Source organism: Thamnophis sirtalis, unplaced genomic scaffold (assembly GCF_051295495.1).
Source record: "Thamnophis sirtalis isolate CommonGarterSnake01/CBP01778 unplaced genomic scaffold, rThaSir2_p1.2 scaffold_15, whole genome shotgun sequence".
Taxonomy (NCBI): Eukaryota; Metazoa; Chordata; class Lepidosauria; order Squamata; family Natricidae; genus Thamnophis; species Thamnophis sirtalis.
In genome coordinates, this window is record NW_028261395.1 from 23,547,630 (window position 1) to 23,674,465 (window position 126,836).

The 126,836-nt window shown below is 43.1% G+C and overlaps 2 protein-coding genes across 11 annotated transcripts; one reads left to right on the forward strand and one right to left on the reverse strand.

Moving 5' to 3' along the window:
- Window positions 1–6,827: 6,827 nt before the first annotated feature.
- KAT6B (lysine acetyltransferase 6B) lies at window positions 6,828–97,907 on the forward strand. Of its 9 annotated transcripts, none has more exons than XM_087702172.1 (19): window positions 8,332–8,532; window positions 10,052–10,126; window positions 10,508–10,660; window positions 14,486–15,396; window positions 38,176–38,284; window positions 39,872–39,987; window positions 41,179–41,260; window positions 45,874–46,006; window positions 54,279–55,207; window positions 56,044–56,165; window positions 58,641–58,756; window positions 59,926–60,067; window positions 62,370–62,531; window positions 72,376–72,469; window positions 80,790–81,021; window positions 82,506–82,665; window positions 85,167–85,496; window positions 89,126–89,414; window positions 93,800–97,907. In XM_087702172.1, the coding sequence occupies exons 4-19, from the start codon at window positions 14,779–14,781 to the stop codon at window positions 96,226–96,228; spliced, it is 6,063 nt and encodes a 2,020-aa protein (XP_087558298.1). In that variant the 5' UTR covers window positions 8,332–8,532; window positions 10,052–10,126; window positions 10,508–10,660; window positions 14,486–14,778; the 3' UTR covers window positions 96,229–97,907. The 9 variants fall into 9 exon arrangements, with proteins under 9 accessions (XP_087558301.1, XP_087558298.1, XP_087558303.1 ...); XM_087702177.1 differs by having other exon boundaries at window positions 10,508–10,554; XM_087702179.1 differs by having other exon boundaries at window positions 8,335–8,532; window positions 54,279–54,667.
- Window positions 97,908–100,392: 2,485 nt separating this feature from the next.
- On the reverse strand, window positions 100,393–119,661 carry DUSP29 (dual specificity phosphatase 29). Of its 2 annotated transcripts, none has more exons than XM_087702184.1 (4): window positions 119,621–119,661; window positions 105,349–105,567; window positions 103,245–103,465; window positions 100,393–101,356 (listed from the first exon to the last, which is right to left on the reverse strand). In XM_087702184.1, exons 2-4 carry the CDS (start codon window positions 105,522–105,524, stop codon window positions 101,106–101,108), a joined length of 648 nt encoding a protein of 215 aa, XP_087558310.1. In that variant the 5' UTR covers window positions 105,525–105,567; window positions 119,621–119,661; the 3' UTR covers window positions 100,393–101,105. The 2 variants fall into 2 exon arrangements, with proteins under 2 accessions (XP_087558310.1, XP_087558309.1); XM_087702183.1 differs by lacking the exon at window positions 119,621–119,661 and adding an exon at window positions 108,050–108,167.
- Window positions 119,662–126,836: the final 7,175 nt, after the last annotated feature.

The window sequence follows — 126,836 nt, forward strand, 5'->3', positions numbered from 1 at the left end:
TACTTGGAATCCTGAAAGTTTCACAATGAGTCCTTTACTTGAAGAGAACTTTCCTGAGAAGGAGCTTTTCAGGGTGACAGGACGCCCATCGGCTGGACTGTTCTTCTGGATTGCTTGTAGCAGTGGGTGGTTGAATTAGATAGTCATTAAGGGCCAATGGACAACAACATCATCATCATGAAGAGCTTTTCTGGTAGGGAAGGAGAAGGTGCATTAGAGCAGGGATCCCCAACCTTTTGGACTTCAGGGACCACTAAATTCATAATTTTAAATCCCGTGGACCACTAATATGATCTGCCTAATGACTGGGTGGGTGGGCGTGGCTAGTTGGTCATGTGACTGGGTGGGCATGGCCAATTTGATGTTACTCACGTCGAGGGGTGCCTCGTCAACCTCTACTCCCCACCTATCCTCCCAGCCTCTCCTTGCCTCCCTGCCTGGGCTCCTTAGGACTCCAACAGGAAGCAGTTTCTGGAGCTAAGCAGCCACCATGAGAAAGAGTTGGCAAAACAGCCGACTCAGTTCAAACTGGATCTGACCGAGAAGGAGGCTAAGCAGAAGCACCTCACTGAGGACTACGAGCATGGGCTTTCCAAGCAGAGGGAAGACCTGTGGGAGTGCAAGGCTAGGTACCGGCGCCTGGAGGCTCAGCGGGCTGAGATGAACAGCCACTTCCAGATCATGATGCAGACCCACTGGAACAAGGCCCTCCGACTCTTCGCCACCAGTGGCACTTTCCTTCAGCCTTCGCCCAAAGCCCCATACTCCTGAAGCAAACCCCAAGTCGGAATTTCTTCCCCCCTCCAACCTGAACAAAAAGACCTTGAAGGGGGAGACTCTCTGCAGCAACACAAGCGTTCATTACATGTATTCAGTCGAGGGGCTGCAGTTTAAAGACCCCTGATTTAGTGCAATATAAAAAATGCCAATAATTTTTCTGCGGACCATCAACATTTTCTCATGGACCACCAGTTGGATCGCTGCACTAGAGCAGCTGATATTCCTTGATCAACAGACTTGATCAGACTCTGATGCTTTCTATGACATTCTTCCCGAGAGTCAATGGTCTCTCATGTGCCCCTTTGTCTTGTAGCAAAGGCCAGACTGTGTTCTCCTTCATCCTGGAGGCTCAGGGTCTCCCTCAGTGACATTTAGGTATTATTATTATTATTATTGTTGTTGTTGTTGTACAATTGTATCACAGCGGCCAGTTGTTTCGCCGGATTTGGCATTGGTTACTAGTCGGGCCCCACCCAGGGGCCTAGGACGTCGTAACGTATTTTCGTAATATGTGTGCAGATCCAAGCAGTGCGGCTTTTTGCATTTTACTGATGGTGATTTTGTCAATTTTTAACTGTTTTAAATGTAATTCCAGTGCTTTTGGAATAGCACCCAGTGTGCCGATTACCACTGGAATTACCACTGCTGGTTTGTGCCATAGTCGTTGAATTTCAATTTTTAAGTCCTGGTACCTTGCGATTTTTTCATGTTCCTTCTCGGCGACCCTGCTATCACCTGGTATTGCGATGTCTATGATTGTGACCTTATTTTTCTCAACCAGTGTGATGTCTGGTGTATTATGCACCAGTATTTTGTCGGTTTGTATACGGAAATCCCACAAGATCTTGACCATCTGATTTTCGGTGACTTTTTCAGGCTGATGTTCCCACCAGTTTGTTGCTGTTTTAATATTATAATTTTTGCACAAATTCCAATGGATCATTTGTGCTACTAAATTGTGCCGCAATTTATAATCAGTCTGCGTGATTTTTTTACAGCAGCTGAGTATGTGATCAACAGTTTCATCAGCTTCTTTGCAAAGTCTGCATTTGGCATCATCAGAGGATTTTTCGATTTTGGCCTTAATGGCATTTGTGCGGATAGCTTGTTCTTGCGCAGCCAGGATTAGTGACTCTGTTTCTTTCTTTAATGTACCTGTTGTTAACCATAACCAAGTTTGTTCACTGTCCACTTTATCTTTTATTTTTTTCCAGAAATTGACCATGCAGTGCTTTGTTCTGCCAACTCTCCATTCTTGATTTTATCACATCTTTTCTGTATTCTTGTTTCGTCTGTTGGGCCTTCAGTAGATTTTTGTTCTTTACTTCGATTAATAGATGTTCTTGACTTTCTTTTAAATAATCAGCCAGTGCATGTTTTTCTTCTTCAACTGTTTGCTATTAACTGTTTATTATTATTATTATTATTATTGTACAATTGTATCACAGCGGCCAGTTGTTTCGCCGGATTTGGCATTGGTTACTAGTCGGGCCCCACCCAGGGGCCTAGGACGTCGTAACGTATTTTCGTAATATGTGTGCAGATCCAAGCAGTGCGGCTTTTTGCATTTGACTGATGGTGATTTTGTCAATTTTTAACTGTTTTAAATGTAATTCCAGTGCTTTTGGAATAGCACCCAGTGTGCCGATTACCACTGGAATTACCACTGCTGGTTTGTGCCATAGTCGTTGAATTTCAATTTTTAAGTCCTGGTATCTTGCGATTTTTTCATGTTCCTTCTCGGCGACCCTGCTATCACCTGGTATTGCGATGTCTATGATTGTGACCTTATTTTTCTCAACCAGTGTGATGTCTGGTGTATTATGCGCCAGTATTTTGTCGGTTTGTATACGGAAATCCCACAAGATCTTGACCATCTGATTTTCGGTGACTTTTTCAGGCTGATGTTCCCACCAGTTTGTTGCTGTTTTAATATTATAATTTTTGCACAAATTCCAATGGATCATTTGTGCTACTAAATTGTGCCGCAATTTATAATCAGTCTGCGTGATTTTTTTACAGCAGCTGAGTATGTGATCAACAGTTTCATCAGCTTCTTTGCAAAGTCTGCATTTGGCATCATCAGAGGATTTTTCGATTTTGGCCTTAATGGCATTTGTGCGGATAGCTTGTTCTTGCGCAGCCAGGATTAGTGACTCTGTTTCTTTCTTTAATGTACCTGTTGTTAACCATAACCAAGTTTGTTCACTGTCCACTTTATCTTTTATTTTTTTCCAGAAATTGACCATGCAGTGCTTTGTTCTGCCAACTCTCCATTCTTGATTTTATCACATCTTTTCTGTATTCTTGTTTCGTCTGTTGGGCCTTCAGTAGATTTTTGTTCTTTACTTCGATTAATAGATGTTCTTGACTTTCTTTTAAATAATCAGCCAGTGCATGTTTTTCTTCTTCAACTGTTTGCTATTAACTGTTTATTATTATTATTATTATTATTGTACAATTGTATCACAGCGGCCAGTTGTTTCGCCGGATTTGGCATTGGTTACTAGTCGGGCCCCACCCAGGGGCCTAGGACGTCGTAACGTATTTTCGTAATATGTGTGCAGATCCAAGCAGTGCGGCTTTTTGCATTTGACTGATGGTGATTTTGTCAATTTTTAACTGTTTTAAATGTAATTCCAGTGCTTTTGGAATAGCACCCAGTGTGCCGATTACCACTGGAATTACCACTGCTGGTTTGTGCCATAGTCGTTGAATTTCAATTTTTAAGTCCTGGTATCTTGCGATTTTTTCATGTTCCTTCTCGGCGACCCTGCTATCACCTGGTATTGCGATGTCTATGATTGTGACCTTATTTTTCTCAACCAGTGTGATGTCTGGTGTATTATGCGCCAGTATTTTGTCGGTTTGTATACGGAAATCCCACAAGATCTTGACCATCTGATTTTCGGTGACTTTTTCAGGCTGATGTTCCCACCAGTTTGTTGCTGTTTTAATATTATAATTTTTGCACAAATTCCAATGGATCATTTGTGCTACTAAATTGTGCCGCAATTTATAATCAGTCTGCGTGATTTTTTTACAGCAGCTGAGTATGTGATCAACAGTTTCATCAGCTTCTTTGCAAAGTCTGCATTTGGCATCATCAGAGGATTTTTCGATTTTGGCCTTAATGGCATTTGTGCGGATAGCTTGTTCTTGCGCAGCCAGGATTAGTGACTCTGTTTCTTTCTTTAATGTACCTGTTGTTAACCATAACCAAGTTTGTTCACTGTCCACTTTATCTTTTATTTTTTCCAGAAATTGACCATGCAGTGCTTTGTTCTGCCAACTCTCCATTCTTGATTTTATCACATCTTTTCTGTATTCTTGTTTCGTCTGTTGGGCCTTCAGTAGATTTTTGTTCTTTACTTCGATTAATAGATGTTCTTGACTTTCTTTTAAATAATCAGCCAGTGCATGTTTTTCTTCTTCAACTGTTTGCTATTAACTGTTTATTATTATTATTATTATTATTATTGTACAATTGTATCACAGCGGCCAGTTGTTTCGCCGGATTTGGCATTGGTTACTAGTCGGGCCCCACCCAGGGGCCTAGGACGTCATAACGTATTTTCGTAATATGTGTGCAGATCCAAGCAGTGCGGCTTTTTGCATTTGACTGATGGTGATTTTGTCAATTTTTAACTGTTTTAAATGTAATTCCAGTGCTTTTGGAATAGCACCCAGTGTGCCAATTACCACTGGAATTACCACTGCTGGTTTGTGCCATAGTCGTTGAATTTCGATTTTTAAGTCCTGGTATCTTGCGATTTTTTCATGTTCCTTCTCGGCGACCCTGCTATCACCTGGTATTGCGATGTCTATGATTGTGACCTTATTTTTCTCAACCAGTGTGATGTCTGGTGTATTATGCGCCAGTATTTTGTCGGTTTGTATACGGAAATCCCACAAGATCTTGACCATCTGATTTTCGGTGACTTTTTCAGGCTGATGTTCCCACCAGTTTGTTGCTGTTTTAATATTATAATTTTTGCACAGATTCCAGTGGATCATTTGTGCTACTGAATTGTGCCGCAATTTATAATCAGTCTGGGCGATTTTTTTTACAGCAGCTGAGTATGTGATCAACAGTTTCGTCAGCTTCTTTGCAAAGTCTGCATTTGGCATCATCAGAGGATTTTTCGATTTTGGCCTTAATGGCATTTGTGCGGCCAAAATCGAAAAATCCTCTGATTTTTATTATTATTATTATTTTTATTTTATTATTTTTATTATTTTATTTTATTTTATTATATTTTATTTTATTATTTTATTATTTTATTATTTTATTATTTTATTATTATTATTATTATTATTATTATTATTTTATTTATTATAGCCAAGGTGGCGCAGTGGTTAAATGCAGCACTGCAGGCTACTGCTAGATCAGCAGGTCAGCGGTTCAAATCTCACCGGCTCAGGGTTGACTCAGCCTTCCATCCTTCCAAGGTGGGTAAAATGAGGACCCAGATTGTTGGGGGCAATATGCTGACTCTCTGTAAACCGCTTAGAGAGGCCTGAAAGGCCTATGAAGCGGTATATAAGTCTACTGCTATTGCTATTGCTATTATTATTATATTATTATTATTATTATTATTATTATTATTATTATTATTATTATTATTTTGTTAGTTATAGAAGAAGGTCTCTCCTATTGCTTTTTCACAGACCAGTGGAAGTGGGTGGTTTGGTTTTCCTGGGAATTAAGAAAGCAAATCAGGTGGCACACAGAGCCCTCTCTACAGGCACGCCAGCCGTTGCCCCAGCCCAGCTCCACCACGCATCCCAGTGACCAGCTGGTCTTTGGGTCTCTGGCGCGCATGCACGGGAGGAGGGGCGCATGCGTGGGGTGGTGGTGCTGGCATTGCATTTTGGGGGCCCGTGCAGCCTGTGCCCCATTTTGGGCCTGGAATGCCTCCTGCACCAACCTAGAAGCAAAAAATGGGCAAAGGGGGGGGGGGCAGGGCAAATGTAGCAGGTGGCGCACATAGGGGTGGTGGGTATGGGCACTTGGGTGCGCTGTCTTGCGCACGCTTCCTGCATGACAAAAAGGTGAGCCATCCCTGTTCTAGGAATTGAAGTTCACACATGGTCAGGTAGCCAAGGCTGAGAAACACTGGCCAAGAGAAGGTCAGGAAGGACCAGGAAGAAGAACCTTGAGATGCCACCAAGGGGGAAGCCCAAGACCCAGGGCTGCTTCTCTGCTGAACTCGCGATACGAATTCAGCTGATCGCGCTGGCGGGAGCGGAGAAAAAAAAAACCAACGAAAAGGGTTTTCCTTGCGTGGAAAGTCTTGCGCCAAAACTGCGCCCCGAAAAGTTGGGAAGACCCCCTCCCCACCCCCTAAAGCCAAGCGGTCCCTGCGGGTTGGATGCCCGAAAAGACATCCACCCACCCCCGCCCAGTGGCTTCCAGGTTGCCCCGCCAGAAAGGACTCGGGTTCCACGCGGGATAGATCCACGGGGCGCTTTTATTTTTCCTTTGGGGAGGGCAGAGAAGGCAAGAAAGTGGCCGTGGCTCGCCACAAGCGAGTTTTCTGGTCTTGGGAACGCCGGGACGAAGCAAGGCATACTCGGGAGTTAAGGGGAGGGGTGGATGGGGAAGAGGACGGAGGTTGGATTTCCCCCTCGGGCATCCTCGCAGGCGCCGAATCGAGGCCGCCCTTCACCCAGGCTGCAGGGGCGCCTATTGCAAACCCCTTCCTCCTCTTCCTCTGGCTTCTGATCCTCGGGGATCGCCCGGCCAGTCCGACGCCCGGGGGAACTCTCGGGCATCCCGGCACCGTCGTGGCTGCCTTTCCCTTCTTTCTCCCCCCTTTCCCCCAAAGCCCCTACGCCGCCCGAGCGTTTAACCCGGCTGGTGGGCTCTTCGTCGGAGCAGCATCGCCCCCCCCTCGCCGCCCCCCTCTCCCCCCTTAAGCCGCTCCGTTTCCCGCTTGCCAATAGCAGATTATGAAAAAAGAGAGCGAGGGAGAGCGAGAGAAGGAGAGAGAGAAAGCCGGAACGGGGAGGGACCTCGGCTGTCAGCGCCCATGCAGATTAACCTTTCAATTAGCTCCTCTTATCAAGTCCCGTCTCGGAGCGCCGGTCCTGGCGGGTTGAGGCCGTTTTTAGCATCCGACAAACACACACACAATACGAAAAGGTTTGCCGGGGGGCGAGGTGGGGTTTTTTGGGGGGGACGCGGGCAGCGGGCAGGAGGGGAAGGCGAGACCCCCGTCCGTCCGTCCATCCATCCCTCCGTCCCTCCTTTCCCCTGGCAGCCCCAGAGATGAGCGAAAGGGAGAACCCCCCCCCCCCCGTCTTCCTCTTCTTCTTCCTCCGGAGGGCTACGGGGGGCTCCTCGCCACCCACGGGGGGCTCCTTCCCGCGCGGGGAAGCAGCGGGACGGCTTTGTGTGGAGCCGGGCGGGCGGGGAAACAAGGCATGCTGCCTTCCAGTCCTGGGAGGGAGAGAAGGCTTGCCAAATCCGTTCTTCGGGGCTCCGGGGCTCCCCTTTTGCTTCCCTCCCCGCTTGCTTGCCAGGGTCCCCCCCACCCGGTTGCAGATCGCCTGTTCTGCGGCCCGGAGGAGACCCGTGTTTTTTTCCCCCTCCCCAGTGGGCTCCCCTCAGCGGGGGCGGGTGGGAGGAGAAGCCGCAGCAGAGGTCAGGGTGGCCGGAGCCGCTTCCACGCGTGGAAGGTGGGCGCGTGTGGACGGAGTGGAGGGCGTCGCTGGGTCGGGAGCTGCCTTGCAAAAGCCCCCCCCCGCGTGCGTGGGGTGGAAAGGTTGGAGTTGAGGCTCCACGCGTGGAGTGGGTGGGTGGGGACGCGGGTGGTCTGATTCTGCAACCTGAGGCCCCTTTGCACGTGTGTCTCCCCCCCCAGCCCGGCGGGGCTTTTGCATGGCGGGGACTGGGGGGGGGGCTTCTCTTTGCATGCACTTTGCATGCACCCTGCTGCACGCGCGCTCACGCATACACACACACACACACACACACACACGTGCAGCGGGCACGCCCGGGAGAGCGCCCCCCCCTCCGCCTTTCCGCTTGCAAAGCGGGCAGAGGGAGACGCTTTCTCGTCAATCTCGCCCGACCGGACGGGGTTAGGAAGAGCGCCCCGGCACGTGGCGTGTAAAACTCAACGACTTATGAGTATGTGTCGCGCGCCCGCCCGCCCGCGGAAACAAACTTCCTCGGCGGGAGGGCGAGGAAAGGGGAACGAAAAGAAAAGGGTGGTGGTGGTGGTGATGAATAATGTTCGATTGACGCTTCGGGAGCCTATCCGGAGGCTCGGCTCGTCCCTTTACCCCCTTCTATTGTTTACCAGATGTAATCGCCCGCCAATGAAGGGTCGAGGGCGGTGACGCTGGGCTGTCACAGCTTTGCCAGGAGAGGGTGAGGAAGAGGAGAGTAATTGACGTCTCTCGGCCTCCAATAGGCGGGTCGTGGTGTGCGTGTGGCAGAACGGAATGGCTGGTGGCGAGGGGACGGACAGGTCGTTGGGCCTATCGCTGTAGCTTGCCTAATCGGGAGGCGGGATGAAAGCGCCCGGATTGGGCTTTCGTCCAATGTCGCGTCTAGAGAGGAAGAAAGAAAATGGCGGCGTGGGTTGCCGAGGTGGGCTGGGTCGCGCAGTACCTGGCGCCGCTGCTGCTGCCGGAGAGGAATGGGCCGTGAGCGCCCCCCGCCGTTGAAGCCATGGTGCGGGAGCTCGCCATCAGCGCTTGCTCCGGGGAGCGTGGCTCTTCTGTCACCTGCGGTGCCAGGTGTGGCGCTGCCGTGATTTGCAGCAACCTTTCTCCACCTTGGCACTTTAAAATGGGCGGACTTCAACTCCCAGAATTCCCCAGGCAGCTTGGCTAGCTGGGGGAATTCTGGGAGTTAAAGTTCACCCATCTTATAGCTGTCAAAGATGCTTTAGAGATCTCGGAGGGCAGCCTGGGTTTAATGTAATTTTAAAAGCCAAAAATTGCAAGAGCTTTCTGTGTTTCTCAGTAGGTCCTCCCCTTGGTCATTAACCGCTTCCAGAATTTTCTTTTCTTTTTCTTTTTCTTTTTGCAACCTCTTGGGCTACACTATGTGAATGGGTATTTCCTGGTGAACTCCCAGCTGAAGGCTTGCCTGGTCTATGGCCGCCTTAGCTTTTTGAGGTGGGCAAAATGCTGAGTTCCTCTTCCTCAAATGAAGCTGACTCCTGTCTTGGCCACAATATGGAAGAACTTACTTTCTGTGATCTCCTGGTGGTCTCTTGCCCAAAGTCTAAATCTTCCCGCTGAGACTTTCTAGAGCAAACAAATTTTGACTTGGTGCAACCGCTGGGCCTGGATTAATAAAATCCAAAATGCGAGGTTTGAGCTTCATGTCTTGTGGGTCCAAGGAGGTGTCTTCTCCCAGCTAGGAGTGCTTGAACCATCTGTAAAATAAACGCAAAGAGGGAGGGAAAAAAGTCACAAATGAAAAGCAAGCTAGTTTTTAAGTTGAAGCCCACTCCTGAGCTCATGAATAGGTCCCCTAGTTTCTAACTTACTTTCTGATCCATGAAAGTCTACAAATGCGAACAGAAAAAAAAATGGGAGCCTTCCACTGACATCTCTGCCTCTCTTCCATAACTGAACTGTGACTTAGGATCAGGGAGCACTTACAGTGCTTGTTTAGTGACTGCTTTGTATAGTGACCATTCACAGTTGTAACTGTGATGAAAAAGTGATTTTGTGACCACTCCTTGCCTTTGTGACCTTCACAGGTCTGTAAAGCGAAGGGAAGCTGCAGTAAATGTAAGCACAGTTGACTTAGCGATTGCTTTGCTTAATGACTAAGATGCTGGTCCCAGTTTTGTTCGCTAAACGAGGACTTATCTGTATTTTGTTTGAGCTGAAACTTCCCTCGGTCTTTCAATGCATTGGTATGGACTGTCATAACTTTGGGATGAGCTTTTTGTGGTCTTCAGACTTTTGAGTTCTCCTTAGTATTGTTTTCAATCCTATCAGTTGTGATTTAGTCGTAGACCATGCTTAAGCCAACTCTGGTTTATTCATCATCAGAATAATAATAGAATGGCAGAAGAAGCTAAGCCCATCGCATATTTATTAATTATCAAATTTATATAGCTGATCATCTCATGAGAATTGACTCTGCTCAGTGTATATGAATACAACAATAATGTGAAAGCCACAGTTTGTGGCTTGTGTTTTAGCATGATCTGTAATATAATGCATCCGTTCTGCTAATGTAGTTTAGGCGACAACTTGAGATTAAGCAAACAGTGTTTTTTATATGTGAATCTAGCTCATTGAAATAGAAGAGTCCATGATCAGATGCTGGAAGTGAGAATGTTGTAGTTGCTTGGAGGTGAGATGGGAGGTAAATAAATTTAATTATTACTAAAATAATAATTAATTGGGAAACTTTTCACTGGAAATGCTATAGAAGTTTTACCATAGTGTCAAAATACTTGCAATTTATTTCTTGATGCTATTGCTATGTGCAGCAAGTCACTAGCAAATGTTTTTCATCTTCTTTTCTTTTGAAGTAATTTGAAATGTAAAGAGATATTTTGGGATTGTTTGGAAGCAAGGTTAAAACAACACACAAGAATCTGTTGTATGTGTCTTTTTTATAAAGTTCATAAAGAAGTGGAATGCAAAGTTTAAAAAAATGTTTTAAAATTGGAGTGTTATTATTTTAAACAAAAACTATTAATCAATTAGGTAGTGCAAATAATGGTTATGATTTTCCCTACAGTTAATGTGAAACAATCGATGCCAGTGAAAGAAGAGTGGGAACGGATGGTGCGTATCTAATGCTGTCCTTATTCTTGGTTTTTCTCTCACGATGAAGTCATGCACAGAAGAGAGAAAGTGGCTAGGAAGAACTTCTTGCTGCGCCCTCGGAAAAGTAATTATTTCTTTTCACAGCACGTATTAAATTACAGAATGTTCTACTATAAGTTGCATGATTTATAGAGCATTAAAAGGTGATTTAATAAATTAATGGAGGACATAACCGTATTATCCATATTATCTCCAGAAGAGAAATGCAACACCCCTTGATTTCTCTTGCTGGAGGATCCTGATGGGAGCATGTAATTGTTCCTACGTCCTCTGAAAAGACATAGGCCCCGGGGAACAAAGTGCCCGATTTTAGAAGCCTTTTACCTAGTGGAGCTGGGATTTTCCTTTCTTACTGCTCCAATTTTTCACAAACTGTCTCAGAAGATTTCTTCCTTAAAGATTTCTTCATTAAAGAGAGATAGAATCATGATCATGTGAAGTGTTAATACCAATTTATAATGCCTTGGTAAGGCCACCCTTGGAATATCGCATCCAGTTTTGGTCGCCACGATGTAAAAATGATGATGAAACTCTAGAAAGAGTGCAGAGAAGAGCAGCAAAGGGGATTAGGGGACTGGAGGCTAAAACATATGAAGAACGGTTGCAGGAACTGGGTATCTCTAGTTTAATGAAAAGAAGAACTAAGGGTGACATGATAGCAGTGTTCCGATATCTCAGGGGTTGCCATAAAGAAGAGGCAGTCAAGCAATTCTCCAAAGAATGGAAACTAATCAAGGAGAGAAGCAACTTAGAAGTAAGGAGAAATTTCCTGACAGTGAGAACAATTAATCAGTGGAACAAGTTTCCTCCAGAAGTTGTGAATGCTCCAACACTGGAAGTTTTAAAGAAAATGTTGGATATCTATTTGTCTGAAGTGGTGTAGGATTTCTTGCATAAGCAGGGGTTGGACTAGAAGACCTCCAAGGTCCCTTCCAACTCTGTTATTCTATTCTATTGTATTCTATTCTATTTGAGTCACATCTTGCAGCTGAAGGAAACTTACATCAGAAGGATTCAATCAGGTGCCAACAGAAGTATTCCTCTGTACATTGTGGTACAGGCCACAATGGAGTCCCAAATTTCTCTTGTTAAATGAGACATTTGTTAAGTGAGTTTTGCCACATTTAATGATATTTCTTGCCACGGTTATTAAGTGGATCACTTGATAAGTGAAGAACCCAGTGGTTAAGTGAAATCTGGGTTTCCTCCATTGACTGCTTGTTGGAAGGTTGCAAAAGGGGATCACATGAACTTGTGACGCTGCAACGGTCATAAGTATGAACCCGTTGTCAAGCACCTGAATTTTGATCACATGATCATGAGGACGCCACAAAGGTGGTAGCTGTGAAAAAACGATCATAAGTCACTTTTTTCAGTGCTGTCATAACTTTGAACAGTCCCTAAATGAACTGTTATAAGTTGAGGACTACCTGTATTGCAATGCATCTTATCTTTTGTGATATAGATAGTCCTTGATTTACAGCCATTTGTTTAACGACTGTTCGAAGTTTCAAGAGCACCGAAAAAAGTGATGGCCACTTTTCATACTTAAACTTTGTTGCAGCGTCTCCATGGTCAAAATGTTTGTTTGTTTGTTTGTTTATTAATATTTATAGGCCGCCCTTTTCCCTAAGGGGACTCAGGGCGGCTTACATAAAATAAGGAAGGGAGGGTACAGACAATAGACACAAACAATACATAGAAGTAAAATAGTAAGCAACATTCATTCATCATTCGGGTGGGGACAAATTATCTTTATCCCCAGGCCTGACGGGCTAGCCAGGTCTTAAGGGCTGTGCGGAAGGTCTGGATGGTGGTGAGGGTACGAATCTCCACGGGGAGATCGTTCCAAAGGGTCGGAGCTACTACTGAAAAGGCTCTCCTCCGTGTAGTTGCCAGTCGGCACTGACTGGCAGATGGAACTCGGAGGAGGCCTAATCTATGCGATCTAATTGGTCGCAGGGAGGTAATTGGCAGATGCTTGACATCTGGTTCATATTTAAGGATGATTGCAACCTTTTGCAACCTTCGGACAAGCAAATTTCATTTAACACCCAGGTTGCTAACTTAACAATTGGGAGTGATTCATTTAACAACTGGGGCAAAACCGTCTTGCTTAGCAAACATAATTTTAGGGCTCGCTCAGTTGCGGTGGTAAGTCAAGGGCTACCTGTACAGTTTGATGTGAAGAGAAAATGAATGCTTGTGGACTGTAGATGTGGTTCTGGGTGTCCCTTTCAAGGTTTAAGGTTTAAGGTTTATTAACAATTTATAGGCCGCCCTTTTCCCTGAGGGGACTCTGGGCGGCTTACATAGGATCAGGGGAGGGAAATACAAACAATGACATAGACAAACATAGAGTAAAATAATGAGCAACATTCATTCATCATTCGGGAGGGGCGATTATCTTTGTCCCCAGGCCTGACGGGCTAGCCAGGTCTTAAGGGCTATGCGGAAGGCCTGGACGGTGGTGAGGGTACGAATCTCCACGGGGAGCTCGTTCCAAAGGGTCGGAGCTACTACAGAAAAGGCTCTCCTCCTTGTAGTTGCCAGCCAGCACTGGCTGGCAGATGGAATTCGGAGGAGGCCCAATCTATGAGATCTAATTGGTCGCAGGGAGGTAATTGGCAGAAGGCGGTCTCTCAAGTATGGAGTTATGGAGTTTTTGAGAAGAAGAAAAATAGTAGTCAAAGTTGCTTAAAAGTTGCCATGAGTAACAACCTTTCCTGCTTGGTAGTCCAACATAGGGATTATTGACAAGGGATGCCACTTCTTTTAAATCTCTTGTCTTTTCCATCTGAATTTTATCAGAGGGCTCTCTGGATCCCTTTGCAAAATTCAAAGTGTTTCCAATCAAATAGCAAATTGCTCTCCTAGACTGAGATGATGAACACATTTTGGCATTAATCTCCCTCCCTCCCTTGATGCATTTGAAGCATACTATGACATACGTGATGATGAGTTTAGTAATTATTGTGTTTATCATCGATAACCTTTAGACAAGGAGATTTTGCTTTTATGGCTGGTTATGTGGTCTAGCATCTTCCAGCTTCATGACATCTCCATGTCCAATAAGACTGCAGAGGCAGAGTGTTTAGAACATGGCGGGATTTAAAAATTACTACATTTAGATTACTAGTAATCTAGTAATTCTAATTACTAGAATTACTAGATTTGGGGATGTTGAGAAACCGATAGCTTTCTTCTTCTTCTTGTGCCATATCCGTCATTGGCGATCATGTTGGCGATCCTATTTTTATCAACAGCCACATGAAAAAGTGCTGTTGAGTTTTATTCAAACCAATCCCTTAGGTTTTGAAGCCACGTTCTACTTTTGCCTAGATCTCTTTGCCTTCAATCTTTCCCTGGTGGATTGTGAAGTGTGCTTTATTTTTCCAGGTGTCGCCTCACATATCCAAAATATTCTAACTTTTGTTTTTTAATGGTTTTGATGATTTCCCTTGGTTTTCCTAGGTGGTTTATCATCTCCTCATTTCTGATTTTGTCAACCCATCTTATAAGTAACAGCTGTCTGTAAATCCACATTTCAAATGCTTTTACTGGTAGTTTTGTGTATCCAATTACTGTATGCTTTATTTCAGTTTGGGGTTTGAAAGGTGGCAGATATATTGTAATATTGGCTGGTAGTCTATCTTCTGAAAGACTGAACTATCATCCAATATGAATTTTGGAGTTTAATCCTATGAAGCCAGTAGGGTAACCTTTCCCCCCAATCCAACTGGTGCTTCTAAATATTAGTTAATAATGAATGCATTGGCCAATAGAGGTGTAGCTTTTTAAATAAAACACTATATATTTACATTCTTAAATGATGAACTGAGTTTTGCTGCGAATGAAACTTAACCTGATTTGTATAAATATTCTTTAGAATTGATGAAGATCTGGAAAGATTTGTGCCGGTCAGAGAGAAAAGCCATCAAGTTGTAGAGATGTATGTTCCATCTGGTGTAAGAAGATGACTCCACTTTCCTATGTTGGTTGATGAAGGCATCTCCTTTAGAAGACCATGCCTGAGATCCCTCACCATCTTTGAACCTAAGGGATGCCTTCTTCAGATGGTGGTACCAGAAGGTAAAATGTGAAAGCGTAGGAGAAAGTCATTGTTGGAAGAGAAAGGAACTCTATGGGTAACTCTTGTGGGTGGAAGATTATTGGTCAACCATGGTAAAGCTCGCCAATCCACTTTACACAGAGTGGATTCTTGAAGCCATCCACAAAGTGAAAAGGCAGAAGCAGAGGCCCTCAGAAGAGAGGATTTGCCATGCCGTTTGCGCATCCCACGGCTTAGATAAGAAGACCGTTTCCGAACAGTTGGAGCTAAGTGTCCAAGATGGCTCCGTTCTCAAAGTTACCAACAAAGGCCTTGCATCCTACAAGGACCCAGATAACCCTGGGCGTTTTTCCTCCCTTAAAATGGACGACGTTCCTAAACCCTCGAAAGGATCTAAGGGAACCTGTCACGAGCTTCGAAATGTGGATTGGAATAAGCTCCTGCGCAGAGCCATTGAAGGGCTCCAAGAACCAAACGGATCTTCCCTCAGAAACATTGAGAAATACCTGAGGAGCCAACATGACCTGGCAGGCGTCTTCAACAACCCCATCTTTCAGCGGAGATTGCGCCTGGGGGCCAAACGGGCCGTCAATAATGGGAGGCTGTTGAAAGAAGGACCCCAGTACAGGGTGAACCAAGTTAGCTTGGAAAGCCGAGGGACATATAAATACAGTTCATTTCCAGCCTCCCTCCCACCCGTCAGCCTTTTGCCTCACGAAAAGGACCAGGTGAGTGTGTCCGGTTGTTTCCAAACAGTCGTTAGGATGCCTGTTCTGTTGGGATATTTGTTTTTGTTCTCTTTTTCAATACATAGCCGCACTGAGAGGAATTTTTACGTACAACGGTTAAGGAGTTTCTCCAAGCGTTTAGTGCCATGATGGCAAACCTATGGCACACCTGCCAGGTGGCATGCAGAGCCCTCTCTGTGGGCACGTGTGCCATCGCCAGCTGCTCTTCTGGTTTCCGGTGTGCAAATGCGTGCCAGGCAGCTGGTCTTCACAGCCGCCAGAAGGCGAGAAAATGGCCTGAAAAATGCCCCCCAAACAGGTCATTTTTCGGGTTGTTTTTAGACCGTTTTTGGGGCCATTTTGGGGACTTTGGGGGGCTGGGTTTTGGGCCATTTTCCGGCTGTTTTCAGCCTGAAAAACAGCCCAAAAAAACCAGTCCTGAAAAATGTCCTGTGTGTCGGCCGGGTAGCCTTCGGGTTTTCAGTGCTCCCGTGTGCACGAAGACCAGCTGGCTGGCATTCACATGTGCGTGTACACATGTTCCAGTTTGGGCACTCAGTGCCGAAAAAGTTTGCCATCACTGGCCTAGTGGTTTCAAGATATATTAAAAACTCATGTCCTTGGGGAGCTTAAAATATTTTAATATTTATTCTCCTTTTCCGAAATAAAATGTGGATTTGAGGACTATGCATCCAAACTAATGCAACCGAAAGAGAGAAGAAGCCTATAAATGTAAAAAGTATTGATGATTATGTGGTGTCATTTCTGCTTGCAGAGTCAGATATGGTGGACTGAGATATTTGGAGCTCAGATTCAGTCTGGGAAGATTTGATTATTATTATTTTTTTTTAAAGGATAATGCATTTTAACTTCGGATTACTAGTATTAAGAAATCTAAGAATAAATAATACAATTTTTATCTTTTGAAATGTTGAGGAATATACGATCAATCGGTCTAGAACACCTCTTTCTGTTTTCTCCACTATGAAACATGTTTCCCGCTGTGAAATTTAATGGGATTCTGAATCTCTTTATTATCAGTCAAATTTGCTATTTTGGTTGCTGTGGATAAGTATGCACTTGGGTAAAGCTGCAGTGCATGAAGAGACGCTTAATGGAAATTATTATTGGACCTCTTCCATGGTCTTTTGTGTTGCTTGCCAGTTGTTACCATCAACGGAATCATGGTTTTTTTATTCCATTTCTTCGCAGGGTAGATGGCTTTTCTCCATTCGCCTCAAATTGACTACTCAAGTCTGACTCATTAATTGAAATCTGCACTTGCGTCCCTATTGCCGGGTATTATCCCCCCATCCAATCCTTCAGCATCCTTAACGACATTGTATACTTTCACGACTAACACCCCCCCCCCAAAAAAAATACATGTTATCTCCAAATTTGGGGAGGGGTGGGTTCCACCACAAATGTAGACTCTGAGCCCCACATGTACCATATATTTTTCAATTATAAGAGGCACCTAAATTTAGAAGAGGGAAAGAATTTTAAAAAAGATTTTTGACCTCCGCGCTCTGCCCTTTTGGGAGGCCTTTTTTCTACCCTTTTCCAGCCTTTTTTCTACCCTTTTTTGATGATTTTTTTGGCCCATTTGGGGGGTGTTTTGGGGCCATTTTTTAGGCTTTTCTTAGCCCCTTTTCAAGGCTTTTTTGCCCCCCCCCCAAAAGGCCTCCCAAAGCCTCAAAAAAGCCAAAAATAGGCCTGAAAACGGGGCATGCAGAGGCCAAAAAATGACTGGTGGGTGGGCAGGACTTTGGCAATATTTGCTCTATAAGACACACTGACATTTTCACCCCCTTTTGGGAGACAAAAAAGTGCATCTTATAGTCCGAAAAATGTGGTAGTTGTTCGTGCCAGTTGTTCAATCACAAGGTTTTTAAAAAATTGTTCATCAAGCGTGATTTTACCTAGTTTTGATTATTTTTTTAATACGTTCCCCAAATGCAGATAAGGATGAAAAATGAATGGTTTTCATCCTGCGCCAGCAGGCTTCTGAAAACAGAACGGGGAATGTTAGGGATATAAGAATATTTATTCCCTTATTGAAGTAGAAATGCTTTAAATTAATAAAAAGGGAGAGGGAGGAGGTCAGTGCAGCACTCACACTTTTGACGCTGACTGCTTGGGAACTTTATTTGAGAGTGAAATTTCATGGCTCAAAATCCTCTTGGCTTCTCTTCCCCAAGATCAAACAATTGTAGCGCCGCCTTTGATCTTCAGAACGTCGGCAAAATTCTTGGGCCAATTCAACATTTGGATTTATTGGTTTGTCGTGAGAGCCTGTGTGCGTTTACTGGCGATGCCTGCAAATTCTAAATGAGAACGGGGATCGCTTTGCCTTCTGAAGGGCTCCTTATAAGGCCCTGACCATACTTCACTAGATTCCTTAATATCACACCTTACATTTAAACGATGATCTAAAAACAAGAGCCATCTCAGCTTCTTCAAATGATTTTACTGCACATATATTTACAGAAAAGGAAGGATTTAGGATTCTCACTCACTTGTGTGATTACAATAGAGATGCTAGTATTATTTGTTGTAGAAATAGAAGTTAATTATCATATAAGAAATGTTGCAGTAGTACAGGTAGTCCTCAACTTAGATAAAGGTAACGGTTCCGCTCGCACATATCTGCTAGTCGTTCCCAACTCTAGGGGGCGGTGCTCATTTCCGTTTCAAAGCCAAACAGCCAGCGCTATCCGAAGATGTCTCCATGGTCATGTGGCTGGCATCACTAAATGCTGAAGGTGCATGGAGCGTTGTTACCTTCGCACCAGAGGTGGTCTCTATTTTTCTACTTGCATTTTTACATTATTTTGAACTGCTAGGTTGGGAGAAGCTGGGACAAGTAACGGGAACTCACTCTGTTATGTGGCGCTAGGGATTCGAACCGCCGAACTGCTGACCTTTCTGATCCCCAAGCTCAGCATCTTAGCTACTGAGCCACTGCATTCCTTACAGTCCTCGACTGATGAACACATGTTGCTAAGTGAGAAATTCTTTAAATGGATTTTGCCCCATTTTACAATTTTTCTTGCCACCTTTGTGAAGCGAATCGCTGCCGCTGTTGAATTGGTAACATGGTCGTGAAGGTTTCCCCCACTGACTTTGCTTGTCAGAAGGTCGCAAAAGGGGAATCACATGGCTCCCGGGAACGCTGCGACCATCATAAATGTGAGACGGTTGTCAAGCATCCAAATGCAAATCCCACGACCCTGGGGAGGCTGCCATGGTTGTAAGTGTGAAAAACGATCATAAGTCACTTTTTCCAGTGTCGTTGTAACTTCCAACGGTCATTAGGCGGACTGTTGTAAGTCGAGGACTACCTGTAATGTATTAAAACTTAGATTGCATTGTTTATACTGGAGTATCAGACAGCTTGGTTCCACCACAAATGCGTGAACGACAAAAGCACGCCTCACTAAACCGCGGTGACAAAACGGCACCGACAAAACGGCGTGACGAAGGAGCAACGGATGAGCCCTGAAGCGCGCCGACAACAGCGCGCCGACAGAAGTGCGCTGTAACCTAACCCTAAACCTAACCCTAAACCTAACCCTAAACCTTACCTTAACTTAAATCGCGCTTCTGTCGGCGCGCTGTTGTCGGCGCGCTGTTGTTGACACGTTTTTGACATCGCGGTTTTACTGCCGCGGTTTTGTCGGCGCGCTTATGACGTTCGCGCTTTTGTCGGGTCACGGACAGCCTACGTAGTTCTTACCTCTTCATATTTTTTCATGACAACAAAAGGGAGGATCTGATCCAAAATTGCCAACTGGGTTTCTGGGACTGAGGATATCTCCAGGGTTAGTCTAGCACAGGGGTCTCCAACCTTAGCAACTTTAGCTGGCTGAGGAATTCTGGGAGTTGAAGTCCACAGGTGTTAAAGTTGCTAAGGTTGGAGACCTCTGGTCTAGCATCTTCTAAATCACACTGGCTTTGTGACATACAAACCATTGTGACTTTGGCTGAAGCGCTGGTGATTCTAACGTCCAGTGTCTGTGTAGCACACAAACACAGCCCTGGGTATGTTTTGAGTAATGACTTACCGTATTTTTCGGAGTATAAGACGCAACTTTTTTCCTCAAAAAAGAGGCTGAAAATCTGTGTGCGTCTTATACATTGAATACAGCATTTTTTGCCTCCCAAAACTCCGTCCCCTTCACCAAAATGGCCGTCCATAGCCTTTTGGAGGCTTCCAGAGTGCTCCTGAGGGCCGGGGAGGGCAGAAATGAGCAAAAAACAGCCTGTTTTTTTGCCCTCCAGTCCCCAGCAGCACTCTATAAGCTTCATAAAGGCTATCCATGCCCCTTTTTTTGGACAAAAAACGGGCTTGTTTTCGTGAAAAATGGGCCGTTTTTTGTTCGTTTTTGTGCCTCCCCAGGAGCATTCTACAAGCCTTCTAAGGGCTATTCATGCCCTTTTTTTGAAGAAAAAAAAAGACGGGCCCATTTTCACGAAAAATAGGCTGTTTTGGGGAGGTTTGCAAAGTGTGAAAACTTTTTAAAAATATTTTCTCTTCAAACCTTGCTGCGTCTTATACTCCAGTGTGTCTTTTACTCCAAAAATTACGGTATTCATTTTTTCAAGGACTTTTCTGTGTTTTAGGTTGTGGGTTTGAGCACCGAGCTTGGCAATTTTGGTCGCAAACGTTTCGTCCTCATTCGAGGAGGCATCATCAGTGCGCTTTGGATTGTGCTTGCCTGGGGGAGCCCCGGCCTTTAAATCCCTCGTTGAGTCCGGGTTTGATTTCGGGTTGTGTGATTGGCTGGCTGTCATTGCCGAGTTAAAGTCCTTGATTTTAAGTACTGTTTAAGTACCATTTTAAGTTAACAGAATGTTATATTACTGTCACAGACCAGAGACCAGAACAAATAAAAACACTCAATAAATATGCAGTTAAAAATTCTAGAATGACATAATTAATAACATAAAATCTATGAATAAAACCCAGTCTGTTTTTATCACACATGGCCTAACTATACTAAAATCATAATCCATAAACTGTGGGGCCAGTAGTCAGTTTAATACTAAAAGGGAAAGGAATAAGCAGTGCAAAGGGTTAGTCACATTTGTTGTTTAAAATAGCTATGGTGTGTTGGAAGAAATGTCCTTCTGGGTGCAGCTCCAAATGGGGAAAAAGACACTGGAAACATGGAGTCTGCTTGGAAAGATGGCTTAATGGTGGTCAGGACCACATAGTTTGAGGTCCTGAACACAAAAGGGGGATCACATGCTTCAAGATGTTGGGTGAAGAAAAAAAAAGAGAGAAGGAGGGGCTTGCTGCATTTTTTTTATATTCTCTGTTCAACCCCACCTCTCTGTTTCCTGCTCCTGTGTAAGAAATGTATTCTGATTGGTTGTCAGACTCCCATGGGGCCATGCAGGGGCAACTCTCTAGGCTGTGTTTTGAGTCCAAGTTTAGTTGAGTTCTCAGATGCCATGTGGTGAGTTTCTGTAGGTTAATCCTATCTTTGTTATGTAGAGTAGACTAGCTCAGGGCCCTTAATGGCCCATTGAGAAAAGTGGGGACTATTAAGAGTGGGTCTGTTTCCTGCCTAAAAACATGTTTTCTCCATTTCTGATCCAGGGAAATATAATATTCTGCCTTTTCAATATTTCCCAGGATATTTCATTTTTCTAGGAGAGGGGTGGGTGCTAACTTGCTACAGGTGGATTACACACGTGTGTAGAAAGCTAGCACCCACCCCTCTTCTGGAAGAATGAAATATTTTGGGAAACATTATAAAAAGCAGAATATTACATTTCCCTAAAGGAGCAACGTGCTCTTGGAAAGCAGCCCCCACCTTTCTTAATAGCTCCAGCAGGACTGGGCCAGCCTATCTACAAGACAAAAGGACTTCAGCTCCAGGATGATGGGATTATCCTTCAGGGCAAAGCCATTCAGCCACAATAGGGACTGCATTGCATCAGCCCAAATTTCAACCAAGCTTGACTCAGAAAACCTACAAAGTTAGCTATGACCCTGCATAACCCCATGGGAGTCTGACAGCAATGAATAGAATTGCCATAGGAACAGGAAGCTCAAGGACAAGGACCAAGAGAGGGTATAAATAACACTCTTCTCTCCATGTGGTCAGCTGCCCAGGACTTCAAACCCATGTAATCCTGTTCGCCAACAAACCATATTTCCAATCAGCCTCCATGCATAAGGTGACCAGACGTCCCGATTTTGGCGGGACCGTCACGATTTATAACAATTTGTCCCATGTCCCGGGGCGTTTTAAAAAAGTCCCGATTTTCTGGCTTCATGTTGAAAGCCCAGTGGATTTGCTTAAGAAATCCTAACCGGGGCAAGACAAAAGACACACTGTCTAATCCCTCTTTATGTCTCAGTACCTTCATTGAAGATAAAACGTTAAAGCAAGAAAACGCCCCCCCCCCCCCATTTTACTTACTTTTATAAGAAAAGATGACCCAGTACCATAGAGCTTCAGGAAATAGTTTGGCTAGAGAAGTAGCGAGTGTTCCTTCCTGGATTTCCTGGAGGGGAGCGGCACAGAGGTTGGAGGTCGGCTCGTGTGGGGAAAATGGTGAAATATTTTTCTTTGAAAAATATTTCCCTGGGACTATTTCACCATTTTAATTTGCTCAGTTCTTTGTATTAACATCTACATCATTCTGGATTGACTTGGAGTGTCTGCCCATTGGTAAGTGAGCTGGGTTTTTTTCTTTTATTTTTTTAATGTATTTTAAAATAATATTTTATTTATTGTGCATAGGCTTTTTTAAAATAGTTTTATTCTGTGTGGATTCTTTTTTTAAATTGTCTTAGACTATTTAAAAAAAGATCTATCCAAAATAAATTGAAGTGAAACCATTTTTAAAAATTCTATGTACAATACTTTGAAATATATTGTGCATAGAATTTTTAAAAATAGTTTTACTTCAATTTATTCTGTGTGGAATAGTTTGAAATGTTTTACTTCAATTTATTCTGTGTGGATTCTTTTTTAAATTGTCTTAGACTATTTAAAAAAAGATTCTATCCAAAATACAAAATACCAGCTGCAGTTATTCACTTAAGAATTGTGGCAAGAAAGGTGGTATAGTGACCAAAGTTACAATGGCATTGAAAAAAGTGACTGATGATCATTTTTCACACTTAGCGACCATTTTCGCACTTAGCGACCGTTGCAGCGTCCTCATGGTCACGAGATCAAAATTTTGATGTTTGGCAACAGAGTCGTATTTATGATGGTTTCAGTGTCCTGGGGTCATGTAATTGCCTTTTGTGACCTTTTGACAAAGTCAAATGGAGAAACCAGATTCACTTATGTTACTAACTTATCAGCTGCAGTTATTCACTTAAGAACTGTGGCAAGAAAGGTGGTATAGTGACCAAAGTAACAATGGCATTGAAAAAAGTGATTGATGAACATTTTTCACACTTAGCGACCATTTTCACACTTAGCGACTGTTGCAGCATCCTCATGGTCACGTGATCAAAATTTTGATGTTTGGCAACAGTTACAATTTATGTTTGTAAATTGTAGTTATGTTGAAATAAAAAAATATTACAATACTATTTTTGCGTTGTATGAAAATTTTTGTTGTTCCGTATAAAATTTTTAATCAAGGCCCTCCACCCCCAACCCCGGTCAAAGGTGTCCCTCTTTACCAATCTGAAAATCTGGTCACCTTATCCATGCAGTGTCTTTCTCCCCACTTGGAACTGAACGAGATGGACATTTTTCCAATGTGTGTTTCAGTGGTGGGATTCAAATAATTTAACAACCGGTCCTCTGCCCTAATGACCAGCTGGGTAGGCATGGCTTGGTGGTCTTGTGACTGGGTGGGTGCAGCCAACTCAATGTCACTCAGGTCAATGGGCGCTTTGCCTTAGCTGTTACAATGTAATAAGGGTTAACCGAAGAAGCAGTTTCTGTAAGCAGGGCGATAAAGATTAGGCTAGAAACAACATCAGAATGTTTCCTTCCTGCCTTCCTTACTGTAAGTGGGAAAAAAACAAAATGAGATTTCTTCCAACAACCGGTTCTCCGAACTGCTTAGAAAGTTAACAACTGGTTCTTCCGAATAGGTGCGAACTGGCTGAATCCCACCACTGGTGTGTTTCCAACGAATCAATGTTGCCGTGCAGAATCTACCCACCAATTTTGATGCTTTATCAGAATCACAATTGTCTCCAGGCATGGAAAACCAAGGGTGCTTTTGAAGCCTTTAAAAAACTTCATGTTGAATTTTTAAGGATTTTTAAAAAGTTGAAGGATTTTTAAGAAGCTAACAGGTGGGGAAAAATTACATGCCCAGCCAGTGGGGAAAAATTGTATGAACACTGTGCCTGTTTTAATCCACTCTTTGAGCAGATAAAATAATTGAGGGGAATTAAAGTTTAAAATAGCATTCCGGAGTTAGGCTCTTCTAATAAAAAATAATCACAAATTAAAAATGTAAAACCAATTAAACACAACCTGCAAATAATTAATTCTAATAACTGCTGAAGTTTACACATTGATTTCCATACATTTCCTAATGCAGTGGTGGAAAAATATCTTTAAAGGTAAAGGTTCCCGTCTCACACATGTGCTAGTTGTTCCCGACTCTAGGGGTTGGTGCTCATCTCTGTTTCAAAGCCAAAGAGTCAGCACTGTCCGAAGATGTCTCTGTGGTCATGTGTCTGGTATGACTAAATGCCAAAGGCGCATGTAACATTGTTACCTTCTCAACAAAGGTGGTTCCTATTTTTCTACTTGCACTTTTTACATGCTTTCGAAATGCTAGGTTGGCAGAAGCTGGGACAAGTAATGGGAGCTCACTCCGTTATGTGGCGCTAGGGATTCGAACCGCCGAACTGCCAACCTTTCTGATCGACAAGCTCAGCGTCTTAGCCACTGAGCCCCCGCGTCCCATAAAATATCTTTAGCTGTTGATAAAAGGGAAACGCTTCCTCTGAGCCAGGTATAACTTTTACCCAGTGGAGCAGGCCAAGTGTGAGTTGATCATGTGCGCTTACAATTCACTCTTACTCCATCCAAGGCATGCCCTGCTTTTGAATGTTTGGATGCCATAATAAATAGCCTGGATTGCATATCTGTATGTTTTGTTTTTTTCCAAGGATTTAAGTCTTTTCTTCAGTTGTCCCTCCCAAAGCCCATTCCAACTGTGTTTAGGTCAGAGATATGATTCAATTTCCACTTAACACTTTTCCTTTTCCTCTTTCACTGTATTCATTTTTTTTGGGGGGTCTTTCCTACATTTGGAACCAAGGTGACCTTTTTTACACCAGTCCTCCAAACCCTCTACCTCCTCCCTGTAAGCACCCTGGTTGTCATCCTGAATAAGGCCCACAGTTGTTGTATCATCTGCATACTTCAGGGTAGAAAACCATGCACAACAGTCATGGATCAACAGGGACCCATGTAGACTTGGGACACAGCCCTGAGGAGAACCTGTGCTCATGAAAATGGTATTGAAATATTAGTCCCACCTCATACATATTGGAACCCCCCCCTCCTCCTCCTCCTCCTCCTTCTCCTCCTTCTTTTTCTTCTTCCCCCTCCTCCTCCTCCTCCTCTTCCTCCACCTTCTTCTCTTCCCCCACTACCCCCTTCCCAGTTGGGGTGGGGAAAAACAAACCACCTTTGAGATGCTGTCCTTCTTTGAGTTAAGCTTGATTCTCGGTGACTTCACACCATGAAGTCTGATTGGCCACAATATCGGAATGTCTTCCCCTCTTCCAGAGGATGTTTACATTTCCTAGCCTAGTATACAACCATTGATGGAGATCTCCCTTCCATGTACTAAGAGGGGTGGGACCATCTTCTGTGTCCCTTCTTCATTAGTTGTTTTCTCCTTTTTTTCTTCTTAATTTGCCCTCTCTCTTCGTACCAGTATTGGGTTTTTTTCTTGCCTGTTTTTTTAGCAATTATTTATTTGGACTTAAAATCTTTAAAATGTACCTTTCCCCCCCTTCTAGCATCCAATTTTTTGCCCCTTTTCCTTCCTACATGACAGATTTGTGGCCAGACATGATCTATTTCTTCTGAACATAATTTTACAACACTCTGGTTTTTTAAAATTTATTTTAAAAAGATGGCTGCAGTGGTGGGATTCAGCCACCTCGCACCTATTTGGGAGAACCGGTTGTTAACTTTCTAAGCAGTTCGGAGAACTGGTTGTTGGAAGAAATCTCCTTTTGTTTTTACCCCACTTTACAGGGCTAATCCTGTAAGGAAGGCAGGAAGGAGACATTCTGGTGTTATTTCTAGCCCAATCTTTATTGCCCTGCTTACAGAAACTGCCTCTCCCGTTAACCCTTATTATATTGTAACAGCTAAGGCGAAGCACCCATCGACCTGAGTGATGTTGAGTTGGCCATGCCCACCCAGTTCCATGACCACTGAGCCCCGCCTACCCAGCTGGTCATTACGGCAGAGAACTAGTAGTTATATTATTTGAATCCCACCACTGGATGGATGCATTGTAAAACATTCATTGTTCTATGCTATGAAGGCTTCATAATTTTGATTCATGCTTTTAGAACATAAAGTATCTCTCTGTGTGTATTAAATTAGGATAATTTAATTCTTGCAAGATTGTATTGAGAAAATCTCTTGTATCAGTTAGTGATGGCAATTAGTTGTCATTGGCAGAAAAGCCGAATTGATGCATCTGTTCATATAGATTGTTATCACAAGGGCTAAGTGTATTAATTTCTGATCCTGGAAGGTAAATAGTGCTTTTCCTCCAAAGCTATTGCTGGAAGATCTCTTTACCACTCAGTGTGTTGCTTTCAGTAATTTTGCCACTCAAATCCAATTACTGTGCAGTGTTTTTGAAATCCAGCTTGTCTTGGCTGCGGGGCGAAACATTTTAAGGTTTATCAAGCCTCACTTATACTCAATGATGTAGATTATGTAGATCGTTTTAAAACCGATTACTGTGATTCTAGGATTCTTGGTGTATTATTTATTTTAAAGAACAACGGAATGGAGTGGTTTGCTTTGAGAGCAGTGGTGGGATATGACCAATACACTCCGGTGCCTGCTGGGAGCACCAGGTACCGTTCTGGTACAGTGCTCCGGAGGCCCCACCCGCCCACCCGCTCTCCTTATCGCTATTTGAGCCGATTGGGGCATTTGCGCACGCACATGGGGCATATGGCGCCTGCACAATACTCCGCTGAGCAGCTGGAGTGTCATAAGCGGTGGGTATGCATGCACGCTCTGTGCATGTAGTGGACGCCCAGCCCTGTTGCAGCGTACCGGTTGCAACGGGAGCCGGACCCATCACTGTTTGAGCGGCAAGAATATTCTCTCATTAGCTGAATAGAAGAACAACATTTCATTATTCTGTGATATCACTAAAGATATCTGCAGAGCCATCTGCATAATATAGAAAGATAAATGCCTAAAAAACGATCAGAAGAAAGTGAAGGTGTGACATTCTCCCATTTATTATAAAATCTTCTCACCTCTTTCTCTTGGGGGGGGGGATCCCTAATATTTTTAAAAGACATGCACCAAGTAAAACAAATAAGCATGCAGGTGAATGAATACAGAGAACGAGGACCTCATTTTAAATCTGTGAAAAGAAAATATCTAGGTTCAGAATTGGGAATGTCTTCCAGAAATCGATTCTGATCAGAGTAAGAACTACATTCTAAGTTCAAAAGCAGATAGCATTGTCCAGAATAAACTTTGGCTAATGGTTTCATGTGTCTAATTTTACTTAGCATTACTTAGATTTGTGGTAATATTCCATTTAAAAAAATCTGGTGCTATAATTAAGCACATATTTTAGGTTTCTGGGTGTTATCATAAAAGATTACCTGACCTGGGGCAACTCACATTGTAGCCCTGGTCAAAAGGGCCCAGCAGAGATTATACTACCCGAGACTTCTCAGGAAACAACTGAATGAAAAACTCCTGGTGACCTTCTACCGCTGCACCATAGAGAGTATTTTAACTTATTGCATCTGTGTATGGTTTGCCAATTGCACAGTGGCAGATAGGAGAGCACTCCAGAGGGTCAACGTCATTGCCCAGAGGATCATGGGTTGCCCTCTCCCCTCTTTGGAAGAGATTTATAGCTCCCGCTGCCTTAAGAATGTTCAAAATGTTCTTAAAGATCCATCTCATCCTAGGCAGCTTTTTTTTGAACTATTGCCATCTGGCAGACAGTACAGGGCAATAAAAATAAGAATAAATAGGTTGAAAAACAGCTTCTATCCCTGGGCAGTAACTATATTGAATTCTAATGTATGGTGCAATATTAATGCAATATCGGGTTTTCAATTCAATTGTATAGAATGTGAAGGATGTGCATTTGTGTTTTATTTATTTTTTATAGTTTTCTTATACATGATGTACATTGAAGAGGGCATTTAATTTCATTATACGAGGTGCAATGACAGTAAAGTAAACATACACTTAAAAACTTAAATATTGGCACCAGTTCTTCTGATGTTCTTTTTGCATCAAAAGAAGCACACCTGCCTTTCTGGGCAGGTGGCTCTTCAGCTTGGAAAGACAACGTTCATTCCTCTGCATTAACCTTACAAAGTCCAGTAAGCTTGACAGAATTGTTAGAGAAAGGAAAGCAAGGAATGTAATGGTGTTTGTGGTTTCTTGGCTATTATCCATGAAACATGGACTGATGTTCCCGTGGAGGAAGCGACACCAACTGCCTTCTTTCTGGCAGGCCAGTCCCTTGGTCCACCTGACAGAGGTAGGGTCAGCTCAGAAATCAGTTGCTTGGACTTCTTGGTACAGAGAACTATTAGGAGAACGTGGAGAAATCAGATCAGGACTTTGCTTGAGTTGTTGTAGATTCATCTGTTCCTATCTTCGATAGGCCTTTGGGTATTACAGTATTAATCAATCAATCAACAGAATAGAGCTGGAAGGATCCTTAGAAGCCTTCTGCTCAAGCAGGAGATCCTATACCAGGGTTCGGCAAACTTAAACACTCAAAGAACCACAAAGATCCTCCAATTCTGGAGATGTCTTTCCCTCACCATAGAGGCAGCGTCCTTTTTCCTCTACCCGTCCTAACTGAAAGCCCTATCAATTGTGGAGCCAAACGGCGAAAAGGAGCCACAGCAGAGGGATGAAAAGAGCCATATGCGGCTCCAGATCCGCAGGTTGCCAACCCTTGTCCTATACCATTTGAGACAAGTGGCTGTCCAGTCTCTTCTTAAAAACCTCCAGTGATGGAGCACCGACAAGTTCTGAAAGCAAACCCTTCCACTGGTTAATTGTCCTCACTGTTAGGAAGTTTCTCCTTAATTCCAGGTTGCTGTCAGGTTTCCTAAAAATGCCCTAGTTGATTCATGAGTCTCGAGCCAAGTTTCAAAACAAAACTAGCCATTTATTAGGAGCACCCTTAGGCAGGACTTTTTTGCAGTCAGGTCTGAGCTTCGTTTGAATTATAGCTGAACTTTAGTCCTGTTCCTTCCCTCCCCTCAGTCTGGGTCATAAATCACATTCCCCAGTGAGGTGCACCCCTCCCAAGCTTGTTACAATAATCTGAGATCCGACTCTAGCCAAAAGTATGCGTGGAATGCTCCCCCTCCTTTCCGCACCATGGCAACTTTAGGAGTTGACAGTTGCTTCTCTCCTTCGGTTAGTTTCCTTCAATTATTTCTTGTTCTGCCTTCTGGTGCTTTGGAAAATAAGCCCCCCCCTCTTCTTGAAGCAACCCCTCAAATACTGGAAGACTGCTATCATGTCCTGCCCAGTCCTTCTTTTTTCTAGACTAGACATACCTAATTCCTGCAACCATTCTTCATATGTTTTAGTCTCCAGGCTTTTAATCATCCTAGTTGCTCTTCTTCGCACCTTTTCCAAACTTTCAACACCTTTTTTGTAAAGTGGTGACAAAACTATTTGGAGAGGAATATTTACATAACTACACATAATTACGTGGAGAGGAATTTATGTCCAGATTGTATTGCTTGATGGATAGATGGATTGATTTAAATGTAGTATTGTGGGTTCCACTTTTCTCACCTGCTAACGCTTGTGCCCTTTGCAGATAAAAAGAACAGACATTTCTGACAGTGATTGAATTAATCATTGGAAGATGCATAAAAACCTAACAGCTAAATAGGCAGTAGTTTGGGGAATATAATTCAGGGAAGAAGACAGGTAGATGTAAATGTGATTTGATGAGCACAACGATCAGCGGATCTCTGAACGGGTTTAGGAAAAATGGTATAGAAATGAATTACTACTATATAAATATTTATGTTGTTCCAATTTGAATGGAGAATGGTGCAGGAGTTATGTTGCTCCTAGTATGCAACAACAATACCAAACATGCATTGGACAATTGTGTAGATAATATTTCTAATGTCAGAGAGGGTAGTAAAATCATTACATAAAGGATTTTATTTAGGATACTTGTTTGTTTTGGAATAAACTTTGAGATGTGCTTAAACAGGAAAGGTAGTGATAACATCTACATTCTACTTTCTTGCAATGTCCAAGCCAGTGATATAACACATACTTAAACTCATTGTCTTGATGCTATTTTTTAAAAGTATATTATTTGTTAGAACTCTTTTATGATGACTTTTGGGTTGATGAGTTCAATAAATAGTTGGATTGTGTATATTCTAATTTAACGCTCCTAACGTACTTTCAAAGCTGTAAAGCAGGGGTCCTCAAACTGCGGCCCACGGGCCAGATATGACCCACCGAAGCAATTAATCCTGCCCAGGTGGGACCACAAGGCTGCCCTGCTCACATTGCCCCTCCCATCCACCGCCCCCCACCCTTTGGCCGAACACAAGACTGATCTTTGCGAGCCCCGAGGGCTGAAACTGGAAGGTAAAGGTGCTAGTCGTTACTTATAAAGCCCTGCATGGCATCGGACCTGGGTACCTGAGAGACCGCCTCCTGCCAATTACCTCCCAAAGACCGATTTGATCGCACAGCCTTGGCCTTCTCCGGATTCCATCTGCCAGCCAATGTCGGCTGGCGACCCCCCGGGGGAGGGCCTTCTCTGTTGCTGCTCCGGCCCTCTGGAATGAGCTCCCCGTGGAGATCCGGACCCTTACTACCCTCCCGGCCTTCCGTAAAGCTACTAAGTCCTGGCTGTTCCGGCAGGCTGGGGGCTGTTGAAGTATCTGGCCCCACTTCAATTGTGAATGTTGCTGCATTTTTAAATTGTTGTATTGTCTTGTATTGTCTTATTTATCCCCTCTCCCTGTTTTATTGTAAGCCGCCTGGAGTCCTTCGGGAGTGGGCAGCATACAAAACCAATAAAACTCTAAACTCTAAAGGCCAATGTTTTGGCTGGCAGTGTGCTTCTGGAGGCAGGGGAGGCCTCCCGGGGCATCTACATGGCCAGCAAAGTGTTGCAGGAGGATTGGATTGGAGGAGGAGGGCCACCCACCATCCAGACTAGTCTTCAAGTTTCAAGCGACAAGAGATGCGTTACTTTCGGAGAGACCGCGGGATTGCCCTGCCTCCCCGCCAGTCATCTGGTCTTCGGCGCACCACTTGTCAACCTCCAGACGTCAGATTCCCCCCACCCAGCACCAGTTCATGTGTTTCTCCCCCACCAGGGGACAGAGAAAGACACACACAGACAGACAGACAGACAGACAGACAGAGAGAGAAGAAGATAAGAGACACACACAGAGAAAGACAGATAGACAGAGAGAGAAAGAGAGAGAGGGAAAGAGAAAGAAAGACAGAGAGAGAACGAGAGGCAGGGAGGGAGGGTGAGAGAGAGAGAGACAGACAGACAGACAGAGAGAAAAAAAGGACATAAGAGACACATAGAGAGAAAGAAATACAGAGAGAGAAAGAGAGGGAGGCAGGGAGAAGGAGAGGGAGAGAGAGAGAGAGAGAGAGACTTGTTTATTGTAAGCTCCTCGGGGCTGAGAAGGATTACTACAAAACTGAGTTTCCTGAAGTGGACCACTAGACTCCTAAAGAACTTAAAAAACGATCTAGTAAAAAGAAAAGTCAAAAGAGCAACATGCAAAGAAAAGCAAATAAAACACCCCCAGGAGCAAAACAAATGAAAGTTTAATTTGTGTGTATTATTTAATGGACTGCTAAATTGGCCACACCCACTCAGACACATGAGCACCCAGCCACGCCTACCCAGCCAATCTGCCCCCACAACAGTCTGAGGGACCGTGAATTGGTCCCCTGTTTAAAAGGTTTGAGGGCCCCTGCTGTAAAGCAACATTTTCTCTCCCTGTTGACCCGACTGGTAAAAAAGAAATTGTACTTGGGAATTCTGTGATTTATCCTCCAGGGATGAGGATGATTGATAACCAACCTATTCTTATTAAATTTTCAAGGAACTTCTGTGCAGCTGCGTAACGCAAATTATAATGCACCTACAATGTTTGAAGGGCTTCTTCTGGTTTTCTCGCAATTATATACTATGCTGTCAAGGCATTGTCAGGGTTCCAAGTAACACCCCCAAAGCTTGAGTTTCCTCAAAGTTCCATTTTATTAGAGATGTCATATTGGTACATCTGGGAAAACCCGAATCTGAAAGTTTCCAGGCTTTCCCCACCCAAGTGAAAGTCCAAGTCCCTGCCCAACACCCACAGATCCATCACATGGCCCAATCAGGCACCATCCAAAACTGGAGATGCCTCCCAGTCATGTCACTCCAGGTGTAGGGCAAGATGTCCTTGACTCTCTCGAGAAAGGAATGCTTTTTAGACTATATATCTCCCAAACCAGTGGTAAAATTCTATTTTTTTTAACTACTGGTTCTGTGGGCATGGCTTGTTGGGCGTGGTGTGGCTTGGTGGGCATAGCTTGGTGGACGTAGCAGGGGAAATACTGCAAAATCTCCATTCCCTGGAGCCAGCCAGAGGTGGCATTTGCCGGGTCTCTGAACTAAATTTCCGCTACCAGTTCTCCAAAACATGTCAAAACCTGCTGTATTTCACCCTTCTCCCATTTTCCCACAGCAGAAAATGTGGCAGGCTTGAAGGCCCAATGTAAAAGATGGCTTCCAGGCCTGACAGGCTGCCCCCCCTTTCAGCAGAAGATCGTGTCCTGTAACCAGAGTAACACAGGGGGTTAAAATCATACACCTAACCACCAGGTGTGGGATTGTTTGTATCATTGGGCATTCTGACATGAATTCAGCTTCATACTATGCATTTGTGTATAACATTTCATAATGTCATAAACACACAGTGGATATTCAATGCTTTAATTAACAAACAAATAGCAAGCAAGAAGTCTCTGCGAATGTATGGGGACATTGCAGTTCCTAATAGTCTCCCATTGAGGTCTTAATGAGGTTTGATCCCGCTTAGTTTATTATTTAACAATAAACTGATTGCCTGCTGACGTATACAGTACTTGGACCGTATACTCCCAAATTGGTTTATTATTTTTCTTATTTTTATTTTATTATATCTCCGATGCTTTGATTGTGAGTGGTAATACCGTATTAAGAATAAAAACTAAAGTAGCTTTATGCAAATGTTATCATTATTATTTATACTATGTTTCCTTTCCAGTTGTATAGTTTGCCTTCTTCATTAATGCGATGAGAGAATCATTAAAATGCCTGGTGTTCAAATATTTGATCAAACTTCAATTAAAAACCATGTATTTCAAGTTAAAGGAGAAAAACTCTACAGATTTGTAATTGAACATGACAGCTGTTCAGTTTAATTAAGAGCGGATAACATTTTTTTTGGGGGGGAGGACACTTGTTATCAAGTGAGCCACCTAAAGAGATGAGATGAATGCTGCATATAGGCTGATATCAAAAATAATTGGTTATTTTCATTTAAAGTTCCATTCTTTCAGCTCAGATTAAATAAGGTTGATTATTTCATGAGTCGATAAAGGAAAGAAGTATGCATGTCTAGCTGTGCTGTTTAGATCTTATGACGGATGCTTCTGAAATTATTGGCATTCCTATAACCTCTGAAAGATGTGGAGGGGATATTAATGAGCTGCTTCAAATGATGTACAATAACTTGGATGAAAACAGATGTGAGTGACTCTGTTTAAATATTAAACAGATTCCAGGCCTCTCTGCTGGCTTGTTTTAAGGTGACCTAACAGTATTATATTAAAAAAAAAAACTTAACAGATTAAATGCTGAGTGCTAGACCTTGTTTAAATAGTTGTAATTGATTACGGTTAAAGTGTTGGTGAAAGTACTACTGGTAGCAACTGTCTTCCCGAGGCATGTTCATTGACCTGGACAAGGAATTTACACACCTTTTTATAAATGCATAAACCAAGTGATAGTGTAAAATAAAAATGGTTTAAGAGTTGGATAAGCATGATAAAAATGGCAAGGCAGCTAAATGCTATATTAAGAATATTCCAGAGGTGGTATTCAGCAGGTTAGCGGAAAGATCATAGAATGTAAGAGACATTAGAGATCAACTAGACAACCCCCACCCTTCCCCTGTGTTGGAATCTGCAATACTGCTGCATCCCCGCCTAAATACTTTTCAGCAGACTTTCCGAAGGTGTCTGTTCCATTTTGTAGAGCTCTTACCATTAGGAAATTCCTCCTGATATCAATAATTTGATTCCTAATAAAAACTGTTGTTTTATTTTCTTTTGTCTTTCCTTTCGCCTTAGCACTGCAAATCAGTGACCAAATCCAGCCCATCACCTGTATTATAACTCTTTAGATAGGAAACACTCTATTGTGTTCCTCCCCATCTTTGTCATCTGCAAATTTGATAATTATATTTTCAAATCCCCATTCAAGTCAAGCTACACTCAGACTTGTGAGGGAGCTTAGAGATCTTCTAGTCCAACCCTCTGCTATACCATTCCAGACAAGTGGCTGTCCAGTCTCTTCTTAAAAGCCTCCAGTGATGAATCACTCACAACCTCTGAAGGCATGCCATAGCAAGGATGAATTGTTTTCATTGTCAGAAAATTGTTCCTTGGTTCCAGGTTGCTTCTTTCCTTGTTTAGTCTCCATCCATTGCTTCTTGACCTGCCTTCAGGTGCTTTGGGGAATAGGTTGCTCCCCTCTTCTTTGCGGCAACCCTTCAAATATTGGAAGACTGATATCTTGTCTCCCTTATTCCTTCGTTTCACTAGACTAGACAAATCCAATTCCTGCAACTGTTCTTCATATGTTTTGGTCTCCTTTCCCTTAATTATCTTTGTCGGTCTTCTCTGCACTCTTGATAGCCTCCTCAGAATCTCTGAACAGGTCGACATAACAGAACAGAATAACAGAGTTGGAAGGGACCTTGGAGGTCTTCTAGTCCAGCCCTCTGCTCAAGCAGGAGACCCTCTATCATTCCAGACAATGGTTTACAGTCTCTCTCTCTCTCTTTCTCTCTCGGAACAGCCACAACTGTCGCACAACATGAAATTGTGCAAAGGCCGTCCTACCCAGGGCTGCTGTATTGATTTTTTTGCTTCTCTTAGTTCTAACCTAGGTTTTCTCAGCAGCACGAAGCCTCGTCCTTGTCCCGATAAACCCCTTTTATTTAATTTACAGTGAATTCCTCCCCAGCAAAGTCTTGCCCACAGTCTTTCAAGATAGTTCACAATTACTAACCTTTATCAGGCTTGGAGAGTGGCCAGGCCGATATCTTTCAGATGCCGCAATAATTGGCAAGAATGCAGGAACGAACTAATTGTCTCCTGAAAACACCCCTCTCCTTTCACTCCTCTTTTATTCCCTGTGGGAGGACCAAGAAAGTCTTTCGAGGGAGGATTTACAGTCACAGACCTTATCTGGCTTGGAGAGCTGACAGGCCGATATCTGCAAAACTTGGCAAAGAGTCTCGGAAACATCGAACCAATGAAATGAATTAATTGTCTCCTTCAAACTCCACTCCCCTTTCACTCCTCTTTTATTTCCTCTGGGAGGGGCCATTCATCGTCTACCCGTGGCTTTACTCCCAAGTCGACCCCTGTTTTTTAGCTGTTCCTTTCGTCTGGCAACTCTGTGCATGCGCACACTGAGAACAGGCTCCAGCTGTTCATCTGCCTCACTGATGTCTGATTCCAAAGGCAGCTGATAACTGTTAGACAGCCCTGGCCCCAACTCTGCCTCCAACACAGAGCCCTCATCCGAGCCTTCTCTATACTCCAAGAGTGGCGCATGTTGCTCCCCAACCTCCTCACTATCCGAATCTGCTATCATCTGTGCTGGCTGCTGTCGGACCACAACACTCTTCTTTTTAGTACTTAACCTGTCAGGGAAGGAAAATGATGCAAATTATATAATATAATGTCAAGATGTAGATGACATCCTCATGGCTTGTACCAGATGCCTCTATTCCCTATTTTTGATAGTATCTTTTGGTGAAGATTTATACCTGGAATAAATTGCTATCCGTGGCAGAGGCTTGAAATAAATCTGTAAAATTAGGTAGTAATAGTTAATACCTAATGTTCATGAATAATTATCGTAAGCTATCAAAGCATTTTCTTTGTGTCATCTGTTTAATATATGTGGCTGCATATTAAAGTTTTTAATCCAATCTAGTTATTCTAGAGAATTTTCCAACTGTAACTGTGAGTCTTCTTGAAATCTTCTTTAGAACGTAGTGTTCCATAAATTACTTTTAATAGTTTCAAATGGATTCAATTGAAATAATACATTAATAAATGGTGAATAAGGGACTTTTAAGAAGTTCTTTGAGATATACAGTAATTTTCTGATTGCTGTGTTTTAAGGTAGCACTGCAATTGCAGTATTATTTGAACTGTATGGTTTTGTGAAATACTGTGAACTTAATAATGTTGTCTGTATTTTCAATTTCTTATTAATTAATGATCCAAAATAAGATGATTGCCTGTATCATAGTACTGGTATTTTTTTTAACTCTAACTTTTACGGATTTTTTGGAACAGCCTATTAAAATTTAGTAAGAGGTCCTACTAAAATATTAGGATAATAACATATCTTGAAAACAGGAAAATTCAGAACTTCTTAGAACATGTGTAAAAAAGAGCAACTTTTAACTCACATGATCCAAAGTTTAAAAATCCAGTTTGGCTTTGGCAGCCCATAATGATTATATTTTATTACTGAATTGTGACATTTTAATTCCACTATAAATTAGACTTCCTAGTGGACTAATAGCGTACTGTCTAATATAGACATACTGCAGCTAGTTATGAAACTATGCAAAAGTTATTTTCAAAACTGTCAGCCCTTTGAGGTAGGCTTGGAACAAGAAACAGGACCAAAGCCTATCAGAATTTATTTAGTGCAATTTATATCAAACAAGATAAAGGCAGGATTATTTTGAGGCTCTCTCTCTCCCTTCCCCTTCCCTCCCTCCCCCCTTCGCTCCCTCTCTCCCCCTCCCCCTCTCATTCTTTCTCCATCCCTCTCTCTTCCCCACACTCTCTCTCCCTCCCTTCCCTCCCTCTCTCTCCCCCCTTCACTCCCTCTCTCCCCCTCCCCCTCTCATTCTTTCTTCCTCCCTCTCTCTTCCCCACACTCTCTCTCTCCCTCCCTTCCCTCCCTCTCCATCTCCTCTTCGCTCCCTCCCTCCCCCTCCCTCCCCCTCTCATTCTCTCCCTCCCGTTCCCTCCCCCTCTCATTCTCCCTCCCTCTCCCTCTCTCCCCCCTCTCTCCCCCTTTCATTCTCTCTCTTCTTCTCTTTCTCCTCTCTCTCTCTCTTGCTCCCCACTCTGCCTCTACTTCCCTGTCCCCTTCCCCCTCCCTCTCCCTCTCTCACTTTCTCATTCTCTTATTCTTTCCTTGTTCTCGGGACTGAGTAATCTATTCTCTCTTAACAGTTCCTTGTCTCTTTTCTCTTCCCAGAGCCAGGTCTACATTTGTTCCACGGATAACGTTCTTTATTTATGACTCAGAGTTTACATCAGGGGTGTCCAACCTTGGCATCTTTTAAGACTTGTGGACTTCCTTTAGAGGCGAGGAGTTCTGTATAGGAAAAATTGAACTGAAAAATTAAATGTATCTGCACAATTTGAATGTAGATTATTTCATACAATTCAGGCTTTGGCAAAGTTCAAATGTTTCAAATTCTTCTTGTTCCCAAATTCAACTTTGAACAAATTTCAAGAGTGTCAACTCCAATGATTCAAATAAGATTCACTCCCAGGTAAATGTATGTTGAATTGTGACCTATGCACACTCCAGCATTAATACATGTACCTGTTCTAGTGAGTCTGGATATGATAGAAATTGAGCGTTTCATCCGTAGCTCTTGATAACCATGAAGTTTTCTTATTCATTGATTTTCTGTTTTAGTTGCGGAAGAGTGGAGTTGGTTTTTCATGCATCTAAGATACTCCCTTTCATAAGCTGGAAATACCTAATCCTGTTTCCTAAGACCCATGAGGTCTAGATCATACAAAAGATAATTCTAAATTTTGGCAAATTTATTTCTAGTTGTTAGGAATGAATAATGTCCTGGAAACAAGAATTAAAGTATTTAAACTTGCAAAATTATCGTGTTTCTTTTAACCCCCGAAATAAGCACTTGGCCTTATTTTCGGGGAGGTCTTATTATTTTTGAGGTGCAGGAGGCAGCAATCGTGATCACCTCATGGCTGCTGCTGCATTGGAATATTTTCGGGGAGAGCTTATTTTGGGGGGAGGGCTTATTTTAGCGCATGCGCTCAAAAGCCCGATTGGGCTTATTATCCGGGGAGGTCTTATTTTCAGGGAAACAAGGTATAAAAGGGAAAATGTTTGTTTCTGCTAATAAAAACGGCATCCAGACCAACATCTTAATACACTGAGGCCAAGAAAAAAAGAAAAAATTCTTTGAAAGAGAACTAACTATTAATTTGACCATTCTTTCCATAGCCCCGGGCTGATCCCATTCCCATATGTAGCTTCTGTTTGGGGACAAAAGAATCAAACCGTGAGAAAAAGCCAGAAGAACTTCTCTCCTGCGCAGACTGCGGTAGCAGCGGTAAGTCATTCAGTCTGGTCAAATGAGAATCGTCAAGGTATGTTTTTATATTTGCAAACGGAGGTGCTCCGTCAATGGATGAAGAACTCCATTCCCAGGAGGGTGTAGGTTAGAAAGCTTTCTTCCAGGAGTGTAATTCTCTCTGAAGTTCTTTTCATCCACAGAACAAAAAAGGTAGCATTTTGGAATGTCTGCTTTTCATTTCAATCTTTTAAAAATAAAGAGTTGACTGTGGCAGCTACCCACTGTTCTGATCAAGGCTTCCCAAGATCATAATGCAAAATCCTTGTCCCAACAAAACCCCTTTTATTAATTTACTGTGAATTCTTCTCATTCACATCCAGCAAAGTCTTTCAAGGGGGATTTATAGTCCCAGACCTTATCTGGCTTGGAGAGCTGACAGCCAATTCCTGCAAAACTTGGCAAGGAATCTCAGAGAATCACAAACCAATTAAGCGAATTAATTGTCTCCTGCAAACTCCACTTCCCTTTCCCTCTTTTATTTTCTCTGGGAGGGGCCATTCAACATCCACCTGTGGCCTCACTCCCAAATCAACCCCTGTTCTTTAGCTGTTCCCTTCATCTGGGAACTCTGTGCATGCGCACACTGGGAGCAGGCTCCAGCTGTTTGTCTGCCTCATTGATGTCTGACTTCGAAGGCAGCTGATAACTGTCAGATGGCCCTGGCCTCCTCTCCGCCTCCAACACAGAGCCCTCATCAGAGCCTTCCCCAGACTCCAAGAGTGGCCCATGTTCCTCCCCAACCTCCTCACTGTCCGAATCTGCTGCTAGCTCCGTTGGCCGCTAGCAGGCCACAACACCCATCTAAACTGATACAAGTAGTGGAGTAGCCGTGTGAGTTGAATGTGATGAAAAGTTTGTGGCGCATTCAAGGCTAAGAAATGGGTTATTGTAGTGTTGGTGAACCTTTTTGTCATCGAGTGCCAAAATGGGAGCGCGCACAAACATTTTTGGCCCCACGCACCAATATGGGTGCACGCATGCGTACACACTGAAAACTAGGTGATCATCTGGTTTTTAGTGTGTGCATGCGCACCAGCCATGTAGTCTGCTGGTTTCTGGCCCATATGCGCACACAAAGACTAACTGCCTGGTGCGCATGCAGCAGTTCCAGATTTTGGGGGTCCTTGCGCTTCCCTGCCCACCCACTTGATCCCCGTCAGGGTGGCAGGACATCCCCACTGATGATCCGGTTCTGCAGCCCTAGACAGGGAGAGAAAGTTGGGTGGGAAATGCCACCTCCCTCCACTGGAAAGCCGGAATCCCTTCCTGGCCTTGGAACAAGCCAGCACAGCTCCCCTTCTTCTGCCACTTCATCCAACGGAGTGCGACCGCTTCCCAGACGGCACATCTCCATGTGTGAGGAGCTGTGGAGATGGGGGCTGGTGGATTGGGTTTGATGGTCCCAATGGACTAAGGACCCAGCAGGACCAGCCTATGGGGGAATTTGCAGGGGAACTGCCCTGCTGTATAAGGAAAGGGTTATAAGTTGAGGACTTCTTGTCCTAGAGTTTCTGTCGTAACAGAATGCTAAAATAAATGTTTTAATTCTTGGTTATTTCATAGGGCATCCATCCTGTCTTAAATTTTGTTTGGAGTTAACAACAAACGTAAAGGCCTTAAGATGGCAGTGTATCGAGTGCAAGACATGCAGTGCCTGCAGAATCCAAGGCAAAAATGCAGTAAGTAATACGGTGGCGCAGTGGTTAGAATGCAGTACTGCAGGCTACTTCTGCTGACTGCCGGCTGCCAGCAGTTCAGCCGGCAGTCTCACTTCTCAAGGTTGACTCAGCCTTCCATCCTTTTGAGGTCGATAAAATGAGGACCCAGATTGTTGGGGACAATAGGCTGACTCTATAAACTGCTTAGAGAGAGCTGTAAAGCATTGTGAAGTGGTATATCAGTCTAAGCGCTATTGCTGTTGCTGTTTTATAGCACACAACCAGAAGTGGGTTTTACATAATTTTACCACCAGTTCGCCGCACACCGAAACTGTGAGAACATGCAGGCTCACTTTGTGAGTGTGCGCGCATGTGCTTTGCTCGCGTGCATGGCAGAGGTGCTATTCAGCAGGTTCTGACCAGTTCTAGAGAACTGGTAGCGAACATTTTGAGTGGTTCGGAGAACCAGCAAATACCACCTCTGACTGGCCCCGTCCCCATCTAGTCTCTCCCTCCAGAGTCCCAGCTGATCGGGAGGAAATAGGGATTTTGCGGTAACCTTTCCCTGGAGTAGGGAGGGAATGGAGATTTTACAGTATCCTTCCCCTGCCATGCCCACTAAACCATACCCATTAAGCCACTCCCACAGAACCAGTAGTAAAAAAATTTGAATCCCACCACTGGCACGCGGCTTGCATGCATGCGCCCGGTTTAGAAAATGTGGCTAAATAGGACGGCATAGCGCCTGGGTCGACACTAGCAGAACTGGTCCGAAACGGCTGAATACCACCACTGCCCACAACACACATTTGGTGTGTATAGGATTAATTAAAATACTAATTATTAGTATTTTCTACTAATATTAGAATATATACTAATTGTATTTCAGATATTTATCTATCACCCTTCCTATAACTATTATCAGGATTTCCCCCTGTATTAATTTATCATAAAACTGTGACATCATTAAATCTTTATCTAAATATTCTGTGCATCGGAGACAAGTTTCTTGCATGTCCCATCATGCTTGGCCAATGAAGAATACCCTATAGTCTATTCTAAAATATTTACATGAAGAGAATGATAGGAATGAGCGCTAGCCAGGTAGCCCAACTGATAATTTAATAAGAGCCTTTCGTCATGAAAATACCAACTTTTTTTTTTTAGATTCCTTTATTATTTTTTCTCCCCTCCCCCCTTTCTCTCTTTCAGGATAATATGCTTTTCTGTGACTCTTGTGACAGAGGTTTCCACATGGAGTGCTGTGACCCTCCACTTTCTCGAATGCCAAAAGGTGAGCTTTGCCCCTGTACACTGCATAGTTTACTTCACTTATGCCAGTGGTTCCCAAACTTGGCAACTTTCAGTCTTGTGGACTTCAACTCCCAGAATTCTTCAGCGAGCAGAGCTGGCTGGAGAATTCTGGGAGTTGAAGTCCACAAGTCTTAAAGTTGCCAAGTTTGGGAACCACTGACTTATGCCATCACTAAGTGATTCTGTGAGCTCTTCATGGGAAACCCAATAGGGTAGAATCCAATGCCTGCTTATGATTGAGCATTCTGGACATATGAAGTAGCTTATTTTACTAATTGCATTCATAACACTTTTAACATTTAAGTGTCCCAAGAAAACTTCCTTTTTAAGGGTCTTGTTAATGTTTTGATGATATGCTAAATAATGCTCAATGAGACATGAATGAGGCTAACCCTCCTCAGCTTTGCTGCACAATTCTTTCTTCCTTATTCTGCCTGGAATCAAAAATTGGGCTTCAAAAATTGCAGCTACAGGCTTCGCTGCACCATTGCTGGGTGGGCGTGGCCATGGTAGGCGTAGTTTAGTCAGCCTCCTGCACCACAGCCGGGGGGGGGCGTTTTTTGCCCTCTCCAGGCTCCGTAGGCTTTTTTTGAGCCTCCGGGAGGGTGCAAACTGCTTCCCGAGGGCTCCAGAGGTCAGAAACAGATCCATTTCCAGTACTTCCGGTAAGCCTGTTTTTCACCCTCCCCGGGCTCTGGAGGATTTCTTCGATCTTCCGGGAGGGTGAAAACTGCTTCTCCTGGACTCTGGAGGCCTTCTGGAGGCCAGAAACAGGCCCATTTCTGGACTTCCGGAATATCTGGTAGGCCTGTTTTCCCTCCTCCCCAAGCCTCCGTGTGGGCTCTGCATTTACCTACTGAACGGGCCACGTGGAGACACCTGGGAGGGGTGGGCGGTAGGGGCGTGGCCAGCCAGGGGTGGTATTTGGGGTTTCATCGAACTGGGCAGAATCCTAGCTAGAGGCTCACTCAAATCTGTGCGAACCCCCACCAGCCCACCCCTGCCTGGAATACAATCTGGAAACTTTTGCTTCCTGTCTGTTTCTAGAATTATGATGAATCTTCAGTATGGTTAATTAAGGAAATATCCATTGCACCACCCAGAACTGACCTGCTAAAGATAAGCTTGATTAATTATAGTTGAAGAATTGGTTGCCTGATGAAGGAGGGAGGCTCTTTGCCACAGTTTCTATTCTCTACTTGTTTTATAAAATAAACGGTACTCGGAATTTAAGTTTGCAAAGGAATACTTTCCATTTCACAAAAGAAGAAAAATGTGTTATAATTTGCTCATTCTAAACTTAACATGATAATCAATAATCTACTCAGCCTTTTACTGCTGACAGAGTGGGTTATATTTTGATTTCATGCTGTTTATTTCTGCACTGGGAATGACTTTCTTTAATGCCAAAGTCTCCTTTGCTGCTCCTTTTATAATACTTCCAGCTGAATAATTAATCAAAAGCTTAGAATAAAAGTAGCTTTTAAAAATGAACCGCTATTCCTGCCCAGGAGGATTTATTGCACATATAAACATCTGATTAAAGATTTCTCTATCACACAGACCATGAGTGGTATGTATCATCTTTATATGAGCTCTCCAACTAGGGCTGTTATGCCATGTTTTCAAACTATACTGTACATTAAATAAATATATTTAGCTTTTTTCTCATTCACAAGAGCTAACCTTATTTGTTATGCTGTTTTATTCTGCTTTCTATCCAGTTCTTGACATGTTGATTGAGTTGGGTAGCTATAAAAATACAACAAATAAATAAAAGCTATTAGTTTATTTTTCTATAGTCTACACTCGTGATGGCGAACCTATGGCACGCGTGCCCAAAGTGGCATGCGGAGCCATGTCGCCTGGCACACATGGCGTCGCCCGTTCCTCTTCCGGGTTTCTGGCACACACAGGCATGCAATGATCAGCTGGCCTTTGTGGGTGTGGTGGTGGCAGAAACCGGAAGAGCCGGTCTATTTTCTGGCGGGAGCACACACGCCGGCAGCTGATCGGCGCATGTGAATGCACAGCAGTAACCAGAAGACTTGCTGGCCAGTGTTCATGTGCACACTGGAAACCAGGAGTTCATTTTCCAGTGCATGCATGCCTCCTGGGCAGCTCCTCTTCCTGGGTGTTGCCCAGACAAGCGCATGCACGCAAAGCGCTCCCTTTTTGGCACTTGGTGTTGAAAAGTTTCTCCGTCACTGGTCTACACTCTGGGTCTATATTCAACTACAGTGTACTCTCATCTTATCACTTATGTCACTATAGGTAGTTCTGAACCTACGACTGCAACTGAATCCAAAATTTACGTTGCTAAGCAAGACAATTGTTAAGTGAGCTGTGTCCCATTTGTGACCTTTTCCCCCCACAATTGTTAGACAAGTCACTGCCGTTGTGTGCAGTGAATCATGAGTGTTAGGTTTCGCTCCCGAGTGAGTACGTTCAGCGAAGCGTTGTGAGAGTTGTGTTGGAGAACACACAAACCAGCATACAGAGACACTGCAGTTTAAATAGGCTTTTACTTTCATGGAAATAGAGGTATCAGAGTCCATCAAACAGTCCAAGTCATACACGGATAAGACAGTCAGTCATCAATGTCTTTCAGTTAAGGGATAATCCAAATAACATAGTCCAGTATCATATAATCAGTTCAGTACTCAAAGTTTGCTAGCAGTTCAAAACTTACAATAGCTCACGGCACTTTCTAACAGCCAGCTTCCAAAACACTCAGATCAGATCAGCCCAGCATCTAATGAAACAGAGAGCTAACAGTTATTCTGGCTCCCTCTTCTGGCTGATTGAGGAAAACAGCAACCAATCACATTTTACAGTATGATTTAAAGAAACAGGTATAGCATTGCTATATGATTTATATATTGCCAACCCAACTGTTAGATTATATTCCTAACAATGAGGGTGTTAAGCGAATTTGGCTTTCCCTGTTGAAGCCAGCTGGGAAGATTATAAAGGGCGATGATATGACTTTGGGGCAGTCATGAGTTAGGGCACTTGTCATAAATACGAACCAGTTGCCCAGCGCCTGAATTTTGATCATGTCACCATGGGGAAGCTGCAACGGTCATAAGTGTGAGAAACAGTCATAAGTCACTTTTTTCAGAGCCATTGTAACTTTGAATGGTCACTAAATGAGTGGTTGTAAGTTGAGCACTACCTGCAAATAACTTTTTCTCTTTTAAAAGTATCTAAGCTTGTTCTAATTTTCTTACTGAAGCTCGAGATTTGGAAAAGGAAAACTGAAATGAAAATAAGAAAATGCGTAGAATGGGAGAGCTTGATTAGAAGCAATCAGGCTAAGCTTTAAGATGAGAGAACAAAAGTTCTTCTAGACAAAACAACTACTCGAAAAGAAGGATAAAAGACACTTTAAAATTGGGCATCAAGCATATCAGCCCAAAGAGTAACAGCTGGTATTTAAAGAATATTTCTTAACTGAGGGACAAACTTATCGTCAACAAAATTCCCATCAATGTTACCAGTATATTACATAATTATATCCTAAACATCCTAAGTAAACTGAAAAAACCAGCAGCCCCAGAAGGAAAATAACAAACAGGAGTCTTCTACAGAATACCATGCATGGATTGTACCAGCCACCCTGTAGGACAAAACAGGCAGAAGACATGATGAAGACATCTTTATTCTCCATAGTTGGTGGAGATAGCATCCAGGAATGGGTTAACTCTGTCCAGCATCCAATCAGACTGAGTCTACAATCTGTGATGTCATGCCTCCTTTGGTAGCTCTTCCCAGCTTTTAGACCCTGTCTTTCCTAGGACTGGAATCCAAATTCTTGGAAGTTGGGCACTCCATACAAATCAGACATTCCCCTTCCCCTTTTTAGCGCTGTGATGTTATCTAATTTGGGTAATGAAACATCTCTTAAGAAAACAGCCAATTTCAGAGAGCACCAAGGACCCCACAGTTCAGCCCCAAGCTACAAATATTGAAATCTGTAAACAGAACTTTTAAAAAGTGTTTCTTTTGAGAAAAAAGTCATCTCTGCTGTCTTTTTTCATTTCTGAAAAGAAATCTAGATACTCTTGGACATTGATACCTGCCCCCATATCTTTGTATACGGAGATTGAAACACACAGATAACCCATTGACTTGCATGGTATGAATAGGCGCACTAGTACATTGCTGTCCAATGTTCATCTTTATGTCAAGACAATGGCATGACATTTGGGACATATTTCCCTGAAAATAAGACATCCCTGGATAATAAGCCTAATAGGGCTTTTGAGCGCATGCGCTAAAATAAGTCCTCCCCCCAAAAAATAAGCCCTCCCCAAAAATATTGTAACACAGCAGTAGCCATGGGGTGACCATACTCACTGCCTCCTGCACCTCAAAAATAATAAGACCTCCCCAAAAATAAGGCCAAGCACTTATTTCGTGGGGATCAAAAGAAAACAAGACCCTGTCTTATTTTCGTGGAAGCACGGTACTTGATACAAGAGGCTCATGGAACTGTCTATTATCTCTCAACAATCAGTGGACTTGGAAGCTTGTGATGTAGGCAAAGGGGTAGCAAAATTAATCAGCTCTGTTTCATATTGAATACAGGTATGTGGGTTTGTCAAGTCTGCACACCAAAGAAAAAGGGAGGGAAGTTGCTTCAGGAGCGAGCTTCCCAGATAAGGCGACGCTACACAAAACCTATTGGACGGCCAAAAAACAAACTAAAGCAACAAATGTTGTAAGTATTCTGCCTCATTCTTCTCTCCATTAAGGAAATCCCTTCCTTATGATCCTTTTAAAATGAGATTAATAATAATTTTACCCGTTCTGCTATAAGCTGCTTGATGGATGACATTCCTCCCATTAAACCTCATGGTATTTGTTTATTTATTGTTTGCTTTTTATGGATAGCGATGTACAGACCTATGAGTTGATTAAAACCAAGTTAAGAAGTGCACTGGAATAGTATTTGTTTTATTTGGGTGTTTTTCCCCCCTTTGCTTTTTATGTACAGAACTAGAGATTAAAATCCATGTATTTTAAGATGTGCATTGGAATGTCTTGATGCATGTCTTGTTTGGCAGAACAGTTTGCATAGTTACTCAAGCAGCTTACCTGGTCTCCACTCCGACCTCTAGAGCAAGAGCAAATGAGTACAGTATGCCCCAATGCAACGGGCATCATAGTTTCTTACCTGTGAGGCAGAGGTGAGTTCTTATCAGTTTGGACAGGTTTGGCTGAATAGGTAGTAACTTGGCCTGCCACGCCCCCAAACCAGTTCTCTCGATGGCGCCTATCTTGTTTTTGGCTTCTGCACATGCGCAAAAGCATTTTTGTAACTACTGCGCATGAGCACATAATGCGTATTGAGTGTGTGTGTGCACAGAGCATCTCTGAACAAACTGGCAGTAGCAGCAGTCGGAACCCACCCCTGCTGTGGGGGGAGAGCGTATTTTTCAGAGTATAAGACGTACCTTTTTCCCTCAAAAAAGAGGCTGAAAATCTGGGTGCGTCTTATACACTTAATACAGCATTTTTCTGGCCCCTGGAAACCCGCCCCTTCACCAAAATGGCCATGCATAGAGCTTGTAGGAGGCTTTCAGAGAGCTCTTTGGGGCTGGGGAGGGCAGAAATGCGCAAAAAAATGGACCGTTCTTTGCTCAATTTTGCCCCCCCCCCAGGCCTCAGGAGCACTCTATAAGCTTCCTAATGCCGATTTTTGACAAAAATATGCCTGTTTTGGCAAAAAACTGGCCTTTTTTAAACTCATTTTTGCCCCACCCCCATCCCCCGGAACACTCTACAAGCCTCCTAAGGGTTATTCATGCCCCCCTTTTTTGGGGGGGGGAACAGGTCCGTTTTTGCGAAAAACTTTGGGGATTTTTGCAGAGTGCAAAAACTTTTTTTTATTAATTTGCCTCTTCAAAACCTTGGTGCGTCTTATACTCTGAAAAATACGGTAATTGCTTTTCATCCTAAAGAAGTCGGTGTTCTGTATGAAAATTCTCAGTCATCCAGGTTATAGTTGTCCCAAAGGTGCTTTTTCAAGAGGTAGCAGGACTTTCTGGTGTGTTGTTGTTTTAAAAGTTGCTTCACTTCTCATCTAGGAAACTTCTTCAGCTCTGGCTGGATGGTGGGGAATGGAAAGATTTATACCCAGATTTATGGTCTGTATGCTTGTGCTTTGAATGCCCAGATTCCAAGAATTAACTAGCAATTCTATGAGTTTGGTTGTTTTCTTACAGATGTTTCATTACCCAAATTAGGTAACATCACAGTGCTAAAAAGGAGAAGCGCTCTCTGCTCTCCACTCACCTGGGTGTTGCTTGTGAGGAAGCCTTTTGGTTTTCTTTTTGACTCTTTGGAATGATATGTAGATGTTGTTTATCTTATGTTCTCGCTGATGTCTGATTTGTATTGAGTGCCCAACTTCCAAGAATTCCCTAGCAATTTTGGACTTGGTTTGGTCTAGGATGCTCACAATTTCCCAGTTGAAATTATGGGTAAACTATGGTCTGTTCATGGGTTGTGCGCCGTGTAACGGAGTGAGCTACCATTACTTGTGCCAGCTTCTGCCAGTCTAGCAGTTCGAAAGCATGTAAAACCCTGTTAGACGGAAAGATACTGGCAAGTCAACCAGACATTGTGGTAATAGATAAGGGCCAGAAGTCAGTGGTGGTGATGGACAGCACTGCCAAGTGACAACATCAAGAAATAAGGGGGAAAGAAATGAGAAAAGTATCAGGGTCTGAAGGAAGTGGATAGGATGAGGAAGGCCAAAGTGGTCCCAGTGCAGTAGTATTCTGCAGGTTCTGACCAGTTCTGGAGAACGGGTAGTGGAAATTTTAAATAGTTTGGAGAATCGTTAAATACCACCTCTGACTGGCCTTGTCCCCATCTATTTTCTGCCTCCTGTGTCCCAGCTGATTGGGAAGGAACGGGGATTTTGCAGTATCCTTCCTCTGACACGCCCACCAAGCCAGCCACGGCCTACAGAACTGGTAGTATAAGCTAGTGCTGCGTAATAGAGTGAACTCCCATTACTTGTCCCAGCTTCTGCCAATCTAGCAGTTTGAAAGCATGTAAAAATGCAAGTAGAAAAATAGGAACCACCTTTGGTGGGAAGGTAACAGTGTTCCATACACCTTTGGCATTTAGTCATGCCAGCCACATGATCATGGAGATGTCTTCGGACAGCGCTGGCTCTTCGGCTTTGAAACGGAGATGAGCACCACCCCCTAGAGCCGGGAACAACTAGCACATATGTCTATATGTCCTTTATCTGTGGTGTTAAAAGAGACAAGATTTAGCAGATGAGGCAAAAATAGCTTGCGAGCTTTAGCCTTCGCTATTTTTTTTTAAAGCGATATCTAATGCAAATTGTATTCAAGTACTGTATGTACGGTATATTTTTCTCATACATTAATACCACTATCATATTTAAAAACCTACTCTATTCTATTCCTGTTTAAATGAGTTCCAGATTTCAATACACTTGCTGATGCAAAGTTTATATCTGTAGGCAGTTTGCTTGTAAATGACCAGCACAGTCTGATTTTTGATCTATTTAAGTTTCCTCTGCTTCAACCTCCTTCTTTCAGCCATAGGAAGGGCATGGAGTATCCATTCACATTGTCCAGTTGTCAAACTCCATGAACTACTTTCTCCTAACACTTAGTAGGCATAGGACATTGTAGAAACATTTGTTTTATAAAAGCACAATCCTTATTACCGTGGCACGACAAAACCGCGAAGCCCTTATCCGCGGAGACATAAGCGCGTCGCTAAAGCCACAACGTCATCATCGCGTGTCATCACTGCCGCGACAACAGCGCGGCAACAGAAGGGCGCTTTAAAACAGCGCCGTGGCAGAAAGCCGATTTCAATTAAGGTAAGGGTTAGGATTAGGTTTAGGGGTTTGTTTTAGGGTTAGGTTTAGGGTTTAGGTTTAGGTTTAGGGTTAGAGTTAGGGTTAGGTTTAGGGTTAGGGTTAGGTTTAGGGTTCGGTTTAGGGTTAGGTTTAGGGTTAGGTTTAGGGTACTGAGTGCTTGGGAATGGGTGGATTTGCCCTCCGCAATTATGTCATCGCGGTAGGGTCGTGTTTTTCCTTAGCGCTTCGAACGGCGCGAATTAGTCTTCGCGCTTATGTCTCCGCAGATAAGGGCTTCACGGATTTGTGGTGGAACCCCTTATTACATCTCCCATAAAATGCTGTTTTTGAATTGTAGCTTTTTATTGTGACAATGACATGTCATACTATGGTTTTATCTTTGTCGTATTTTTTGTACTTTTCTTAAAACACTATTTTATACGGGGGGTGGGTTTCTTTTCTTTTTGACAACATATCTATCTCCATCATTATTTTTGTGATTTGCTTTTCTTTCTCCTTTTTATTATTAATAGGGAAACATCATAAAAACTATATATAGATAAATTAAATTGACCCACATCATTGAGGGAATAATACAGAAATGATACTGCTTAATTTACCTTTATGGCTTGAACAATAATATGAAAACATGTGGCTTCTGGTGTCTGTTAGCATCTACTACTTATACTTATTAGCTAGTTTTGTGTAGCGGTGAAACCACCAGACTAGAAACCAGGAGATGGTGTTCTGCCTATGGATAAAAACCAGCTGAGTAACTTTGGACCTTCTTCTCTCAACCCAACCCAATCTAACCCAACCCAACAGAGTTGATATTATTGTTGGGAAAAGAGGAGTAAGCGATATTAGTTATGTTCTCTACCTTGAGTTATTTATAAAAATAATAAAGACAGAGTTTTAAAAAAAATCTAAAGGAGAGAGAAATCAATCACAACTGTAGCTTCATAGCTAATGCCAGGGTTTGAAATATTCAAATGGCTACGTGGAAAGATTAGAGGAGTAATCACATTGCCAACGGCCAGTAGCTAATAAACTTAGCAGTACATGAGAATGAACACTCAATGATGGACCGAATGGAATGATGTCACTTTCTTTAAACGAAATGGCTACCTTAGGTTGACCTTTCTTTTCATGTTAATGTTACTTATAGTTCTTCCATTAAGTGTCTGTGTGCAGTGGGGGAGATGCCTTCTATAGAGTATTTAATATTCAGTGAGTTGTAGGAAGGGATTAAATTGATTTGAAGTCACTACACTATTTTCTGTTGACTTTCACTTGGATAACTCTTCCTGTCTGTGGATAGTCACTTTCTCGTTCATTCTCGTAAAATGAACGAGAAAGTGAAATATCCTCATTTTAATCTCTAATACCATTGAGATGGGCCTGACATTTACTGTTTTAAAAAGTGCTTTCTTCAATCTTTCAGTGCTTCCTTAAGCGAACTGTATGTTCTTTCTCACTAAATTTCAGTACTACTCACTCATTCCTTCCCCAGTGTGTTTTCCTTTTAATTTTATTTACGCCTCTGTAACTTTTTGCTAGGCTTGCACACTTTTTTTTTTGCAGTTAAAGAAAAATAAATTACTGTGTTTGCATTTTGTTTCTTAATGGTATGCAGAACCACATTCTTCTTTAGAAACTAATTTACTTTAAGTGGCATTTTATGGCCGATATAAAAGTGGTGTTTTTATAAGTAATCATCTATGTATGTGTTATATGAGCGCATGCCACATTTGGGGGATCGCCTTCCTCTATATTGTCTGAATTTTGTTTTTATTGTTGTTGCCTTAATAGAATAAATTGCCTTGAAGCTTATCTGTGGTGACCCACTGGATGTGTATTGTAGTTGTATCTATGCTCCTGAGGCAAGCATTTCATTTGCCAGATGCCACCTCACATACAATCAATGAAACAAACCATTCTTATAAGTAGGGTTAAACTATCCTAATTGTATATTATGCTGGGTGAAGTGTATTAACTTTATATTGCATTAGGTCTTTAAATTGCTACCATGGTTATCAGATCAGCCTGTAGCCTCAGGGTTCCATTCCCGCAAGGTTCTTTAATTCAGAATTTGGCAATATACGCTGTGACCTTCTTCAAGGAAGAACATGTTTTACTGGAAGCGATTGACTTCTTGTCACATAGGTTTGACATCTGTGCAGAATTTATTAGAGAACATACCATCACTCTGTTAAGAAGAACTGACTTCTGGCTATCTAAGCTTTCACAGGACTGGCTGAAAATCAATGGGCTCAGCTTTTTACATAAATGGCTATGGCAGACAAGGCAGTTTTTTTTCTTTCTTATTTTCAAGGAAGTTTCTCTTTACAAAACATTAGGTGTTGGACCTATTGATCACTTTTAAAATTGTTTCTTATTAGTTTTCTTGCTATGAAATGGCTCGGGTGCAGAGGTGGGACACTGCCGGTTCAGACAGGTTTGGGCGTACCAGTTGTTACAGTAGGTGACGCCCACCTCTACTCGGGTGCAATTCTAGGACTGTTTCAGAAACCTCCATTGGAGGGGTATGGTTAATGTTAAAGTGTAGTCTGAATTTAATGTAATTAACTATGATTAATGCCTATTCCTAAGGGGACATGGTGGCTCAGTGGCTAAGATGCTGAGCTTGTCGATCAGAAAGGTCAGCTGTTCGAATCCCTAGTGCCGCGTAATGGAGTGAGCTTCCGTTACTTGTCCCAGCTTCTGCCAAACTAGCAGTTCGAAAGCACGTAACAGTGCAAATAGAAAAATAGGGACCACTTTGGTAGGAAGGTAACAACGTTCTGTGTGCCAGCCACATGACCACGGAGGCAGCTTTGGATACCGCTGGCTCTTCGGCTTTGAAACAGAGATGAGTGCCGCCTCCTAGAGTTGGGAATGACTAGCACATATGTGAGATGGGAATCTTTACCTTTAATGTCTATTCTGGGAAAGTGCTTAACCGTTTTTAAGAAGCGTGGAAAATATGGGAATGGAAGGGATCTTGTGTTTGTGTGAGTGACTCTCAATTTATGCTTAGTAAAAGTGCATTATGCTTCTTTGCAGATTTACAACACCCTTAATGCACAGAATGCTTCACAATCATTGCATTTTCTATTTCAGGTGGCTAACAATATTTCCTTCCAAGATTGAAAATTATTACATATTATCATCATCAGAATAAATAAAAATCAAGCAGCTTTAAAAATAAAGTTAGAGCTATGAAGGTTCCTATTCTGAAATAGAATGGGAACTATCTTAATAAGGTTTTACCAGGACATTTATTGAAACAGAGTATGTAAATGAAGTACCTCAGTTTTTTCTCAAGCATGGCAACTTTAAGATGGATGGACTTCACCTTCCAGAATTCCTCAACCAACAAAGCAAAGCTGACTGGGGAATTCTGGGAGTTGAAGTCCACCCATCGAAAAGTTGCCAAGGTTGAAAAACACGGAAGTGCATGAAAAACACGGAAGTGCCACATGCAGGTGGCACCTGTAAAACGATGAAAACTATATTATACAAGTAGTCCTCACCTTAAGATCACAATTGAGCCCAACTTTCTGTTGGTAAGCAAGGCAGTTGTTAAGTCAGTTTTGCCCCATTTTATCATCTTTCTTCTACAGTTTGTAAGCGAATTGCTTCAGTTGTTAAGCTAGTAACACGATCTTAAGAGTATCTGACTTTCCTCATTGACTTTGCTTGTCAGAAGGTCGCAAAAGGGGATTGCATGACCCCGGGACACAGCGACCGTCATACATACACGCCAACTGACAAGCATCCAAATTGTGATCATGTGCCTGTGAAGAGGCTGCAACAGTCATTAAGTGTGAGAAACTGTCTCCAGTCACTTTTTACAGTGCTGTTTTAACTTTGAACGGTCACTAAATGAATGGTTATTAAGTCGAGGACTACCTGTGCTTGGCAGTACAAGCTGTTCCCCTTAAATAGGTCTGCTGTGAACACCCAAAAGGAGTGAGCTCATACCCTAGGCCTGTTTTCTTGTTGTGAGGAAAGCAGGTTGAGATTGTGGCCCATCGGTTTCCAGCAGCAGAGGAGGAGGAGGAGGAGGAGGAGGAGGAGGAGGAGGAGGAGGAGGAGGAGTGGTAGTAGTAGTAGTAGTAGTCTGGGCTGGCTTCTGAGCCTTTGGAAGGCTCTGAGTGAGGAAGCAGAATCAAAGGCAGATGCAGAGCCAGGGCCTTCTGTTCGCCCCCCAGGTGGAAACGCAGCTGTCTTTGGGACCTGAGCTGAGTGTGGGAGAGGAACAGATGGGGCCCATCCCAGATGCACGTATGGGTAGAGAGGAGAGGAGAGCAACAGAAAGCAATAAGCCAGCTCTCAGGGAAAATAACTCATAGATGCTAGCCAGCCTCACCCTGGCTGGGAAATAAATAGTAGTGGTTTGGGAGTGGCCTGTTGTCGCAGACAACCATTTATTTTCTAGTGTACATCAATCAACTTGAATAACCAGGTTTGTTGGGACTAATTGCTCTATATTTGAGGTGCCATCTGAGTCTCTTGCTAGGAAATACCCTGTTTCCCTGAAAATAAGACCTCCTTGGATAATAAGCCCAATTGGGCTTTTGAGTCCGGACACTAAAATAAGCCATCCCCGAAAATAAGCCCTCCCAGAAAATATTGCAACACAGCGGAGGCCATGAGGTGACCACGCTGGCCGCCTCCTGCACCTCAAAAATAATAAGACCTCCCCAAAAATAAGGCCTCACACTTATTTTCAGGGTCAAAAGAAATAAGACCCTGTCTTATTTTCAGGGAAACACGGTAATAGGTAGTGAATTTGCCCCAGCCAATGTAAACAGGGGCTGTTTCTACTTGGCTCAATCATTGAAGGACATTTTTAATCTGGAGTATTCATGTGAACAGAGACTGTCCGTGCCCTGTTTCCCAAGGGGAAAAGACGCTCCTTTGTGACTAATTCTTTTTGGTTCTGTCTATCCAACGTGCATAATAAAGTCTGTTTCTGCCCTGTTTTAAAATGGGGGTTGTTTTAGTTGTGAGTAAGCGGTTTCTCATTGCTTGCAAAGGCTGGGTCAGAACAGTTGATTCTCTGGGCACCCAGATACGGCATGTTGTTTCTCTGCTCTGACCGTTCTCCTCTTCCTTCACTTTTCTCTGCTAGGTCTGTTCCCAGTGCGGAAGGATCCAAGAATGCATTCCCAGGAAGGGGGTCACCTGGTAGGGGTCAAAAGACTAAAGTCTGTACCACACCTTCATCTGGTCATGCTGCATCTGTGAAGGATTCAAGCAGCAGATTGGCTGTTACAGACCTCACCTGGCCTGGTGCCACCGCCACCAAAATCACCACCATCACCTCCACCTACATACCTGCCGCTACACTTAACGTTAACAAGAAAACCCAGGGGCTCATTGATGGCCTCACTAAGTTTTTCACACCATCACCCGATGGTCGCAGATCACGAGGTGAAATAATTGACTTTTCAAAGCATTATCGTCCAAGGAAAATGGCCTCCCAGAAACCCTCCTGTACTTCTCATGTGTTGGCTACAGGTACCACACAAAAGCTAAAACCTTCTTCACTTCCGCCCCCGGCCCCCACCTCTGTTCACAGCCCCGGTTCACAAAAATCCAGCACTTCCATCTCTTCTGGTTCTCCCCAGAGTTCCTCCGGTCAGCCGTTCGCGCTCTCCTTTAGCGGCCTTCCTAATCACAGCCAGCTTTTTGATGGACTTTCTCATATTTACGCTGCTCAGGGACAGTCGCGCCCAAAGGGGCAGCCATGTTATGCCCCTCCCAAGCGTTGGCATCGTAAAGCAGCATTCTCTCCCGCGCCCGCGCCCAATCCTGCTTTCTGTGAAAAGGAAGAGATTAGCGATAGGTTGGTTTCTCCTCCCACCACCACCACTGGGTGGGCTGTGTCTAGAGGACATGCTTTCAAAGCAATTGCTGGCTTCGAGCAGACAACCTTCCTTAAAAAGCACGTGGTTCTAGGCAGATTAAAGTATAAAGTGACCCCTCAGGTGGGGACCCCCTCGCCACCAGGGAAGGGGAGCTTGGCAGCCGGAAGAATTAAGCCTGATCAGGATGATGGTAAGCAACAGGTCCAAGCGCCCAATTAAACCTGCATCCCTCCCAGACCCAAATTCTTATTTTGTCACCCAGGTTGTTCTTACTTCACTCTTATATCGGAAGCAGTGAGCATATTGACCTTGTAACTAATGCTGACTAACCCTGCCAAAGCGCTTTCCCAACTAATGCTGCCTCATCTCATTTGTCGTCATGTGCCTGCTGTGGCTTTCACATTCTCATCTCTCCATGGTTTTGCTGGCGCTTTTTCTGGTTGCATATCGGTAGCCACTTCATCACCTTCGACGCCCTTTCTGTGCTTATGGTCCTATTTTGGCATATGGTTAGGATCCCCCATTTCGGCATTTCATCTTCCTTCTCCTCCATTTGCTTTTCTTCCATGAAAAACGGCATCCTGCTACACAACGCTGAATCTGTACGATTGTGAAATTTATTTCTTCTGGTTTTTTTTTTGTTTTCTTAAAACATATCTTTATGAAGTAAAAATACCCATATATTCCTCTATTTCTAATCTGCTTTTGATATTCTTTTTAAGATTAGGTTAATGCAACTGTATGATACATTTTTATATGTAGGATTTCACAGCAGTAGAAGCATGAAAAGTGTAATAAGCATTTTAACAGATGTAAAATATTTAAACATCTTTTAAATATTTGCCCAGAGTTTTTTTAATGGTCAAGGTACTTAAAATTGATAGATGTATTATCTCAATGGAAAATTCAAGGGTTTGAAAGCAGGAAAACTGTCCAGAAAGAGAAACAGAAGTTCCATTTTGTTAGTTTAAGGCACTTTTTGCCCTCATGTTGGTGAAGAAATTCTCTGCTGATTTTAAACAACAGGTACAGAAATCAAAATAAGCATCAAACAAGAAAATTCAGATCTGTTTGTGGTGGGAAGCAAGAACTTTGTTACAGAAGAAGATTTGAACATGTTTAAACAGGCCCAGGAACTGGCAATGGAGGTAAGCAGGAGGGCAGGTGTCAGACATAATCTTCTACTCAACAGTGGTAGTAATTTTAATTGTATTTAATTTAATTTAATTGTTTGATTCTCCTTGAAATTTAACATTGGGTGTGTATTTTTTCTATTCAAAACAAACATAATTTTAAAAACGTCTTAGAAGTGGTTATGTTTATTCTTTAAATGTTGGCCTTCTGCATTCTGATTTTAGAAATGTAAACTTGAAACATATAATTATGTAATATAACATTGACAGGAATTTTGTTGATGATGAGTTTGTCTCCCAGCTAAGAAATATTCTCTTCTTTGGGCTGATATGCTCTATGCCCAATTTTTAAGTGTTTTCTTTTTTTTTTCTTCGTTTCTAGTAGTTGCTTTGTCTAGAACAACTTTTTATGTATATAAAGTTTTTTATGTTTTCATTTTCATAACATATAATCACATGTATACTATTACATAGCCAACATTGTATTGTATTATTAAATGTTTACATCAATTCATTTTACCATCAACTCCCAAATACGATTATTGGCTCTTCTGCTCTCCATACACCATATTTGTACCTTATCCATCACTTTCTTCTCCCTCTCTCCTCCCCCTCCCTACCTTTCTTCCCTCTGTCATCCTTCTCTTCACTACTTCCCCTTCCTCTCTCCTTCTCCTCTCTCCCCTTTCCACTCCTTCTTTCTCTCCTCCTCTTTCCCCCCTCTCTCCTATCCCTCTCTTCTTCCCTTACCTCTCTCCTCTACTTCCCACTCTTCATCTCATTTACTTGGTGTATTTCAGTTTCTGAGTGAGCTCCATTTTATGTTGATGGTATTTATAATTCCTTTTCAGTATACATATTTAATTTTAACATATATCTTTCTTTTTTTAAAAAGAGAGAATAAAAAAGTATACATATATAGTCATTATACTTTTAAACCCAACGACCCCTGCCTAATTTTGGCTGAAATGTAGACCTGGTTACATTTCCCAGCTATTCTCAGCATTATATACATCCTTACATGCCCCCAATTTGTGATTCTGTCTTTAAATCTCAATAGTTTCCCCATATTTCATGTTCCCTCTCCATTTTTCCATATCTTGGTTTAGGTTACCCTTAATTGTCTATAAATGGCAATCCTTACTCTTCAATGTTCATTACAATTCCCTTAATCTACTATATAGAATAACAAGCAGTACACATCTCACTTTGTTCATCATCTTAAAAGTTCGATATATGTCCATGTTTCATATATTTTAACCCATGCTTAATTGTCCTTCTATTTTAAGTTCAGTTCAGTTTTCTTTTTCCAAATCTGAGTTTGAGTACGAAAATTAGAACAAAACTTAGATGCTTTTAAAAGAGAAAAAAATATTTGCAGGTAGTCCTTGACTTACAACTATTCATTTAGTGACCGTTCAAAGTTACAGCGGCTCTGAAAAAAGTGACTTATGACTGTTTCTCGCACTTACGGCTGCTGCAGCTTCCCCATGGTGGTCCCATGATCAAAATTCAGGGGCTTGGCAGCTGGCTCGTATTTATGACAAGTGTCATATCACTTTGACACATAGAAAAGATACCTTTTTATGCTTTTAGAGGGAAACCACTTATTGTATTAAAGATTAAGAAAGTCCAGTGTTTTAAATAAAAATAAAATGTTTAAAAATAAAGGAACTGAGCTTTCTTCAACTTCAAAGCAAAATTTAGTTCTGGTTTCAGCTGAGGATTTACTTAATAGTTTATCCAAAGCCGATGTTCGTTCCAAGGTCACGTGATCTCCAACTTTATGGGTCACATGACCTCCATCTTTATGGGTCACGTGATGTCTATCTTTATGGGTCATTGATCTCCATCTTTATGGGTCATATGATCTCCATCTTTATAATCTTCCCAATTGGCTTCCAACAGGGAAAGTCAACGAGGAAAGCCCAATTCGCTTAACATCCTCCAGTGACCTGTTTAACAATTGTGGAGAATAAAGGTCATAAATGGGACACAGCAGTGGTGGGATTCAAATAATTTAACAACTGGTTCTCTGCTCTAATGAATTCTTCCAACAACCAGTTCACCAAATTGCTCAGAAAGCTAACAATCGGTTCTCCCGAATTGGTGCAAACTGGCTGAATCCTACCACTGGAACACAGCTCTCTTAACTTAGCAATGTAAATTTTGGATTCAGTTGTGGTTGTAGGTCGAGGACTATTTGTAGTAGGGCTAAGTAGCCTTCCTACATAGCTGTCCTTAAGCTATTTGGCTGGACTACACATTTGCTCTCAATGCTTAAATACCAAGGAGACTTCATGTTTCTGTTGGAGTGACCACTGCCATTTTTAAGTTGCTACCTGTAGCCAGGTATCTCCTAACCTCTAGAAGCAAATAATCATCGGGGAGGGAGGGAGGGTGGGGAAAGTGTTTGAAATTGAAATATAGTGGGAGAAAAGGAATAGCCATTCTACACTGATACATTTTCTTAAAAACTGTCATTAATAGAAGATAGGTTGTAAAAACGGTGGAGAAGTAAATGGACGTTACCCTTCGGTGATAGAATTTGGAAAATATGAGATCCAGACCTGGTACTCCTCACCTTATCCACATGAATATGCAAGGTAAGAGAACTGTCCCTTTACATACTGTAGGTATGCCATGTATACATTTGCAGAGAATGGGAAGAAAATGTGATCCATATTATGATGCATTCAATCCAGAGCTGGGTTCCTACTGGTTTGCACTGGTTCAGTGGAACCGGTAGTGGAAATGGTGACTGGGTCGCCGAACCGGTAGGGACGGCATGCTCGCCACGTCCTTGAACCGGCAGTAATGCCGGCAGAAACCCACCCCTGGTTCAATCCCAGCCCATTGCGTCAATTATAGCTGCTACCATTTACAAGACGCCTCAGATTCAAAGGCTAGGTGAAAGTTGAATTCTATAGTATAGAACTCTGTTCCTGAAACCATATATAGAAATGTTAGTTTTTAACCCCAAATGAAGATGAAATAATAAGAAAGATTATGGACTGTGCCGAAATGGATAAACTAACAAAAGAAATACAGGGAAAGGAAGAATCAGAATTCTACCAGATATGGGATAAATGGTATAGGTGGATGGAAGAAAGAAAGAAAAATCAATGAAAGAATATAACAACACTCAAAAATAATAGTTATGAGTAAAATAAGAGGGTTAAGAATGGTGAAATCTAAATGAAATACGATAGAAGGGGAAATAATATAATGTGAGCGATATCAGTTGATGATTGCTAAGATAAAAAACAGGAAATTCCTGTTCGCACTGTATTGTATAAATGTGGTATACGTCTAATTTTTGTGTGTTTGTATTTTACATGTTTGTTAATAAAAATCTTTTTAAAAAAAAGAAATGTTAGTTTTTAGCTTATTTATTATCATTGAAATAATTTTTAAAATGAGCTCGATTCTCCCCCCCCTCCCAAAAAAATACTGTAGGTATCAAATTATGGTTCTGCTTCTTTTAGTTTACAAAATATTCACCGATAGTTATTCAGCAGGGACGATGGGCTCCAACTGAACTAATGCAATATTTACAGGGAGTTGTGCAGTTGTTGCATTCCTTTGGGATCTATATTATTAAACAGGTATTTGATTATTATCAATGTAAGCAGCTCGTTTAATTCCAGGCATGGCAGAATATCTGTTTTGACCAATTCTTCCTGTCTCTTTAATTCATCTGGAAGAAATAAAGGATAACTGTAATTGGTTCAAAAGCATTTCATACTGATACTCTGATTTTAAACTTCAACAGACTATCAAAGCTTTTCTTGTGTGAATTCTGTCTTAAATACATGAAAAGTAAAAATATCTTGCTAAGGCATGGGAAGAAGTGTGGCTGGTTTCATCCTCCAGCCAATGAGATCTACAGGAGGAAGGACCTTTCCGTGTTTGAGGTAGGTGATACTCCATTGCCCTCAGTAAGTACTGTGTGTGGTTGAAGATTATAGATACCTAGGCAATATTTTTGAGCTGTGTTTTCCTTGGTTTATTAGAGTCCATGCTATTAGGTCAGTGATGGCTAACTTTTTTGTTATCGCGTGCCAAAAGAATGCACCATTGCATTTATAATGCAATGTGTGTGCAACATCCCCCTGCTCCCCCATCCCCTGCGCATGCACGTGTGACTCCCCACCCCCCGTTTTGGACCTAGTAGGCCTTCCTGCAGCATCCCGGGCCAAAAACAGGCTGTGGAGCACGTCCCTGCACTCCCCCACACCTGCACGTGCAACACCCCCTCCCCCACACATGCACACATGTCCCCCGCATGTGCCCTGCACATGCGCAGCAGAGACTTAAAAACCAGCTGGCCGGCGGGAGGCGTGGGTGCATGCAGAGTGGACCTGAGCTTGGGCAACGGCTCACATGCCCACAGAGAGAACTCTGTATGCCACCTGTGGCACGTATGCCATAGGTTCGCCATCTCGGTAATAGGTTTATTGTACAGCGAAATATAATTCTTAATCTTACCAAATGTCCTGATACTTCACATTGACTGTTTCCAGCAGAAAGTCTTTTTGCTGCTGTTACTGTTTCCTAGTTCCTTCCTTGGCTTCCAGGTTGGTTCATTAATATGAGTGGTGAAGAGTTCATTGTTTATTTATAAATAACTTATCCCCTGTTGAGGAATGGATTGATAATGAATGTAAAGGTCATTGTTTAGACTGGCATCAGCCTACACATATCATTGGCATTCTTTGTACAATTGATGGGGTAATTTTTCAATTAAATAAAACAATGATTTAAAAAAATTGAAAAAAATAGTTGAAAAAAAATAAAACAATGAAAAATGAGCTCCAGGTGGAATGGGCAACCTTAATTTATTTCAAGTAATTTATTTAAAGTCCTTATGCAATCAATCTATAATCCTTATTTATTCAGTGACCAGTAAAAATTGAAAAGAACAAAAAGTGAAGCAAATAAATATAATAGTATATTAACAATATACTATTATATTTTATTAAATCACAAAATATAACATTAACTGTGACTGTGTTATTTACTTGGGTGGAAAATCTGAAACAGTAGGTATAAAATAAAAATAAAAACTATATGCCCCTACAATTTATTAGTTAAGATGTATCAGACCAAAATAATATTTAAAACAAAGATAGATATGTCAATTATATCTTGATTTCATCGCAACAAGACAAAATGGATCTGTTGCACATATAATGAATAATTTTAAATCCTGAAAGAGAAGGTTCATATAAAATTTATCTCAATAAATTTAAATTTAAATACAAGTTCATCTTGTTTACATCCTGATGAACAGTATTCAAAGCGTAAGTATTTTTCAGAATTTCTTAGACAATTACTCAGATCTGAAAGTCATGTATGTTGCTTTGACAGTTTAACGAACGGAAATGGAAAATTAAATCTCAAAAAAGTGGAGATAAAGCTTTATCTCATCTTCTTCTTTCCTGAGGTAATTAAGCTAGAAACATGGCATTTGAAGTGTATAATTAAGATGCATTTAGACCTCTGAAAAAGCTCTGTGTTTTATAATAAGAAGTTTACCCCATGTCTGCATTAGAAAGATTGCTGTTCTGTGAATGATTATAACTTAATTTACATTACACAGTGAGAAATACAGTGATATAGTCTTACATATCCTGGATCCCCATTGGCCTTACAATATTTTTGGGGTGAAATTTTAGGAAGTGGGAAAAAAGAATAGGCACTTGTTATTCAATCCCATGTTATTCAATCCCCTTGTCCCAATAAAACCCCTTTTATTTAGGTTAAAGGGAATTCCTCCAGCAAAATCCCGGTGAACAGTCTTTCATGAGATTTCACAACTACACACCTTTATTAGGCTTGGAGAGCTGCCAGGCCGGTATCTTCCAAACGCCACTCTGTAGCAGACATACTTGGCAAGAAGTCAGGAACAGATCTATTCTATCTGAAAGCTACTCCAAAACATGACAAATTAGATTCTTATTTGCAGATGTGATAGTACAGACAGTGAGAGCAATGTTACTCTCTACTTTTTTGCATCACCCCTCATGGCTGTTAAGCTTATTAAAGCTTAACATAGTTGATGTCTAATTAGAGAAAATGAACCAAAAATAGAAAAAATTGGATTACCTTGTGTACATTTCACTGGAAGAATAAATGGCACAGACAGATCCTTGTAGAGTTGCGTTGAGCTGCTGCTATGCTAAGATACTGATGTGAAAATTCTCTTCTCTCTAGGTTGATGGGAATATCAGCAAGATTTATTGCCAAAACCTTTGCTTGTTAGCAAAGCTCTTTCTTGACCATAAAACCTTATACTATGACGTTGAGCCATTCCTTTTCTATGTTCTCACCAAGAATGATGAGAAAGGGTGCCACTTAGTTGGATACTTCTCCAAGGTAAAAGTTTGATCTTACCATTACCAGAGTGTCTTGCTTTTATGCAGAATGTTTGTTGGGAAACGGCATTTCAAATGGGAAAGAACACATTTTTTTTACTGTTTGAAAATGCCATTATCTTTTTAAAAAGTGTTCTGAGGACATTGGATTTAGGTAACAAATACAGTGCACAGATCAGTGGTGGAATTCACTTAGGTTTACCACTGGTTCACAACTGTGAGCGAGCGGATGTGTGCTTTCCGTACATGCATGCAACTTTCCACGCATGTGCTTTGCTCGTACGCAGTAGTGGTTTGGTGGTCTTGGTCGCTGGAACTGGCAGCGACCCAGGCCTGCCACTCCCCTGAACCAGTTCTTCGGGCGGGGCCATAGGCTCCGCCATCTTCTTTTTTTGCTTCTGTGCATGCTCAGAATAATTTTTATTGCACTGTGCATGCGCCCGCAACGCCCACGAGCAAACCAGCAGTAGTGCCTGCCAGAACCGACCCCTGGTGTACACATATGTACGAACTGGTCCAAATTGGCTGAGTACTACTTCTGGCACAGATCCTTTAAATCACCCATGTTTGAAGCAAAACCTAACAGTATAATAATGGCTGTTCAGAGGAGGTGCTGCCTTTGGCCATTTAATTCTCCCTCACTTTATTGAGTTGCATATTTCATATAATTTGTCACCTGCATATAGTATGTTCAATCTGTACTTCCCTCATTAGTACCTGGAAGAAATGGCATAATATTATTTAAAAAAATAAAATAACTGGGCTTTGCAACCCTAGAATCTCAGACCAGATTAAAGGCTACGTTTTGTGGAAATCTAACTCTTCAAAACCCAAGAACCAGGACTGAAATCCAGCAGGTTCTGGAGAACCAGCTGGGCCGAGAGTGGTGTGGGAATGGAGATTTTGCAGTATCCTTCCCCTGCCATGGACACCAAGCCACACCATTCCCATCAAGCCATGCCCACAGAACTGGTAGTAAAAAAAATTCATCACTGCCAAGAACTGCTATGGATCCATGATCAGAAATGATAATTTTGCCACCGTCTGCCTATTTACGCCTCCCTTTCCAGCCTCCCACCCTTGTTTTTCTTTCTTTCAGGCTCAGATGAAGAGGATGCAGTGTGTGGGACCAGCAAAGTTGCCTCAGATTATCCCTGGTCTGGCATTGCCTTACGAAGTGTCTGAGCCTTACTCTATTGCTAAAGGAGTCCTGCTGTGAGTTGACCCATAGCTGTTTGTTGCTTAGATTTGTAGTTAGCAGGATGGGTTAAACAGAGGGAGGGAGTTCTCTTCTAGCACTCTTCTTCATCTGTTTGCTGTTTGGCCAGGAGTGACCATAGGGGGAGGGCCCAAAAAGTCAAGATGTCAGCCATAACGATGTGGTTGAAGTACGTAGAAAAGGTGGGACTTCGATCGCACGCCATCACGCTTCTTGACTTCCTTGGTCTCTTCCCATATGGACGCCCCTGTCAAAGATTATTTCTTTTTCCTTTTTTAATTTCCTAAAGTGTTTGCGCTCCCTTGATCTACCTGAAAGCATTCCAAGGTGTTTTATAGAATAGTACAAAGAGATACATGTTTACGTGGCAGAATAGCAATACTGAATTATGTGAGTTTCAAGGATTTCTGAATCGAGAAGTGCAAAAATAAAGAATAAGTCACCACAATATTAGATTCCTGCCAGCAGTCAGGTTGAAAGATATCAGCAGTTGCTTAGCAGGACATGCTCGGTGAGAATAAATCAGACCAAATCTTACAAAAATGATGAGGGCATAATACTTGGCCCAAAATTGTGTCCTCTCCATAGCAGAAAGGGCACGTGGACCAAGGTGGTTAAACATAAACATTTTATGTGATATTTTCTATCAAGTCCCTGATATAAAGAGAGGACTTCAAGAGAGGACCAGCTGTTGGTGTATGAAGGTACAGAAACATGAATACAGGTAGTCCTTCACTTACGACCATTCATTTAGTGACCTCTCAAAGTTACAGCAGCACTGAAAAAAGTGACTGGTCCTCGCACTTTGCAACTGTTGCACCATCCGCATGGTCACGCAATCAAAAATTGGGCACCTGGTAGATGGCATGTAAAGGTCGCAGTGTCCCAGGTCATGTGACTGCCATTTGAGACCACCTTAATTGTCTTCTGGCCAGCAAACTCAATGCGGGAAGCAGGATTTACCTAACCGCCACTCCCGTTCATTTAACAATTGCTATGATTCACTTACAAGGACTGTGGTGGCTCAGTGACTAAGACGCTGAGCTTGTCAATCAGAAAGGTTGGCAGTTCGGTGGTTCGAATCCCTAGCGCCGCGTAACGGAGTGAGCTCCTGTTACTCGTCCCAGCTTCTGCCAACCTAGCAGTTCCAAAGCATGTAAAAACTGCAAGTAGAAAAATAGGAACCACCTTTGGTGGGAAGGTAACAGCGTTCCGTGCACCTTCGGCGTTTAGTCATTCTGGCCACATGACCACGGAGACGTCTTCAGACAGCGTTGGCTCTTCGGCTTTGGAACAGAAATGAGCACCGCCCCCTAGAGTTGGGAACGACTAGCACACATGTGCAAAGGGAACCTTTACCTTTATGATTCACTTAACAGCCATGGCAAAACAGATCATAACATGGGGTGCAACTCGCTTAACCAACTGTCTTGCTCAAGTCTCAGTTTTGGTCCTAGGTCCAGGACTACCTGTAATAAAACCAACCATTCTTGCTGAAAATCAGTGGTGATCCCCACAGCCTAGAATGCACTGCAGCTAGGTGCCTCTTAATGCTTTCCAAAGAAAATATTAGATAAGAAAATATTCCAAATAAATGAATGATTTCAAACCTTGCTTTTTTCATATATATATATTTTTGAAGACTGGACAGTTACCTGTCTGAAATGATATAGGATCTCCTGCTTGAGCAGGATGCTGGACTTGAAGACCTCCAAGGTCCCTTCCAGCTCTATTCAGAGTCATTGTGGACACCTTCACGTGGTGCTAAGAGATCGGGCTACGTATTGTAGCCCTGTGAAAAGCTGCAGTACGAGTCTCAACTCTGCTGCACTGGACGAGTCTCTGCAGGTTTAACCCATCTTGCTGGCTACTGATTTAAGCAACAGCTCTATAGGATTCAGGGCATCGTAGGCTTCTCTGCTTGTCCCAGGCACTCCAACCTTCCATCTGGATTTGCCCCTAAAAGGAGAGGGAAAAATGTGGCTTATATGAAGGGTAAGTTGTAAGTAAGCACAGATGATGACATTGTACATAAAATTGTTCCTCATTGTAGGATGTACCTATTAAGACCCTGGCCGCAGATGACATTTTTCTGCCTTTGTGGAACTTGGCTCAATTTAGCTTTGTATCTGGTCTAAACTTGGTCCGTTTCTTAAAACTTTTCATTTTGGAATGGAAATGTAACCTGGCCATGATGGCATTCTCCCATCATGTTTTTTATATTTGCTTTCCACATGAAGCATGGGATAGCTGATTCACCATCACTTTGATTGCCTTTCAATATGTGCACGTCACTTTTTCCTCTTTCAGTGAAAATACTTGAGTACTGTTGTACTGTATTTGCTAATAAACACAAATGGAAATATTACTACTAATAATAATGGTGCAAATCAATAATTTTTTCTTCTTATAAATTGTATATAATATAATGTATGTATAATTTTTTTCCCCTATTTTTTATTTATTTATAAAAAAAGGATGTATGTATGTATGTTCCAGCATAACTCTGGAGCACCTCGAGCAATTTTAACCAAACTTGATACACAGATGACTTACCCTCTGGAAATAAATACTGGGTGGGTAAGACACCCCTGGTGGGTATGTGTGTGTGTGTGTTCCAGCATAACTCTGGAATGCCTGGGCCATTAAGGAGAGTTAAGTATGGCGTTTGTGATGTTAGTCCTTCTCAGCTTCCTCTGGAAAGCCAGCCGTGACATTCACCCTCCAGTGGGCCAATGGGGAAGCGTCTTATGATTTGGGGCAAAGTACCAGGATCGTAGACAGGGTGGGAAAGAGGAGTGCATGGGAGAGAGAAGGGAGAGGGCAGCCCCTTTCAATGGCTCTCTCTCAGACAAACAGTTCAACGTCTATAAATACCTGGGCAACGCCGGTTTATCAGCTAGTTGATAATAAATGATAAGGATGCAAATTAAAGATTGGGTTTTTAAATTATGCAGAAGGTTCCTTTTTCCTATGTGTGAAACCCCCCTGCCACAATTTCTCATGAAAGATGTCAATCACAGGAGGAAACTGTGATAGTGTTCCAATATGCACTAAAAAAAATTTGCACTGGTATGAAAAAAAATAGCACTATGGGTAGGTAAAAGTACTCATGGTGCCAGTGTGCCTTCAGATGTTCTTGGTATGCAAAGCATCGCCTGGCATTCCTCTTTTCTTTCTTTTTAAATAATATTTCAATTGAAAAATCGAAGCTGGCATACCTCTCTAACTATTTTTATTTACATAAATGCCTCTGGGCCTCCAAGATAGACTCTCAAGATTTCCTTGAAAAAGAAGTATTAGAAAACTGCAGCTCATTGGTTTAGGAGTTTATCCATTTGATCCACTGAGATTAAGAGCCGCGGTGGCGCAGTGGTTAGAGTGCAGTACTGCAAGTTACTTCTGCTGATTTCCGGCTGCCTGCAATTTGGCAGTTGGAATCTCACCAGGCTCAAGGTTGACTCAGCCTTCCATCCTTCTGAGGTGGGTAAAATGAGAACCCAGACTATTGTGGGCAATATGCTGACTCTGTAAACTGCTTAGAGAAGGCTGTAAAGCACTGCAAAGCGGTATATAAGTCTAAGAGCTATTGCTATTGCTATCCAGGATTGGGGGGAAGACACTGATAAGCAAGATAGCAGAAGAGCTGGGGCCAAGAGGCTCCAACCTTGGCAACTTCACAACTTGTGGATTTCAACTCCCAGAATTGCTCAGCCAGAAATGCTGGGAGTTGAAGTCTTGAAGTTGCCATTTTGGAAGCCCCCTTCGTTAGCCAAAAATGTCCTTTTGCCTCAAAATATGGGAGGGATTGGGAATTTAGTCTACCCATAGCTATAATGTCCTCCTGGCTGACCTACATGAGATGACGAGCAGCTGCAATTCCAAAACATGCATTTGTTTCAACATAAGGAGGTTTTAGTTAGGAGTAAGGTGTTCTTTTCCTGTCTTCCAATGAGTGGTTCATCTCTGAGATGATGCCCCATCCAGCTCTGAAAGCCCAACACCAAGGGCCCATCATCACAGTGAGGGGGCAAAAGCTGCAAGCAGTGGACCAATTTACATACCTTGGCAGCACCCTCTCCCGCACGGTGACAATTGACATTGAGGTCAACTGCAGAATCACCAAGGCAAGCTCTGCATTTGGCGGACTACTGACCGCTGTGGAATAAGCTTTGCTACAAAGCTCAAAGTCTACCGAGCAGTAGTGCTAACTCCCCTGATGTATGGCAGTGAGATTTGGACTGTATACAGGAGGCACGCTAGGCAATTGAACCACTTCCCTGCTACCTATCTCCCCAGACGTCTGAAGATCCAGTGGCAGGACAAGGTGCCAGACATGGAAGTCCTTCCAGAGCAGGCCTGCCATCCATTCACACCCTGCTGATGAAAGCCCAGACACGCTGGGCAGGCCATGTTGCAAGGATGCCAGACCACCGTGTCCCTAAACAGTTCCTCTATGGTGAGCTGTCTCAAGGAAAGCGATCGCACGGGGGACAGGAAGGAAGTGATACAAAGACACGTTGAAAGCCTCCTTCAAGTCCCTGGATATCGACACCACCTCCTGGGAAACCCTGGCACAAGATCGATCCACATGACGCATGCTGATCCACCAAGGCTGCCAGACATCTGAGGACAGAAGGACAACCACAGCACAAGAGGCGCGAACACTCTGCAAAGCCAGAGCTGCAAATGCTGCAACAATGGTGCCCACACATGTCTGCCCGACACGTGGCAGAACATTCTGTGCCCATATAGGCCTTACCAGCCACCTGCGGACACACCATGGACAGTCCACAATCCGCTAGATGTCAAAGTCCTCTTCGAACACGAACATCATCATTATCTCTTGGAAACAAAAATGGTGTTTGGGCCATTTCTCTTTCTTGCAAAACCCATGACCCGCCCAATTTTGCACAACTTCCTGAGTCCTGAGTAGGATCACCCAAACACATTAGAATCTCTTTGAGGTTACCTAGTGTCCCCCCACCCCCCATTGCTTTTGGAACCAAGATCTGCAGCCTTGCATTAGAATTAGAATTAGAATTAAAATTATTTATAAGCCAAGGGACGCTGTAGCTCAGTGGCTAAAATGCTGAGCTTGTCGATCAGAAAGGTCGGCGGTTCGAATCCCTAGCGCCGCGTAACAGAGTGAGCCGTTACTTGTCCCAGCTCCTGCCAACCTAACAGTTCGAAAGCATGTAAAAATGCAAGTAGAAAAAATAGGAACCATCTTTGGTGGGAAGGTAACAGGGTTCCGTGCACCTTCGGTGTTCAGTCATGCCAGCCACATAACCACGGAGACATCTTTGGACAGCGCTGGCTCTTTGGTTTTGAAATGGAGATGAGCACCGCCCCCTAGAGTCGGGAATGACTAGCATATATGTGCGTGGGGAACATTTACTTTTACTTTATTGACCAAGTGTCAAAGGAATTTGTCTCGTGTGCATAAGCTCCCAGTGTACATACAGTAACAATGATGGATCATTATCATAGTCATTTTAAAAATACATTCATACATCATCCCTCACACATGAATGAAATGACATAAAGTAAAAGAAGGCACAGACCAGAAGGTACTGAATGTCTTCTTTGCTTTTTCTCCATTTCTCAACCTCAACCACTGGGGAGTTCTGGGAATTGAAGTCCACCTACTGAGAGATTCTGGATTTGATCACTGTTCTGCTTTCCAAATTCCTCCCCTCTTCTTTTGCTTGGCTGCTTCCAGCTTCTTCTCCCAATCGTTAGAGGTCTGACAGAAGGACCATCTGTTCACTAGAATAAATAGATTCTTAACATCTGATTAAAAAAAACAATCCTGAGCAAATCTTAATGAAATACAGTTTGGTTGTTATCTATTCACAACCACCAGTTTATTCAACGGATTTCTAATTTGCATTTTGTCTTCTTCTGAGTACACCAAATAGATCCTCTGGGCACCTTTGTTCCCTCATTTACATTAATCAATTTCTTTCTTTACTATTTTCATTCCTTTTAAAATCTGAGACTCTAATGGCCAGTTTGTTTTACTGATTTTGAATATTTTAGTTGCATTATATATAGATCTACATATACAAGGAAGCCTCGACTTACAACAGTTCATTTAGTGACTGTTCACAATTACAAAGGCACCAAAAATGTGGCTTATGACCATTTTTCACACTTATGACCATTGCAACATTCCCATGGTCACATGATCAAAATTCGGACCCTTTGGAAATGATTCATATTTATGACGGTTGCAGATTCCTGGGAGTCATGTGATCAACTTTTGTACCTTCTTACAAGCAAAATCAATAGGGAAGCCAGATTCATTTAATAACTATTACCAACTTAATAATTCACTTAAGAACTGGCTTGAAAGGTCGTAAAATGGGGCAAAATTCACTTAACAAATGTTTCATTTAGCAACAGAAATATTGGGCTCAATCGTAAATCAACGACTGACTATCTATCTATCTATCTATCTATCTCTATCTATCTATCTCTATCTATCTATCTATCTATCTATCTATCTATCTATCTATCTATCTATCTATCTATCTATCTATCTATCTATCTATCTATCTATCTATACCTACCTACCTACCTACCTACCTACCTACCTACCTACCTACCTACCTATACCTATACCTATACCTATACCTACTTACCTACCTACCTCTGTCTATCTACCTGTATATTTTGGAGTATAAGACGCACATCTTTCCCTCAAAAAAGAGGCTGAAAATCTGGGTGCATCATATACATTGAATACAGCATTTTTTGCCTCCCGAAGCCCTGCCCTCTCCACCAAAATGTATAGCTTTTAGGAGGCTTTCAGAGTGCTCCTGGGGGTTGGGAAGGGCAAAAATGAGCAAAAAATGGGCCCTTTTTTGCTCAATTTGCCCCCCCCCGGAGCACTTTACAAGCCTCCTAAAGACTATTCATGCCCTTTTTTAAAAAAAACAATGGGCCCGTTTTTGCGAAAAAACGGGCCGTTTTTGGGAGGTTTGCAGAGTGCAAAAACTTTTTTTAAATTTATTTCTTCAAAACCTTGGTGTATCTTATACTCCAAAAAATACGGTAGGTATCTCTCTCTGTGTGTGTCTCTCTCTCCCTCTCTCTCTCCCTCCCTCCCTCCCTCTCTTCTCTTTCTCTTTCTCTTTCTCTCTCTAATTAAATGGATAATGAACAATAAAGAAGCGAATGTCCATTTATGGATAAGATATTGGGTGGGTGTGTGAGAATAAAATATTATCTCAAGTGTAATATAAAGTGTAATTCCCTCTGAATTGAACTCAGCTATACTCCAAGTGACCCTGACCTCTTCGTGTAGCTTTTCTTGGTGACAGTGCAGAAGGACTCCACTGGTCTTCATGGGTAGTTTTACGATTTCCTATTCTTACTCTGCAGCCCTGGGATTTCTTTCATTCAACTATTCACCAAAATTGTTTGTTTGTAAGTAGGAGCCCATAGCCTTTGTGCTTTCCTTTCAAGAAATTTTGGTCTATTTCCCCAAGAGCCAATTTTTGCCTTACTGCTCTCATTGTTCAATTAAAACAACACCATGTCCTATAATGAGCACCAACCAACCATTTACCTCAAGTTAACTCACTCAAAATCCCCCACTTTGTAGAAATAATGGGCTATTTCCCATTGATGGGGAAGAACAGACATATGAGGTATCAGTTATGCACACTGGGCAAATACTGGTGTGTGTGGGTGTGTGTGTGTAAAATCAAGATGACTGTTCTGCCTGCCATCTTGGTTGTTTTGATTACACTGTAGATGCCTTTATGAGAGCAAGTCTCATGGATAGTGTCATTCTCTTAATTCCCCCATTCACTGTTTGATCTCTCTTGCTGTATTTCAGCTGCTGCATGGTATGACTGACACAGCAGGATTGATTGATAGATTTATTTAATTTATATGCCGCCCTTTTCCCCGAAGGGGACTCAGGGCGGGTCACAGTTCAATCGGGAAGGGGTACAGACAGGGGGTAAAAGAAAAAAACAAACATAACAGTACACAATTTAAAAACACACAACAACCATACCATTCAAGAAGGGGGGCAGAAGCTTTTTTAGCCCCAGGCCTGTCGGAATAGCCAGGTTTTAAGGGCTTTGCGGAAGGCCTGGAGGGTGGTGAGGGTTCTAATCTCCACAGGGAGTTCGTTCCAGAGGGTCAGAGCAGCCACAGAGAAGGCTTTCCTCTGGGTAGTCGCCAGTCGACATTGGCCGGCGGATGGAATTCGGAGGAGGCCTAGCCTGTGGGATCTGATCGGTCTATTGGAGGTAATTGATGAAAAATAGGTTAGAAGGCCTCCCTACTTGGTTGGCATGGTTGACTCTTGGGTCTATTTATTTTATTAGGTGGGCCAGTTAGAAAACCTTGTTGACACTGTTTAGATTTTCTCATTATCTTTCACCAGTGGTGGGCTGCTGCCAGTTCGGACCGGTTCAAGTGAACCGGTAGTTCCTATTTTGTCCTATATCGCCATGGTTTTGGAGCTGTGCACATGGATGGCGTGTGCGTGAGCAAAGCACACATTTTCCAGTGCTGGGCGAACTGGTTGTTACATTATGTGATGCCCACCTCTGCCCTTCACAATATTTTCAGCCATCTCCCTTGCTTTCCTCTTTTCCAGGAAAAGCTGTGCCAGCAGAAGTATAACGTCTCCTGCATCATGATCATGCCCCAGTACCAAAGGCAAGGATTTGGGAGGTTCCTGATCGATTTCAGTAAGTGAAGGGCTGCCTTTGCCTTCGTGAATTTGGGAAGTGGATATTGCAGTGAAAAACCAGCAAGAGCAACGGTGCTTTTCTGCACCTAGACAATGGGCTTTCTGTGTCTAATTGCACCCGGGCAGAATAAGTCCATTAAAAGAAACATTTAATCTTGTGATATACCTGAAGAAGCAGCCTCTCTCTCTCTCTCTCTCTCTCTCTCTCTCTCTCTCTCTCTCTCCTTCCCTCCCTTCCTCCCCCCCACCCGCTTTCTCTTCGCAGGGATATTAGCTCTTGATGCTGTTAGGTTGAATGAATTGTTTAAATTGCATTCCTTTCATGTTATTGTTCATTAATACAGAGAGAAGCCGTGATTTGTCATTAAAGTAAGAAGGTAATTTAAGGCCTTCTCCAGTTCCTAGATTTCTTTTTAGCGCAAAGTGTATTTTAGATGAGCAGTACCTAAAATGGAGCATAACGTTTTAGACTTTTGTTCCTTTCAAAAACGTAATTGCCTCAAGTCTGAAAGAGACAATACTTCTTGGAGCACGCTGTGAAAAACGGTATATCCTGATTTTATTTTATTTTTAAATAAATCATGCACTTAGGCAGACGGCGTATTTTGAACAGCTCAAAATATTACCTCCACTGCTTCTGTATAGTTTTTATTAAAAGGCAAGAGAACAAAACGTAACCTCTAAACCCTGGGTGGGTTGCTGCCGGCGTTACTGCCAGTTCGCAACCTGCGCGCAAGACGTGTGCTGCACGCACATGCGCTATTCAATGTAAATTGTTCTTCGGGCATGCGCAGAACAATTTACAGTGAACTGCACATGTGCAGTCACTAAAATCCAAACTGGCAGCAGCCAAGCAGCAGCGAGGGAACTGGTTTGGGAGCGTGGCAGGCCTGGATCACCTCCGGTTCTGCGACCCAGGCCTGTATTCCACTACTGGTTCAGCCGAACCAAGCCGAACTGGCAGCAACCCACCTCTGCAATAAACGGACTAAATGTTTAACCAGGGTGTCAAACTTGATTTCATTGAGGGCCACATCAGGGTTGTGTTTGACCTCAGGGGGACAGGGTGGGCGTGGCAAGCTCAATGTCACTCATTTTGGGGGTGCCTATGATGGCCCAAGTGCTCTGCCAGTGAAAACGGGCTCCCAAGCTCTGTTTGTGGCTGCTACGGCTTCCTGCAACCCTCTGCCAGTGAATGTGTCTCACTTAACGCCCATGTTGGTGAGCAACAGATTGGCTGGCCTCTATTGCGGTCATTAAACAACGATTACCTGTTGCAGTTGATATTAACTTATTACTTGGATTTTGACAATGATTTGTAGACTTTAACATTGTGTTTAATTGTTTTAAACCCAGTAATAAATATTGAAAACTCTAGCCCGCTCTGCTGCTTGGAAATTCCCTGTTCACTTCATGTTTTATCTTTCTGAATTTTTTTTCTCCTTTTTTCTTTCATCTATCTTGTTTTCACCCCCATCCCCCACTCCCAAAATGCTTAATTCAAGTCACATTTAATCACATTTTTTTTAAAAAAAAAAACCTTGACATTTCTGGCACTTTAGAGTTTCTTCTCCATGATCGGTGTTGTCAAAATTGAAATTGAGAAGAAGATGGATATAAGTAGGAAGATTTTGTTTTGCATTAGCAGTGGTCATGAAAAAGAGATACTGCTAATCATTTTCTTTCAGAATATTCATGTTTGACATTTTAGAAATTACAGAAGGGACTTGAGTGCTGCTAGAAAACTTAAAAAAAATATTTTTCAAAAGCCTGCCTCCTCCTTCTAAATTGGATCCCAGCAGGGAGCATCATCAGAGAGTATTCAGGAACTGAATCAAAACGACGGCTGACATTTCTCTTCTGATGAAAAAGGTGATGTTTGAAATGCAAAATATAAATTGGGAGAATGCTTAATACGGCGTTTAATTCTGATGAACCGGCTTACCTGTTGCTTCATCAAACTCAAGGTGAAGCAACAGCTGCTGCCAGATCTCAGGAATGTTTTTATGAAGAGAAACATATTTTTCTTGATTTCTTAACATGAAGGATGGGCTTTCAGATGTAGGAGGTGAGCAGGTGGTGTCAAACACATCATCAGTTTGGAGTCTCTGCGCCCCCTTAAGAGACCTAAGTCCAGTTCTCCTCAAAGTCCGTTGATAATTCAAAAGTACTACAAGTTTATTTCATGCTACCTATTCAAAAGAATTTGAAATAGTAACATTTGAGGCAAATTGCTGACAGTTGTTTTCACTGGCAGAGCAAGAGGCTGTCGCAGCCAAAAACGGAGCTCGGGAGTCTTGTTTTCGCTGGCACTCCTGATACGAATGTCATCGAGCTGGCCATGCCCATTCGGGCCACGCCCCCCCCCCAAGGTCAAACACAACCCCCCCCCCACACACACATATATATATATATATATATATATATATATATATATATATATATATATATATATATATATATATATATATATATATATATATATATATATATATATATATATATATATATATATATATATATATATATATATATATATATATATATATAAAGTCACAACCCCTTGTATGCCCCAATTTTGGGAGGAAGCTAATTTATTTAGCTTATTTATCAGCACAAATACTACACACACACACACACACACACACATATATATACACACACACACACATATATACACACACACACAAACAGATATATATATATATAATTATATATATATATATATACACACACACACACACACACACACACAAGTTGCATTTAGCTAAACATGTGTTTTGTGAGAAAATGGGTTTCAAAAAAGACATTTGATTTTACACATGCACAGGAAACCTATGAGATTTATTTTAAAATGTCACACTTTATTCAGAGGTTAAACAGAACACAGGAATGAATTGTAATATGTGTTGTGGCCAGACTCTGACAGTGGGCTCTGCATTGGAGGCAGAGATGGGGCCAGGGCTGTCTGACAGTTATCAGTTGCCTTCGGAGTCGGACATCAGTGGGGCAGAAGAACAGTTGGAACCCATTCCCAGTGTGCATGCATGCACAGAGCTGCCAGGAGAAGGGAACAGCTAAGGAACAAGGGTCAACTCAGGAGTAAAGCCACAGGAGGACAGTGAATGGCCCCTCCCATAGGGAATCAAGAAGAGCGAAAGGGGAGGGGAGTTTGCAGGAGACAATGAGTTTGATTAATTAGGGTGAAGATCTGTTCCTGACTTCTTGCCAAGTAATTGCTGCTACAGCTTGGCGTTTGGAAGATATCACCCGGGCAACTCTCCAAGCCTGCTAAAGGTCTGTAGTTGTGAAATCTCATGAAAGATTGTTGACCGGGACTTTGCTGGAGAAGCATTCCCTTTAACTTAAATGAAAGAGGTTTTATCGAGTCGGCTTCATGATCTTGGGAAGCTTAGGTCAGAACAATATGCACAATTGTTGTGCTCTGGAGACAGCTGTTTTGTTTTTCTCTGTTGCTTGTTTCTGCATTTCTTTCCCATTCTTTTTGAATACAGTGATCAGAACTGTACACAGAAAACCAACTGCAATTGCACATCATTGATTTAAGCACGTTGTTTTACTGTCTATCCTCTTCCTAACGATACCTTGGATAGAAATTGCCTTTTCCTTTTTTCAACACCCACACAATGGATTGTCACTTTCATTCAGCTGTAATTCCCTCTGAGAGCTTTGGCAGAAGGACAAAGCAAAGCTGCGTGCTGCACTATATTCCCCTGGCACAGGAAATGGGGTGACCATGTGAGTCTGGAGTTTTGAGGCTGCTGGAGCTGATTAATGTTTCTTCGTGGGAGGATGTAGCTCCCCTCTTTCTTAAAGGACATAACAGTATGGTCCCTTGTGGTGACATCTTCTCGTGAACCAGAATATTTCAAAAATTATGGTTCATTCTTGAATACAATCTTCTTGGCAAAGATGGTTGCAAAATTAGAATCGTTGCAATTCCAAATGCAGACCAATGGCATTGAACATTTGGAGAGTTGAACATTTGGTTGGGATTGGTTGCTGCTTTGATCATTCCAAAATATGACCTGTCAAAAAAAGGCTTGACCTTCTTGGTCATATATGCAATAAATCATAGACAGAGGTGGGTTACTGCTAGTTCAGCGTACAAGTTTTTTTGCGCATGCTCACTTTGCTCACACACATGCCAAACGTGTGCTCTGTGCGCGTGCACATTTGCAACTAAAAAGGTCTGCGCATGCGCAAAATGTTAGAAAAGGGGGGGAAAGTACATTTCTGCAGTGAAAATTGTTCTGTGCATGCGCAGAACTAAAAACAAGATGGTGGGGCTGTAGGAGAACCCGTTCAGGAGCTGGGCAGGTCTGGGTCACTGCAAGTTCCAGTGACCCAGGCCACCAAGTTACTACTGGTTCAGCCGAACCAGTCCGAACTGGTAGAAACACACCTCTGATCATATAGCATATGATTATTACCTCATGCTAGTATAATTTTATGATATATCAGCTATAGGAGAAGAGCAGGCTGAGCTGGAAGGTGGAGTTAAATGTGTCATCAGTTTAGAGTCATTGTCTCGCCACAAGAGGCCTAGGCCCGGCTCCCTGTGAATTCCATTGACCCCATCTAGCGCTAATTTAGCTGTGACTAGTTGACTAGATTTTAGTTTATAAGTACCAATAATAAACTCTTCTGTGCTTTGGACTCAATGAATACTCCTGGCTATTTGTACTTGACATCAGCTGCCGCAATAGTTTCATCCCTGATGCTGTGTTCTTGCAAATATTTCCTTAAATTCTTGTATTATATGTTGTGTTTGTAAATTGTCTATAGAAGACAATAGGTAAATAATAGTTATGGCCAAGTTTTGGAATTTAAGCAATTAATATAACTGATCATACTACCAAATAAAGGACAGGTAAGTAATTGAATACTTTAAATTTATTTAAATCATCAGTGTTTACTGGAAATATTGAATAACTTGCTTGCTAAAATATTTTTAACCACTTCAGCATTTCCAATTGTGAAAAAGCCACTATACATACATACATACATACATACATACATACATACATACATACATACATACATTCATTCATTCATTCATTCATTCATTCATTCATTCATTCATTCATTCTAGGCTTTCATTGCTGTGCAACCAACTAACATGGTCATTTAATATCTAGGATGGCGTTTCTTAACCTTGGCAGCTTTATGATTCATGGACTTCAACTCCCAGAATTCCCCAGAGCAGAGTGGCTGGGGAATTCTGGGAGTTGAAATCCACACATCTTAAAGCTTTCAAGGTTGAGAAACACTGATCTAGGAGATCCTGCAAGATCACGTCGTTTTGTGATTTCTTTCTACCAGGGGTCAAGGATGGAAGAAGACATGGATGGCTAATCTTTTTGTCGTGTGCCGAAAGCTCGTGCCATTGCACCCATATTGCCATGTGCTCATGACACACACACACCCGTGTGCCCCTCTCCCTGCAGATGCACGCCACCCCCCACTCCCTCTGTCCCCCATGCATGCATGCATGATCCCCCACACTCTGTTTTGGGCTTAGTAGGTTTCCCTGCAGCCTCCTGGCACTAAAAATGGACCATGGGGGGGCACCCCCTGCGCTCCCCCCACCCTCACATGCCCAGCAGACACCCAAAAATCAGCTGGCCAGTGGGTGGAGCTGAGCTGGGGCGACGGCTAGCATGCCCACAGAGAGGGCTCTGTGTGCCACAGGTTCACCATCACAGGAATAAGAGAACTCCCGAAGCTCATATTCTTTGCTGCCTAGATAGAATTTAGGAGAAAAGAAGTTGGAATTAATAGCCAGCTTTTTAACGTTTTCATTTTTACTATATTTTTTCCAATGAAAATATTTATATTTCCAAGACTATTGCCACAGAAAACATTGGATTTTGGCTTCTGCTTTTCATTTTGGGAACTTCCAACTTCACCGAGAGAGAAACCAACCCCTGTAGGGCATCATTGCAAATCATTAGGCTGCATAATGAGGCAAAGCAAAGCAGCCTGGCCAGCTTAACAGTGGTCTGTGCACGTTGCCTAGTAACTCAGTTTCCAGCTCCACATGGTCCCCTTTGCCATCCTGCAAGCCTGATTCTGTTTAAGATATGCGAACTGCTTTCATTACGATATGAACAACATTGGCATTCTCAGGATGCGTAGGGAACATGTGGGGACATGGGAAGAAGTCAGAAGGAAAAAGACAAAAAAATCACTTGACTGACATTTTCAAAACTTACATAGAATTTACACCACCAAGTACCAAGTCATATTTCCTCCTGGCTGACTGGGACTTGAAATTCACATGTCCTATTGCTAAAGTGCAGAAACTCGGTCTTAGGGACATGGTGTCTAGGAGCATTCACAAATCATGTGTAATTTTGTCTTGAACATTTTACTTTTTCTGAGAAGTAGTGCTGGTTTATTGGAAAATTAAGAAAATAAGCTCTTGAGAGACCCTTGAACTGAAGGGAATAATAGGGCTATTCAATTAAGTTCTCCATAATTGCTGTTTTGAAGATATTTAGGGGAGACAAAAGTATGAAATGTGTATTTCTCTATATTAGTTTTGAAATTGTAAGGATGCATATGGAATTATTCTTGGGTAATTTGAATTTTTTTTTAAAAATGGAAAATTTAAAAAAATGGAAAATGGAATTTTTCTTATGCCACAAACTCCTTAGTATGTTCATTATACATTTATATTTCTGTGGTGAATATGACCTTTAAAAACAAAACATAAGTCATCTTCTGAACTGAAATGGATGAAATCTTGATAATCTGTTGTTTGTTGTGTTGCGTAAAATGGGTTTGCCGTACAGAGGGATCAGAAGAACCATCCCAAAACTGCTTTTGAATGTTGCATGTAAACGTCAAGATCAAGATCCATAGGGTTTCCTAATCAAAATGATTCAGGGCACAATACAATGAGTTAAAAAACATCATTAAACACCATAAAATTAAAACAAAAAAGGACCAAATATAAATTAAAACAACAAAGGACCAAATATAAAAAAAACCCAGTGCAACTGGGCAGAATAGACCAAAATTCAAATAACCACTATTCAAACAGTTCACAGATTTTCTAATGGGAAAAATTAAGATGTTAATGCAGAGATGTCAAACCCAAGCCCCAGGAGCCAGATGTGGCCCATGGGGTGCTTACATCTGTCCAGTGCCCCCCCCCGGGGAAACAACCAAGGATTGGCCTGTGATGCGTCTGCCAGCAAAAATGGAGCTCGGAAGGGCTGCATGCGGCCCTCATGAGCTCCATTTTCACTGGCAGAGGGTTGCAGGAGGCCGTTGCAGCCGAAAATGGAGCTCAGGAGCCTGTTTTCATTGGCAGAGTGCTTGGGGCACCACAGGCATCCCCGACACAAGGGATGTCAAGCTGGCAACAACTCCTGGCCATGCCCCCTCAGGAAGTCAAATACAACCTTGATTCAGCCCTCAATGAAATTGAGTTTAACACCCCTAGGTTAATGTTTTCCTGAATGACAGAAAGTTTGAATAAAAAAACCCCACTAATATTCAGTAAGATAGGAGTTTAAAGTAGCATATCTTCTAACTCAAATGTGATTTCATTGTCTGCCCTGAATTTGGTTTGAAATCTGCCCCTATTTAATTTGCTTTCCCCATCAATTTATCATCAGAGCAAGAGATACTGAAATGAGAGAGTAATATGCTTGGTGTTGAAGGTCTTCATCTCCTAAACTGCCTTAGTTTTCTGCGAGTGGCAAAATGTGGTACTAATACTACTCTGTAAAGCCCTAGTAAGACTACATCTAGAATATTGCATTCAGTTTCGGTCACCACACTATAAAAAAGATGTGGAGACTCTAGAAACAGTGCAGAGAAGAGCAACCAGGATGATGAGGGGACTGGAGACTAAAACATATGATGAAGGGTTGCAGGAACTGGGCATGGCTAGTCTAGTGAAGAGAAGGTCCGGGGAGACGTGATAGCAGTCTTCCAATATTTGAGGGGCTGCCACAGAGAGGAGGGGGTCAAGCTATTTCCCAAGGCACTGGAAGGCCAGATAGGAAATAATGGATGGAAACTGAACAAGGAGAGATTCAACGTAGAAATAAAAAGAAATTTTCTGACAGTGAGAGCAATCAACCAATGGAAGAGAAGTTGCCTTTGGAGGGTGTGGGAGCTTCATCACTGGAGGCTTTCAAGAAGAGATTGGACTGCCATTTGTCAGAAATGGTGTAGGGTCTCCTGCTTGAGCGGGGGGTTGGACTAGATGACCTATAAAGTCCCTTCCAACTCTGTTAATCTGTATTGTGATTCTTCCCCTTGTTCTTTTCTCTTAGGTTACCTACTTTCTCGAAAAGAGGGACAGGCCGGATCGCCTGAAAAGCCACTGTCTGATCTCGGCCGTGTCTCGTACTTGGCTTATTGGAAAAGCGTCATCTGGGAATATCTTCACTGCCATCCTGAGAAAAAGATCAGCATCAAGGCGATGAGCCGAGCCACCGGGATGTGTCCCCATGATATCGCTACCATTCTCCAGCATCACAGCATGATTGACAGGCGAGAGGAAAAGTCAGTAACAGCTCCTGAGTTGCACTTGCTTTCTCTCTTGTTTGCTTTCATTAAGCGCAGATGCCTAGTGTTTAAGGTCATCCACATGTGGTTCTTGCTTAACAACCACTTGTTCAGCAACCATTCAAACTTGCAACAGTGCAAAATAGTAAAGCAGAGTAGAATGGAATGGAATAGAATAAAGAATGGAGTGGAGTAGAGTAGAATAGAATAGAATAAAAGATGGAATGGAATAAAGAATGGAATGAGATAGAATAAAGAATGGAATGGGGTAGAATAAAGAATGGAATGGGATAGAATAAAGAATGGGATAGAATAGAATAAAGAATGGAATGGAATAGAATAAAGAATGAAATGGAATGGAATGGAATAGAATATGGAATGGAATGGAATAGAATATGGAATGGAATAGAATAAAGGATGGAATAGAATAAAGAATGGAATGGGATAAAGAATGGAATGGAATAGAATAAAGAATGGAATAGAATAAAGAATGGAATTGAATAGAATAAAGAATGGAATCAAATTGAATCGAATTAAATTCTTTATTGGCAAAGTGTGATTGGCACACAAGGAATTTGTCTTCAGTGCATAAACTCCTAGGGAACTTGCAAAGAGTTTTTGGAGTTCCAGCTATTGCAGCAACCCATTGTCACATGATTGCAATCTGGGCAGTTGATGCCCCACTTGTGATTATGTTACAGGGTTACATGCTCACCACTGTAACCTTCTAGCAATCCACTTGAGGGCAAATCTCTTTTCTTCAACTAATGATTATTTGCTTCCCTCTGTGGCAGTAGCTGCATGCACCAGAATGCAGCTCTCACAAGTTCTAACAGCTTCCCCATCCATCACTGTTAGCTAATCTCCTAATCCCCCGGCCCTTCTTTGCTCACGAGTTTGAGAATAATGAACTAGCTTTGGTCTAGATTGCAAACATGTGTGGGCTACCACTTGATAAGAACAAAAAGATAAAACTCTTAATTCTTTGCCCCAGGAGCTGGACTTATAGCAATAGCACTATAGATATATAAGTCTATCGCTTCATAGTGCTTTTACAGCCCCTCTATAAGTGGTGTGCAGAGTCAGCCTATTGCCCTCAACAATCTGGGTCTTCATTTGACCCACCTCGGAAGGTTGGAAGGTGAGTCAACCTTGAGCCTGGTGAGATTTGTACTGCCAAATTGTAGGCAGCTGGCAGTCAGCAGAAGTAGCCTGCAGCACTGCACTCTAACCACTGCACCACCTTGGCTCTAAGAATTTATGCCTTGTGTGTGGCAGCTTTTTACCTCTGGATAGTGGTCCGATTACAAGAATAGGGGAAATGCTCTGGCAGGAGTGGTCTCTCCATAAAGGAGGGCTGTAAATGTATTAAAGAAAAAATAACTGCAATTCCAGACCCACTATCCCTACAGCAAATAGATACATTCCCATCTGCTTATTTGTATTGCTCTCTTCTAACTTCAGGTTTATTTCCATTATAGATTTACGGTAATTAGAAGAGAGAAATTGATCTCCCGTTATATGGAGAAACTGAAAATCCATCCACGCGTCAATGAAGTGGACCCAGAAAGTTTGAGGTGGAGTCCTCTCCTGGTTCCGAATGCAGCGGTTTCTGAAGAAGAGAGGGAAGCTGAAAAAGAGGTAAGGGCAAACCAGGGGTGGGATTGAAAAAATTTAGCAACTGGTTCTCTGACCGATTGCTGGGTGGGTGTGGCCATGGAGGGGCATGGCCTACTCGGCCTCCTGCACCACAGTTTTCGCCCTCCCCAGGCTCTGGAGGCTTCCCTCGAGCTTCTAGGAAGGCAAAAACGGCCTCCCCCAAATTTGGAGGCCCTGCTGGGGCCCGACTTCCAGACTTCCAAAAGGCCCGTTTTTCGCCCTCCCAGAGCATCCACACGGGCTCTGCACTTACCTGGCATAATTAATGTCCGCGTGGAGACTCCTGAGAGGGGAGGGGCAGGGTGGGCGGGGCCAGCCAGTCCTTCTAACTACCAGCTTGGCAAACCGGATGTAAAATTATCATCTGGTTCACCCAACTGGTCCGAACCGGTTGAATCTCATCCCTGGGGCAAACACATCACTTGATAACCATCTCCTGAACATAAGTAAAAATAAATAAGTGAAGATGATGGCCAGAACAAAAAAAAAAGCTATGTTATGCTGCCCTGACTGTTCTCCCAGCGGAATGGGACAATTCACGGCAGCCAATTCGCCACGGCCAGTCTGCATATGGCCAACTTGTCGTGGCAAACTCTCTGCAGAAAACGGGACAAATCATCACGTCACCATGGGACAACTCACTGCTGGACAATTCAACTTAATTTAATTATTTAAAATAATTTTTAAAATTTTCTGTTTTTGTCATTCTTATTTCATTTTCTCTCTCCTCTGGCATCCTTTCCTTTCATGATTCTATTCCACTATTTCTTTGATCTTAGTGCCAAATGGTCCCCTGGCGAGTTGGCCATGGCAAGTTGGCCGCGGCGAGTTGTCATAAACCAGGGGTGTCAAACTCAATTTCATTGAGGGATGCATCAAAGTTGTGTTTGACCTGAGGGGTTGGGGGCGTGGCCAGGGGCAAGGCCAGCTCAACGTCGCTCCTGCGCGTGTTCATGTGGTGGCCTGAGCTTTCTACCAGCAAAAACAGGCTTCCGAGGACTGCGTGCGGCCCTCCCGAGCTCTGTTTTTGCTGGCAGAGGCACCGCAGGCGAGTCATTCGCTGTTTTCAGGGTGGCCCCGCAGGCCACATCTAAGCACCCCGTGGGCCAAATCAGGCCCCTGGGCCTTGAGTTTGACACCCCTGACATAAACCCTCTCCCAACAGGTTCCATGTGGTTGATTTGTTTCTATAGTTCTGTACATATAGCACAGCTGCAATTGTAACATAAAAGCAGTGCGCTTTTAATCTTGGTGCGGTGAGAAGAGAAGCAGTGAAAACACATGGGTGGAGAAGATCTTTTATGTCCTAAAATCATAGAATTATATGGCTGGAAAGGAGCTCGGAGGTCTTCTAGTCTAGCTCCCCTGCCCAAGGCAGGTTTCTCCAAACTTTTCTTGAAAATATCCAGTGATGCACTACCCACTACTTTGGGAGGCAACTTGTCCCCCGATTAATCATTCTATTGTAAGAGAATTTCTTCTTATTTCAAGATTGGATCTCCCTCTCCGATGCTTCTAGCCAATTCTTCTTGTCCTGCCTTCTGGTGTTTTGGAGCAATACCCTTTTCTCTTGACGGCCCTTAAAGTATGGGAAGACTGCTATCAGGCCTCCCCTAAGCCTTCTCTTTGCTAGGGCTCAACATATCTAGTTTCCTGTTCATCTCACGGTTTAGCCACCAGAATCCTTAATAACGGCATCAATTCATTTAACAAATTTTATAGCTGCTCTCCTTGTGGATCATGAGGCAACATTCTTGCTCCTAAAGGCTAATTTCAAATAGGGGTGAAGATTTAAGAGCGTTTTTACACCGGAGTTTGTCGGGAAACAGGCAAGCATCATATCATTTAAGAAGGACTTCTGAGCAGAAGTTAGCTCCAAGAAATATGGGTCAGTTTAAGTGAGCAGAGTGTTGAGAAACAAAGAACAATATGCTGTCTCTCAGCTTTGACAAGTTTAAGATATGTGCGGGCGTGGGATTCAACCGGTTCTCTGCCCTAATGATTGACTGGGTGGGTGTGTCCATAGTGGGCATGTCCGTAGTGTGTGACAGGCAGCAGGACAAACAGGAACAATTTGTTTGCTTTGTGTTTTCACTGCTTCTTCCCAAATGCTATGAAACGCACAGGCTTCAGCACAACTGGACGCAGAGTTCAAAAAACAATTATCTGTTTCTGTGCCTTTTCTGAGATGCTTGAAATCGCATATCCAAGAGCATAATGCTGACAAAAGAACTACAATTACTGTTGCTTTATTAAGGAGGCAGTAGTTTCATAAAATGCAAATTCAATTTGTTTCCTTATTTTGGGGCGGGGTGGGGGAGGAACCTACTTAGAGGAACCTTTTCCGAGAATGCAGCTTTGACAACATTTGGTGCTGATCAGAGCTAGCCTATAGCTTATTTCTAAGGCGGAGCAATGCATGAATGAATGACAGCTCAGTGTTGTTTCTGTGCCCTGTTATTTTAACCCTTTTTGTTGCTCAGGCTGAGTGGTTGATGGAGCAAGCAAGTTGTTGGGAGAAAGAAGAGCAGGAGCTGTTCTCCACGAGAGGTAGTAGACAATTGCCTGAAAAAGCCCAGTCTAAAAGCAAGTATTTGCGACTTCAAGAAAATGCAACCATAGTAATGGAAAAAGAGAAGTCTGCAGACCTGCCAAAAGAAAGCAGTGGAGAAGAGGAGGAGGTGGAGGAGGAAGAGGAAGAGGAGGAAGAGGAGGAAAAGGAAGAAGGGGAGGAGGAGGAGGAGATGGATGGACATCATCAGAATTCTCCTCCGAGGCTGGCAAAACCCCAATGGCTTGCGATGAAGAGAAAGGTCAGTTCCAAACACTGATTCAGAATCTCTTGATTTTTAATGCTACGCTAACTGCATTTAGGAGCTAAAGCACTTAGATGTCCACCTTTATCTTACAAACAGGTGGATTTTGAAATACCACTAACTTCTTACAGACTTTGGCAATTTAAATATTATTTTCGTGTCAGTGTAAAGTTGAGTCGCCTTACGCATTGTACAGTCTCTTTCCTTTGCAAAAAAAAAAAAAAGTAATTGTGCAGCTTTTTACTGCGCAAGGACCTGTTTTGACCTAGGCTTCCCAAGAGCATGAAGCAAACAAAACCCAACATTAATAAAAGTGATTTTTGTACCGACCAAAAACTCCTTTTATTAATTTACTGTGAATTCTTCTCATTCACATCCAACAAAGTCTTTCGAGGGAGGATTTACAGTTACAGACCTTATCTGGCTTGGAGAGCTGACAGGCCGATATCTGCAAAACCTGGCAAGGAGTCTCGGAAACATCAAACTAATGAAGTGAACTAATTGTCTCCTTCAAACTCCACTCCCCTTTCACTCCTCTTTTATTTCCTCTGGGAGGAGCCATTCATGGTCTACCAAGTCGTCCCCTGTTCTTTACCTTTTCCCTTTGTCTGGCAACTCTGCGCATGCATACACTGGGAAGAGGCTCCTGCTGTTCGTCTGCCTCACTGATGTCTGACTTTGAAGGCAGCTGGTAACTGGCATACGGTTCTGGTCCCCTCTCTGCCTCCAACACAGAGCCCTTATCAGACTTCAGGACTGGCCCATGTTCCTCCTCATCCTCCTCAATGTCCGAATTTTCTGCCAGCTCTGCTGGCCGCTGGCGGGCTACACCAGGACCCAAAAAAGAATTTAAAAACTAGTGGTGACACTTCCCCCACTCCAGTGCTAAGTTAGATCTGTTCAGGTATCATCTCCTCACTTCATTTCCAGATTGTTGCCTCTTGTGCTTGCTAGATAAAACATCAGATTGTATATCTGTCACAGGTTTAGACCTGATATTAACACAGTGGTACATAATTCTCTAGTTCCTTGTTCACAGTTTACCATGGGATCTCTGCTTCTCTCATTCATGTGTATCCAACAACCCACCATATCCTGTGCAGTGGTGGGTTGTTCTTACTGTCGTTACCGGTACGCTAATCGCAGTCTGTCTGTGCACGAGCCTGACGTGCCTTGTACCCACGCCTGACATGCACTGCGCATGCATGCACAATCCACTGCCTCTCTGACACCCAGTTGCTTGTCGGGGCGCGTGCAGGCTCCACATGTGGTGTGCATGTGCACAGTGTGCCTTTTGGCATAAATACAGCTATAGAGCACGTGCATGCGGGCGGGTGGGCCAAATGAGTCTCCGTACCGGTACGCTCTCAGCTGCTCCAGGCCACTACCGATACAGTTGTACCGGTCAGGACTGGCAGCAACCCACCACTGATCTTGTGGAATAATTGGGACATCGTCACCGTCCTGTCTCCAGTTTGTTATTTTATTGGATTGCATTTTAATAGCCAGAAGATCTCCTGTGTTGCAGGATTATTCTTGTTACAAAGACATGATTTCCCTTTTTTCCCCCTTCCTCTTTGAATACTTTCTTGATGTGATAAGAAAAATATAAATGTATTCAATATTTTTAAATTCTTTGTTATTGCCAAACATGATGATTACTTTTTAATTTTTAGTTGTGCTTTGATTGCTAATAACACTTTTGAAATCTTTGTCTGAGGCCATGTGAAAATTGTTTGGAAGTAATCCTTTTTCCTCCCTCCTATATTTTTAAAAGAAAAATTACCATATTTTTTGGAGTATAAGGTGCACCTTTTCCCTTCAAAAAAGAGGGTGAAAATCTGGGTTCATCTTATACACTGAATACAGCATTTTTGGCCTACTGAAACCCCGTTCCTTATGTAAAAATGGATGTGCAGAGGGTTTGGGAGGCTTGCAAAGTGCTCCTGAAGGCTGGGGAGGGCCATTTTAGCTTGTTTTTGGCCCCCAAGCCCCCAGGAGCACTCTACAAGCCTCACGAAGCTCTGCATGCCCCTCCTTTTTTTTTTTTCAAAAAACAAGGCACACAGAGGGTTTGGGAGACCTGCAGAGTGCAAAAACTTTTTTTAAAAAAATGTACCTCTTCAAAATCATGGTGCGTCTTATATATACTCCAGCGCGTCTTATAGTCTGAAAAATACGGTAATAGCTTTAATGTTATCCTCAAAACCAATGTGATAATTTGTAATGTTGGATTTTGCCCCTTACCAGAGGGAGCCCCCTTGTGGAGTACTATGAAGCAGTTACTGTGGCAACTCTATAGCGCTGTACAGTAGAATCCATTTTAAGGCACAACAGGCTGTATCTTAACAGAACACACCCCCCGAAGGGTGTTGGGGTTGTCTTATCCCCACAGTATTTGTTTCCAGAGAATAAGTAATCTGTACCAAGTTTAGTTGAAGTTGCTCGAGGTGTTGCAGGGTTTTGCTGGAACATACACAAACACAGTAATTAATACACAACAAATAATTTAATGTATATTTTTATACACCATTGCACGCCACCCAGAGTCAGTGATGGGCAGCTACATATATTAGTTAAATAGATAATGGATATTAATTGTATGTTAATATAATGATGATGATGATGATGATGATGATGATGATGATGATGATGATTGTATGTTAATATAATGATGATGATGATGATAATAATAATAATAATGGGAATTTGAACAAACATTCCACTACTGGTCTCTTGAAAAGCTCTTGTAATCCAGTGGTCATTAAAGTTTCAGTAGATGTTGCATATTTTTAAATTATATTATTGGAAAGGTTATATAAAGCACTTTGAATTCCAATGGTCTCAAATTTGGAATGTCTCAATCTCGGTTGAAAACATTTGTTTGACTTAATAGTAGTTGTAAGTTGTTATGAGTTGGAAATGTTTCCAATATGATTGAGATGACCCATTTCAGATGCAAAACAATTCTCTCTAGTTTGAAACAATTATTTCAAACTCAAAAGGAGTGTGAATTGTTAACAGTTTAAATTTGAAACATTTTTTTAATGCTATTACCCTGTTTTCCCCAAAATAAGACCCAACTGGAAAATAAGTCCTAGCATGATTTTTCAGGATGCTCGTAATATAAGCCCTACCCCCAAAATAAGCTCCAGTTAAGATCGTCAACCAGATGGATGCATTCAGTACCATATTTCCCCCAAAACAAGATTTAAACAGAAAATAAACCCTAATGCATCTTTTGAAGCAAAAATTAATATAAGACCCAGTCTTATTTTCAGGGAAAACATGGTACTTCCCAGACTTTTTCAGGATGCTGTATAGCTTTAGCTTGAAAATTCTGATCAAAACTCCAAATCTGAGCCTTTGTTGTAAGATTTTTTTAGAAGTATCTTTACAGATTTAGCCAATTTTATTTATACGATATAGACGTATTTCATTCTTCATTAAATTAAATAAGTCAGAAAGAAAAATGCAGCCTAGCAGTAGTCACTTATTTTGCTTTTTAAAGTCTAGTTGAAGCCTTGATGATGTTCTGTTGACTTAAGGTTTCCTTAGTTTGGATTTTGCCAAAGAGGGATGTTAATTCTTCCACCCAACTTTAACATATTTCACATTATTTTTAGAGGCCTTTCATATTGAAAAAGAAAAGGGGTCGTAAACGCCGAAAGATTAATAGCAGTGTTACAACGGAGACCATTTCTGAAACCACTGAAGTTTTAAATGAGCCTTTCAACAACTCCGAAGAAGAGCAGCCCGTGGCACAACTGGAGCCGAATTGTGAGACGGATGGAGAACATGACCAAGTGAAGACTGGGGGGCCAACCATGTTGCAACACGGGGAAGAGGAAGAACAAGAGGAAGAGGAGCAGAAGAAAGACAATCAATGTAACCCGAAAGAGAGTCCATGCAGAGGTGAGTCTCAAAGGTTTGAGAATAGCAGGGGTGGGCTGCTGGGAGTTCGCATGGATTCGGGCGATCCTCTAGCTAGGGTTCTTCCCGCTTCGGCGAACCCCCAAATGCCACCCTGGGCTGGCTTTGCCCACCCTGCCCCTCCCACCCTGCCCCTCCCAGGAGTCTCCACGCGGCCTGTTCATCATGCAAGATAAACTCAGGGAGGCTCAGGGAGGGCAAAAAACGGGCCTCCTGGAGGTTCCGGAAGTCCAGAAACGGGCCTGTTTCTGGCCTTCAGAGGGCCTCCAGAGTCCTGGGGAATCAGTTTTCACCCTCCTGGAGGCTCAAAAAAACCCTCCGGAGCCTGGGGAGGGCAAAGAACGCCCGCCCCTACTGTGGTGCTGGAGGCTGACTAGGCCACACCCACTATGGTCACGCCCACCCAGCAACAGGGCAGCGAACCCGTTACTGGAATTTTTGAAGCCCACCCCTGTTTGAGATAGATGGAAAGCAGTTTTCAACATGTGGAACTGAGTATAAATTGCATTAAACTTAGCTGGACACTTTGCAGAGGCTTCTTGGATGGAAGTGAGTGCCTTAAGTTATCGTTCGTGAGTTGCTGATACCTTGATATGAAAGGTCAGGGCTTGCGGTAAAAATAGCTATGTTTCTAACATCATCATATAAATGAAATGCAAATTTTGAATAATTTTTGCTGCTGCTTTTTGTCTTTGGGTAAAGTTGGAGAGGGTATCCCCTCCCCCGTTTCTTTCTTTCTTTCTCTTTGTTAAAGTTTAATTTAATCAGATCACTCCACTTTTTGTTGTCCCTTTGCAGAGTTTTAATACTTTTATTTCTTTTACTGACAATTTTCAATAATGCAGTTCGAAACACTTAATCCCAGAACAATATTCTGGAATGCATAATTTATTCCTCTGTTCATTGTCAGTAGTATTGATCCAGGGAAAATCAGGAAGGCATGTTTTATGTTCCTGTTGTTTCTTTCTTTCTTTTTAATGCTGTGCTTCTGATTGGATGAATAAGCTCCTCTCTATCTTTTCCTTCCTTCCTTCCTTCCTTCCTTCCTTCCTTCCTTCCTTCCTTCCTTCCTTCCTTCCTTCCTTCCTTCCTTCCTTCCTTCCTTCCCTCCCTCCCTCCCTCCCTCCCTCCTTCCTTCCCCTTGCTTACTCTTCTACATCTTTCTTAGATTAATTATTTGGCAGAAAGGGATTTGGGCAACTGCGTAGAAGCTCTCTAGCAAAGCCAAAAGCAAGTTGTGTGTATGATTGTTGCAAGACAGGTCATGTTTGTTTGTAGCAGTTGGCCAGAAAGAGGATGAGGGAATTGTTTCCAATTTAGAAGAGCATGACCCAGCCATTCTGAAATGCTCCCTCAGAAGACCCAATGAATCCAAAAATAGTGACTGAAAACTTCATCAGCCAGACTAGATTTAACCATAAAATCCAGCAGCTCCACCTCTTCGTATATATTCTTCCACCTGTGTTAAAAAGAATTTCATCCACTCAGGCAGAGAGTGGATGTTCTCGCCAGAGCAGGGGTGTCAAACTGGATTTCTTCGATGCAGGATCCGCATTGTAGTTCTCCTTTGCCCCATTGTCGGCCTGAACGGCCTCCTGCAGCATTTTACAGCCAAAGCGGGGGGGGGGGAGGTGCAGGCATTCTGCCGGCCGAAAACTGGCACAAAACGGATGGGGCCTAAGGAGGAATCCCACATGACCCATTTTCAGCATCCCTGGCCCCCAGCAAATGGGCCATGCGGAGGGCTCCCGAGCAGTGGTGAGATCCAATTTTTTTACTACCAGTTCTGTGGGCGTGGCTTGGTCGGCATGTCTTGGTGGGGTCATGTGACTATGTAGTCATGTAACTGGGGGATCAAAAGACAGAAACTCATTTTAACAATGTCCTGCCGGAGCAGGGTTGGACTAGGTGACCTCCAGGTCCCTTCCAGCCCTGGATTATCCTCTGAAGCTGCATCTAATGCCAGGTTTGTAGATCTTCCTTCCTCTTCTTTTTCCATCCCTCCCTTTCTTTCTTTCTCTTTTTCTCTCCCTTCTCTGTCTCTGTCTCTGTCTCTGTCTCTGTCTCTCTCTCTCTCTCTCTCTCTCTCTTTCTCAGCACCCCCACCCTGGTAGCATTTCGCCCCTGCTCCCAAGGCCTCAGAAAAGTGCTGTTGGAGGCTGGGTAGGCTAAAAACAGGCTGCTGAGGGGGAGGGGCTGTACGTGGCCCATTTTAGCTGGCAGAGGCACCACGGGACGGTCCTTTGATAATTCCAGGTGAGCCCCATGGGCTAGATTCAGGCTGCAGGCCTTGAGTTTGCTACCCCTACTCTAGAGGTAACTGAGGCAAGTTCTTTGCACTTGTTTCTTTGCATGTGAACTCGGAACAAGCCTAGAGAAATAATCACTCACCCTTTGAGTTTCTTCTCCTTATAGGAATTGTCAGAAGACAGTTTTCTGCTCAGCTCTCTTCAACATGAATTTTGGGAAGCAAATTTTGGGGGGCGACAGGTTGTTTCTCCAAATATGTTCCCCTGTCTCTCTGGAAATTAGGTTTCTATTTGAAAAATGTCACTCCTTCAATAGTTAGATCTAATAAGACAGTATTTAATTCTACTGCCTTTGGTATTAGTAAAAGTCATGTTCAAACAGAAGGAGGTGATTTACTTACTTAATTAGGTTTTATAGTATCCTCAAATTGTATTTGGTTACTTAACTTTTAAGACCTGGTCTCAGACTGCCATAAAACATTAGTTTCATATGTTTGCTTGAGGCTTATTCTTTAGCACTCACAGTTCCTTTTCAACTAGTCCAATCAAGCCTGTTATGGTTTGCCAATTGCATAGGGACAGATAAGACAGCACTCCAGAGCGTTAATATCATTTCCCAGAGGATCATTGGTTGCCCTCTTTCCTCTTTGGAAGAGCTTTGTAGCTCCTGCTGCCTTAAGAAAGTTCAAAGCATTATTTAAGATCCATCTCATTCTGGGCACACTTTTTTTTTTTGAACTATTACCATCTGGCAGACGGTACAGGTTAATAAAACCAAGGAAAAATAGGATGAAAAACAGCTTCTATCCCAGGGCAGTAACTATATTGAATTCTACGGTATAGTGCAATATTAATGCAATATCAGGGATTTTCAGTTCAATTGTATAGAATGCGAAGAATGTGTGTTTGTGTTTTATTTTTATAGTTATAATGTACAGTGAAGATGGCTTTTCATTTCGTTTTATGATGTGTAATTACAATAAAGTAAACTGTTAGCTTATTATTTTGATGCATGATTTAGGTGCAACATATACTTTTTAAAAAGAAAGGCAGGTAAATTGGGCACTAATAATGGTTACTTTCCTATAGCTTTTTAACCTATAAAAATAATCCTCATTCTGCAATGTTTGGATGTCACATGAAGGTAAATGTTTATCTGAAAAGTTTTATGTAGTAATATTCTTCTCCTCCCCCCCCCCCCCCGAACAATATATTTAGTAAATAAGGCAGAATTCTATAGAGCCTTAGTTTAGGATAGTTTGCTTCCTTTGGTCATTGATCAACAGAATGGAAATCTGGAATGCTTTTGGTATTCAGGAGTTTGGATCAAACAAAATCTAGACACACACAGAGGGAGAGAGAATGGCAGTAATAAATGTAGATTGTCCCTTCTACTTCTCAGCAGAGATTCCCAAACTTTCCAGCATTATTCCACCTTGTCCCTCAGCCTTTTCCTCCTCCTCTCCCTGCGTGCAGTATGAAAAGGATCCAGTTTCATTCTGCGCACAGATAAGAATACCTGAAATGTACACCTCACAGCAGGGACCTCCCCAAACCAGCCGTTCTGATGCACGTCCCTACAACTTACTAATATGCAAGAAAATTGCAGTGATGTTATATTTCTCTGCCCGAAAAATTGAAATCAACATTCTTTTGCCTCAGGAGTCTATGGGTCACAAAAAGGTCAAGGTGTGGTTATGGTATGGTCAAAAGTTCACATATGTCGTAATGACCTCCACCCTTGATTTGCTTTACCAAACTTTCTTGGCATTTGTGCTTCGGCTGTTTGGTGTCAGGTTTCCGAAAGATGCCCTAATTAATTCATGAGCCTCGAGCCAAGTTTCAAAAGAAATCCAGTCACTTCTTAGGATAGGCAATAATCCATCGCAGTCAGATCTGACCTCATTTTAATTTTGACTGAACTTTGCCCCTGTTTCTTTCCTCCCCTCAGTCTGTGTCATACGAGTTGACATTTGGTTTAATTGATTATTTAACTAAACCCTTGGTGTGAGAATATATCAGAACAAGAATATACCGATATACATAATCTAGTTATAATCATTTTGAATTTGACTAACTTGGCTTCCCCCCACCCCCTTTCTTCCCCATTCCTCACAGTTATGGCCGAAGAGGATGTGGATGTCCTCAAAGAAAGCACTAGAGACAATCTCGAACCTGTAATGCACAAGCAGGGATGGCCTAAAAGCATGAAGCAGTCTTCATCCAGGCGGAGGCAAAATAAAGAGAGAAAACCAGGGTTTAAGCTTAATTTGTACACACCACCTGAGACCCCTATGGAGCCCGACTGTCAGGGGAAAGGAGAGGAGGCAGAGGAGGTGGCTGAAAAAGATCCATCATCGGCTTCTTCTCTGCCAGAAAAAGGGGAAAACTCTGAAGCCGTTTTCTCAAACGAGGACGAAGGGAGAGATCTGGTGTCTGAGTATCTAGAACTTCCCCGGATGGAAAAGGCAGATGTCGTGGATGAAAGCAACATCGAAACGGAAGGTATGAGTAGTCAAGAGAAGGACCGGCAAGAGGAGAAGATCCTGGAGAAAGATGAGGCTGAGCCTAGAGAAGAACACGAGGGAAAGAAGCAGCCTTGTAATGAGGAGGGACATGAGGACGAAGACGAGGCTGGAAGCCACCCGGGTTCAAAGGAAACAGAGGAGGTCGTATCAGGCGAAGCTTTCAAAGAAGCGCCTGAGAATCAAGAAGCTTTTGTAGAAGCCGAAGAACTGAGTGGCAGGCCAAATGAAATGGATTTGATGGACCGTAAAGTTGACTTTTCGCCCAAGTGTAACAGTGATCTTAAAGAGCTTCCTGCTCTTCTGGAACCTGAGCCTGACCCAAGAGAGGAAAGCGCAGAAAATTCCAGCGAAGCCAGTAGCCATGAACTCAACTGTGTGTTCAAGGAGACGAATCCAGAAACTCTGGAAATAGACTCCGAGACCATCCAGGCAGTCAACTCTTTAACCCAGGAATCAGCAGAGCAGGAAGACGCGTTCCAGGATTGTGTGGAGACCCAAGAGGCATGCCAGAACCTGCAGAATTATTCCAACACGGCCCAAAGCCCACCAGCAGCTCCCTTAGAGGATTGTCAGCCGTCAGATCACAGCAGCCCCGTTTCGTCTGTCCAGTCTCACCCAAGCCAGTCGGTTCGTTCGGTGAGCAGCCCAAATGTGCCTGCCCTAGAAAGCACTTACACCCAGATGAGCTCAGATCAGAGCGGCATCTCGGTGTCATCCCTGCAGAACATGGAAACCAGCCCCATGATGGACGTCCCGTCGGTGTCGGACCATTCCCAGCAGGTGGTCGATAGCGGGTTCAGCGATCTGGGTAGTATCGAGAGCACAACGGAGAACTATGAGAACCCGAGCAGCTATGACTCCACCATGGGCAATAGCATCTGCGGGAACAATGCGTCGCAAAACAGCTGCTCGTACAACACTCTCACCTCGAGCAACCTGACCCAGAGCAGCTGCGCTGTAACCCAGCAGATGTCGGGAATGAACAGCAGCTGCAGCATGATGCAGAGCGCCAGCATCAACTCGCCCCCTCCTTGCAGTGTCAAATCCCCCCAAGCCTGCGGGGTCGAGAGGCCTCCCAGCAGCAGCCAGCAGCTCTCCCAGTGCAGCCTGGCCACCAACTTTAGCCCTCCTCTCCAACTGAGCGAAATCGCCGAGGCCGGCAGTGCCAACGTCGGCTTGTACGAACGGGTGGGCCAGGGGGAGTTTGCAGCAGGGCATTACCCGCAGCCTTCCGCCACCTTCAGCCTGGCTAAACTGCAGCAGCTGACCAATACCCTGATGGACCATTCGTTGCCTTACAGCCATTCAGCGGCCGTGACTTCCTATGCAAATGGTGCCTCTCTAACCACTGCGCTCAGCAGCTCAGGCCTGGTCCAGCTCTCTCAGCCTTCCCACCCGGTTCCAGGAGGGGGCCAAGTCCAGGCGACCATGACTCCTCCCCCTAACCTCACTCCTCCCCCCATGAATCTACCACCTCCCCTTCTGCAGCGCAACTTGGCTACATCTAACGTTGGCTTGTCCCATACCCAAAGACTTCAAACACAGATGGCCGGCAAAGGCCATGTTTCTGTTAGGACTAAGTCATCTTCTCTGCCACCATCAGCAGCCGCCACCGCCCATCAGCCACAGCTTTACGGGCGCACGTCACAGTCTGTGGCCATGCAAGGGCCGGCCCGCACCTTAACCATGCAGCGTGGCATGAACATGAGTGTGAACCTAATGCCAGCTCCCGCGTACAACGTCAATTCGGTGAATATGAACATGAACACATTGAACGCCATGAACGGTTACAGCATGTCTCAGCCGATGATGAATGGAGGCTACCACGCCAACCCCGGTTACATGAATCAAACCGCTCAGTACCCCATGCAGATGCAGATGGGGATGATGGGCACCCAGGCTTATGCTCAGCAACCCATGCAGACTACCCCGCACAGCAACATGATGTATTCCCCTCCTGCGCATCATGGCTACATAAACCCCAAGCAGTCTTTGAACAGCTCCTACATGCGGAGGTAGGAACCTGGGTCCCAATGCGCGCGGGGGGGGGAGATGTTCCCCCCCTCCCTGCCAAGCAAGCCTGCAAGGGGTGGACCTGCCTCAATGCGTTGCTGTTTCGGAGCGTGTGATTCAAAACCAGCAATTGGTGTAAATGCAAAAAAAAAAACAAACACTGGTTTGTGGCACCACGAAAAACGTGTATGCAGAGAAAGCCTTACATAACGTCCTTTTAGTTTTTGTTCTGTTTGCAATTTTGCTTTGTTTGCAAAGTTTTTTTGTTTTTTTTTAAATACAATTGGTGTGGGAAAACATGTGTTGCGAACGTGCAAACTCAGCCGAGGGTTCGCGTGCCATTTTGAATGTGCCTCTTCCTCTTTGACTCCAGCTCTTCTGGAGCCTATCCGACTGTGCTGGCTGTCAGCTTTCCTCCCTCGTCTCCACCATGTAAATGCCTTTTCGCATTGCATTCGTTGGATTATTTTGTTCCTCAAAGTGGACACTTCTGCATGCCGCTGTCTTTGTTAGTGACAGTGCGTTTTGTAGTACTGTACAAGTGTTGTGCTTAACAGTAAGCCATTTCCTTAATTGGTGAGTCTTTTGCCTTGATTAGGTTGTTCCTCTTTAAGAGGTATTAATATATATATATACATGCATACATAACATATATATTTTTGCTAATTAGATTTTTTAAAAAAAGCATTGAAAATGATTCCAATTTTGATTTGATCAGTTTCTGGGTACTGTTCATTGGGAAATTCCTCTCTGTGATTGCACAAATCTGATTTTTCCCCCCTTGGAGCTGATCCAGAAGACTATCATGGTGAATTGAACCTTTGAATGGCAAATATTTCATGAAAGATTATTCTCCTTTTTTGTTCAGATAACAGATCATTTTCGGTTAAGAAGTGGGGGTGGGGGGGAAGCTTACTGTTACACAGGTTTTTTTTAAAATTAAGATACAGGCATCTATTGTTTAAAGGAAGCATTATCTGTGTGTAAACAAGTTTTTGAAACATTTTCATACGCAGATAAATTTGCAGGAATTTTTTTTTTTAAAAAATTGTGAATTTAGTGTAAAGTTGCTATTTTAAGGAAATGCCTCTAAACTTTACATTTTCATTCCATCTGTAGATTTTTCTACCTTTATAAAATACGGGAGTTATTTTTTAAGAAAAGTAAATAGAACAGTAGCGTGTGAATAGGTCAAATGAAGTTTAAAGAACGCATGTAAAAAAAAAAAAAAGCAAATGGTATTTGTGTCTGTTTATATGGTTTCCTTTTCTCCCCCTGCCCCCTTTGATAGCCTTTGTACCTGTTCAGAGTGACAGTACGAGCCAAAAGTGGTTCCATCCATGTATAAAAAATACACACGGTGAAACTTCTTGTATTTATGTTAACTTTTTAGTCAGTCACTTAAATAAAACAAAAACAAGCTGTACATTTTGACATAAAAATAAATTATGAGCCACTTTAGCCTACTGTCTTGAGATAACTGATGCAGTTGGAAATAATGATGATTTTTGCCATTGGTTCTAGATCATAGGACCTGATTCAGAATAGCCATAGCACTTAGACTTATATACCATTTCATAGTCCTTCTGCTGCCCTCTCTAAGCGGTTTACAGAGTCAGTTGAGTGAGCGAAAATGAAAAAAATAAAGCCTAATCCAGATAAAATAATTGCAGTTCTAAAATCAAGATGTCTTGTTGTTGTTAGTTGCAAAGTTGTGTCCGACCCATTGTGACCCCATGGACAACGTTCCTCAAGGCCTTCCTGTCTTCTATCATCCTCTGGAGTCCATTTAAGCTCACACTGACTGCTTCAGTGAATCCATCCAGCCACCTCATTCTCTGCCATCCCATTCTTCTTTTGCCCTCAATCATTCCCAGCATGAAGCTCTTCTCCAGTGAGTCCTTCCTTCTCATTAGGTGGCCAAAGTCTCATCTTCAGGATCTGGCCTTCTAAAGAGCAGTCAGGGTTGATCTCCTCTAGGACTGACCAGTTGGATCACCTTGCAGTCCAAGGGACTCACAGGAATCTTCTCCAGCCCCATAGTGTAAAGGGTTAAAGATGCCTTGAGTTGAGATAAACTCCTGGTAACTCTACTCAGTGGCCTTGGTGCTCATTTGGTTTTATTTTGATATTTCATCACATTTTCCCATCATGTTTTTGCATCTTGCTCACAGAGGCATTATAATTATATCAATGAATCTGCCTCCCCTTACAGTACACTTTAAGCAAATAGCTGTTCAACCTTTCTGTTTAAGTCAGGGGTGTCAAACTCAAGGGCCGGGGGCCGTATCCAGCCCATGGGGTGCTTAGATCTGGCCCATGGAGTCGTCCTGGAAACCATGAAGGACCGGCCTGCGGTGCCTCTGCCAGGGAAAATGGAGCTTGGGAGGGCCGCATGCAGCTTTTCCAAGCTCTGTTTTGCCTGGCAGAGGGTTGCAGGAGAACATCGTAGCTGAAAATTGAACTCATGAGGGCTGTGTGTTGCCCTCCTGGGCTCTTTTCGCTGGCAGATGGTTGCAGGAGGAGGTTGCAGCTGGAAACGGAGCTCGAGAGCCTGTTTTCCCTGGTAGAGCACTCTGGCCACCAAAGGCACCCCTGACACAAATGATGTCGAGCTGGCCACGCCCATCCTGGACCCCTGAAGTCAAGCACAACCCTGATATGGCTCTCAATGAAATTGAGTTTGACATCCCTGGTGTAAGTGATTGTAATCCCATAAACCACCATGATAAGTTGCTCCATGGTTGCTGAAATGCTCTTCCTAACATTAAACCATGATCTGCCTCCACGTTTTGCTCAACAGGGTACTCTCCCTTTGACATCCCTTCAAATACTTGAAGATCGACCCCTGTCCAGGCTCTAGGAACCAAGCATGCCCAAATCTATCAAACTCTTCCATTTCACGAAGGTGGAATTTTCACAGATGGAAGGAATGATGGAACACAGTTTAAGGGAGCTGGGTGTAGGTGAATACCTCACTTCTAGGTTCATCTGCTGCGGCTTTAGATGTCCAGAAGTGATGTCTGGAAGACATGATGATAAATAAATAACTGAAATTAAATCTGAACAAGAAAAATGGGTTCAGTGTTGAAAACTGCTCATGCTCATAGCATTTAATAACAATAACAATAGCAATAGCAGTTAGACTTATATACCGCTTCATAGGGCTTTCAGCCCTCTCTAAGCGGTTTACAGAGTCAGCATATCGCCCCCAACAACAATCCGGGTCCTCATTTTACCCACCTCGGAAGGATGGAAGGCTGAGTCAACCCTGAGCCGGTGAGATTTGAACAGCCGAACTGCAGAACTGCAGTCAGCTGAAGTAGCCTGCAGTGCTGCATTTAACCACTGCGCCACCTCGGCTCCTAAGAATTTGAAATCTCCATATCTCCAGGAAAAGTGTCCTCCATTGATTAAACAGTTATGGGTTTTGTCGTCTCGACAAACACTATCGTGTTAAAAGGGGCAAATCCAAAACATTTCCAAATGATATTGAGGGAAAGTTAAATATAGTTCATTTGTGGAGATGGGTGACAAAATAATATAAAATAATTCTGCTCAGAAACTTGGTGGGAACAAATGTGAGCACCTGACCACCAGTGGTGGGATTCCAAATCTTTTCCTACCAGTTCTATGACAGAGTGCTTTGCGCATGCAGCACTCAAAGACCGGCCTCGGTGTCAGCGCTGGTGCGTTGAGCTGTTTTTTTAAGCTCAGCTGAGGAGAGGCAATCCACTCTACTGCGCGAATCAGCTGAGCGAAAAAAAACAAGGGAATATAGGACAGGGGCAGGGCCAGCCAGTATTTGCTGATTCTCTGAACTCAAAATTTCCACTACTGCTTTGGCCGAACCAGTCCAAACCGGCTGAATACCACCTCTCTTGACCACCATCTATGCCAAGAACTTCACAAGTGCTCAACTGCTCTCTCTTAACAAAACTCCCACAAAAATATTTGTGGGCAACTTATCTGGTCCTGCTAATTTGCATCTGGAGGTGATTATTTGTGCTTCACTGGTGTTCTTTAAAAACAAAAGGACCCCCAGTGAAGCGCAAGTCACCATCCCTCCCGAAGAAAATAATTATGTGTGTTAACCTCGATTTGTTGGTGGTGTTAGTGATGATGATGATGATAATGATGATGATAATAATAATAATAATCCCAAATTGATCCACTACAAAATTAAGATTTCTTTATTCAAGTTTATGGATTATAATCTAACATGCTGCTCTGATGTGGTTAGTAAGTAGTTAATGACCCAAAGGATTACATCCCGCAGTGGAGTGATTTAAGATAACGATGACGACGACAACAACAACGATGACGATGATCTGTTTTAGGTGCTATTTGGTTCTCCAAGTAAGTTGCTCTTCTTTTTTTGCACACTCTGGAGTCCTTGGTGCTCTCTGGGGTTGGTGCTTTGCATGCAGATTTGCTTCAATGCATCGGTGCCCTGTTGATGTTGCCTAGCTGGGTAATAAAACATCTGTGAAGCAACAGCCAAGTTCAGAAAGTTCTCAGGACTCCACAGTTCGACCCAGACTTACACACTGTGTGTATTCTCTTTCTGCACACTGTACACCGTTAAATACAGTGTCATCGCCAGACTTGGTTGCAGGAGTTCCTTTCTTCTTTTCTGCAGAAGAGCTGCTTTCCTCATCTTCTGCAAGCTCCCTATTAAAAGGCTGCCCTCCGTCGCTCCTTCTCTGCATATAATCAAGCTGAAAATAACTTAAAAGACATGTGAAGGGCTTTCGATTGCAGCCACCTCCCCGCTCCTACCTCATTCCTTCCTTAGTTGGTAACAAATGACTCTCTCTACCTAATGGTTTTTCACACTCCTTGATTATTTTGTAGCTACTTATTTCCCAAGAAACGGAATGTTAAATCTCTGCGTGGGCCTTCTCCTCTTTGCTTGCGTTGAGCCTGTTGGTGGCATTTTTCCTTTCCAAGGCCAGCTTTATGTCCAGTTCCCGGAGCTGTTTCAGGAACCCGCGGTTCGGAAGGATGCATCTGTGCTGGAGCACCTGGCCAATGGCATCCACCACAGTCATGTGCTTGTAAATCATCAGATAGGCTAAGACCAAGGCTGCTGAGCGGCTACGCCCCATGGCACAGTGGACCAAGATCTTGTCTGCAAAGATCAAGAAACCAAAACAGAGAGAGACAGAGAAAACACTGAGATTTGGCATCAGCGACTTAGACTTTTGACCTTGTGCTCTTGGATAATGCACAGATCCACAGGGGACACAGCGGGTGCAAGGATCTTGAAACTTAGGATCCAGTGGTGACTGTCTTTTAAAGAATCCACTACAGTGCTCCTTGTGGGCTTTAAGGTTCATGAGAACAAGAGCTCTTGAAATCCGTGAAAATGGACGAAAACAGGGATAGAGTCAAGCCACATTTCAGTGGTGTAAACAGTAGTTTAGATGTAGCTCATGCTTGGGGGAGAAAGAGATGGGGGGTAGAAAGAGATGGAGAAAGGGAGAGGGAGGGAAAGAGATGGAAAGAGAAGAAGAGGGAGAGGGAAAGAGATGGAAAGAAGAGGAGAGAGAGAAAGGGAGAAAGATGGAGAAAAGAAGAGAAGAAGAAAGGGACAGAGAGGGAGAGAGAAGGAGAAAGGGACAGAGGGAGAAAGGGAGAGAAGAAGAAAGGGACAGAAGGACAGAGAGGGGGGACAGAGAGAAGAAAGGGACAGAGGGAGAAAGGTCACATGCTTTTCTTTTAAGCAGAATAGAAAAAATGCCCTTCAAATCTTAGCACCAAAGGTCTATTTTCTCACAAATTAGGGATACACTTCTAATTTGACTTGTACTGTTCAATGTAAAAGACCACTCTAAGTCATTTTCTAATCGCAAAAATCAAACAGAACAATGGCAAAGATTTTACTGACCATCACCCAAAAATCAGGTGCGAGTTGAGCTCAACCTGCAGGGGACTTTATTTTTAAGAAGGAATAAACAGTGCCACATGTGACTTATCTTCCTGATAGTAATACCATAACTTCACATAGAAAGATGCAGGTCATCTCGACTTTTTTTTTTTTGACCTCCTGCAGAAGCCTCTGATCCTCCTATAGGCTTGGAAGGTGGGATGCAGGTGAAAAACAAGTGATACAATCCAACACAAGATACTTGTGCCTGTTATAGTTTTTTCACCCTGAAGATGTCTACAGTGGACAGTTACGTGGGAGAGAATTTTGACAGCTATTTAACTGAAAGCCTAGCAAGGCCTTTAGTTCTCAGGATGCTAAAGAGTTTTCCAGAGTTTTGAGTGTAGGGACTCTCTGAATATTCTTATCCTGATTCATATTTGAATCGATCATTTAAAACGGGTGTCAAACTCAAGGCCCACAGGCCAGATTAGGCCTATAATATGGTTGGATCCAGCCTGTGGGGCCGTCCTGGTCTACACAATGGCGAGGAAAGATCAGGTCAGGTCTACCCAGAGCGAGGAGGAAAGATGCCAGCAGTTTGGGGAGTGGCATCAAGCTGGCTATGCCTACCCAGTCAGCCATGCCCAGCGACCACTTGTGGGATTCAAACATTTTTACTAGCGGTTCTGTGGGTGTTGGTTGGTGGGCGTGACGGGAAGGATACTGCAAAATCTCCACGCCCTCCCCACTCCAGGGGAAGGATACTGCAAAATCCCCATTCCCTCCCGATCAGCTGTGACTCTGGAGGCAGAGACTAGATGGGGGCGGGGCCAGTCAGAGGTGGCATTTACTGGTTCTCCGAACTACTCAAAATCTCCGTTACCAGTTCTCCAGAACTGGTCAGAACCTGCAGAATACCACCTTTGCCACACCCCCGAGGTTAACCACAGCCCTTATGCAGCCCTCAATGAAGTTGAGTTTGACACCCCTGTTTTAAAGAGATGAATAGGAACTATATGGTTGTGGCATTCGAAGAATCTGGGGCAAAATATTTTCCCCTTAAGGATTCCTCAACCCAAAATATAAGAAACTATGGGTGTGGAGTGAACCCGCGCATCAGTCGCTTGGAAGCTTTAGGTGGGCTTACTGGTCTCATCCTGGAGTGCTTCATGGATGAACTCGGCAGCAGAGTAGAAGAACTGGCTCAGGTTGAAGGTGGGAAGATCGTCTGCCTCCACTCCATGGTACTGGATGGCCATGTCTTCGTAGTAGTTGGGCCCCGTATCCACATTCCATCGTCCATGGGCTGCGTTGAGCACATGGGTGAAGCCAGCTTTCTCCAGGCTGTACCGATCAAGTGCCGTTTTCCTGGGCCAAAGCAGAAGGGGCTTCTTTTATTTGACAAAAATCCAAATGGGTGGCCATAACCATACGAGCCCCATCTTTTTTCCCTTTGAATGACATGTTTCAAAGCGACCAGGACTCTGATCCCACACTCACAGTGGCCATCTAGATTTTTGCACCCTGCTTCGGATACAGGTGTCAGGTTCCAAATAGCATCCAAAAGTAAATCAGAGTCCGAGGCAAAAGATTCCTCAAAGTTCCCATTTATTAAGAGAGCCATATTGGCACATCTGGGAAAACCCGAATCCGAAAGCTTCCCAGTTTTCCCCACCCAGTTGAAAGTTCAAGATCCTGCCTCCATACCCACAAGTCCATCACATGGTCCAATCTTCCACTGCCATACTGGCAGTTCCACCCATCCAGTTCTGGCCAGGTGCAGAGACAAAGGATGACCTTGGCTTTCTAGAAAGAATTTTGTTATGGCTACATATCATCCAACTCCGTATAATCCTCCCTCCCATTTTCCCACAATAGATAATGCATAGTAGAATAATAGAAAGTATGGCAAGCCTGAGGTCCAAAAGAAAAGTTGGCCGCAGGTCTGACACAGGTGGGAATGGGACAACTTGCTACAGCCAACTTGCTGCAGTAAACTCACCATGACCAACTCGGCAAGACCAACTCTCCACAGCCAACTCTATGGCCAGCTTGCTGTGGGACAATACAGCATGGCCAACTCTCCACAACTAACTCATCATGGCCAACTCACTGGGACAACTCTCCACAGCCAACTCATGGCCAAGTTACTGTGGAACAACTTGCCATGGTCAACTCACCATGGGACAACCTGCTACAGGACAATTTAACAATTCTATTTAATTATTTAAAATAAAATAAAATTATTTTAATTTTTGCCATTCACATTTCATTCTTTTCCTCCTTTCTTTAATGATTCTGTCCCATCATTTCTTTGATATTAGTGTAACTCTTGTCCCGTAGTGAGTTGGCTGTGGCAAGTTGACTGTGGTGAGGTAGCCATGATGAGTTGGCCATGGAGAATTGGCCATGGAGAATTGTCACAGACCAGGGGTGTCAAACTCAATTTCATTGAGGATTGCATTAGGGTTGCATTTGACCTCAGTGGGCCAAGTGGGCGTGGCTGGGGTGGGCATGGCCATGGTAGGCATGGGTAGTTTGATGTCCAACAGCCCTCCTCAAGTGAAAACGGAGCCCAGGAGGGCCGCTTGCAACCCTCACAGGCTCTGATTTTGCTGGCAGAGGCACTGCGGCTGGTCCTCCTCTGTTTCTAGGGCAGTCCTGTGGGCCAGATCTAAGCACTCCACAGGCCAGATCTGGCCCGCGGGCCTTCAGTTTGACACCCCTATCCATAGATCCATCCAGGTAGTCTCGACATAACAATTGTTTGACGTTACAATGGGACTGAAAAAAGTTACTTGTGACTGTTTTTCACACTTATAACCATTGCAGCATCTTGAGGGTCACATGATTACAACTTGGATGCTTGACAAATGGTTTATATTTGTGACACTTTTGCAGGGTCTGGGGGTCACATGATCAGTTTTTGCACCCTTCTGACCAGCCAAGTTGATCGGGAATCCAGATTCATTTCACAACCCGACTATTAGTGTAGCAGCTGTTGTGATTCACTGTGGCAAGAAGGATCATAAGTGGTATGACCTAGGCTCCAGGACTGGCCCATGTTCCTTTCCAACCTCCTCACTGTCCGAATCTGCCACTAGCTCTGCTAGCCGCTGGTGGGCCACAACAATAAGATGGAGCAGAACTCACTTAACAACTGTGTCCAAAAGAAATGTTGGGCTCAACTTGGGGTCATAAGTCAAGGATTACCTGGAATGAAAATCTCTTGGCTTTTTGACAAAACTTACTCATCTCCTATGTAGAGGTTTGGCCAGACTTCGTTGACATGCGTGTATTTGGGGCTTCCTTTCCAAAAGAGTCTCTCCAAATCAAACGCTCCAGGTGTACAATAGTCACTCTCTGGGTCTACTTTAACCGGTGCGTAAGCACTTCTTTTTCCAGATTTCACAGCAGATGAAGACATTTGGTCTCAAGAGTCCAAAGGAGGCACATAGAAAGCTCAGATCCTGGAATAAACAACAAGGAAAAAGTGAGATGGGTGGGAAATATACAGGCAGGTAGACCTTCTGAATCCCTGGATTACTTTAGAGCAGTGGTTGGAAAAGTAATTCTTATGGAACCAGAGAAAAGAAATTCTTCTAATGAGGAAAAGGTCGAGGGCCTTCATTATGAAGGCTGATAGATGACACAGGCAGTGGCGAGATTCAAATTTTTTTACTACCGGTTCTGTGGGCATGGCATGGTTTGGTGGGCATGGCAGGGGAAGGATACTGTAAAATCTTCATTCCCTCCCGATCAGCTGGGACTCGGGAGGCAGAGAATAGATGGGGGTGAATAGTCAGAGGGGGTATTTACCGATTCTCCAAACTACTCAAAATTTCTGCTACTGGTTCTCCAGAACTGGTCAGAACCTGCTGAGTACCACCTCTGGACACAGGGCTCGATTACTTGAGATATCTTCTATAGCGTCTTCGTAGCTGAATTTAATCTTGCAGGTCTGGTGCACTTCAGCTTCCTTTGATTAAACCACTAAACATTTGTTGGGACCTTGGAAATGTCCCTTCTCTGTAGCAGCACCTGTCCCTGGAATGAGGTTCGTCTTGAGATGTAGATGGGTCCATTCTGCTGTCCCAAAGGTACAACTGGACTTTCTGGTTTTTCTTTGAAGAAGTTTCGCTTCTCATCCAAGACGCTTCTTCAGCTCTGACTGGATGATGGGGAATAAATAGAAGGATTTATACAGCTGGTCATTTGCATTCTTTTAACGAGTCATAAGACCACCTGGAGTTTTATTGGAAAGATGGTGTTGTAGACTGGAGATAGATGATGTCATATCCCTCCCCCTCTGTTGAGAGAGAGCTGTTCAATTTTGACATAGATGACCTCTTTGACCCCTCTTTCATACCAGCAGTCCCCTCTGTCCGAAATGTGGACTTTGCTGTCTTCAAAAGAATGGCCTTTGACTTTTTACACAATCCTTTCAACAGTTACAAGCTACACATCCATTTGCACTACTCAGGTGACCCTGAGGGTGCAGATCAACCTCCAAGGGGGCCTCTCTAAAAAGAATGCAAATGACCAGCTGTCTGCAAAGAGTATAAATCCTTCTGTTCCCCACCATCCTGTCAGAGCAGAAGCAGCTTCTTGGATGAGAAGCAAAACGTCTTCAAAGAAAAACCAAGAAAGTCCAGTTGCCTCTTGAAAAAGCATCCTTTGGGACAACCATGACCTGGATGACTGAGAATCTCCATAGACATCCATTCTGCTACAGTTTAGAAGGACCATAAAACCTAGCTCTCCACTCAGACCTTTAGAGAAGAAGACTGAGGCCTTTGCTTCATTGGGCTAGCTATCTTTTATTTTTAACTTTTATATTTCACTGATCTGATCGTAATTTGTTTGGTGTGAGCCACCCAGAGTTGTTGAGAGATGGAGACCATACCTGTTTCATAAATATTATTATTACTATGGTTGGTTGCACACTGTTGTGGCCCGCCAGTGGCCAGCAGAGCTAGTGGCAGACTCAGACAGTGAGGAGGTTGGGGAGGAACATGGGCCAGTCCTGGGTAGTCTGGGGAAGGCTCTGATGAGGGGGTCTGTGTCAGAGGCAGAGATGGGGCCAGGGCCACATGACAGTTGTCAGCTGCCTTCGGAGTCAGAGATCAGTGCGGCAGAAGAACAGCTGGAGCCTGTTCCCAATGTGCGCATGTGCTGCCAGGAGAAGGGAACAGTTAAGGAACAAGGGCTGACTCAGGAGTAAAGGCACAGGTGGACAGTGAATGGCCCCTCCCAAAGGGAATAAAGAGAAGCGAAAGGGGCGTGGCACTTGCAGGAGACAATTAGTTTGTTTCATTAGAGTGAAGATTTGTTCGTGACTCTCAGAGGCTCCTTGCCAAGTATTTTCTTGTACAGCGTTGCGTTTGGAAGCTATCGGCCTGGCAGCTCTCCAAGCCTGATAAGGTCTGTGGTTGTAAATTCATCCTTGAAAGATTGTTTGCCGGGACTTTGCTGGATGTGAATGTTAGGAATTCACATTAGCTTAATAAAAAGGGGTTTTGTCAAGACAAGGAGTCTGCTTCGTGATTTTCTGAAGCCTAGGTCAGAACACAGTTAGCCAGACGTTTAGACTGGATTTGACATTCATCACTATTGGAGCTCATTCTGTCCAGCTGAAATCCCTTTTAAGATTCATCTCCAAGCAAAAATGGGCTCTAATGCCAAGAAAGAAGGGTCTCCCTCAATTTCAGACCCTAATCTTTGAAAGACCATCTTTATTTCTCCTTGCCTCCTAAGATCTCTGGCTAGGACTTACCAAACCTGCCTGTTTAATTCTGCCAGAAGATTCAACTCAGAGATTGCTGGATAGAATGTCCATTGTTAGACAGTTCAACTGGCAAAGAGATTCTGAACTTCCACAACAATGTACAGTACAAGGCTATTAATACTACTCAAAAACAGTTAATGGAATAGAATTGGCAGGCCAGTTACCTTTGGTAAATTTGACAGACTGTGATGATGAAGATGAGAAATTGCCTCCTAAATTTCTCTGGATCAGAAATTTGGCTGACTCTCCCCAACTCTCAGGCAGGAATGAACAGGGTTTCCGAGGCAAAGTCCAGGGCTCTGAGGTTCTCCTGATGGTTTTTTTTTTTTTTTTTTACAGTTGGCTTGAAAAGGCATCAATTCAAAGCCCAACAGCAGATCTGGGAATCTGGAGGAGAGCCCTGGAGATGGACTGGATTTTAGGGATGGGAAGCAGAGTTGTATCCTTGAGTGGCCTCTATTCATTTCAAGGGGGTATGATAAGGACAGCTCTGCTGGTGGATGGTTTCCCTGATGCCCTGCAACAGAGATGGCGGGCCTTTTTCTTATGGTGTGCCAAAATTGAGAATGTGGGCACATGCCCACTCAATCTTCCCGCCCACCGGTGCTTGTGTGCACAATCCCCCCCCCCATGCTTTCCTGAATCTTGGAGAGGGCGAAAGACGGCCCCAACAGCCCAACCGGAAGTTCGGGAATGAACTTCCGGTTGTCCCATTGGGGCCGTTTCCTGCCCTCCCCAGTGTTTGGAGGTTTTCCTAAAGCCTGGGGAGGGCAAACACAGCCTTCCCTGGCCCTCCGAAAAGAGCTGAGGGCTGGTGTGCTACTAAATATGGCTCCGCATGCCACCTGCGGCATGCGTGCCATAGGTTTGCCATCACGGGCCTACAATCTAGAAAAAATGGCAATAGCACTTAGACTTATATACCGCTTCATAGCCTTTTTGCTGCCTTCTCTAAGAGATTTATGGAGTCAGCATGTTGCGCCCAACAATCTGGACCCTCATTTTACCAACCTTGGAAGTATGGAAGGCTGAGTCAACCTTGAGCCGGTCAGGATTGAACTGCTGGCAAATGGGCGGAGTCAGCTTGCAATTCTGTATTTTAACCACTGTGCCACTATGGCTCTATTTGCCAGGTAGACACAGCCATACAGCATAGCGCAGTGGTTAGAGTGTTGTACTGGAAGCATACGTCTGCTGACTGTCTGCAATTTGGCAGTTCGAATCTCACCTCATTCAAGGTTGACTCAGCCTTCCATCCTTCTTCGGTTGGTAAAATGAGGACCCAGATTGTTGGGGGCAAGAGGCTGACTCTGTAAACTGCTTAGAGAGGACTATAAGGCACTATGAAATGGTATATAAATCTAAATGCTGTTGTTATTGCTATAGACAGGCAGACAGACAGACAGACAGACGCACGCGCGCGCGTGCGTGCGCGCACACACACACACATACACACACACACAGAAAGACCGTCTTGGTTTTCGTGAACCACTGCAGTTGGACCTACAATCTGTTATACAGGCAGTCCTTGACTTACGACCACAACCAAGTCCAAAATTTCTGCTGCTAAGTTGCTAAGACATTTGTTAAGTGAGTTTTGTCCGATTTTTGTGACCATTCTTGCCATGGTTGTGAAGTGAATCACTGCAGATATTAGCTTAGTAACATCGTTATTAAATGAATCTGGCTTCCTCATTGACTTTGCTTGTCAGAAGGTCACAAAAGGGGATCGCGTGATCCCCGGGACACTGAGATCCCATCATAAATATGAGTCAGTTCCCAAGAATCTGAATCTTGATCATGTGATCATGGAGATGCTGCAATGGTCATAGGTGTGAAAAATAGTCATAAGTCACCTTTTTTCAAAGCTGTTGTAACTTTGAACGGTCACTAAATGAACTGTTGTAAGTTTAGGACTACCTGTATTGCAATAGAAATAATCATTATAATAGCAATAGCAAACAAAGATCTTAACAGAAGTTACATATCCTATGCCCGTGATGGAGAACCTATGGCACACTTGCTACAGGTGGCACACCTAGCCATATCTGCCAGCACATGAGCTTTCGGCTCCAGCATGCATGCGTGTGCCAGCCAGCTGATTTTGGCCTTCTGGAGGGCCGGGAGAGGCTGTTTCCGCCCTCCCCAGGCTTCAGAAAAGCCTCCAGAGTTTGGGCAGGGCATAAAACGGGCCCAATGGACCTACCGGAAGTTTGCTTTTTGCCCTCCCCAGGCTCCGAAGGCTTTCCGAGAGCCTTGGGAAGGCAAAAATTGCCTCCCCTTCCCCCCCGGAGGAAATACTAAGCTCAGCTTGGAGGTGAGTAGTGCAGCACGCATGGGGGGGGAGCACGGGGGGGTTCTGCATGCATGCGCATGTGGGGGCATGCTTTGCATTATGGGTGCTGACATGCTATTGCATGCACACCCATCGCATTTTTGGCACTCAGCAACAAAAAGGTTAGCCATCACTGTCCTATGCTATCTTGTCCAAGCTGACTTAATAGAAGAGGGAGGATGATTTAAAGCAGGGGTGTCAAACTCGAGGCCTGGGGGCTGGATCAAACACAACTCTGATGCGGCCCCCAACCACTGTTCCCTCTAAGGTGCGCGGCTGCATGAAAACACCACGCAGCAATTTTTAACTGCCGCGCAGTGATTTCTGTCACAGGCTCCGGAAGCTGAGGGGCCTCAGAAAATCTAGGATTAACATGGGCGTGGGGATGGCGGCAGGAGCTTAGGCGGCACAGCCAATCTCCTAGGTCCTCCTAGGCGCCGGCTGCGCCACTCATTACCATCAGTCACCCCGTGTTCAGCAAAGAAAACGCGGGGAAGTCCTTTGCAGGTGGCTAGAACTGGCCACCCACAAAGGACCTCCCCAGACTTGTTTTGATGAGCACGGAGCAACTGATGGTAGTTTGCACCAGCCGCGGCCTCTCAAACTAGTGTCAGTCGCCCCATGTTCAGCAAAGCAAGCCCGGGGAGGTCCTTTGTGAGCGGCCAATCCTAGCCATTTGCGTCCGGTGCTGCGGCTGAAGTGAACTCCCAAAGCCCCCGCTGCCACCGAAATATCTGTTGCCGCCTCCTCCTCCTCCTCCAACAGCACTGCTGGATTTGCCACCCTACACTACGGCTGAGGTGAAGCCGCCAAAGCTCCTAGCACCCCCACCCATGGCAGTGGTGCCTCCCCCTCCACGCGGAGCACCTGAGCTGGCCCCTGCGTTATCCCTCCCCCTCCTCCTCCGCCGTGTTTTTGAGGCTGCGGGAGCCAGTAGGAAGGCGGCGGAGGGGGCGGGAGCAGGAAAAAAAGGCCTCATGGCTTCTCAAAAGCATGGTGGAGGAGGAGGAGGCGGCGGCTGGGGTAACACAGAGCCCAGCTCAGGTGCTCCCCGGGGAGGGGGAGGCACCGCCGCCCCTTCCATGGGCGGGGGCATCAGTGGGAGCTTTGGCGGCTTCACCTCAGCCACAATGCCAGGCAGCAAATGTGATGGTGCTGTTGGAGGAGGAGGTGGCAGCAGTTATTCTGGTGGTGGCGGGGGCTCGTCGGGATCTTCAGTGGCAGCCATGCCCCCAGTGAAAAAAACGAAGATGGAGCAGATCCACGCAGATGATGTTGCTGCAACATGACTGGAGGAGGAATTCTGGGAGTTGAAGTCCACAAGTCTTAAAGTTGTCAGGTTTGAAGACCCCTGGTTTTTTTTTTCTAAAGGGTTAGGGGTGCAAGGATCTTGTAACAACAGCTTTAAGACTTGCGTGCTTCAAATGCCAGACTTTCTGAGCCAACATTTTGGTTGCTAAGCAGGAGCGTTGTTAAATGATACTGATATTATATAACACTTTTAATTAAGCGGGTACCTTGAATAAACATAACTTTGAGTTTCAAATAATACTGATTTCGTTGTTGTGACATCTGTGAAAAAAATTCAGATGCTCAGGTATGAAAATGTGCTGCTCAAACACTATACTTTTCTGCTCATACTGGAAAAAAAAATAGAGGGAACATTGCCCTCAACAAAACTGAGTTTGACCCCTTGATTTAAAGCATTTCAAAATGCTATTAGTTACTAATTGTTTCAAACGCCTTGTCAGAAAGGAGGAATAACTCCAGATAAAAAATAACCATTATTATGGCTATTTGTTACTGTTATTTCATTTTCATACTTCTGTTCTTTCCGAGAGGAACAGGAAAGTTTTACAGATGAACTGTACAAAAAGAATAAAAACACCTGAGCAGAGATAAAATCCTCTATCTTCCAATAAAATATGGAAAATGCAAAAAGTGTGATAAAGTTGATTTTTAAAAGATGTTCCTTCCTGTAAATGTTTGGGAAGGAAAGACAGAATTAAAAAAAAGGAGAAATTAATTGGCAGAGAAGAAACGCCCAGCAGTGAAAGAGCACAAAGGACACACTTTGAAAACTTTTCAAAAAGGATATAATGTAATATATGCAGTTAATTTATACAAAATTAGCTGATAACCCGGCGTTGCCCATGTATTTATCTAATCCTGTATTAGACAGGAAAAGCTCTGATTTCGGGGACAATTAAATTAGTTACAAATGTTTTCCCCATGCCCCAGGAATGTTTTATTGATCATGGTCATACATTTGTTCTCAAAGATAATCAAAGCCTTGTTGAAAATGTCCAGACCAAACGTAATTTCTAATGTTGGATTTCCCCCCTTACTAGAGGGAGCCCCCTTGTGGAGTACTGTGAAACCGTTACCATGGCAACTCAATTGTACTGTGCAGTAGAAGCCATTTTAAGGCACAACAGGTTGAATCTTAAGAGAACACATACCCCGGGGGGTGTTAGGAGTATCTTACCCGCACAGTATTTGTTTCCAGAGAGTAAGTAATCTGTACCAAGTTTGGTTGAAATTGCTCGAGGCGTTCTAGACAGAGGTAAGTTGCTGCCGGTTTGGCCTGGATCAAGCGAACCGGTAATAGTGGTGGCGGGAGGCTCCGCCCACCCATCCGGATGTTTCTGCTCATGTACAGAAGTGTTGCGCGTGCGCATGAGCGTATCCGAACCAGTAGCAACAAAATTAATAACCCACCACTGGTTCCAGAGTTATGCTGGAACACACACACACACACACACACACACATTTATATATAGATAGATAACATATCCCTGCTCAGTTTATGCATGAATGGCAAAATATATTTACGTATTTAAAATCTGTTGAAATGGCAGCGTAGGTTGTATTAAACATTGCTGCAATTGCCATGGAGCATGGAGTACAATACTTTATTTTCAAAAATAGCAATGTAACCATAGAATCTTTTTAGCGAGGCAAAAACCAAACTCTTATGTGAGAAAAATGCATTCTCCTTCAATTACTTCATACAGTAGGTCCTAAAATTAAAGAGCAAGCCAAAAGAGAAAAGAAAATGAATGAATGGGTTACTCCAGCCATCCTCAACTGAATCATTCAACCTAAATTACGTTGTAATATGTGTAACGTATTCTTCCTACCAGGGATCGGTTCTAGCAGGCACTACTACTGGTTGGCTCGTGTGTGTGCCCCGCGCGCATGCGCAGTACAATTAAAATTGTTCTGTGCATGTACAGAACCGAAAAACAAGATGGCGGAGCCTATGGCGCCACCCGGAGAACCGGTATGGGGGCATGCCAGGCCTGGGTTGCTTCTGGTTCCAGAGACCCAGGCAGCCAAACCACTACTGGTTCGGCTGAACTGGTCCGAACCGGTAGGAAGCCACCACTTCTTCCTACTCAAAAGAGGACAAAGATTTGAACAATTTTTGATCCAAGTTGTAAGTGGATGGAAAATTTTCAAAAGCTTCAATATTGTCCTTTTTTCTTTCAGACAAGGGTTTTTTCCCCCAAAATAGGAAGATTAGCTTAAAAGCTGAAAGTCTGAGTCCAGAAGATTGAATTCCATTAGGAAACCTATTTATTTCAAACTATTATAGACTTTTAGACAGGATTCCAATGTAAAAAAAAAAACTCAGTATAGTTAAACTGCAGAGCCATAAATTATACGACAGACTAGAAGACCATTGAAAATCAAAACCAGTGTTTACATTGAAATATATTAAATCCAGGAAACTAATAAGAGACATCTGCTGAAGGATTTGGTATCGTAAAATATTAAAGAAAAGCTGGGGTTGAAAATTAATTCCTTTTCATTGCAGGAGATATTGCATGGAGTAATGTTCTCAAACCATTGTTTGTTTTATTTTGGGGGGCAAGCTTCTTATATCCTGCCTTTATTTTGGGTGATCTAAAGGTGGCACACATCCTTAATGTTCTCACCTCCTATTTTCCCCATGCGAATAGTTTGTTGGATTTTTTTTTAACCTGCCTTAATTATTTTTATAAACGACTCAAAATGGTAAACATACTAATATTACTTCCTCCTCCTCTGTTTCGATTTCCATGATTAATTCCTTCCTTGTTTAAAAAATGTACAGTAATGCATTTTTAAAGAGAAATGAAACAACTACCCCCCCCCAATTAATTAATGCTTAAAACCATTATGTGCAGATCTGCTGATGACTTCTATGGGAAAGAGACAATGAAGGTAGAAGCTAGAAAGGATTCAGCAACTGCACAACAGCTTTGCACAGTGTGATGTTTTATGCACACATCACAATAAGCAATTAAAACCTATCATTGCTTTAATTGCAACAAACGCTTCAGCTACTATCTGAGGTACTAATGGAAGATGAGCTGCTCCCTTCAGTGGTCCTCTCCTTCCTAAATTCATCTTTGTACCAGGAATGAAAGTATAATTAGCACTGACACAATTTCTTTCCCATGGGAGTCAAGGCATCTGCGGAGTTCCAAACGGTGTCCATGACAATATGATCACAATTCCACCACTCACATGGGCAGAAGGAGTGGGGCTTTTGACCACCTGGATGTGACCACTCTATTGGCTCTTCCAATCCTTTCCTGTGGATGGATTGAAAGAAATAAATTGGGGATGGGGGAGGTGATAGCAAGGAACTCCCCACTTCCATCATGTCTTGACATGGGAGAGAAACATGAATCAAGCCATGTATTTCGTAGCAAACGTACTGTATTTTTCAGAGTATAAGACGCTCCAAAGTATAAGACGCACCTAGCTTTTGGGGAGGAAAACAAGGGGAAAAAATCTGCTTCTGCCTCCCAGCAATTTGCCTCCTTGCAACAAACAGCAAACAGTACAGATAATATACACTGTTTGTAGTGTTACATTTCAGACTATACAAATGCTGTTAAAATGGATGTGGCTTTCTGGAAGTATAGTTATTCTCTGCTATTTAAAAGAAGATACAATAGCACTGGGCCTCTTCAGATCAAGCATTTATTTTAAAAAGCTTCTTCATTTTGTTAAGCTGTCTAGAACTATAATAAAGGAGTCTTTTAAAAATAAGTCTAAAAATTTGAACATTCTATAGGCATTTATAGTTATTGACTTACCTTCTTGCAGCAAACAGGCTGATTAGCACAAGAAAAAAAAAATCTGCTTTTGCCTCCCAGCAATTTGCCTGGTGGAGCAAACAGCAAGTTTCACTTTCAGTTTAAGCATGGGACCCTCCCGATCATCAGCTGTTTCAGGCTCCAGGGATTGCTATAGCCTATTGCAGCCTCTGCAAGTCCCATTTTCCCTGTTTGCTGCAAGGAGGTAAATTGCTGGGAAGCAGAGGCCAAAGGGTGGGGGATGGTGGGTGGGTGGGGCTACATTTAGTGTATAAGATGCACCCAAATTTTCACCCTCTTTTAGGGGGGAATGTGCGTCTTATACTCCAAAAAATACAGTAACTCTGATCATCTACCCATTCTCCAATTTCCTTTGAGTCCAGGATGATGAGGACAGTGTAATCGGTAGCGTTTTCTTTGTTTTGGACAGAACTCTTGAACTTTTAATGGTTGATCAGACCTGCAGGGATGGCTAAAACTGTACAGACGATCCATCCTAGGGCACCATCTGAATATCTGCTCTGTTACCCATTTTCTTCTCAGATAATTGTCTCGGCCCAGCTTAGCCTTTTCTGGGGCCTCGGAGAAGACCAGAGGTGATATTCTACCAGTTCGGACCAGTTCACTTGAACTGGTAACAGAAATCGCAGGTGGCCTCACCCACCCGCCCTGGCTCTACGGCATCCCATTTAGGCACTTTTTTTTTTGCCAAAAGCACATACATGGAAGGTTATGCACATGCGTGGAGGTGGCACACTCGCATTTGCGAACCGATAGGAAGGTAAGTGAATACTGCCCCTGGAGAAGACTTTTGGTTCTCATAAACAATAAAAAAGAGCAAATAAGAAAAGCTACAGGGACAATTTGAGTCTTGTCCTCTACTGAAAACCCAAACCAGAAGGCATTTTTACCCAAAAGGAAATTGACAATGTGTCAATTTCTAGTGTGTCAATTTCCAGCTGGTGCAAATATAGAATTGTATCTCATTGTGGATTTAACCATGAATTCAGAGGTAGTATTCAGCCGGTTCTGATGAACCGGTAGCGGAAATTTTGAGTAGTTCGGAGAACCGGTAAATACCACCTCTGACTAGCCCCGTGACCCGTCAAAACCGCGGTCCACAAAAGCGTGATCGACGAAAGCGTGCATTTGACGTCATCACAGCGCGACAAAAAAATTAAAAATTGAAATAACAATAAAATTAAAGCAAGCCGATTCACATAAAGGTAAGGGTTAGGTTTAGGGTTAGGGTTAGGGTTAGGTTAAGGGTTAGGGTTAGGTTTAGAGCGTTAGGTTTACGTTAAATTTTACGTTAAAGGTTAGCGTTAGGTTTAGCGTTAGGTTAAGGGTTAGGTTTAGGGTTAGATTTAGGCTTAGGTTAAGGGTTAGGTTTAGGGTTAGGTTTAGGGTTAGGTTTGGGGGGTTAGGGTAAGGTTTTCGCTTTATTTTTACATTTTTCCATCACAGCTGTTTTCGTCACGCTGTGATGACGTCAAATGCGCGCTTTCGTCGACCGCGATTTTGTCGTCCGCGGTTTTGTGGTGGAACCGACTAGCCCACCTCATCTATTCTCTGCCTCCCAAATCCCAGCTGATCAGCATCCCAGCTGATCGGCTGGGTCTTCTTTTGTTGCCCTGCACAGGAGAACGGACCTGGAAGGCAGGTTAATGGGGGTGGGGAGGGAATGGAGATTTTGCAGTATCCTTCCCCCAGGAGTGGGGAGGGAATGCGGATTTTGCAGCATCCTTCCCCAGGAGTGGGGAATGAATGGGGATATTGCAGTAACCTTCCCCCAGGAGTGCGGAGGGAACTGGGATTTTGCAATATCCTTCCCCCAGGAGTAGGGAGGGAATGGGGATTTTGCAGTATCATTCCCCTGCCACACCCACCAAGCCACACCCACAGAACCAGTAGTAAAAAAAATTGAATCCCACCACTGCATGAATTGTTAAACTGTCCGTTGTACACTCCAAAGCATTTGGCATTCATAATCTAATTTGTCAGACATTTTAATTGTCTTCCTGTCACAAAACCTAACCTGGGCAACCACTAAAAACATTGCCCAGTTTCTGCCATTATTCCTTCAAGTTTGTTTGTGTTTCTCCCCCCTCTCACATTTTTAACTTTGGAACCTGTAATAAAAGAAAGGGAAGAAGCACTAAATAATTTGGTGAGTCAGGCTGTCCTGTCTTGGATGGGAATGGTGGTAACACTCTGTCTGTTCCAAATATCTGCTTGTAAGTCTCTTCAGTCTTTAATTAGAGAGACCGGAATGTTCAAAATCTTTTCTTTGCTTTTAAAACTGCAGCCTGCCTATCAAATATCCAGTGTTGGTCCCTACAATGTAGAAAAGATGTGGAGACTCTAGAAAGAGTGCAGAGAAGAGCAACCAAGGTGATTAGGGGACTGGAGGCCAAAACATATGAAGAATGGTTGCAGGAACTGGGTATGTCTAGTTTAATGAAAAGAAGGACTAGGGGAGACATGATACCAGTGCTCCAATATCTCAGGGGCTGCCACAAAGAAGAAGTGATCAAGCTATTCTCTAAACCACCAGAGGGCAGAACAAGAAGCAATGGGTGGAAACTAATCAAGGAGAAAAGCAACTTAGAACTGAGGAGAAATTTCCTGACCGTTAGAACAATTAATCAGTGGAACAACTTGTCTCCAGAATTTGTGAATGCTCCAACACTGGAAGTTTTTAAGAAGAGATTGGATAACCATTTGTCTGAAATGGTGTAGAGTTTCCTGCCTAAGCAAGGAGTTGGACTAGAAGACCTCCAAGGTCCCTTCCAACTCGGTGATTCAATTCTAACTCAGCTCTGGAGCCCACATGTTTAAAAGCAAAATGTCTTGTCGAGCTGCCATCCTTTTCAGAAGGCTGGAGAGATTTTAAATGGATATTTATTGCAGATCCTAATGGCCTCTCTGAAGAAATGTTGTGGCTTTTTTTGGACCTGTTCTTTCTGAGGAACTGGAAAAAGAATTAGGCTCGCACTTGGATTGAAAAAAAAAAGTGCCTTTGATCAAATGATGCAAGGCACGAGAAAGCTCGGTAGGAATTATTTCAGGGAATGGGGTGGCCCTTATATAAATCACTCGTGAAAATCAAGACATCCATGCAGGAATTAGAAGAAGGAGGAAGAGGAGTTGAAAGGGAAAACTCAAAACTCTGCCAGGGTTGATTCTTGCCAGATTGATTGGAGAACCTTATAAATGTAAGCATTTCCATTTCTTAAAAATGTTTGTCTGGTCTCGGGTGTTATGAAGATTACTCTCCTGGAAAGATAAAACTGTTTTCGAACCAACCCAGACCAGACCTGGCTTCTTTCATACAGAACAACCAAATGCTTTTCATCTGCAGCACTTTTCTACCCGCTGTTCTGTTTTTCAGGATGCATTGATTTCTTTGGGAGCAATTGTGTAGCAATTGCTCTTTACTTTCAGCACAAGGGGCTGATATGAACATTGACTTGTTTAGGATTGCTAGGCTGAAACCTCTACGATTATCGGAGGGGCCGATATTCTGCTGGTTCGCTCCGGTTTGGGCGAACCAGTAGTGGCAGCGGCGGGAGGCTCCGCCCACCTGCCCATCCGTCATCACGGACGCTCTACGCATGCACAGAAGTGCCGCATCCGTGCTTCTAGTTCTAAACTGGCAACAAAGATGATAGCATTGCATGCCTGATGGCAACTCTTTTACAGAAGAAGTTAGTTAAAGAACTACTAGCTATTCAGGTCACACAGATAAACCTCCAAGTGCTTCAAGGACCCTCTAAAAGGATGCAAATGACCAGCTGTCTGCAAGAAGTATAAATCCTTCCATTCCCCACCATCCAGTCAGAGCTGAAGAAGCTTCTTGGGTGAGAAGCAAAACATCTTCAAAAGAAAAAAGCCCAGTTGCCTCCTGAAAAAAGCACCTTTGGGTGAAAGAACAAACATGCTTAAAGAAAGAAATGAAGGTAGGAGGGGTAAGATACAGAAAAACGATAGGTAGAGCCGAGACACCCCCCCTTAACCAGTCTTAAGGCCCGCTCAGCAATAGGTTGATTCTGAACTATGAAAAAAAGTACAGCCGATAGATGAAACTGGCTTCATATTTTGGAATGTTAGGTGATCTCATTTGATCCCTTGTCAACGGTTATCCAATGTCTCCCTGGCGCTTGCATTAAAATTGTTTTTAAAAAGTTCCTTGCTATGAGAGGTGGCTGAGAGAGATTCCCGAGCCTAGAATTTTAAAGGGAAAGGAGAACCATTCCTTTGGCAAAGCAAGTCCCATGTCCGCTTGGCTAGGCTTGGCTTACCTGCCAACGTCTCCAGGACTGGTAGACAGCGTGGATCCTCGGAGTGTGAAGGCACGAGAAAGGGAATCTTACCAACTTTGAAGCCGGCCTCTATTTTTAGTGCAGGATTTGCTGACTGACCTTGCGTGATATCATTCAAAGGGAAGAATCCTTACATCTGCTACTAAATCTATTCCCTGATGTTACCTGAAACCGTCGGCCACGGCAGCAAGCAATTATGCTGGAGAAGCAGATTGTGACACTAGACAGACATAGTGAAGGATTCCCCACCCCACCCCACCCCCAGATGGCTAAAAGGGCATCCGGGCATGGAACCAACCAACCCTAAGGTCACTCCCTGGAAACAGAAGCTCATGATTTGGGGGGTTTTCCTGGATGCAGCTTTGATCTTGACTGTGCAGTTCCCAGGAACTGACAGCCGCTGTTCCGTCAATTAATCCTGATTTATTTCTGGCTCAGCCAGAAATTGGGGTTTCTCTCTTTAGCAGAAATTGGAAGTAAATTCAAAACCATCCAGCTGCATCTGTTTGAGAATGACAGGGAACATGTGGGAGGATCAGTGCACAGCAAACCAACATTTTCTTCTCTAACTGTAATCAAGAGAGTGGCAAGTGAAACTGTTGTGTGTTAATTGGTCAAGATAAGGTAAAAGTAAAGGTTCCCCTTGCACATATGTGTTAGTCGTTCCTGACTCTAGGGGGCGGTGCTCATCTCCATTTCAAAGCCAAAGAGCCAGAGCTGTCCGAAGACATCTCCGTAGTCATGTGGCCGGCATGACTAAACACCGAAGGCGCACAGAATGCTGTTACCTTCCCACCAAAGGTGGTTCCTATTTTTCTACTTGCATTTTCACGTGCTTTCAAACTGCTAGGTTGGCAGAAGCTGGGACAAGTAACGGGAGCTCACCCCGTTATGCGGCACTAGGGATTTGAACTGCTGAATCTTAGCCACTGAACCACTGCGTCCCACATTTGTTAAAATAGAAAGATAATAATAATATTTGACTAGGAGTAAAGAAAGAGCACTAGTAGTACGTGTAACACAAGGTTGACTCAGCCTTCCGAGGTCAGTCAAATGAAGACCCAGATTGTTGGCCCCCAACAGGCTGACTCTGTAAACAGCTTTAGGGTGGGCTGTAAAGCACTGTGAAGCGGTAAATAAGCTTAAGTGCTATTGCTATTGCTAATATTTGAAGGTATTCTATACTAATGGTCTTACTCAAGGAAAGCTGACAGCAGAACTGAACCAACAATGAATAGAGCATTGTCCAATGCATTGGGTAATATAATCTATATATTAAATACAGCAAATAACTCTTCCAAAGCTGATCTGAACCCAGGTACCCCAGGGAAAAAAAGTGGAGTCCTATCGTAGAACATAGGTGCGAAGGAAAGAAAGTCCTTTCATTAAATCTCCTGATTTCTAATCAACCAGGATCTTCTGAGTGAAGGAAGGGTCCTCCAAAGGCCCCTGGCCATTAGATGAGGAATAAGAGCAAATGTCTCAAGGGATCCACAAAAAAAATATTTCCTTCTGTTATCATTTCTCAGAAGTATTTCCTATCTTCTCCAGAAGTTCTTCCATGCCCTCCTCCAACCTCTTTCCATGACTATCACCTTAAGAGGTGAGTTAGACCAGCTGTCTGCAAGGAGTATAAACCCTACCATGGTCCCTACGATCAAAACGGAATCACTGTTTTTAGTCCTCTAAGGAAGGAAGGCTTCGGAGGGCCTAAACCGGCCCTACAAGCAAACCAAAAGTCTGTTCCAAAACTTCCAGTTTGTCCGTAGGGACAGTTTTTTGTGCTCCGGAGGCTTTAGGGAAGCTCCTGAAGCCTCCTGAAGGGCCTCCAGGGGGTGGGGGAGACTGTTTTCTCCCTCCCCTGGCTCCTATAAAGCCTCTGGAGCCAGGGGAGGGCAAAAAATGGCCTCAAAAAAGGCTAAAGTCAGCTGACCAGCCGTGCATGCGTGCTGGCCAGCTGACCCGGCAACGCCTCACGTGCCCTGACAAATGGTTCCGCGTGCTACCTGTGGCACGTGTGCCATAGGTTCGCCAACCCGGGACTAGGATGTCAGACCTGGAAGCCATCTTTTACATTAGGCCTTCAGAGGGGGCGGGAATTATACAGAGTGTGAGTAATATATAGTCAAAATAACATTCTTTTCTCACAGAGTCAAGACCATCTGGCCCTGCAGCGTTAATGGTGTGACTGGGAGGCATCTCCAGTTTTGGATGGTGCCTGATTGGATCCTGTGATAAGACATGTGGGTGCTGGGCAGGGACTTGAACTTTATTTTGGGTGGGAAAACCTGGAAACTTTCAGATTCGGCTTTTCCCAGATGTGCCAATATGACATGTCTAATAAAATGGAACTTTGAGGAAATTCAAGCATCAGAGTCTTCTTTTATTGGGGATGTTGCTTGGAACCATAATATAGGATTCCTCTTTCTGTTAATAGGAGAGGAGGAGGAAAGTGGAAGAGTTGCGGTTAGGTTTTTTTCTTAAAATGTGCTAAGGTTTAGGGGAAGAGCAAGCAGAGCTGGGGGGGGTGGAGTTAAATGAGTCACCAGCCCATCATTACATTCCCACAAATAAATGGTCTAAGTCCAACTCCCCTTGAATTCCGTTGATACTTATCTGGTCCCGACTAAGAGTTGAACGACAGTTGATCAGATTCTTGTCTGTAGGCTTGAATAATAAATATTCTGAACTGCAAATTGATGCATGGTTTTGATTCTTTGACATACATTCTCTGAGAGATCTTTTCCCTCTTGTAGACACTTTCAAACTCATGATATGCCATTAGCAGCACTAGACTGTTTGCATGTTGGTTACAAAACCAATTGAATCAAACGGATTTTGACTTCTAAATAATCTGGAAAATTTAGTACCACTTGCTTCCATTCTAGGAAAAAAAATTCTGGCCATGGTCATTAGCCTACCTCCAGATTACCTTAGTGTTGTGACAGGAGGAAGGCTGAATCCAAGAAGTGTTTTAAAATTATTATTATTATGGCCCCCAGATTCAGGAAAAGTCTACCTCCAGAAACTAGGTTAGGTGGTCTTCCAGAGGGCATTGAAGCCCAAATCCTTGGAGAAGCTTCTTTCTGCTTCCCATTTTGTACATGGAGACTATCTGAGGATGCTGATATGTGGGTTCATGATAGAGATGATAGATAGATGATAGATAGATAGATAGATAGATAGATAGATAGATAGATAGATGATAGATATGATAGGATGGATGGATGGATGGATAGGTAGGTAGGTAGGAAGGTAGGTAGGTAGGTAGGTAGAAGTGGTGGGTTGCAGGCTGTACGCCCTGGTACGGGTGTACCAGTGCCTGCCAGGAGGACTGGGTACCGTTCTGGTACAGTGCTCTGGAGGGCCCACTCGCCTGCCCTCATTCCTTACCTGTATTTGAAGGAAACGGGCCATCTGCAGACAAGCACTCAGCATACAGTGCCTATGTGATGCTTCACGGAGCAGCTGGAGCATCACAGAGGCATCATGGAGGCGTTGCAGAGGCATCGCAGGAGGTAAGGATACATGTGCGCTGCACACATTCATGTGGTAGCCCCCGGGTCCCGTTGCACCATACCGGTTGCAACAGGATCTGGAACCCACCACAGGTAGGTAGGTAGGTAGGTAGGTAGGTAGGTAGCTAGATAGATAGATAGATAGATAGATAGATAGATAGATAGATAGATAGATAGAAAGAAAGATAGATGATAGATAGATAGATAGATAGATAGATAGATAGATAGATAGATAGATAGATAGATAGATAGATAGATAGATGATAGATAGATGATAGGATGGATGGATGGATGGATGGGTAGGTAGGTAGGTAGAGTGAGTGACAGAGAGAGAGAGAGGGAGAGAGAGAGAGAGGGAGATGATAGATAGATAGATAGATAGATAGATAGATAGATAGATGATAGATAGATAGATAGATAGATAGATAGATAATCATTAATAGCCATTGTGCCTAATAGTGATCAACAGCCCATATTCAATGGATTTATTGAGTCTCCTTTTAGAACTGTCTAAATGAGTAACCCTCATCATATCTGAAGACATTGGAACTGTTTTTCCTTTTTCAAGAACATGGACTACTCATGCTTCCCTATAAAAATGTCTTAAATTAAAATAAAATCCACATGAGAAAGAATAGCAATCTAAATTTATTTAATTTAATTTATTTTAAAAATTAATACATTCTGCAGCCCAGCACATTTGGGAATGAATTCGTCTTCCAAGGTGCCTGGACACAGGAAATAATCAACTGAAAATGTATTGGCATACAAAGCTTTTTCATTTTCATCTGCCTGGGGGCTCCATCCCAGCCCTGTCTTTTAAAATTATATTGGAAGTGTTGATAAAACATATTTTTTTCCTAAATTCCTTGCTATCTTTGTTGGTGTCAAGTGTACATAGAGTTCAGTTTTAATTGGAGACTGTCAAGTTGGATGTTCTGAAGAATTTATTGTTGTGATTTATGAAATGAACCCATTTTCAGAGGTTTAGCATCTTTCGTATAGAGGTCTTTTAAGATCCAGATGATTTGTATGAAAACGATTTACTTTTCCCCCTTTATTGTTTTGTTCGTAATAATTTCTTGAGTATCTTGAATATTAAAATGCAAAGCATGATGTTGTTTATCTCTTCCTGTCAAAATCATACCGAGTCCTTTTGTCTTTCTAGAACTAAACCAAATGTTCCCAGATTTATTTTGGCTCCTAGAATACATTATTCAGATTGAGGAATGCTATTTATTGCAATAAGAATGCTCTCTCCCTTCTTTGGACTCCCAATTACGGTACATTTAAAGGGAGCACAGTGCTTATTAGGCTACATCTAAATTTACACATTCTAAATTTTGTTGCTAATGGTCGAAATGCTGCAGCCAAGTTTTTATACTGAAAAAATAAAGGGGAAAATTGTATCTCAGGGACTTTTGCAAATAATCCTGTACGATAGGCAGGAGAAGGTTGCAGATATCAGCATTGTACAAATTCATCATTACTGATCTTTTCTAAGTCTCTGTTGCTCCCCGCAAGTCTTACACAACTAGTTCATTCAATTAAAAAGTTTTATTCTATTTTTTAGTGCTTGCACACTTTCCTAAGCAGCCAATAATAAGTGAAACCAAGACATGCAGGCAATTCATTCTGAAATGTGTAATAATAAGCTAAATAATATACAATGTGGCATTTATAATGTAAATAATATGTAATACTAGCTGGATACCCATGCTCCATGATGAAATTATGTGATCAGGCAATGCAGGAGAAATCCGGTACACTCCAGTTCAATCTGTGGCTCAGTGGTGGTCGGTGATTGAAACCCATAAGGGAATATCGCTCATGCCACCTTGAGTCTGGAAGCAGTTCCATAGGTGGAAGGCATAGACATCTGGTGAGGTACCGACGTTTAGTACTGTAAGGAGCCCCAGACCACTCTTGAGTGAAGGAGTGGAACGTCTACCAGTTTGAACTGAGGTAACGGAATGTGAGGCAACTGGCAGTTGGAACAGAGTTCTTTTCAGATGAGCAGGGAGAGTAGAACTCCTTAGCATCAGAGTGTGTTAATTACTGTATAAGAAATACTAATCATCTGATGGTCATTTCGAAAAAACCTTTCTTAGAGAGCACCTAGAAGCCAAGAGGAAAATATGTGCCAAATTTCAAGTTTGTAGGCTTTACGGTTCTGTAGGCTTTACGGTTCTGGAGATTTTGTGATGAGTGAGTGGTATTTGCCATATGTATGTATGAATGTATGTATGTACACACATATACACATATACATACACACACGTGTGTGTGTGTGTGTGTGTGTGTGTGTGTGTGTGTGTGTATTTAGTGTCACAACCCCTGGTATGACCAAATATTTATTTATTTATTTATTTATTTATTTATCAGCACAAATACAACATATATATATATACATACATACACACACACACACACACACACACACAACCCCGGTATGCCCAAATATGGGAGGAAGATCACTACTTCCATTCTCTGTCTCGTCACAAGAGACCATCCAGAAATCCAATATTTTTACTGTTGCCTTTTTGTTACATTTGTTGTATTTGTGCTGATAAATAAATAAAGGGAGACCAGTATAGATCTATTTCAAGCTATTTAGCTCTCATCAGCTAGCCATACCCTTACTGGGAATCGAACCTGTGTTGTATTGCATCTTAGGCAGATGTGTTAACCATTGAGCCACAGAGTTCGACTCCTTATCAGCCAAGCCAGTAAATCTAAGTAGATACCTTTCACCCTGGCTTGGCTGATAAGGAGTCGAACTCTGTGGCTCAATGGTTAACACAACTGCCTAATATGTATATGAAGTCTCATTCGTCATCTTCAGGCTTCGTGCTTCCAGGAGCAATGTGAGATCTCGGCTGTTTCTTCCTTTTAACTGCCAGTGGGGTTTTTAGCTGATTGGGTGGGAGCTTGGCTGTGTTCTGATTGGGTGGAGGTGTGTCCTGATTGGGTGGAGGTGTGTCCTGATTGAGTGGAGGTGTGTTCTGATTGGTTGGGGGGTTGTGTTTCATGTAAGGATAGGAGGGGTTTAAAGAAGCTAATGTGCATTTAGAGTCTGGCTTCTGGTCCTTGGTCGTGCCTCCTCATTAGTGTGGGTTTTTGTCTGCTTTCTTTGTGGATGTTTGGTGTTGATATCCTGTGTGGCTCTTGTGAGTGTGGGCCTGGTGTCATTCATCATGTTAGGGACTCGTTTATCAATAAGGGCAGGCTTCCAAATGACTGGCCGGCGGATATTTTAGCAGATATTCAGACAATAATATAATAATCAGAGAATATATATATATATCTTGTGTCACAATCCCTGGTATGCCCAAATATGGGAGGAAGCATACTGCTTCCTTTCTCTGTCTATCAGCTCACCCTAGGAGACCATCCAGACAGAAAGCCATTATTTTTGCCTTTGTTACATTTGTATGTATGCAACACACACACACATGTGTATGTATGTATGTATGTATGTATGTGTGTGTGTGTGTGTGTGTGTGTGTATATATATATATATATATATATATATATATATATATATATATATATATATATATATATATATATATATATGTGTGTTTTAATAATAATAATATTTTTTTTTTTCATTTTATTGGAAATTTATATGCCGCCCTTTTCCCTGAGGGGACTCAGGGCGGCTTACAACAATA

What these genes read in the sequence shown, in the direction of transcription:
- DUSP29 (XM_087702184.1), bottom strand. Translation starts at nt 105,524, where the DNA reads ATGTCTTCATCTGCTGTGAAATCTGGAAAAAGAAGTGCTTACGCACCG. An exon ending in AACCTCTACATAGGAGATGA is followed by an intron (nt 103,466 to 105,348) that starts GTAAGTTTTGTC and finishes GCTTTGGCCCAG; the next exon opens with GAAAACGGCACTTGATCGGT. An exon ending in AGCACTCCAGGATGAGACCA is followed by an intron (nt 101,357 to 103,244) that starts GTAAGCCCACCT and finishes TGATCTTTGCAG; the next exon opens with ACAAGATCTTGGTCCACTGT.
- KAT6B (XM_087702175.1), top strand. Translation starts at nt 14,779, where the DNA reads ATGGTAAAGCTCGCCAATCCACTTTACACAGAGTGGATTCTTGAAGCC. An exon ending in ACTTTCTCGAATGCCAAAAG is followed by an intron (nt 41,261 to 45,873) that starts GTGAGCTTTGCC and finishes TATTGAATACAG; the next exon opens with GTATGTGGGTTTGTCAAGTC. An exon ending in GAAAGAGAGTCCATGCAGAG is followed by an intron (nt 89,415 to 93,799) that starts GTGAGTCTCAAA and finishes CATTCCTCACAG; the next exon opens with TTATGGCCGAAGAGGATGTG.